The following is a 141,471-nucleotide window of genomic DNA, read 5'->3' on the forward strand; positions in this document are numbered from 1 at the left end:
AGATTGGAAATCGTCGAGAGAAACCAGAGAGAGAGAGAGAGATCTGAGTATTTGATATTTGAAATTTGAAGGGGCTTAATATATAGGGCGGGACTGGAGAGGCTCTCCACTTACGCGGTCCGTCTTGTCTTTTGTGCCATGACGCGTAATTAGTTGAGTGGCTTCAGCCCCACCCCAAAACATTAGATATATATTATTATGTGTCAAGCTTGCTAATAGTTCGGTGTTTCGCGGTTTGGCTAGGAACTTTTGTTTTGATCTCGGCAACCCAGGTTCGAAACTTGGTACTCTTTCGTTGTACTTAAGTTATTGGTTTCGACAAAGTTGTTCTCTCCATTTTTTTTTGGGGTATTTTTTTGGTTGGGTTCTTTCTTATCTTTGACCTCTCAATGAAGTATATGCATATATATACTTTAGTTAAATATTTTTTAGTTGGTAGCTCAGTTTCTTGCCGTTTTGTTAAATTATTTCTTTTATTTTAATAAGAGAAAAAAATTTCAGGCCACCCCATTTTTAAATTCTAGATCCGTCACTATACATGCTCTCTACCACTTGAGCTGTGCGAAAGTAGGTCAATCTTTATACGACAATTTCTTCTCTTATATGTTGGAATCGAAATGCTCTCTACCACTTGAGGTATAGCCAATGGCTCCCGTACATTATACAAAGGCAACAAACCATCTCACGTACGTAATATCAGTTTGAGTTCAAGTTGATATGACACGTACTCATTTAGAATGAATTTTGTGCATTGCCGATCTTTGTGAATAGAATTTGTTTAAACAAAACCAAGAAAATACTGCACAATTATTATGATCGATGTTGTTGATTCTAAATTTCAGGTCAGCTCCACAATAAACAAGAGACAAAAATTATTGGAAGATCGTGAGTATATTTGAACAAAGATAAATATCAATTTATATTGAACATATATAACAATCAAGACTACATATTATCTATAATCTAAAGGGCGTCAACTGTTCATTCGCGCTGCACTATTCATTCGCGTCGCACTGTTCATTGGAGCCCGAAGTAAATGACGCTTTTACCCTTCTATTCTTCTTCTAATTACGGGTTGCCATTCTTCTATACGTTTCCAGACATCTCTATATGAGGCAACCGACCTCCTCATATTTTTCCAGAAGTCTCTATCTTGAGGCAATATAGAGAAGCACAGTTGATCCTTATTAAACCAAGCGTTGCAACCGACCTCATACTTTTCCGGAAATCCAGTTATGGTTGCGATTTGTTTCCGGTTCTATCTCATTTGAAAATTGACGAAAGTAATGTGAAACACTCCAGACAAAATGAGGAAGACTCCAGACAAAATGAAAGATGGAGATGATTCTGGATTAGAAACAAACAGTATTCAAAAGGGATTCACTTTGGGATTACACTTTTGCCTCTGGGTATAAAACCGACATCTCCAGCTGCTTTTCAGTTCGACAAGCCTCCACCAAGGTCAACCTCTACTGTTAGGCGATATCAGGCTTATTCATTACAATCAACATCACCGCAAACTGGGTAAGATTTCATTTTGACGGAATCAGTTGATTTCGTTTACCAAATCATCTATTTTCATCTCTCTACATAGATGACTCAAACTTTGTTCCCTGTGGTAGCCTATGTGCTTTTTTGAATTAGATATAGAAGAATTGAATTCTTTGGTTTAGATTATTGACATATCTAAAAGTAGGGAGTTGGTTTCGATTTTGATTTTGATTGAAATTGAGATTTTATTGATTTCGATAGGTTATTGAAAGGGTTTTCATATTTTTGTTTTTGCAGGCAAACGAAGAGCGGAGTTTTGCAGGCGATGGAAGTCTGGCTTTATATATAGAGATTAAAGCCAAAGCAGCCACCGAGGCCTCTCCATTTTCATTGCTTCAGTCTCTCCAAACTAAAAACTCCTTCTCTCAGGTAAATACCGATTTCTGATTCTCCTTTTATGCTCTGTTTAGCTGCCTAGGAACTGAAAGAAATATGATTTAGGTTTCACAACACTAGGTAATTCATCAAAGTTTGGTTTCCGATTAAATGTTTATAGACTATAAACAACTCTCAGGTATCCTGACCTGCAAAACCAATATTCCAACATCCCTTTTGTTTGGTTTAAGCACAACCCATAAGTCGAAACCTTTATATTTAAACATTGTTAGGCAGATTCCTCCAGGGGATTAGATTAGAAACTCAATCATATGTCTTCAGCTAGCTTGATAATATCTTACTCTTCAAGTTTTGTTCTTATGCCTTTGCTTTTGTTGTGCATCTTCCATTGGTTTATGGTTTATATTGTTGACTGTTGGTGTTAAACAAAGTTCGTAATTGATGAATTTAAAGAAAGAACTAATGGAAATTGATTTGCAGTTGCAAGGGTGGTACAACAAATTACAAAGAAATGACGTTTTGGCAGAGTCTGAGGAAAGTTCAGACTTCTCAGACATGAGGCAAAATGTTGGTTGCATAGCACATATCTGTTCAAATCTGGCAACTGTCGTATCTCAAGAACAAATAAGGTAATAGTGACTTGATTATCTAACACACTCCATATTCTAACTGTTTTCTGCTTTATTTTATCTGACCATATAGTAATATATAGTTACTTAAAACTAAAATTCAGTTGCTCCTAGCTAAGAATATCGACAAATAACTTGGTAGTGCAGGGAACAACATATGTTCTGCAAAAGAGAACTGAACTTAGATAAAGACAAAGTTGTCCTCATACTTATTTGTTTGAGTCTATCGTACCTCTGATTATAAACTGAATTTGAAGGCCAAGTTAGTGTTTAGTTGATAAAATGCCAACTGCATGAATTCCTATATTCTGCAAAGGAACAACAAATTTTCTAAATCTGGAGGGAGTGTCCACCAACTTCATTGTTGTAGTGTAATCGTTTTTTAGCATGTGGTTTACTGGTGAGAAAAGTTCTGTGCAAGGTTCTTCAATAAATTTGGAGAAGGGTGCTCCCAAATTATATCATTTCTGCTAATGAAAGTATTTCCAAAACTTTGACATAGTTTTACCTCAAATCAATTACAGCTTCATTCCATCTAATAAATCCCATAGCTAGCAATAAAGCTTTGAGAATCATGCTTTTTCTCTTGCTGAGCAATTATTTCTTGCACTGTCTAAATCCAAAGAAACATAACATTGACATGGATAAAGCATACAGTGGCTACCGTACGTAGTAATGATTATAAACTTTATGTATAAGACATTTCCAGTTGTCTTTGTTGTTGTTTTGTATATTGTATTGATTATGGATTTCAGTGGTATAATGAAGTGATACAATTGTTGCTTTATTGCACTGGTTTGGTAATGGATATCTGATTTTTAGAGACTTTCTGTTTCTGTTCCTTCTTAGTCAGTCAGTTCAAATTTTGCTAATCCAACTCAATGCAGACGCAGTCCGTTTCATATTTCATTTGCACACTATATATACTAGCTACCTAATCTTAGTATATATATGTTTTCTACAGATCGATCGACTTTGGTCCAATCTTGAATCTCTGATTGCTAGCCGAGTTCAAATCTTCTTCATTTGCTTCTGAGATTAACATCGGCTCAAACCCAGACTCCATTACAGATTTATTAGTTGAGGTAAATCCCCATTTCCTTCTTTCCAATTCTTTCTATCCTCGATCATATTTTCATTTCGTGCTCCATCATGATTATATATTGTTGGTTTCTTTAATCCACAAGATCGATTCTTTTTTTTCTCTTTTCATTTTGTTTTGTGTTCATTTCTTTAATCCACTGCACTCAAATATACTTTGCATATTCAAAATTATTGGAAGCAGACAATTATTTAAGTGAGGAAGAGTGCATACAGGTATAATGTCCTATCTGACTTTAAGTTTTTAATATCATTCGGGTAATCGGAGTATTAACTGATAGACAAAATAGAACAGTCAAGTTAAGAATGAATCTCTTTGCCAGTATGAACAATGGTTTAACTAAAACATTGCTAGCATTTCAAAATTATGCGAAGTGATAGTATTTAATTTTATATTCTTATTATCTTACACTGATATCTCAGGATTATTCTCATGCTAAATGTTCGATGAATTATGCTCATATCATACACTTATGTTTTGACCTCCTATACTTCTCTAACATGAAACTGTTGCATGTTCTAATTTCAGTGGAAATTACGCTATTTTCAGTAAAAATTTGGAACTGTCAAAAAATTATTTCCAGGAGTTGATCCTCAAAGATCAAAATGATCCCACCGCCTTAATCAATTATCCTGCCCTTCTTTTATGTAGATATGGTTCAGTTGTTGCAGATATGGTTTTGATAAGTTTGGTTCCAAGTTTCATAAACTCTTCCATTGCTTTCTAACGGTCTACTATTTAAGCTTTTACGATGCTGACTCCTGGATAGCAGTCAATTTTTTGTAGAGTGCTGCTTTATCATCATAATGCTCTGGTCGAAGAACCTGTACGTGTCATTATAAGTACATATAAGGGCAAATGTTGTAGAGAAGTATTTGTTAGCATCTTTGAATGAAGATCCTAAACCAGGACATATAATAGCTAATCTTGCAAATGCCTATTATATGAATGGTGATCATACAAGTTCCAGCAAGTGCTTGGAGAAGATGCTCATGGCTCATTGCTACATTCATTTCTTGCTTTTTTCACTGAGGTTGTCCATTTAGTGTCTTATTCTTCATGGAAATTTTTTTTTTTTTTACTACCATATTTTTTTATATTTGGTTTCTGGAAAACAGTGATCCATAACTTCTCTCTGTCTTAACTCAATTCATAATGGCAATATGGCATAGTCATTACTTTGCTGCTTATTGTATTAGAAGGACTGAACACTCATGCTACTTTTTTTCCAATATGACTGTTGAAAAGAAAAAGAAAAAAAATGAAATTGACTCCAGCTTTTTGTTTTGCTATTGCATCTTCCTCAGGCGACAAAATTAGAGCTCATTGGATGTCTACACGATATGCCGTTGCAATACACCGAGCCAAGGATGCAGAATGGTATCAGGATCCCACTGAACAACTATCCTGGCAGGAAGTCAAATGGCTTCAGTTATAAGAGATGGAGACTCTATTTCCGTTCAACTTCACCTACCATGGCCAGGCTTTGCCATGGTCCACAAAGCCCAACATGAGATTTCAGCAACATTTGATGGTAATAATCACAAAAGAGCTGTTAAGATGTCAATACAACAATAATAACCTTAAACTACATTCATGCTTATATGTGAACCTCACATTTCAATTCAGCTATTTACATATCCATTTGAACTTTTAACTGACTTTCATACTGATAATTATTTTTGATATCCAGCAGCAGCTGCTCAAATAAGTTTCCAAACGAGCTGTTTCCTGCCGCCGAGGATGCAAGTTAAAATGCAGTAGTAAGTTTGGCCAACCGCTTTTCACAGAAACACATTGGCCAAATCTAACCATTTTTACCTAGAGTTGGTTAGGTTCTCCTAATTGCAAAATTGTAAATACACATCTGGTCAACATACCAGATTTTGGAATCTATAAAAGAACTCTTTAGCTATATAACGCATCAATGTTTGCAACCGCTGTCTTAAAATGCCTCAACAATATACCGGCAGCATCGCGCGGGCATCATTGCTAGTGACCTAAAACACCCCGACTTAAAAAGTCATAAACGACATCAAATCGTTTCATGTAATGCGCGCGCCGTTTAACTCATGACCTAAGGTGAGATGTCGAAACCTCAGAAGCGACACTTTGTAGTTTGTAGCACATGTAAGCTAACGGTTCACGTCTTCATGATATGTTTTGATTTTGAATGTGGAAGTAAAAGCGAGAGCTTTCGAGAACTTACGTGTATGACATCGACCTTGACACCGTCGATCCCGACCGACTGAAGATGCTGATGAAGCCCCTCATACAACTTGTGGGCCATCTCCGGTTCCACCAGCCCCACTCCATTGTTCACGATCTTGTCCACCGCCAAATCCTCCATCGTCTTCTCCAAACCCTCCGACAGCTTCGGCCTAATCACCCGGCTCTCCGGAAAACCCGACCCGCTCTTCACCCCGGGTCTAACCCCACCCCAATACCCACATAGCGCGTGCCAAACATAAACATAGTGCACGCTCCCAAACTCCTCCTTCAAGTCCTTAACAAAGGCACCCATGCCCTTACCACTAGGGCTCTTATAGTCTCTGAACTTGTAGTTCTCTACGAAACTTGTGAGCCTACATGGCATTTGCTCACCGGCAGATGTCCTTTTCATGGCTTCTTCGTCGGTTAGCGGGTCGTCATCGTGACAAATGGACTGCCAGCCGTCGTCGATGAGTACCATTCCCGGAGGACACCCACCCTCCACTAGGCCCTTAACCCCTTCCCAAACTCCCTTGGGGTGCACCATAAGATAAAACGCATCCCACGTGCACCAACCAAACTTTTCCACTATAGGCGGAGGCGTCTTCTCCTCCATAAGCTTGAAGCTTCCCAAATGGACTCTCACCACCTCCATGGCCTCTTTGACAAGACCGTACGGGTCGTTGCCCACGTGCATGTAGAGAACGCTCTGGAAGGTGGATTCACTGACACGTGTCGAGCCACTCTCGACGCACATGTCCACGTGGCAGTCGGTGCCGGGTTGGAGGGAGGCTCTGAAGGGACCTTCGAGAAGTGGAAGGAGGAGGACGTAGGGGCGGCCGGTGGAGTCGTTTTTGTCGAGGATCATGAACTGAGTCTCGTGCTGCACGTCGTTTCCGGTTGTTCCGACCCAGTGGGTGGTCCACCAGACTTTGAACCGGAAAATGCTCATGAACTTGATACCGCTGAGCTTGCCGAGTGGCGCCACATGGCGGCTTTTGGGCTCGTCGGCGTCGAAGCCAATGAAGCAGCCCACGGTGGTTTTGTTTGGTGATGGAGTGGCTGTGATGTTTAGTGGGACTTCAGTGAGGATTGGGCAGCCGTTGGCGAGGAAGTTTGTGCCTTGTAGTGTTATTGACAGTGGTGAGTTGTTGTTTACAAGGCCCATTACGTCTGTGGCATTGTTCTTGCTTAGGCTTGGAGCCATGGAAACAAAGCTTAGAGCCTGTAATCACTATATCATCTACATACAGTAGCAATGCAATCATCCCCTCTGCAGTGTGTCTAATAAGGAGACTTGGATCAGAATGAGAAAATGTAAATCCAAGACTTGGTAAGAAACTTGTAAACTTCTCATTCCAGGCTCGTGGAGCTTGCTTTAGACCATAAAGAGATTTTCTTAATAAGCACACATACTCAGGATGTTCAGGATCAACAAAACCTTGAGGCTGAGCCATATAGACTTCTTCCTTCAAATCTCCATGCAGAAATGCATTTTTAACATCTAATTGTCTTAACTCCCAGTTGTTCATAGTTGCAAGTGCCAATATAACTCTTACTGTGCTATGCCTTACAACAGGACTAAAAGTCTCATCATAATCAAGACCTTTCGCTTGACTGAATCCATGAGCTACTAACTTGGCTTTGTACCTTGAAATAGAGCCATCTAGATTTTTCTTAACCTTGTATATTCATTTGCTTCCCACGATATTTCTGTCTTTGGGACATGGAACAAGAGACCAAGTGCCTTGCTTCTTTAGGGCATCAATCTCCTCCAACATAGCTTGATCCCATTCAGACCTACCATTAGCTGCCCTAAAAGACTTAGGTTCAACAACATCACTAATATCTTATATAGCAGTGAAGCCACTAAAAAAATGATACTCATCATAGAGCTTTTGTTGTGTAACGGCAGAGAAACAATAATAATCTTCAAAAGTTTTCTATTTGACAATCCCATTTTTGGCTCTAGTCATCATACTGTGATCATTGTAATTCTGGTTCACAATGAACTCCAATTCCTGAGGAAGATATTCACCATTAATATTTCCACCAAATTGTAAAGCAGTAACCTCACTTGTATTCAGACCATCAACTGGAGCAGCTGCAAGGCCTTCACTGGCTCCACCACTATCAAGTTGATCATTATCCACAACATTCTCCTGCGCAAGATGATCATTACTTCTTATTTCAGGAACAACATTATCACTTCTTATCTCAGGAATACCAACAACAACATCATCACATTGACTAACTCTAGGCACATTCTGCTCACAAGTTCTCACTTCATTAGTACTACTAGTTGTATCACTACTTGCCTCTACTTCTATCAACACAACATCATCAGTAGCTTCTACTCCAATGCTCACATCACCACTATTTACACTATTATTAGCACCATTGTCCCCCTCCAACTCAGTGGGGACTTCACTGAGTGGAACAGTATAATGAAGGACAGGCATGTTCCTGGGAAGAGTAGTGGGAGGTGTAGAGGAAGGAAAGAATGTGACAGGATCAACAAGAGAAGACACACAGTAAGAACGAGATAGAAATGGAAAACACGACTCATCATGAATGACATGCCTAGACAACCACAGTTTGTTATGAGAGATGCTATAACAGAAGACTCCCTTGTAGCCAATGGCATATCCTAAGAACACACATTGTGTAGTCCTGGGATCTAATTTGTCATGAGTGTAAGGTCGAAGATATGGATAACAAGAAGAACCAAACACCTTAAGTTGAGAGACATCTGGAACCTTGTGAAACAGTAGCTCATAGGGAGAATTCATATTGAGTGACTTGCACGGCATCCTATTGATAAGATAGTAGGAATGAGATACACTATGAAACCAAAAATGTTTTGGGAGACCTGCAGTAGACATCAGGGAAATGGCTATTTCTACAATGTGTCTATTCTTCCTCTCAGCAACTCCATTTTGCTGAGGAGTATAAGGGCAAGTGATGTGATGCAGAATTCCTTTAGAAGCTAGGAAATTTTGGAAAGCTTTGCTATTAAACTCACCTCCTCCATCTGTTTGAAGGATTTTAATTGTGGAATCAAACTGTGTATGAACAAAAGCACAAAATTTCACAAAATGGGCAAGAACATCTGATTTATTGATAAGTGGAAAAATCCACACAAACTTTGTACAATCATCAATGAAGGTAACATAGTATTTATATCCTTCAATAGAAAGGCAGGGAGCAGGTCCCCACAAGTCTGAGTGTATTTGATGAAAAGGATGAGGGCTTTTGGTTACTGAAATGGGAAAAGGTAGTCTATGCATCTTGCCTTCTAAGCAATGTTTACAAACAGTACTAGAAGCAGAACTAGGTGACTTTATTTGAGAACAAGATAACATTTTGGACAATATAGGTTGAGTGGGATGACCTAAACGCTGATGCCACACAGGATATGGTATGGAAGAGCCAAGTAAGGCAGTATGAGACAACTCGGGTATTGAAGCAACAGATGGTGTCTTGAAGAGGAACAGACCCTCCTCACTACTCTTTCCTTGATAAAGAACTGTTTTGGATGCCTTGTCCTGCACAGCAATATCATTCTCATCAAGTGTTATAAAACAATGATTATCTCAACAAAGTGTTGTAAAAGATAGCAGATTCATAGCAAGATTGGGAACATGCAACACTTTGTTAAGTCTCAGGATATGATCAGCAAGCTTGATATAACCAGAACCAGTATGTGCTATATTCAAACCTGTACCATTACCAATGGTAATTTTGTTGTCAGAAGTGTATGGTTGAGCAATTGTAAGATTTCAAAGATCAGAGGTCATATGGTGTGTAGCTCCAGAATCGCCTACCCACACTTCATTGTTGGCATGAGCATTTGATGTAGTAGATGTACCAGCTTGATTCATTGAGTAGCTAGAAGTAGATGTTGAAGCACCCCTGCTTGGATGGAAGCCACCAAGAAAGCAAGAGTTGGATGCTCTAGTTGGTACAAGATATCCACCTTGAGATTGTTGAAAACTACTATTGTAACCTGCAGAAGATTGAGCAGCTAATGCAGTAAGAGATGCAGGAGGATCAGATCCTTGGTAGGCAAAGTTGGTCCTATGAGTGTAATTCAAGACAACATGACCTTTTAATCCACAGATTTGACAAGTTGGAATGGACAAGGATGGATGTCCAGTTGGTACATCAGTTCTGTAGAAATAGTTAGCAGCAGTGTGACCCTTCTTAGAGCAAATTTGACATTCAGGTGTGAGTACATTGCTTGATGGCCTGGCAGGAGGTGCTTGCTGGCCTTTATACTCAGGATTCTGATAGCATGTGCTTGTGAGATGCCCATGTTTGCCACAGATTTGACACTTGTGAACACGAAAGCATGTGTCCACAGTATGACCTCTTTTCCCACACACTTGACATTCAACACTGCCACCACTTTGTTTTCCATTCTTGGTCTTACTGTCATCCTTGAGACTCCATCATCTGCTATCACCATCTCTCTCTTCATTTCTGGTTTCATCTCCTCTAGCTACCATGGCACTCATGTTGGAATGAAAAGAGAAACTTCCCTCAATGCGCCTTTTTGCAGAGAGTAATTGGGACCTCAAATCACGAAGATTAATTGGTGTCTCTCTTCCTTCTATCACAGTCCTAACTGTTGAATATTCTTCAGGCAGTCCATTCAAAGTAACAATGATCACATCTTCATCAGGAATAGCAACTCCAACAGATAACAGTTGGTCACGAGCACTTTTCACACTTTGCAAGTACTTCTCAATAGATTCACCACCTTTACGAAGTGTTTGTAACTCAGTCTTTAGTTGCATGATACTCACTCTTGACACAGCAGAAAAACGTTCTTGAAGGGCAAGCCAGGCTTTTCTAGATGTCTTGCAGCCAATAATCACATCCACAATGTCTTCATTCAGTGTTGCCATAAGCAGGCTCAATAATGTCATATCAGTTTGCTTCCAGTCCTTATATGCTGCAGTTTCTTCACTAGTGACTTCACCTTCAGTTGTAAGAGCATAGCGAGGAGGTGCTAACTCTGTACCATCATAGTAGCCAAAGAGACCATTTCCAGCAAGAGTGGACTCAAACTAAAAACTCCATTTGATGAAGTTTCTTTCTCCAAGTCGAATAGTGATCATAATCAAAAGTGAATGCACATCCGAGTGAGTAAGAGCAGGTGTAGTAACAACGTAGGTGCCATTAATAGTTCTTCTGCAAGATTGGACACGATGCTACTACAGGAGATATCAAATGTAACAGTCTCAACAATTTCTAGAGGATACTAACTCAAAACATGCAGATTCAGCAGAGTGCACACAGATCGACACTATTTTTGCTCAGATTTTTCACTCAATTTACTCAGCCACAACTCAATTTACTCGATTTTCTCTGATTTAGCTAACAAACAACACAATCTTTCCTCTAGTTTTGCTCTATATGTAATTGAACTCCCTGATTTTCATTCCATGCTTAACTCACACAAGTTTTGCTCAATTAATCACAATGCTCAAGATCTACACATGTTTTTGCTCATTTGTTCAAGATCACAGTGCAAAGTACATAGATCATTACATAAAGCATCAGAGACAAGGGCGATTCACCTTAGATGTTCAGCGAATCACAAGAATAGCTTGAAGTTGAAAGACGAAGCAAAGCCTCACTAGATCTAGGCTCTAAAGAGAATCGAACCTTCAAATCACAGATCGTCCGAATCAAGAATTGAGATTGCACTAAGATAATGGATGCGGAAGCATGAATCACAGGTCCTGGATCTATGAGGGCTCTGATACCATGATAGCCATGGTACCAGTGAAGACCTAGGGTTTGTGAAGAAGAAAAATGAAATGGAGAAGAAGAAAGTTTGAGAGAAAAGTGTATACTCGTATATTGATTCTTAATACTTCATTACAGAAAATGAGAGAGCAATTTGCTATTTATACACAACGTAAAACCCCCTACACACACCTAACTAATTATCCGAATCAACTAATGAGTAACTAATTAACTAATTAATTAGCTGATGAAAGAGACTTAATGACTGGAAACAGCTGGCATGAAGCACGTGTCCAAATATCTCCTGAAACTTCCAGAGCTTTTGGTAATCAACTAATAGCACATAGGGGCAACAAGTTTCCTAGGTGCAACAGGACCATCCTTGTTCAATAATGATTCATAGTGTATGAATCGGGGTGGCTTTAATCCATATATATATAGGAACTTTAACCTGCTTCTATCTCCAACAGTGACGCTGGTGTGTTTGATAAGAAAATATGAACTGGATATTAAAGTACGCCATGACTTGCATACAAAACGAAATTGTCGTAGTGATTGGAAAGGAAGCCTAGACAGTATCTCGACAAGAATTTCCGAGGGAAGGCTGCCGTCGAGGATCACCTCCATGTTAAGATTGGGTACTGGTATTGCAGTCCTCTCCCATCTCTTTCATATATAGGCGTGGGAGTCTCGGACTTTTCTTAAGCGCCAAGTCTAATAATTGTGCGCGGTTGTAGTTTTCCTTTTTTGGTGAACGAGGGGCCTGAAAGGCTGGCTGTAGTTTCCTTAACCAAGTAGTATTCCCAGCCGAAAAAAGGAGGAAAATATATATTTTATCAAGAGATTAATATAATGGATACCAAAAGCACAACTGAATCTCAATCGCAGAGTATATAATTGAAATTTGAATGGAGAAGATCTCGACGATAACAAGAAGGTGTACACAATGTATCTACTTATTGGCGGAGGCACATAGGAAGAACCCACACTGAAGCTTTTTTTTTTTATTAATATTTTTTTTTATAATTGCTATGTGATAATTTTGTCATTAAATACATAATATTTCTTCAGCAACTATTCCTTCTACGTTTTTCTTTTATTGAAATAAGTACAATAAATAGTTAATTTCTTAAGATTATCTAATTATTCTCTCATTGAAAGAAATTCAAAAACAAATAACAAGAATTAAGATTAAACTCCTTTTGACTTTTACGTTCCTAGATATTGTGTAAGTAATTAATTTGAATTGTTAACAGCTCTTGGTTTGATATTGTCACACAAATTTCTTGAACTCTTTGAGTGAAATTGTCAGCAATATTCATTCCAATCCTGTCGAATGTTTTGAATTCCATTTCTTATTGGACTCTCTTATTCATTTGGTTGGATTCTTAAATCTATATCCACTCCAGTCCTTGACACACGTCCATGTCGATTGTTACAACCAGCCAGCAGATTCTTATGAGAGCTTGTTCCTGTATGGAGAACAATCAAGAAAGTACCTAGTAACATAATAAAGACAGATTCCATCACCATGAAATATAAAGCAGAATTCGATATCCAAAGACAGAAGTTTTCTATCCAAACATGAAAGCCCCATCGGTTACAGTTCTTCACGAGGCTCAGACGGTTCTTCAAGTGGAAGCGGATTAGAAGGGAAAACTATTGGCTGCAGATTATTGCTTTCCCCATAGCACTCCACATAACTCGCATCCTCCCTGTACCAGTTGGTACAATCCGCAAAGTCCAATGTCATATCCAAGCAAAAATGAATTTCAAAGAGAATGTAACTGTCACGCAGAGGCTTGCATATCACCAACACATGCACCTCTAGCTCTCGAAAGATAATGCTGCGTACATATCTTGGATCATACATGGTCTTTCCATCCCGAATAATCCCGTATTTGGAAAAAAGAGCTTCAAGGTCGTTGATGCATTGGCTTGCAAGTTTAAGAGACCAATTGAAATAGTCGATTCTTCTCCAGCCAAACCTTGCACATATATGTGCACCATGGGATCCCCATTCATGCCTCCAAAATGAAAAGCAGTTGATTCTCCCATGGATTGCTCGATCTGCAGACAGGTCTGGCCAATAGGTGAGAAGATCTTGAGTTGAAACTCCTCTTAGATGAATTGACTTCAAGGGGGTTATTCCACTAATCTTGACAAAATTCTGATCCCATAGTCCGTGAAGAGTAAAAGACTGTGGAATAGGTGCAACACAAGCGCGTAATGAGCAATAAGCATTTGGATTGGTCAGGGCCAATCTCAAGTGCTCCACATTCTGAGAATCTGCCAACGGAAGAGTGAACAGCAGCAACCTTCACCACAACAAGCACATAGTATCAGAGCAATATATTGCACAATATTAGATCAAGGAAATCTACAAATCTTGTAATTGAACTAAATCGATGAGAACTCTCACATTAAAAAGAACATCAACCGGCTGGCTCCAGCTGCAGCAATCTTCTGAACATCAAACACCTTCTTCTTGCTTCCATTCTCATCACTATCCTCGGCCATTCCAGAGTTCAGCAAGTTTCATTTTAGATAATTCCAAACCAACAAAGGAATAAGAATCTAAAACAGAAAAAGTAGCTACCAGCAGACTCCAGCAGAATGGTTGAAAGCATCACAGTCCTCCTTGCTCGCATTAAGAACTTTGTCCACATTTGTTGCCTTTGGTTCAACCTTCCTTTTCAGCAGCAACCTTCAAAAGTCAACAAATGGGATCCAGAACATAAAATCAGTCATGAAAACACAAAGGCAAACTCAGAAATTAGGCTAAATTATAGTACAGATTTTGCTCTCACATCATAAAGAACATTAACCAGGATCCATGAGCATTGAAGTCTTTCTTGCTTCCCTCCTTATCCTTTTGGTTGTGAGCATTGAAGTCATTCTTCTTGCTTGCACAGTGGCGTTCCTTCTCAGCCTTACACTTGTGAGAATCGAATTCCTTGTTGTAAGCAACCTTTCCATTCCCTCCATGCATGTTAGTAGGAAGCTTAAAAATAGCAAACAAGCTCCGTCAGCAAGGCTTGATATATAGAACGTGGTATTTAAATCAAACTGCATGTTTCAGTATGGAAATCTTAAGCTAGCTACTGGTTTATTATGCGAGAAAGACCAGATATGGGATGCACAGTTGTAAAAGCAGTATTGGCATTCAACTGTACTTGGCATGGCATTGCAGCAGTTCAAAACCCACAATTATCACTTCTTCAGTAACATTCTTCTTAATGGTGTATAATTTCTCTGTTAATCAAACTAAATGATATGCAAGATGACTGAAAATCACAGTAAATGTATACTTAACATTTCACTACTCAAATGCCAGACTTCTAGTGAAAGACCACAACAGAGTTTTGCACAGTGATGCCATGATTTCCAGTATGCTAAGACAATCACAACTTAAGGAGAGAGACAAACCTGTGTAGTTATGCAGTGTGTGTGCGCAAGCTGTGTTTTCCCAGACCTGAAATCAGAGTTTAGGTTTAATACAAGCAATGGACAGCAGTGATACTCAAAGAAATATTTCGGATTATGGACACCAGTGCTCACCTAAATTCCCCAAAGGCTTCTGTGATTGCTCGAGTTTCAATCCCACCTGCTATTTATTAACACAGAATCAAATGAAAATAAACTACTGAGTATGATAAAGGTTAGATTGAAAAACTAATAGCAAAAGATTACCGCCTAATAGTTCATCAAGTGCTTGGCTCTCAGTTGTAATGCGAATCACAGACTTCCTCTATACACCAAAACAAAAGTCAACTTCTGAGGTTCACATTCATACCCACAGTAACTAACTTTCAAGACTGCATTACTTAAGCCAGCTTAAAACCACAAACAACTTCAAACTTACTCTGGTTAGAGCATCACTCCCATTACTATATCCAAAGTTCTGAAAAATAAAAAACAGTAATGAAAACTGAGAAGAAACTATCACTCGAAAAACTTCTGAAAATCCAGATGAAAATTTCAGATTATGGCAAGGTAAAGCACTAACCACTATCTTCTCAGCAGCTTCACAAATCTTATCAACTTTGGCCTCAGATAAACCTTTAATTCCAGTCAAGTTCTGCCAAACAACAACCACGTACAGTAAGGAAATCTAACTTGAACATTTACGGTTTCGAAAAATTAGAGGTGAAATTCGCTATACCTTCTTGGTGTGCATCATCAAACCATTGCAAGTGTAGATCCCTGCGTCCTGAAGCTTCTTAACATCTCCGGCATTGATTCCCTGAGCAATCACTGCACTCAAAAACTCATTGCTCCATTACAACTCCGATTTAGTCACTTCCGAAGCAAATTTCGCTTACAATCTTAAGTCTAATCTGAAAATCGTGACCAAACCACACTCGACTTCTACGAAACCAGAAAAACTAAGCAAATCCATCGGAAATTTGAAAATTGACTGAAAATCCAGTTAGCGAAGCAGTTTTGTGATCAAGCAAATCAAGCGATCGAGCTTGAGAGCATAAATATTAGCATAGATCGATGAAGCAAAGCGAAACGAGAGAAATCGAGAATTGAAGTATGTGAACGGAAATTGGAAATTGAATAGGAGCGAAGGTCGTGAAGCTTACGCTTATCGATCACTTGGAAGAGGTCGTCTTCGTCGTCGATGTCCTGGCGTTTGACGAGCTGTAGCTGGCTTTGATCTTCGGCTCTGAAGACCATCGCAGAGAAACGAAAGGTTATTTCAAAGTGAAAAATAAGGCTATACGATCCGGATTAAAGCAAACAGAGAGAGGAGTTAGCAAATCTGTGACTTACTTCATCTTCGCTCTCGGTTAGCTTGACGAAATGCAGAAGCTCGGTGGCTCCGGGAGAATGGAAATCGTCGAGAGAGACCAGAGAGGAGAGAGAGAGAGAGATCTGAGTATTTGAAATTTGAAATTTGAAGGGGCTTAATATATAGGGCGGGACTGGAGAGCAAACTTACGCGGTCCGTCTTGTCTTTTGTGCCATGACGCGTAATTAGTTGAGTGGCTGCAGCCAAACCCAAAACAGCTAGAAATATATTAGTAGGTGTTGAATCTATAAATCTTCGGTGTTCCGCGGTTGGCTGAAGGCTTCGATTTTGCTCTCGGCAACCCAAGTTCGAAACTTGGTACTTTTTCGTTGTACTTACATTATTGGTTTTTTTCCTTCTTTTTTCTTTTCAGTTTTACTTCCTTTTATGGGTTCTTTTTTCTTTTTTCTTTCTGTTTTACTTCATATTTTGTTTAACTATTTTATTTTCTATTTAGATATAACTCATACCCATACAACAAGTTTTATATTTTTTTTCCCAAATATTATTTCTCCCAATACAAAAAGAGAAGCAACAAAATTAGCTCTGGTTTCACGACACTTCTTACTATTGTCAACCTCTTTTTCTCTTCCTAGTCAATAAGAAAAAGATTGGCGTTAGTTTTGACAAAGTTTTTCTCTCTATTTTTTTTTTATTGAATAACAAAATGTTTCTGATATAATATTTTTATTTTCAAGTATTTTGGTTTTTTTTTTTTTTTGTTGGGTTCTTTCTTATCTTTTACCTCTCAATGAAGTATATGGTTATATACTTTAGTTAAATGTTTTTGAGTTGGTAACTCAGTCCTTGCAAAACCACACATAAGAGTAGCCAAATGCCTAGAATTTTTAGACTATGCAAACACTATTTTACCTAATTGCGATTGCCACGCTCACCCTATTGCTGTCTCCTCATGGCAGCGACATCTATGGTGGTTCCGGCCAGCCTCCAAGCCCAAAACTTTTGGGCCCGATCCTCTTTCTCGCATCGACTGTCTTAAATTTGTCAAGATGTGTACTGTCTTCTTGGGATGGCAGCATACAGTCGTGGTAGTGGCCGGATCGGTGGAGGCTCCACTTTCAGATCCCTATTCTTGATAATGATGGTGGTGGTCTGTACTATGGAGGCGCAGTTTTTACAGTCGGGTTGACTTCGTCTGGAAGCATAACTGCATGTAGGTGTAGTCCAGAAGTTGCGGATCATCACCATGCTTCATCGACGCCGGACTGGTCTTGGCCGGAACCGCCAGTGCTGCCGGAGTTTATGGCGTAGCGTAGTTGGACATTTGGTGTCCAGATCAATGCGAATGGGTCGATTTTGGCCTCCAATCCGAACCCAGCTTGCAATGACTTCAGCGAATGACGTGGCATCGGACATGACCCTCGACGGTGGTCACTTGGTTGGCTTCGAATTTTGGCACGGAGATGCTGGCTTGAGCTATGTCGGCGGTGGTGTTACTGTCGCTGGTTCAGAGTTGTTGGGCTTGGGCCAATCTCTATAGCTTTGGCCTACTTGCTGCTGTGGGCCAGAGAATAAAGATGAAAGAGGAGATGCGCTTGGGCCCTTCATTATTGAGGCATCCAAGGTAATGCGGGTCGTCTGGAGTTTGGGCAGCTGTGGGGCCCACTACATTCTGCTGTTGAGCCAATTCTCTATATGGATCGGGCAGCACTTGTGCTCGGAAAAATATCCAAGCTTTAGCTTGCAGGGCTCAGGAAAAATATAGATAGGTGTGGTAGGGGCTTATTTACTATGTCTTACTATTCTCCATAGTTTATAGGCTAATTAACTTTTAAATAAGTGAGCGGTTACTTCGAATATAAGTGGTATGTTTCTATGTATCATAGTAGTTCTCTTACTACAACTTCTTGATTTGTCTAGTCGAAGGCAGTAGAAGGATATGTAATGGCCATCTTGGCATGCGTTAATGAAATCCACATTTCTTTCAAAAAAAGTTGGTAACTCAGTTTCTCGCCGTTGTGCTAAATTATCAATTTTACTTTAATAAGAGAGAAAAAATTTCAGGCCACCCCATTTTTTAATTCTGGATCCGTCACTTTACTTGCTCTCTACCACTTGAGCTGTGCGAAAGTAGGTCAATCTTTATACTACAAGTTGTCTTCTCTTATATGTTGGGAAATACTCTCCACCACTTGAGTTATAGCCAATGGCTCCCGCACGTTATACAAGGGCAACAAACCATCTCACGTATGTAATATTAGTTTGAGTTCAAGTTGATATGATACGTGCATTGCCGATTTTTGTGAATAGAATTTGTTTAAGCAAAGAACCTCGATTTTTGTGAAGCAGCCTCTGGCCAAATGGTCTTGCCTTCCCAGTGGGAGGCTCAAATTCAACGTGGATGGCGCTTTCCACCCTAGAAATGGACAAGGGGATGCAAGAGTTTTAGCTAGGGATGAATGGGGACATTGTGTTGCTGGGCTTTCAAGACACATCCCCTTTGCATGGTCAGCTCTGCATGTGGAGGCGGAGGCAATGTGTGCAGGGTTACTTATAGCCAGACATCAGTAATGGAGTGAGGTTGAGTTTGAAAGTGATAGTGCTATAGTACTGCATGCCTTAGCAAAAGAAGATGAAGATTTGTTTGAGGTTGGTGCTATTTTAAGTGATTCTAAGTCATATTTACAAGCTTTTACTTTTCTTTCACTTAGACATGTTTTTCATGAAACAAATGGTGTAGCACATAGACTTGCACACCTTGCTAGTACATCCTTGTTGGATGAGTTTTGGATAGATGAAATTCTTGATATTATTCAGGATGTTCTTATTGAGCATGGGTGTAATTTATCACCAAGTTTAGGCTTGATATCCCCCTCGTTGTTAGTACTCTCCAAATATTAATAATAACAATTCAGGGAGGAGTACTCTAACTCCAACCTAATGGGTACCGCCATGCCTGATTAAAAAATAAAATAAAAAGGATCCTCATGTGAAATTATCTGGTGCATTCTAGTAAACAAGGACAAGTTTCCTTTACCCTTAAGGCCCCGTTTGGATGGCAGGAAATCATGGTATGGAATGGGAATTAATTTCATTTTCCATTCAGATGTTCCGTTTGGTTGTAATTAAAGATTGGAAAGGAAATAAAAAAAAAATTGACTGGAAATTGACTCCCTCATAAAGCCTGAATAGAATTACCTAGTCAGAGGTGGTATTCTATTTCCATTTCTCACTGTCAAATGCAAAATTACATTAATTATCCCTCTAAAAATTTATATTCCCCACCAATATTCCTTATAAATTGCTGTACTTTAATTAGTAAAAGGGCGTTATTGAAAATTATAATTTCATATTCCATTCTTATGACTTACCAAACACTACAATAGAAATGAAAAATTAATTCCAAAATTTAATTTCTAGTAATATTCCAAACACTCACATGGAAATACCAAAACATATTCCATTCCATATCCATCTGGAAAGGAAAATAAATCATTTTCCAATTTTGACATTCCTGCGAACCAAACGGGGCCTAAGTGGGAAAGTAAATGTCATAAGTCATCTCTTAGAGTGATTTACACCTGTTGCATGATTGCACGAGCGGGATTGCTTAGTATTCTAATTCCTGAGCTTTACGCCAATTACAGTGAGTTAGTGACTCTTGAGCTGGCTCTATCTCTCTCTAATAGAGTTGGTGTGACCCTTGAACGGGCACATTAATACTGAAATTGAGAATATATGATCTTTGAGCCTTGAACTGTCTTGGATACAACTACCACCAAAGTAGAGAATTTGCATTTACATTAGATTAGCTTCCGACACATAAGATCTGGCTGAAGGAGCCTCTCTAGCACCCGACACTCCCTTTTATATTGTTTATACTTTCCTTAGTTTCTATGAATTTTTATTAATCGCCTTGCATTTCATTAATTTTTATTAATCTAAGATTAACTCCCAAAATGTGAACTCTTCGACTCATTGTAATTAACCACAACTAGACTCTTAGTTTTGATTAGGCTTTGGTGAAAACCAAAGCCGAGCATTGCTGAGGCTTGGTGCCTTAGAGTTGTATTTTATTTAATATTCTTTCTCTTTTGTTTGCTTTGTGAATCTAACTCCAACTATCTAAGGATGATGGGTTAGCCACGAATCTCCGTGGTACGATAAATCCGGGCATAATATTTCCTTATCTTGACAATGATATGTTTGCTTGCGTAAATGTGTATCAAGTCAAACTACAAGATAGCAGAACATAAAAGCAATTTTGAAAACTAGAGCTAATTAAATCAATATGTATGAATGAGAGATTAGAGAAAGAAAACAGGTTTCACCTGAGCAATGGAGATGATAAAGAAACATGAAGGCTTGAAATTATAAGAGCTTAGAACACTTATCAGAATTTTTTTTTAACACTATATATAGGTATTTATAATTCTTCAAAATTATGGGTTGGGCTATAGCCCAGGGAGCCTATTGAGTAGATACGCCCATGGTTACCATTGCGTGACATGTCTTTTTGAAAGAAACATTTGGTAGAGAGCACAGCTGACATATGAATTTTCATCATTTCTTTCCCTAAACTAATAAATTATTCATTTATTGATAATATATATAATCACCCCTCAAAAATAATAATTTTCTGCAATCCAAACATTATTTATTTATAGGGGTTTTACTGTATGTATATGTATATGTATATGTGTCAACACACACACAATATAATCATTTGATCAGAGAATTGTACCACAACTAAGTGCATTGATAGTCGAAGTTTCATGTATTTACTTAGATAGTTTCATGTATGGTGCCACCCATTTGAGCTTTCCTTCATTATGATTAAAGTTGCATACAAAAGGGTAGAGAGACGATTATGCTGGATTTTTTTTTTTCTTCTCTTTTTTCTATAGGGGTAAAATAGAGATTAGAATTTTACAAAAATTAGAGGAGGTCTAAAGACTAAATGAAGAGGTATGAATAGAAGCACTCATTGCAGATACAATTGTAATTTTTTTTTTTGTTTGAGAAAATTAGATATAAACTCAATATTCTAACAAGGTATTGGGAAAAACCCATACATATTTTCTTATCAATCTACACCAATCCATGTACGCAAACCTTCCTTGTAGAGTGTTGATGTATAATTAATATTTTTTCATGTTGTCCTATATGCTTGATCTCCCTTGAGGTTACTCTTAGAGTAGTTCCATGTAGGCAAAACCTTCCTTGTTGAGTGTTGATATATAATTAATATTTTTTCATGTTGTCCTATATGCATGATTTACCCTTAGGGTAGTGAAAAGTAAAATGAAATGATAACTTAAATGACATAGGTATGAGGTATCTAAAACTAAATACATTTTGACAAGGTATTGAAAAAAACACATATTAGAAAACAGCTCACCTAATAGCCATGACATTAGATAACATACCTCTAGAACAGGTAATCAATAAATGACATAGGTATGAGGTATCTAAAACTATATCCTTTTGACAAGGTATTGAAAAAAAAAAATCATAGCATAAAACAACTTACCTCATAGCCATGACATTAGATAACATACCTCTAGAATAGATAACCAATAAATGACTCAGGTATGAGTAGTCAATGGGTCGTGTCGGGTTGGGTTCGTGTTGGGTCAAGGTATTTGTCGTGTTGCAAAAGACAAACCCAAACCCAACCTATTTATTAAACGGGTTACCTGTTTCCAACCCGCTTAACCCGTTTAATAAATAGGTCATGTCATGTTAGACAAAATGACCCATTTAAGGTACCGTTTCGAAACCGTCCCGAAATCCACCGGTACGGGCCGGGATCAAAATATGAAATTTACTATTTGGGCCCGTCCCGTAAAAACGGGCCCGGTACCGGTACTAGCCCACTCGATCCTAGTTGATCCCGTCCCGGCCAGTTTAAATTAATTAAATTAAATCTTTAATTTTTTATATTACTTGGTTGATTTTGATTGGGTAGTATATGTGAGAACAGAGAGGAATGACCACACCTGATCAAAACATTTTGACCTAAACTAAACGGCCTAAGGCCCTAAGCCGCAACGAACTAACGAAGACCCTAGTTCTAAGCTCTCTTTGAGTCTTCTCCACTCTCCAGATCTTCTTCTGTTCTTCATCTAAATCCCCGATCCCCCTCGATCAGTCGATCCCCAATTCACTAACCCTAGTTCTAAGCTCTCTTCTCCACTCTCCAGATCTTCTTATGTTCTTCATCTAAATCCCTGATCCCCCTCGATCAATCGATCCCCAATTCACTAACCCTAGTTCTAAGCTCTCTTCGAGTTTTCTCCACTCTCTAGATCTTCTTCTGTTCTTCATCTAAATCCCCGATCCCAAATTTCTTTCCAATTTCCTTAATTTGAAAGGTAGTTTATATGTTCTTTTGCCGAATTTGAAAGGAATTTACAGCTTATATATTCAGTATTTTAATCGTTTGGGTGCTGCGTAAATTACCCTTGCTTATGTATCTGTTGATTGGATTGTGTTTATAGTCGAAGAGGAAGGTCAGAGAGCCGAAGGAGGAGCATGTCACTCTTGGACAGTTGGACCTGCTGTTCGTGTGGAGAGCATGTTTTTGGTGGCGCTCACATATTTGCCTCATTCAATGATACCTTCATTGTAAGTTATGCATCTACTTGAATTGAACTGTCATTCGTAATTTGCAGAGTTTGGAGTTGTAAATGAGTTTTGTGTATTCTAATTGCAGCATGTGACTGATTTGTCTGGGAGGGAAACTCTTGTTCGCATCACTGGTACAGTGTTCTACTCATCTCCTTGTTTACAATGGAATAATATTGGGTACAATTTTACTGAATGGTGTTGAATTGCCTAGTAAATTTAAAGACTGATTGATTCAAGTGCTCTTTGTTATAATGGATGTTTATCAATTATATTTTTCTTTGTTGATTGAACTGTATATTATTTATCAACTTTGATGTTTATCAATTATATTATTGTTGATATGAGACAATGGATTGGCCGTGTTGCTGTGATATGGATCTAAAATTGGTAACTAATATAGAGAAAAGTACTTGTTGGGCTGTCTACTGTCTAGCATGTAGCAGTAGCTAACTAGCTAATGAAATATTGACCTATGATTCATACCCTTTTTTCTTTTTTCTCTCAATCTCTTAGTTTGTTTCTCCAACTATTATGAAACAAAAATACTAACCATAGCTGCTGATTCATACTTCATCTCCAAGTCAGTTATTTGATTCAAATCGGTCGATGGCTAGAGCGAAGAAGGTAGCTGCTCGGCCTCATCCAACCGCATCGGGGCTTGAAGACTCTTCAACCGCAACTTCACCTTCTGCTCCTCGGGTGATGGTTTTTTCAAATGTGTTTAATACTTCAAGACTTGTAGTTAACTAGTTTTTTTTTTTTTGAAAGGGGTTTGGAACCCAGCCTAGCTGGGAGGCTCAGCCCCACGCCCGGTTCCATTTATTGAAGTAATACTTTGCAACGGGGGGGACAAATACTCAGCCTAGTTATTGTAGTTAACTAGTTTTTATCATGTAATGGTTTGTAGACTTTAAATTTCTTATTTCAGACTTTAATTTCTTGTTTAAGACCTACTGGACTTATTGTTGAATTCATGAATTGGTTTCTGTGTTTATTCATTTATTGAACTTATTGTTGGTCTATTGAATTGGCTATTTGCTGTGTTGCACATTGCATTTGTTTCCTGTCATAATCTGCAATTTTGCATTACTGCATTACAGCCATTACTGCAATCTGCAATTTGCATTACTGCATTTGTTTCCTATCAAAATCTGCAATTTGCATTACTGCATTACAGCCATTACTGCAATCTGCACATATTGTATTATTATCCATCTTCACTAGTTCATTTCTTCTTTTCAAGAATTCTTCAATTCATTTTAGTATTTTACATTGTTTGATTTGGTTTAAGGCAAAATTGATTGTGTAGATTTATAGGTTGCAGTGCTAAGAGGACAGCTGCATCCTAGAATGATTGAAATCTGGAAATTTTGGATAGCTGTTAAAGTACTTAAGTGTGGGAAAAAAAAAAAGAATCGGGTATCCCGAATTGGGCCCGGGCCTGACCCGATCCCGATCGGTTTCGGTACCTTCGGTACCAACTTTGAAAAAACGTTGCCATGTCCCGTCCCGAATGAAATTTTCGGTACCGGACTCAGTATTAGTCAGTAACCGGCACATCCCTGCCCGTGCCCAGCTCTACTTTATTTTAATCGTCATCTAAAAGTTATGTGTTTTACCCAACTCCTCAAGTTATCATGGGTATAATAGGTATGGTATAGACTATAGACGTATAGTTAAACAAACCTAGATACAAACTAAATTCTTAGTAACATTTCATCGAATACATTGAGTGCATCGCAAAAAAATAAAAAATAATAAAATAAAATAAAATAAAATAGGTAACCAAGTTATTAAGAAGACACAGCAGGAATTTGATAATTGGCGGACGATTGTGAATCGTATTTTGAGCTGTTAAGAAGACGCAGCGGGAATTTGGAGGTGAGTAAATCTTACGTGGTTCATTTACGAACCAAGTTATTTAATTGTCGGAATTGACTGATAATTGTAAATCGTTTTTGAAAATAAAGTTTTGTTTGAAATAATATGAACTCGATCGACTACGGCTCACAAGTAAAAAAAAAAAGAATTTAAGTATAAAATGAATTTCTTGGTTTTAATATGTATGAACTATAGTTGGTATTAGTGGTCATTCCTGCGTGAATGACTACGTATATATATATATTTATGTGAAATATATATATCTGGATGGTGTGGCGTTGTGATATGTATATGTTTGATGATTATACTGTTGAAAGAGCGAATTGAAACTGTGATGTGACATTGTGAGTTGTGTGAGATTTCCTTAAAAGGTTTTGTTATGAGGGCCAAGTGGTCCGAAGTCCGACGGTTACAGTGGTAACCTGTTAGGGGGGTTTTGTTCTGAGGGCCATGTGGTCCGAAGTCCGATGGTTACAGTGGTAACCTGTTGTTAAGTTATCGGATGCTTGTACCTTGGTCAAGGGGGCAGGTTACGATACAGTTATGGTGTAAGTCATCGGATGCTTGCACCTTGGTCAAGGGGGCAGATTACGATACAGTTATGGTGTAAGTCATCGGATGCTTGTACCTTGGTCAAGGGGGCAAGTTATGATATAGTTATGGTGTAAGTCATCGGATGCTTGCACCTTGGTCAAGGGGGCAGGTTACGATTCAGTTATCGGATGCTTGCACCTTTGTCAAGGGGGCAAGTTACGATACAGTTAGAGCTCTAGTCTGTTGTAGTTTAGGGAAGGTTTCTGGGATTTTTTCTTTAGTGTTTACGTGAGATTTGGGATTTCTATGAATTTTACTGTTGATTTAATTGTAATCTCCTGAACTAAAATACATTCAGGGATTACTATGATTTGGATTGAGTGCTTTTGGGTAATCTCCTGAACTAAACTATACGCAGGGGTTACTACGATTTTTGGTTTGTATACTTTTGGTGATCTCCTGAACTAAATTTCTATGCAGGGATTACTAATTGATACCAAGTGTGATTGTATGTTTGGTTTTGTTTTGTGGAGTTAAATGTTGTTGCTTTAATTTATCTCACGAGTTGAGAAATTATAAGCATGCGTGACGTGAGTCATTTTAATTGGGTTTACTCATACGAGCTTCACAAGCTTACCGGGTTGCTGTTTCAACCTAGTGCACTATTCCATGGTGTAGGGTTTATTGTGCAGGTAAGAGTAACAGTAGTCGAAGCTGAGGTGTACGTTCGGTAGCGTGGACGTCGAAGGGTACTCTTAGTTTTAAGTCTTCCGCTGTGTAGTGATTTTTGGTGGGTGTGTTTACTTATTGAATTGTTATTCAGTTTAATTTGTAAACTATCTGTAATGTAATATGTGACTCTAAAGAACGAGTCAGTATTGACATTGTGAGCTCTGTTTGTTTAGTTGCTTAATTTAAATGAAAAAATTTCTAAGTGTCTTCTTGTGTTTGTTGAGTTTTCGCGTTTCGGATTTGAATTCCTTTATTCAAAATTTGGGGTGTGACACTTATTGCATAGAACAAGTAGAAAGAGTTTTGCATGTCTTGAAGAAGAGCTGGTACCAAACAATTTAATCATTACACTTGATGTCTTAATATTACAAGAAAGCTGATATATGTACTTGTCTTTCTCTAGAAGCAACAAAGTGAGACACCGGATGAAATATCAAGGTCCAATATTTGGCTTCGTGCCTATGAAGTGAAGAAAAAAGCAGGTGAAGAAGTTCAGGATCTGGAAATAGTGGTAACAACTAAATCTTGTATAATTTCTTGTTCATGTCATTCATCTTATAATGCAGGTTTCAAATTTCTATGCTTTACTTTCATACTAAACTTAAGTTAGAATTGAACATTATTTTCAATTTAGTCAACTCATACTTACAATAACTTTCATCAATAGCATTGATGGATTCTATTATGTATTTTCCAGAAACTAGTACGAAAGTACAAGGAAGAAGAAGAAGTAACACAACCATGTTCAATAAAAGCTGATGCTGTTGCAAAGGCACTTGGTCCTGACCCGCGAGGACGAGTTAGAGGGCTTGGGTTTGGTGCACTCCCTTCAAAAGTGGATGGTCAGACACACGTTGCTAATAATAGCATTTTCAATTTAGTCAACTCATAATACATGGTCAGACACACGTTGCTAATAATAGCATTTTCAATTTAGCAACACGTTGCTAATAATAGTAACACAACCATTTTCAATTTAGTCAACTCATACTTACAATAACTTTCATCAATAACATTGATGGATTCTATTATGTATTTTCCAGAAACTAGTACGAAAGTACAAGGAAGAAGAAGAAGTAACACAACCATGTTCAATAAAAGCTGATGCTGTTGCAAAGGCACTTGGTCCTGACCCGCGAGGACGAGTTAGAGGGCTTGGGTTTGGTGCACTCCCTTCAAAAGTGGATGGTCAGACACACGTTGCTAATAAGGTCACTATGCTAGAGAACGCTCTTGCTGCTCAAACACAACAGGTGGACCGATTGACAGAGTTAGTGCAAGGTCTCGTTACTCGGCTAGACAAAGGAGAGAACGTCAATGTAAGTCTTCAACATTAAGTTATTGTTTTCAGTTTTCAGTTTTGTTCATGCTATTTATCTCATTTAATTGGTCAAATAATTATTGTTTTGTTTGCTGTTATTTAAGGAAAACACAAGTGTGCAACATTCTGTTAATTGGGTTGCACAGAGAAAACGAAAAGAGAATCTGAACTGTTCTAGTGATATAGCACAAAGCAAGCAAAAAGATGCAAGTGTTATAAGTTCTAACAGGGAGAGGGGCAGTAGGGAGCAAATCAAAGAAAATACCGATGGAAAGGAGCCACATTTGGGAAATGGTAGACCAAGAAAGAGCCAAAAGACAGATGCAGCGGAAAAATTGTACTTGCTAAGTTGGTTTGCTAAAGAAGAAGAAGTCGTTGCTACTGGTGGCATTTTGTCAAAAGATCCAGAAGCTTTGGTGCATCATGTGCCTCTAGGCCATGATTGTTGGAAAATTTCAGTGCGCGAAGTTTTTCATGATATAGCTTTGTATCAACCGACAAGTGAGTTCAATAAGCTTGATGCATCTAGAGGAAGTGTAATCGCATGGCCTGTCAAATATATCAAGGTGAATTCGGCTGTCAATTGAGGTACATTAATACTCTCTAGTAATAATCCCGACTGTGCTCAATCTTCATTTTTTTTTTTTTTTTTTGGCTTTGTGTTCTATTTTCTTGCTAGGAAATGAAAAGAAAATATGAGGAGTTGATTGGCAATAAGAACATGGGTTTATTTTTGATTGAAAATTGTTCTTATTTTCGCCTGAAAATATAGTATGAGATGTGTTATTCTCTATTTGAATGAATCTGATAGCCTTTAGTAAATGTCGAACCTAATGACCCAAAAATTTCCAGTAGTTTAGCATCACTAGCATGGCTTTAGATGGTCTTACAAAATAGCTAGTGTAGTAGATTAGGTTCAAGGGTTCATTTGCCATACTAGAAGGCGCATTTTGATGTTCCAGGGATTATGAAATGGTGTGTTATCCCTGCAATACAGATTTGATTAGATTGCAATTTTCATTGTTGGCTAATTGTACTTGAGTCCGAATAATAAAAGTGTTATCGTTTCTCCTAATATATATATATATATATACTATTATTAAGAGAAGAGAGTTTGTCAGCCAAAATTTTTTTTACCAAAATATCCCTTAAATATTAAAAAACATTTGAACTGAAATATTTGAGAAAGACAAATATCTCACCACCACCACCACCACCACCACCAATCACACTTTTAGTCCGGAACTGAAATTTAACATTACTTCTTTAGCCAACCATAAGCCATAAAATGAAGGACATGATTAAGAGTTGGAGAGCACAAATCTACACTAGTGTTTATTTCCAGGTGAAACTCAACTCTCAAACTCTCAAAGTAAATGATCGAAAGAAATAATCCCGAAGAACAATCCTCAGTGCGTTTTCACCCAACCCAAGAGGGATGCCACATTTGTTAAACTACTTATCCACCCAACCCAAAGCAGTTCAGGTCATGTCCTTTCTTCTTGGATTGTGGCTTCGGGGATTGGATTGTTGGCAGTGTTGGATTGTTGGCAGTGTACCAGCCAGTAGAGGAGTTCAATTGTAGAAATATTGTTGTGATACGGGTGGGTCGGAATTGCTCTTCTTGTACGTGGTCCTTGTGCTAGTTTGATGTTGAGGGGAAAATGAAAATGGTATTGTTGAGCTCATTAACAGGATTGTATACAAATATCCGCATGCTAGTCCTGCGTGCTGCAAGCTAAACCAAGAAAATATATACTGCACTATTATTATGATCGATGTTGTTGATTCTAAAATTCAGGTCAGCTCCACAATAAACAAGAGACAAAAATCATTGGGAGATCGTAATTATATTTGAGCAAAGATAAATATCACTATGGTATATATTTTATTGAACATAACAGGATTGTATACAAATATCCGCATGCTAGTCCTGCGTGCTGCAAGCTAAACCAAGAAAATATATACTGCACTATTATTATATATGATCGATGTTGTTGATTCTAAAATTCAGGTCAGCTCCACAATAAACAAGAGACAAAAATCATTGGGAGATCGTAATTATATATGAGCAAAGATAAATATCACTATGGTATATATTTTATTGAACATAACAATCAAGACTATATGTGACTTCAAATTGGCTTCAATAAAGGAGGGGATCAACAGAAAGCAAAACCATATACTAACAGATATTTTTAGGTGAAACTAAAGTGTCAGTGTAAAATGTCGAACCCCACCAAAAGCAATAATCCTGAAGAACAGTCCTCAATGTATTTTCCTTGGGATTATATAATGCCACCTCATCATACATATCATCCTCTTCCAAGATTATCAAAACTTCGTCATTCTCTAACATCCATTTAGGCTTCGGATAACATGTAAAACCCCCATATCCATGAAACATATCTGAAGGAATCTGTACAAGTTTAGTCCAAGATTTCTCGATCCCATATTCCTTCATCACCCATATTGTGTAGGCAAAACCCATATTGTAATTATGATTGTGCCGATCGTGAACATACACAAAGAGACAATTTCCCATTGTCGTTCCAATTCCCACAGAGAGCTCATGATCACATTCTTTGTCGAAAATATTGGTTAATGTAGCGACTTCCTGAAATGTCTCTTTGGCTAGATCAAAAGAGATGATTCTTGAACAGATGTTTTGCGATGTTAAAGGACAACGCTTCTCACGATTTTTAGTCTCTAACCAATTTAGAGTTCCGTTTACTAAGCACCCGTTCCCAGACAATTCGTAATGCTTTTGGCATTCAACGAGTCTCCATGAACTCGTTTTCAGAGAGAAGATGGCAATTCGAGTTGGACTTGCACTTGCACTTATATCAGGATCAGAATCTGTGAACTCTACTATGACCTTGTAATCTTGGGTGGTGGAATCATAACCAAATCCCGAAAAAGCTCCTACAAATACGCTTCCTAAAAGAGTCGGAAGAGTCGGTCCTGATAACCTGCATGCATCTCTAGTGCAAGGGTTCCATACGACCAAGTCGACGGAGCACAGATGAAGTTGTATAACTTCGTCGGTGGTATCTTCTTCCTCGGTGGTCTCTTCGTGAGTATCTTCACAATATAGACATATCAAGCCATTGCAGGAACCTATAAGGCGGTAACTATATCGATTATCATCTTCTTTAACGCACATAGGGGCAACAAGTTTCCTAGGTGCAACAGGACCATCCTTGTTCAATAATGCTTCATAGTGTATGAATCGGGGTGGATCTAATCCATATAGGAACTTTAACCTGCTTCTATCTCCAACAGTGACCCTGGTGTGTTTGATGAGAAAATATGAACTGGATATTAAAGTACACCATGACTTGCATACAAAACGAAATTGTCGTAGTGATTGGAAAGGAAGCCTAGACAGTATCTCGACAAGAATTTCCGAGGCAAGGCTGCCGTCGAGGATCACCTCCATGTTAAGATTGGGTACTGGTATTATGGTGGTTGATTGCAGTCCTCTCTCATCTCTTTCATATATAGGCGTGGGAGTCTCGGACTTTTCTTAAGCGCCAAGTCTAATAATTGTGCGCGGTTGTAGTTTCCTTTTTTGGTGAACAAGGGGCCAGAAAAGCCGGTTGTAGTTTCCTTAACCAAGTAGTATTCCCAGCCGAAAAAGGAGAAAAATATATATTTTATCAATCTCTTATTAAATGTTGATCATACCAAAAGCACATGGAGAAGATCTCGACGATAACAAGAAGGTGTACACAATCTATCTACTTATTAGTTAGAGGCGGAGGCACATAGGATCTTCCTATCTCACTTCCACTTTTTTTTATAATTTTTTTTTTATAATTGCTATGTGATCTTGTCATTAAATACATAATATTTCTTCTGCAACTATTCCTTCTACTTTTTTCTTCTCTTGAAGTAAGTACAATAAATAGTTAATTTCTTAAGATTATCTAATTATTCTCTCATTCAATGAGATTCCAAAACAAATAACGGGAAATAAGATTAAACTCGATCCTTTTGACTTTTACATTCCAAGATATTGTCTATTAATTTGAATTGTTGAGCATATTTGCATTTTGGTTTGATATTGTCGCACAAATTTCTTGAACCCTTCCACTCAATTTGCTGACAATATTCATCCAATCCTGTCGAATGTTTTGAATTCCATTTCTTATTGGACTCTCCTTTTCATTTGGTTGGATTCTTAAATCTATATCCACTCCAGTACGTCCTTGACACACGTCCATGTCGATTGTTACAACCGGCCAGCAGATTCTTATGAGAGCTTGTTCCTGTATGGAGAACAATCAAGAAAGTACCTAGTAACATAAAGACAGATCCCATCACCATGAAATATAAAGCAGAATTCGATATCCAAAGAAGTTTTCTATCGGAACATAAAGCAATCGGTTACGTTCTTCACGAAGTGGCTGAGAAAAAGCAGATACGGCATGCACAGTTGTAAAAGCAGTATTGGCATATCATTGCAGCAGTCCAAAACCCACAATTATCACTTGTTTGGCAAAATGCTTCTTCTTGTTTTTTTTTTTTTGAGTAATGGCAACATGCTTCTTAATGCTGTATAATTTCTCTGTTAATCAAACTGAATGATATGCAAGATGGCTGAAAATCCCAGTAACTGTATACTTAACATTTCACTACTCAAATGCCAGACTTCTGGTGAAAGACCACAACTGTATACTTAACATTTCATTTACGGTTTCGAAAAATTAGAGGTGAAATTCGCTATACCTTCTTGGTGTGCATCATCAAACCATTGCAAGTGTAGATCCCTGCGTCCTGAAGCTTCTTAACATCTCCGGCATTGATTCCCTGAGCAATCACTGCACTCAAAAACTCATCGCTCCATTACAACTCCGATTTAGTCACTTCCGAAGCAAATTTCGCTTACAATTTTAAGTCTAATCTGAAAATCGTGACCAAACCACACTCGACTTCTACGAAACCAGAAAAACTAAGCAAATCCATCGGAAATTTGAAAATTGACTGAAAATACAGTTAACGAAGCAGTTTTGTGATCAAGCAAATCAAGCGATCGAGCTTGAGAGCATAAATATTGCATAGATGAAGCAAAGCCAAATGAGAGAAATCGAGAATTGAAGTATGTGAACGGAAATTGGAAATTGGAAATTGATATAGGAGCGAAGGTCGTGAAGCTTACGCTTATCGATCACTTCGAAGAGGTCGTCTTCATCGTCGATGTCTTGGCGTTCGACGAGCTGTAGCTGGCTTTGATCTTCGGCTCTGAAGATCATCGCAGAGAAACGAAAGGTTATTTCAAAGTGAAAAACAAGGCTATATATACGATCCGGATTAAAGCAAACAGAGAGAGGAGTTAGCAAATCTGTGACTTACTTCATCTTCGCTCTCGGTTAGGTTGACGAAATGCAGAAGCTCGGTGGCTCCGGGAGATTGGAAATCGTCGAGAGAAACCAGAGAGAGAGAGATCTGAGTATTTGATATTTGAAATTTGAAGGGGCTTAATATATAGGGCGGGACTGGAGAGGCTCTCCACTTACGCGGTCCGTCTTGTCTTTTGTGCCATGACGCGTAATTAGTTGAGTGGCTTCAGCCCCACCCCAAAACATTAGATATATATTATTACTAGATAGATAGCCCGCGCTTTGCTGCGGGTATTTTTATTATCGATATGTGTTTTCAGTCGATTAGAGTATATAAACAATTATTATCTTTTGGTAGTTAAACGCTAAGGTGGTGTTTGTTACACGGGATTGGACTGGATTGGACATTCTTATCTAGTCCAATCCCAGTTATCCCATGTTTGGCAGCAAGGGGACTCTTTTTAATGAGACTCCACAGTCCCAAAAACCACCCCGACACCGTCTAACACAAACCCACCAAAAATCATGGGATTGTGGAAGCCCCATTCACTCGATCTACTCTTCGTCTCTTCCCTTCCATTCGTCGTTCTCTCATCATTCTCAACCTGCAATTCAACCTCAACCCACAAAAGCTGCCATTAAAACCAACAAATTTCAATGACCCAGATCCCCTAATCATCAACTTTAGCCAATTCAACAACCACAACAACCACAAATTGAAGAAAAAGCAATGAAATTTTCAAAATCTAACATTTAAGAAGTTGTGGGTTGCGATCAGTAAACCTGGTAGTGAAGGTGGTGGTGGGTTGGTGCTTCTGTGCTTCGATTCAGAGACTGTTGCCTCTAAAAATCACCTCGGCCAGAAAGCCGAGAGATCAAGGAACAAATGTCCTTCTTGGTGAGTAGATTGCGGGGCGTGCCAGCACACGGCCAGAAGGCCAAGTGTGCAATTGTAGTTGTAGTAGATGTAGTTCTGACTTATCAAGCAATTGTTGGCCGAGGAAGGAACTGATTCTCGGCCGATAGTTCGCTGCCTTTGGATCAAGGACTTGATGGCTGAAGGTCGGGTGAATTGGGTGTGGTTGTGAGAGTGTGAGTGAATACGAATTGTCTGGTCACAGGGCTTAAGTCAATCGGATCCAAGTAATAGCAAGTAACGGTAAAAGTAAACTCGTAACGAATGAAATTTTCAAGATTAATAGCTACTATGCGACTACGAACAGTAAATAGCATGATCAAACAAGTAATGCATAAAGACAATAAGGAAATAGAAAGCAGATTAAAGACAAGACTAGTAACTGAAATATAGAATGGCTAAACAAATAAACGAAGCAAACTGAAAATTATTAACTATTGTTTGAAAGAGAACAACGAAAATAATTCAAAATCGATACTAGGCTACAAGAAAGATAAAGTAACTGAGATTGTAACTAGCAGAGCAAATAAACTAAGGAAACAGACGGAACTTCTACCTAAGCAAAAGGTAATACGAAAATAAGAAAAGCTTGATGGCTTGAGTTTCTGGAGTTGTGTGTGTTATGTCTTCTGTCGATGCTTCTATTTATATTGGCTGCTCTTGTGACTTGAACTTATCTCTTGGCTCTTTGAAGTTGAGTGGAATTCGGCCTCCTTCTGGCTCAGTGACTCTATCTTGCTTTGGCTTCAATACTTATCGTCGGCTGACTTGACGCTGGACTCTATCTGGATCGGCTCTGATGTGTTCATCAACGGCTGCAATTAAACTTGAAGTAGACTACCTTGGATTGAACTCTCTTCATCGGCTAATGAACTTCAATTTGATTGAACTACTAACTACATCGGCTATTATCTTTCTAAGTTGAGTTCGAGTTGGAAACTGACTAGAGGGATTTAAACAATCGGCCGATGATATTTTAGACAATAAGTCTCTTTTTAAATTGACGACTACGGGCCGGCCGATAACCAATGGCCTAACTTTCGAAACTTCCCATTGGCCTTAGTTTTTATGTGACTTGTCTTGGACCAAAATGAATTGTCCAATTATTCATTGGCCAATATTTCTATCTATCGGCCCCCAATTACCTTTTGAGCGGCTCATTGTAATTAGAAATCAATCTAACTATGCACATTAGTTATGTCTGAGTGGACATGCAAATGTGGGTACAAACATTGCCCCCCCCCAAGTTTCTTAAGCATCGGCGAATGTCGCCGAGTGGTTGAGAAATTTGAGTCAACTTGGCCCCCTAATCGACTTCCGAAAACTCATGTAAATATGTCCCACATGACCTCCCTGATGGCTAGAATGTATTTTCTTGGTCGAATGATATTTCGGAAAATCGACTAAATTGGCCTAAGCAAGTAACTGAACAAAATGATATTCGAAGTGAGCGGTTTGTGAGTAAGCCAATAAACAAGTTTGAGTAGGACAACAAGTGAATATGCCTCATGGTGGCCAACAACTCAATGGATGCACGTAAGCCAATAAACATTAATCAAATCGGCCAACAGAATAATGAAAAGGCAAATCGGCTAATGAAGGCCAACAAATAACTTACTCGAGTTTAGTCGATTGATAGAATTGGAGTTGGCCAACAAGAGAGAGTGGCTCATGGAAGCCAACAGGTGAAAATGCTAAATATCAGCCAACAAACAAAACATATTACTAGAAAGCCAATTTGTAGCTCATGTTGGCCAACACATGAAAAACCTTAAGTTGGCCAGGAATTGAGTGGCTAGTGGGAGCCAACAAATGAAAAAGTTCAACTTGGCCAACAATTTTCAAGTTTGCCAAAGTAAGGAGGAGTAAGCCAACACATGAAAAATCTCAGGTTGGCCAATGAGTAAGAAAATCCAAGTTAGCCAACAAAAGAGAGTAAGCCATCAAGGGAATCAATTTTCAAGTTGGCCAAAGTGAGGAAGTGTAAGCCAACAAGCAATCTATTTTGAGTAAGCCAACACATGAAAAAGTTCAAGTTGGCCAAAGTAAGGAGGAGTAAGCCAACACATGAAGAACCTTAGGTTGGCCAATGAGCCCAAGTGAGGAAGAGTAAGCCAACAAGGGAGTTCACATTTTTAAGTTGGCCAACATGCATGAGGAAATTCAAGTCAGCCAACTTAAAAGAAAGGCAGCCAACACAAAATGAAAAAAAAAAATTGGCAGCCAACACAAAATGAAAAGTTGGCAGCCAACACAAAATGAAAGTTGGCAGCCAACACAAAAAGAAAGTTGGCAGCCAACACAAAAAGAAAGTTGGCAGCCAACACAAAATGAAAGTTGGCAGCCAACACAAAATGAAAGTTGGCAGCCAACACAAAAAGAAAGTTGGCAGCCAACTCAAAAATGAAAGTTGGCAGCCAACACAAAAAGAAAGTTGGCAGCCAACACAAAATGAAAGTTGGCAGCCAACACAAAAAGAAAGTTGGCAGCCAACACAAAATGAAAGGTTGGCAGCCAACACAAAATGAAAAAAGTTGGCAGCCAACACAAAATGAAAAGTTGGCAGCCAACACAAAAAGAAAGTGACAGCCAACTCAAAAATGAAAGTTGGCAGCCAACACAAAAAGAAAGTTGGCAGCCAACACAAAAAGAAAGTTGGCAGCCAACACAAAATGAAAAGTTGGCAGCCAACACAAAATGAAAAATTGGCAGCCAACTACCCGTTTCCCTCTTTGATCCTTTTTTTTTTTTTTTTTTTTTTGAACGACAATATCTTGGCTCATATGCATGTAATATGCCTTTGCCCCCCCCCAAGTTTCTTAGTTTTCGGCGAATAGCGCCGAATAACGAGAAACTTGATGTACACTGAGAAACATGATGTGCGAACCAATGATGCTCTATAACTTGTAAGATTGTGTCGGCCAAGCGATGGCTGCGAAATGGACTAGAGAAGACAATTATGAAGGCAAACAAAAAAGTATTACCAAACGCGCATTTGCAACTTGAGAATGACCCTCAGGACACTGGTTGAACCTTGGGAGCTCTGAAAGCTTTATTAGCCAAGTAATGATGATTGATGTATGTGGCTCTTTGTCGGCCATTGGCCGATTTTTTTGTAAACAATTGAAACTTATGGGCCGATGAAAAACTAATTAAGTATTTGCTTGCCGGTAAAGTATCATAAACATTGTTGTGTCATGTATAGATAATATCTTGTATCAGTAAGTACAAATGAAGCATAATGGTCAAGCAAACAAACTGATAAAAATAAAATTCTTTTTGGCTGAATTGCATCGGCCAAAATCAAGATGGCCAAAACATATTTACACTATAAGCTGGTGGCCGACCTTTGGTCACACCAGTACTCAGTAGCTCGAGCTTCCCACATTGTGGGATAATACCTTTGATCCGTTTTGGTTTACGGGATCTTGAGTTTCGGCTTCAGTACCTTCTAATTTGGCCGGGGCTGGGCCGATATCTTCCAACTGCAGTTCTTCTTCCTGTTGTTCTGTAATATATTCCATCAAGCTGATGGCCGAGTTAGACTTAGTAGTCCTGTCGGCCCAATAGGCCAGCAAACGTCCTAAAATAGATCGGACTGCGGCCTTTCTTTCTAGAGACCTTGGGTCTCTAGACATTGATATTGTCTTTGAAGAGGTCAACCAGGGTTGGACGCTCTGCATCTTACAAAACATCCTCACTCCCTAGGTTGACAATTTTCTGGGCCGTAACTTGAGTAGGTCGGCCCTTGCTATCTCGTCCACTGAAAGTAAAATAACCAATGTCATCCTCATAAAACCTTGCTTCGACTACATTGGTGGATGCCTGAAATGAGTTATTGTCTGCTGGAATGACCTCAATTTTGTCTCCATGCCAGAAGATCAACACTTGATGCAGGGAAGAAGGGACGCACATGTTCTGGTGAATCCAATCGCGGCCAAGCAATGCATTGTAATGAGCAGATGAGTCGACCACGAAGAAAGCTGTCATGTTTGTCTTTTCCCCCACAGTGACATCGAGTGGGAGAATACCTCTTGGCCTGCTTTTACCTCCAGAGAAGTTGCTCACTGTAATGTCTGAAGGGAGCAAATCAGATTCAGTTCTGCGTAATTTCTTCATGACGGCTGTAGGTAACACATTAACTGCCGCACCATTGTCCACCAAAACTTTCGTTATTGGATATCCCTCTATGTAAGCCGTGATGTATAACGGCTTCAAATGTTGAGCCATTTTGGCCGTTGGTTTTGTGAGTACCACACGGCCGTCGTCATCCTTCAACTGGGCATCGACTTCATCAATCTCAAATCGAGGTTGTTGATCGGCAACAAAGTCGCCGATCAGTTCATTTGACTGACCTGGTTGAGCTTTGAGTTCTGAAGGTAGGACATAAACCATGTTGATGTCCATTGTATTACCTTCTCCTTTTCCAAAGGCCTCGTCCTTGTAAAATGGGGATAAGTTTTCTATGTCAAAAGCTGTGTCATCTCCTATGTCGTAGTCGATTCCAGTTTCATTTTCGTAGTCACCTTGTTCCTCCTCTTCCCCATAATCGACTTCCTCATCACCTTCGTCTCCAAAATCGTCCTGCTTGCCATTGTTCGTGGCAGCACCATCTACCATTTCCTCATCTTTCAACTTCTGATTGAGACTGGCTTGCTCTTTCTTTAATTCTTCAATGGCCCCAGTTGTCAGCTTGGTGGATGCCTTTTCTGTCTCAGCTTGCCATTCAATTGCACGAGCCCGCAGGTATGTGGACAAATTGTCCAATAGTTTGCTCTCTGCGGACGTGAATCCATATATTTCAGCAGCCGGATGTTGTTTATGGTAAGTGCGAAGGTAAGCAAGGTCAGAATCAGAGATGGGCAAATTATCAATGTTGGCTTCCATCTTACAGTTCTCCATCATTGCCTGATAACTGATCTTTAAGCCGATGCTAGAATCCTCAGTGATGAGGTAAGATTCAGAAGACAGATTCGTTTCCAACATTTTCATCATCGCGCTTTCCTCCTCCATTAGGCCATAAGTGGCCAATGCTGAATACATCCTATGATATTTCTTCATCATTCCTAGATCTTGATTTGAAAACGGCGGATCCTGTCCTCTCAGTACTTTTATGGTGGGGATTTTCCCATTTGGCGTCTTATCCTTAGCCGCCTTCTGTATTTCCTTTTGTTGCTCAATATCCTTAGCTCTGGCATCGGCTTTCGCTTGCTCTTCAGTTGCGAAGTCTTTCTTCTCTAAATAATCATCAAGTTCTCTTGCGAGCTGGACCTCTTCTAGCGTTATGCCATAGGTTTCCTCAGCCGAGTGACTTCTATGAAAACATCTAAGGAAATGAAAGTCGGCTTCTGAAACTGGAATTTGAGCGACTATATCCTTCTTTTGAATTCCTTTGCGATGTGCTTGATACAAGGCTTTCAAACCAGGAGTAATGAATCGGCTATGGAAACCCTGCCGAATCAGAGCATGATCTGCATCAGAATTTGCTATTATTGTATTGAGAATATAATCTTGGCTCCTCGGAAGCCCATAAACTGCAAGGGCTGAATGTTTCTGATGGAACTTTCTCATTGTCTCCAATTCAGCCAACTTAAATGGAGGGTTGAGATGTTTGAAGATCTTTACCCCTCCTTCGGTAAACCGCAGGTGAGGTAGCTTTGGGAAGCTAAGAACATTCTCAAACTGGTCACCGATGGTCTCAAGTTCCATAGGTTCTCCTGAATCCTTATGAAAGTTTTCTCTTATTATGGGGGCTTCTCTGTTATCGGCTTCAGTTGAGCGTTTGATTTCCTGCCCCTCAGACCCTTGCTGCCTCGCAGCCGCCACTTCTCTCTGCATGCGTCTCTTTTGAGTTTTTGTCAAAGGGGAAAATGGTTGATCTCTGGCCGCTCGGCCATACCACCTATTGTCATGAGTAACTGGTGGCCGATATGTCCTATAAGGTCTACGGCCTCTATTTCTAGCAAAGTAATCTTGGTCATAAAATCGATCATCTTGGTCAAAACCTGATCGCCGTCGGCCAGTGAAACCATCAGCAAAATTTCCCTCAAGATCATCATCCTCAAAAGTCAACCTCCTCCTCACCGAAAGTCGTCCGCTCTCGGCGTTTTCAGATTCCTTTATCCTCTTAAAAACACTTTGGGAAGTTTGCTGTCCCTGATAAAATCCCTTGGGACTGTGAGGGCCAAAAAGCTTAAGTACGTCATCCTCGGCCGAATTGGCCGTGGGAGTCTCCAATTCATTGCCAGCATGTTTCTTTCCTGTGTCTCTTTTCTTATTTTCTTCACAATTAGTTGGAGCTTTTAAATCTGGCTTTACCTGTTGATCAGTAGCTAACTCTTGGTTCTTGATTTGCAGAAGATTACTGAGGGTTACCTCACAGTTGCAACGGCTGCACAGAATCACAGCACTGGCCAGCGGTGCTTTTGAAGTAGAGGACGATGAGGCCTTCAAAGCCGGTGGCATTGTCATATCATATGCATCCTCATCCTGACTGTCATAAACTGACTCCCTCCTCTGGTCACGAAACATATACCTCCTACGGGCCCTAGGATCAGACAAGTTCATATTTGGCCAATTCCTCCGGTGACCTCTTGGGAAGTTGACGTACACCATGTTGACTGGAAATGGGTCGGTATCGACAAGCTGAGCCGGTTTGCTCGTCTCGGGGAATTTCAGCTTTCCTTTCTCGATGAGATCCTACAAAGCATCACGGTAAACCACACAATTGTTAGTAGAATGCTTCCATGAATTATGAAATTTACAATAAGACTTATTTCTAATTTCATCGGCCTTAGGTATAACATGGCCGTTTGGCAATTTAATTACTTTCTCAGCAAGAAGTTGATCAAAAATTATGTCAGCCTTTGTGATATCAAAAGTGTAAGTGCGGGTAGGTGTCAATCTTAAAGGTGTGCCATCTTTGGTATGATAGGTTATCGGCTGAGGTTTATCCTTGATTGGGTTTGTTGGCTTTGCAAGGGCTTTACAAACCACTGGCTTGTTTATAAATAATTCGGCAGCATTGATATCGGCCGAATCTTCTTCCTCGACCTTCAAACCTTTGAAATTGGCCTCCATAGCATGAACAGTAGGATTCTTATAATAAGTTCCCTTTGAGGCTGATCTAGCTTGAGTTTCTTCTCTGATGATTGCCTCGTATCTAGCCACGCTAGTGGTTAATTCAAAGATGTCCCTAATATCAACTCCTTCATATTTCTTGCGCAACTCGTAATTTAGACCTTGTTGAGCTATCCGGACAAACTCTTGCTCTCCCAAATTAACTCTGCACTTGTTTCTTGCGGCCTTAAATCTGTCTAAGAAATCTTGGGCTGATTCATGTGCTTCCTGATACATCTTTGCCAAATCGGCAATTGTGACTTCTGGTTCAACTCGATAGAATTGCTCATGGAAAGCTCTTTCCATGTCGGCCCAGTTTTGAATAGAGTTAGGTGCCAAGTTAACAAACCACGCATGTGCAGGGCCGGTCAATGAGTTTTCAAACCACTTCAGCTTCAAGTCATCATCTCTAGAGTGTTCGGCACACCGTGCTGTGAACCGAGAAATATGTGCTATGGTTGATTGGTAATCATCTCCACTGAAGAGAGGAAAGTCAGGAAATTTGAATCCCCTCGGATAATCTCTGTTTTCAACCCTTTCCGAATATGGTTTGGTGTATCTCGGCCTGGCCGTTCTTCTGGGAGCCGGCCCAACAGTTTCTTCACAGATTCTCCTAATTTCTTCGACTGTCAACCCGTTCCTAGGTGGATTTTGTCCTCCCAAACCGTTATTGTTATTTATCGGCTGTTGCACATAGTTATTGGCCATTCCAAATTGGGGTTGAGCTTGGAATGGCTGTCCACCAATAGGAAACTGAGCCTGTGGCTGTGGAACATAAGCATGAGCTTGCTGCCATGGAGGTTGAAGTGCTTGGTTAAGTTGGCCTTGTTGATTTTGTATCAACAAGGTTTGCAAAGTGTTTTGACCATTCACCATAGCCGCCATTGTTTGGTTCAGCTGCTCAAGAGACGTTTGCAATCCTCCAATTGATCGGTTAGTATTCTCTCCCAAAACATTGGCTAACTGATCTACCAACGTTCTATTGTTGATTTCTCCTCGGGCAGCGAGTTCATTCGTCTGCAATTTAAAAACTTCATTCAATACTTTATACATATACTCGGCTGACACTCCAGCCGGTTCTAAATAGTCATCTTCCACAGTATCTCTGACTCTTCCATCTCGAGCTGCATATATGATAGCGTCGGGAGTGGTCGCGCTATTTGAGGCACCCTGAAAAGCATTTAGTGGTGAGCCTCTAGATGAACTTTCAGTAGATTGTCTGGCCAAAGCTGCTTCAGCGGCCGCTCGTCTCATGTCTTCTTGCCTTGCAGCGGCGTCGGCTGCCGCTGCTTGTGTAGCATCCTGCCTTGCTGCTAATTCGGCTGCTGCAGTCTTTGCTGCTTCTTGAGCTCTACGTTCATCGGCTGATTGCTCTGCCGATGAAGAATCTGAAGTCCCATTCCCACTAGACTCAAGTGACATTCTGATCGGAGTAAGATCGAGCTTCGGCCGTGATGGACAAAAAGTTGAATTATGTCCAGACTCTCCGCACCGAAGACACTTCTTTCCCCTGTTTACACTGTATGGGTTGTCTTGTTTTTGTTGACTAACCTCTTTCCCTTGCATTCAACCTTAAGAAAATAGTAATCTTGTGTCCCACTGGGCGTGCCAAAAGATGTTGCCTCTAAAAATCACCTCGGCCAGAAAGCCGAGAGATCAAGGAACAAATGTCCTTCTTGGTGAGTAGATTGCGGGGCGTGCCAGCACACGGCCAGAAGGCCAAGTGTGCAATTGTAGTTGTAGTAGATGTAGTTCTGACTTATCAAGCAATTGTTGGCCGAGGAAGGAACTGATTCTCGGCCGATAGTTCGCTGCCTTTGGATCAAGGACTTGATGGCTGAAGGTCGGGTGAATTGGGTGTGGTTGTGAGAGTGTGAGTGAATACGAATTGTCTGGTCACAGGGCTTAAGTCAATCGGATCCAAGTAATAGCAAGTAACGGTAAAAGTAAACTCGTAACGAATGAAATTTTCAAGATTAATAGCTACTATGCGACTACGAACAGTAAATAGCATGATCAAACAAGTAATGCATAAAGACAATAAGGAAATAGAAAGCAGATTAAAGACAAGACTAGTAACTGAAATATAGAATGGCTAAACAAATAAACGAAGCAAACTGAAAATTATTAACTATTGTTTGAAAGAGAACAACGAAAATAATTCAAAATCGATACTAGGCTACAAGAAAGATAAAGTAACTGAGATTGTAACTAGCAGAGCAAATAAACTAAGGAAACAGACGGAACTTCTACCTAAGCAAAAGGTAATACGAAAATAAGAAAAGCTTGATGGCTTGAGTTTCTGGAGTTGTGTGTGTTATGTCTTCTGTCGATGCTTCTATTTATATTGGCTGCTCTTGTGACTTGAACTTATCTCTTGGCTCTTTGAAGTTGAGTGGAATTCGGCCTCCTTCTGGCTCAGTGACTCTATCTTGCTTTGGCTTCAATACTTATCGTCGGCTGACTTGACGCTGGACTCTATCTGGATCGGCTCTGATGTGTTCATCAACGGCTGCAATTAAACTTGAAGTAGACTACCTTGGATTGAACTCTCTTCATCGGCTAATGAACTTCAATTTGATTGAACTACTAACTACATCGGCTATTATCTTTCTAAGTTGAGTTCGAGTTGGAAACTGACTAGAGGGATTTAAACAATCGGCCGATGATATTTTAGACAATAAGTCTCTTTTTAAATTGACGACTACGGGCCGGCCGATAACCAATGGCCTAACTTTCGAAACTTCCCATTGGCCTTAGTTTTTATGTGACTTGTCTTGGACCAAAATGAATTGTCCAATTATTCATTGGCCAATATTTCTATCTATCGGCCCCCAATTACCTTTTGAGCGGCTCATTGTAATTAGAAATCAATCTAACTATGCACATTAGTTATGTCTGAGTGGACATGCAAATGTGGGTACAAACAGAGACTCGTGAGGTTTCTGAGAGAAAAAAGCCAGCAGACTTGCTTTGGTTCTCTTGCTAGGTTTGTTTTTCTCTTGCTGTTTCTCGGAAACCAATCACCCCCGGACGAATAAGAAGTTGGCCCACTTGGACAGCTTTGGTTCTTCTGTCGTTTTCCCTCTTCACGGATTGTGGAGCTTTGCTGGTGTTGAAGGTTTTGCAGGTTCTATATTTAATCCCGCTGGCACCAAACATTGGTCAAGGGACTCTATAGCATAGCCTGGCTTGAAGAGTGGAGGACTCTAAAAGAAATTAAGCCGGGGTAACACAATCCCCCCTAACAAACACGGCCTAAATGAGGCTACATAGCCCACGCTCTCTTTCTGGATTCTATGAACCCAAAGAGCAAGAGTAGGTTTCACTCCAAAATCAGTGGCAACTGTAACTATAATCTCCTAAGGCGTGAACATTGATACAGAACTATTACAGATCATTAATGGTGTTGATGTACTCTTGAAACATATAGAACTCCTTCCAATCTCTGTAGATCTTGTAGGTGCATCATTTTATAGCCATTGTAGAAGCTATCAATAGATGTCCAAGCTGGTAATATATAGAAACATATAGAGAATTATTTGACTTGAGAATTATTTGAATTATTTATCTGGTTTACAAACTCAGATGCCAAAGTAGGAAATTAGAGAAGGGAATAAAAAAAAATTGAGATAGATATAGAAACAGATAGACAATTACCTGATTTGTTGAAGCGCACCATTCACTTATTTCTCCACTAAAAACGCTTTAGGCTTGCTAATTCATAAGAAGCAACCAGCCATAGTTCCTGTAATCAACGAAGTTGAAACATTAAGTGACAGAAAGAATACAACTAATGAGATTTTGTGTAATTAAGTGACAGAAAGAATACAACTAATGAGATTTTGTGTAACCCCTAGCATTGTAAAGTCATTCATTTTTTACCTGGATTTAGAAAGAGAAATCGATTTAATCAGAAAATGAAAGAGATGAGACAAATGCCACAAAGAAAGATTGAAAATCAAAGGAAAGACAGAGACAGAGACATCAGAAGTAATCCTTCATTTAAAATTGAAAATCAAAGGAAAGACAGAGACAAATAAAAGGCTACTTTCCAAAACTTTCTACTTTCCTTTTGGGTAGACTGTTAATTAGTGCTTGAGGGCGAAAGCTTCTGCCTTTAGATTTTCTTATGTTGAATATTGAGAACATTAGATGATCTGTGGGTTGGGTTTGGACGTTTGGTGAATAGATTGTGTTCAGGGTTGTTGAGTTTGAAGCAGATTTGGGTTGAAGTTAGGCTGCATACTGTGGCATTCCCTTTTTATGTTCTAGATTCAGCTGAGGGGAATTTGCATTTGATGTTTCGTATTAGCTACTGCAAAATAATGTATAGATTGGCTGAATTTTTTTTCTCTCCAATACTTAGGGCATTTATTTTGTTTTGAAAATTCTGGTATTAGTTTTGCCTAACAGTAACTAAACCAAGGTAAAGAAGTGCCTATCAGGGAAAAGAGCTAACATAAGGAATGAAGTAGATGTATTTGATCAGTCATACCTGCTTTATAACCAAATGAAATAAAATTGAACGTTTTAATTACCTGGTTGAAGCTCAACAATAATTGATGAAAGTGTAAGGTTCTGCAAGCCTTAATCCAATTTCAAACTGTGGTTGATGAATTGATGCATGACAATTCTGAACACCTGAAAAGAATTTATCAGTCAAACTACAAATCCACAATAGCTAAATATCTGTAGTTTTAGTGTATTTCAGAAAAACAAAAGAAAGATTCAAACGCAACTGCTGTTGTTGTAAACCAACTTAATAACCGCAATCAAATTCGGAGAACAAACGGTTACAGATTCTTAACAACTGTGGAATTACTAAAAGACAATGATTTATCAATCAACTTATACACTTGTATACAGTAATCTAAAAGACATTGATCTATTTGAGTAAGAAGTTGACTACTATCATCCCAAATTTCAATTTGTAAACCAAATTCGAATTTTTCTTTCTAATTGAAAATATGTGTTTCTGGGTTTACAAATCCTATTCAAGCTTAAATTCAATTGAAATAAGAGACCCACAATTTATCAGATGCATAATTTAAAGAGAAAAAGCCGAAAGAAAGTGATTGATTGATGATACTAACTCAGTTTTTATGGAGGTTGACATTGATCGGAGATCGCAAACAGTGGAGGAGCTGGAGTCGACGTAAATGGAGAGTTCCCGAAGCCACTCGTGAGTCAATCTTATGGCTTATATGCTCAGATTATGAATAGTACAAAGGTAAATTGCCAGAACAGTGATTAGATAGATCTAGAATCTGATGGATATTCTCGGCGTTTCCAGTCTCTTCTACTCAAAAATTCTGAAAATATAGAAAGACCAACGCATAAGAAGAAAAACAAACGATGGCCGACTGTAATTCACGTAAGCACCAAGGGCAAAAGCGTTATTTACTTCGGGCTCGAATGAACAGTGACCACGCGAATGAATAGTGACGCGCCTGTGAACAGTCCACGCGCTTTAGATTATAGATAATGTGTCAAGCTTGCTAATAGTTCGGTGTTGCGCGGTTTGGCTAGGAACTTTTGTTTTGATCTTGGCAACCCAGGTTCGAAACTTGGTACTCTTTCGTTGTACTTAAGTTATTGGTTTCGACAAAGTTGTTCTCTCCATTTGTTTTTTGGGGTATTTTTTTGGTTGGGTTCTTTCTTATCTTTGACATCTCAATGAAGTATATGCATATATATAATTTAGTTAAATATTTTTTAGTTGGTAGCTCAGTTTCTTGCCGTTTTGTTAAATTATTTCTTTTATTTTAATAAGAGAAAAAAAATTCCAGGCCACCCCATTTTTAAATTCTAGATCCGTCACTGTACATGCTCTCTACCACTTGAGCTGTGCGAAAGTAGGTCAATCTTTATACGACAATTTCTTCTCTTATATGTTGGAATCGAAATGCTCTCTACCACTTGAGGTATAGCCAATGGCTCCCGTACATTATACAAAGGCAACAAACCATCTCACGTACGTAATATCAGTTTGAGTTCAAGTTGATATGACACGTACTCATTTAGAAGGAATTTTGTGCATTGCCGATCTTTGTGAATAGAATTTGTTTAAACAAAACCAAGAAAATACTGCACAATTATTATGATCGATGTTGTTGATTCTAAATTTCAGGTCAGCTCCACAATAAACAAGAGACAAAATTTATTGGAAGATCGTGAGTATATTTGAACAAAGATAAATATCAATTTATATTGAACATATATAACAATCAAGACTACATATGACTTCAAATTGGCTTCAATTGAAGGACATGATCAACGGAGAGCAAAACCATATACTACCAGATATTTTTAGGTGAAACTAAAGTCAGTGTAAAATGTCGAACCCCGGCCACCAAAAGCAATAATCCTGGAGAACAGTCCTGAATGTATTTTCCTTGGGATTATATAATGCCACCTCATCATACATATCATCCTCTTCCATGATTATCAAAACTTCATCATTCTCTAACATCCATTTAGGCTTCGGATAAAATGCAAAAACCCCACGAAACACATCTGAAGGAATCTGTACAAGTTTAGTCCAAGATTTCTCGATCCCATATTCCTTCATCACCCATATTGTATAGGCAAAACCCACATAGTAATTGTGATTGTGCCGATCGTGAACATACACAAAGAGACAATTTCCCATTGTCGTTCCAATTCCCACAGAGAGCTCATGATCACATTCTTTGTCGAAAAGATTGGTTAATGTAGCGACCTCCTGAAATGTCTCTTTGGCTAGATCAAAAGAGATGATTCTTGAAGAGATGTTTTGCGATGTTAAAGGACAATCTTTCTCACGATTTTTAGTCTCTAACCAATGTAGCTAGAGTCCCGTTTACTAAGCACCCATTCCCAAACAATTCGTAATGCTCTTGGCATTCAACGAGTCTCCATGAACTCGTTTTCAGAGAGAAGATGTCAATTCGAGTTGGACTTGCAGTTGCACTTATATCAGGATCAGAATCTGTGAACTCTACTATGACCTTGTAATCTTGTGTGGTGGAATCATAACCAAATCCCGAAAAAACTCCTAGAAATACTCCTCCTAAAAGAGTTGCATCTCTAGTGCAAGGATTCCATACGACCAAGTCGACGGAGCACAGATGAAGTTGTACAACTTCGACGGCGGTATCTTCGTGAGTACGTATCTTCACAATATAGACATATCAAGCCATTGCAGTAACCCATAAGGTGGTAATGAAATCGATTATCATCTTCTTTAACGCACATGATAGCCATGGTACCAGTGAAAACCTAGGGTTTGTGAAGAAGAACAACGAAATGGAGAAGAAGAAAGTTTGAGAGAAAAGTGTATACTCGTATATTGATTCTTAATACTTCATTACAGAAAATGAGAGAGCAATTTGCTATTTATACACAACGTAAAACCCCCTAGACACACCTAACTAATTATCCTAATCAACTAATTAGTAACTAATTAACTAATGAAAGAGACTTAATGACTGGAAACAGCTGGCATGAAGCACGTGTCCAAATATCTCCTGAAACTTCCAGAGCTTTTGGTAATCAACTAACACCCCTCCTCAAGCTCAGCTAGGGTAACTAGTCTGAGATTGATAGAATGTGTCCGAAAGATAGGTGAAGGCAATCCTTTTGTCAAAATATCAGCAGTCTACTCTGCGGTGGAAACATATTCCAAGCGAAGATCATTGTGCCGCACACGTTCTCGAACAAAGTGAAAGGCATTATCTAGATGCTTGATCTTAAAGACTGGATTAGATGCTAAGGCCAGAGCTGACAAGTTGTCACACTTAAGCAAGGGAGCACGAGGAATCTTAATCTTCAAATCACATAACAAGTGCCTGATCCAGCTAAACTCGGCAGCAGTGTTGGCTAGACTTTTGTATTCAGCCTCAGTAGAGCTTCGTGACACAGTACCTTGCTTCTTAGACTGCCATGATACTGGACACAAACCAATGTATACAACAAATCCAGTGGTAGAACGCTTTTGTATGACCTCTCCGGCCCAATCAGCATCACAAAAAGCTTTAACACCCACAGTATTGCTCAAGGCACCAGTAGAACTATAGAAGAGACCTTTATGCAATGATCCCTGTAAGTACCTTAAGATTCTTTTAACTGCAGCATAATGCGCATCAGTAGGGTTTGTCATGAATTGGCAAACAGTGTTGACAGCATAAGCTAAATCAGGACGAGTGAAGGTTAGGTATTGTAAAGCACCTACAATACTTCTGTAAGTAGTGGGATCCTTAATTGGAGTACCTTGATCCTTTGTCATTTGATAATGAGGAAGACATGGAGAACTACACGATTTAACAGTATCCATTCCTGTCTTGGCAAGCAGATCCTTAGCATACTTGGTTTGACTGAGAAATATGCCATGTTGCACTTTGCTTACTTCCAATCCCAGAAAGTATGTTAATGCACCTAAATCCTTCATGTCAAAGACCATACTTAGTTCAGAGATAACCTCATGAATACCTCTAGAGTTTGAACCTGCAGTAATCACTATATCATCTACATACAGTAGCAATGCAATCATTCCCTCTGCAGTGTGTCTAATAAAGAGACTTGGATCAGAATGAGAAAATGTAAATCCAAGACTTGGTAAGAAACTTGTAAACTTCTCATTCCAGGCTCGTGGAGCTTGCTTTAGACCATAGAGAGATTTTCTTAATAAGCACACATACTCAGGATGTTCAGGATCAACAAAACCTTGAGGCTGAGCCATATAGACTTCTTCCTTCAAATCTCCATGCAGAAATGCATTTTTAACATCTAATTGTCTTAACTCCCAGTTGTTCATAGTTGCAAGTGCCAATATAACTCTTATTGTGCTATGCCTTACAACAGGACTAAAAGTCTCATCATAATCAAGACCTTTAGCTTGACTAAATCCATGAGCTACTAACCTGGCTTTGTACCTTGAAATAGAGCCATCTAGATTTTTCTTAACCTTGTATATCCATTTGCTTCCCACGATATTTCTGTCTTTGGGACATGGAACAAGAGACCAAGTGCCTTGCTTCTTTAGGGCATCAATCTCCTCCAACATAGCTTGATCCCATTCAGACCTACCATTAGCTGCCCTAAAAGACTTAGGTTCAACAACATCACTAATATCTTATATAGCAGTGAAGCCACTAAAAAAATGATACTCATCATATAGCTTTTGTTGTGTAACGGCAGAGAAACATTAATAATCTTCAAAAGTTTTCTATTTGACAATCCCATTTTTGGCTCTAGTCATCATACTGTGATCATTGTAATTCTGGTTCACAATGAACTCCAATTCCTGAGGAAGATATTCACCATTAATATTTCCACCAAATTGTAAAGCAGTAACCTCACTTGTATTCAGACCATCAACTGGAGCAGCTGCAAGGCCTTCACTGGCTCCACCACTATCAAGTTGATCATTATCCACAACATTCTCCTGCGCAAGATGATCATTACGTACTTCTTATTTCAGGAACAACATTATCACTTCTTATCTCAGGAATACCAACAACAACATCATCACATTGACTAACTCTAGGCACATTCTGCTCACAAGTTCTCACTTCATTAGTACTACTAGTTGTATCACTACTTGCCTCTACTTCTATCAACACAACATCATCAGTAGCTTCTACTCCAATGCTCACATCACCACTATTTACACTATTATTAGCACCATTGTCCCACTCCAACTCAGTGGGGACTTCACTGAGTGGAACAGTATAATGAAGGACAGGCATGTTCCTGGGAAGAGTAGTGGGAGGTGTAGAGGAAGGAAAGAATGTGACAGGATCAACAAGAGAAGACACACAGTAAGAACGAGATAGAAATGGAAAACACGACTCATCATGAATGACATGCCTAGACAACCACAGTTTGTTATGAGAGATGCTATAACAGAAGACTCCCTTGTAGCCAATGACATATCCTAAGAACACACATTGTGTAGTCCTGGGATCTAATTTGTCATGAGTGTAAGTTCGAAGATATGGATAACAAGAAGAACCAAACACCTTAAGTTGAGAGACATCTGGAACCTTGTGAAACAGTAGCTCATAGGGAGAATTCATATTGAGTGACTTGCACGGCATCCTATTGATAAGATAGTAGGAATGAGATACACTATGAAACCAAAAATGTTTTGGGAGACCAGCAGTAGACATCAGGGAAATGGCTATTTCTACAATGTGTCTATTCTTCCTCTCAGCAACTCCATTTTGCTGAGGAGTATAAGGGCAAGTAATGTGATGCAGAATTCCTTTAGAAGCTACGAAATTTTGGAAAGCTTTGCTATTAAACTCACCTCCTCCATCTGTTTGAAGGATTTTAATTGTGGAATCAAACTGTGTATGAACAAAAGCACAAAATTTCACAAAATGGGCAAGAACATCTGATTTATTGATAAGTGGAAAAATCCACACAAACTTTGTACAATCATCAATGAAGGTAACACAGTATTTATATCCTTCAATAGAAAGGCAGGGAGCAGGTCCCCACAAGTCTGAGTGTATTTGATGAAAAGGATGAGGGCTTTTGGTTACTGAAATGGGAAAAGGTAGTCTATGCATCTTGCCTTCTAAGCAATGTTTACAAACAGTACTAGAAGCAGAACTAGGTGACTTTATTTGAGAACAAGATAACATTTTGGACAATATAGGTTGAGTGGGATGACCTAAACGCTGATGCCACACAGGATATGGTATGGAAGAGCCAAGTAAGGCAGTATGAGACAACTCGGGTATTGAAGCAACAGATGGTGTCTTGAAGAGGAACAGACCCTCCTCACTACTCTTTCCTTGATAGAGAACTGTTTTGGATGCCTTGTCCTGCACAGCAATATCATTCTCATCAAGTGTTATAAAGCAATGATTATCTCAACAAAGTGTTGTAAAAGATAGCAGATTCATAGCAAAATTGGGAACATGCAACACTTTGTTAAGTCTCAGGATATGATCAGCAAGCTTGATATAACCAGAACCAGTATGTGCTATATTCAAACCTGTACCATTACCAATGGTAATTTTGTTGTCAGAAGTGTATGGTTGAGCAATTGTAAGATTCCAAAGATCAGAGGTCATATGGTGTGTAGCTCCAGAATCGCCTACCCACACTTCATTGTTGGCATGAGCATTTGATGTAGTAGATGTACCAGCTTGATTCATTGAGTAGCCAGAAGTAGATGTTGAAGCACCCCTGCTTGGATGGAAGCCACCAGGAAAGCAAGAGTTGGATGCTCCAGTTGGTACAAGATATCCACCTTGAGATTGTTGAAAACTACTATTGTAACTTGCAGAAGATTGAGTAGCTAATGCAGCAAGAGATGCAGGAGGATCAGATCTTTGGTAGGCAAAGTTGGTCCTATGAGTGTAATTCAAGACAACATGACCTTTTAATCCACAGATTTGACAAGTTGGAATGGACAAGGATGGATGTCCAGCTGGTACATCAGTTCTGTAGAAACAGTTAGCAGCAGTGTGACCCTTCTTAGAGCAAATTTGACATTCAGGTGTGAGTACATTGCTTGATGGCCTGGCAGGAGGTGCTTGCTGGCCTTTATACTCAGGATTCTGATAGCATGTGCTTGTGAGATGCCCATGTTTGCCACAGATTTGACACTTGTGAACACGAAAGCATGTGTCCACAGTATGACCTCTTTTCCCACACACTTGACATTCAACACTGCCACCACTTTGTTTTCCATTCTTGGTCTTACTGTCATCCTTGAGACTCCATCCTCTGCTATCACCATCTCTCTCTTCATTTCTGGTTTCATCTCCTCTAGCTACCATGGCACTCATGTTGGAATGAAAAGAGAAACTTCCCTCAATGCGCCTTTTTGCAGAGAGTAATTGGGACCTCAAATCACGAAGATTAATTGGTGTCTCTCTTCCTTCTATCACAGTACTAACTGTTGAATATTCTTCAGGCAGTCCATTTAAAATAACAATGATCACATCTTCATCAGGAATAGCAACTCCAACAGATAACAGTTGGTCACGAGCACTTTTCACACTTTGCAAGTACTTCTCAATAGATTCACCACCTTTACGAAGTGTTTGTAACTCAGTCTTTAGTTGCATGATACTCACTCTTGACACAGCAGAAAAATGTTCTTGAAGGGCAAGCCAGGCTTTTCTAGATGTCTTGCAGCCAATAATCACATCCACAATGTCTTCATTCAGTGTTGCCATAAGCAGGCTCAATAATGCCATATCAGTTTGCTTCCAGTCCTTATATGCTGCAGTTTCTTCACTAGTGACTTCACCTTCAGTTGTAAGAGCATAGCGAGGAGGTGCTAACTCTGTACCATCATAGTAGCCAAAGAGACCATTTCCAGCAAGAGTGGACTCAAACTAAAAACTCCATTTGATGAAGTTTCTTTCTCCAAGTCAAATAGTGATCATAATCAAAAGTGAATGCACATCCGAGTGAGTAAGAGCAGGTGTAGTAACAACGTAGGTGCCATTAATAGTTCTTCTGCAAGATTGGACACGATGCTACTACAGGAGATATCAAATGTAACAGTCTCAACAATTTCTAGAGGATACTAACTCAAAACATGCAGATTCAGCAGAGTGCACACAGATCGACACTATTTTTGCTCAGATTTTTCACTCAATTTACTCAGCCACAACTCAATTTACTCGATTTTCTCTGATTTAGCTAACAAACAACACAATCTTTCCTCTAGTTTTGCTCTATATGTAATTGAACTCCCTGATTTTCATTCCATGCTTAACTCACACAAGTTTTGCTCAATTAATCACAATGCTCAAGATCTATACATGTTTTTGCTCATTTGTTCAAGATCACAGTGCAAAGTACATAGATCACTACATAAAGCATCAGAGACAAGGGCGATTCACCTTAGATGTTCAGCGAATCACAAGAATAGCTTGAAGTTGAAAGACGAAGCAAAGCCTCACTAGATCTAGGCTCTAAAGAGAATCGAAGCTTCAAATCACAGATCGTCCGAATCAAGAATTGAGATTGCACTAAGATAATGGATGCGGAAGCATGAATCACAGGTCCTGGATCTATGAGGGCTCTGATACCATGATAGCCATGGTACCAGTGAAGACCTAGGGTTTGTGAAGAAGAACAATGAAATGGAGAAGAAGAAAGTTTGAGAGAAAAGTGTATACTCGTATATTGATTCTTTATACTTCATTACAGAAAATGAGAGAGCAATTTGCTATTTATACACAACGTAAAACCCCCTACACACACCTAACTAATTATCCTAATCAACTAATGAGTAACTAATTAACTAATTAATTAGCTGATGAAAGAGACTTAATGACTGGAAACAGCTGGCATGAAGCACGTGTCCAAATATCTCCTGAAACTTCCAGAGCTTTTGGTAATCAACTAATAGCACATAGGGGCAACAAGTTTCCTAGGTGCAACAGGACCATCCTTGTTCAATAATGATTCATAGTGTATGAATCGGGGTGGCTTTAATCCATATATATAGGAACTTTAACCTGCTTCTATCTCCAACAGTGACGCTGGTGTGTTTGATAAGAAAATATGAACTTGATATTAAAGTACGCCATGACTTGCATACAAAACGAAATTGTCGTAGTGATTGGAAAGGAAGCCTAGACAGTATCTCGACAAGAATTTCCGAGGGAAGGCTGCCGTCGAGGATCACCTCCATGTTAAGATTGGGTACTGGTATTGCAGTCCTCTCCCATCTCTTTCATATATAGGCGTGGGAGTCTCGGACTTTTCTTAAGCGCCAAGTCTAATAATTGTGCGCGGTTGTAGTTTTCCTTTTTTGGTGAACGAGGGGCCTGAAAGGCTGGCTGTAGTTTCCTTAACCAAGTAGTATTCCCAGCCGAAAAAAGGAGGAAAATATATATTTTATCAAGAGATTAATATAATGGATACCAAAAGCACAACTGAATCTCAATCGCAGAGTATATAATTGAAATTTGAATGGAGAAGATCTCGACGATAACAAGAAGGTGTACACAATGTATCTACTTATTGGCGGAGGCACATAGGAAGAACCCACAATGAAGCTTTTTTTTTTTATTAATATTTTTTTTTTATAATTGCTATGTGATAATTTTGTCATTAAATACATAATATTTCTTCAGCAACTATTCCTTCTACGTTTTTCTTTTATTGAAATAAGTACAATAAATAGTTAATTTCTTAAGATTATCTAATTATTCTCTCATTGAAAGAAATTCAAAAACAAATAACAAGAATTAAGATTAAACTCCTTTTGACTTTTACGTTCCTAGATATTGTGTAAGTAATTAATTTGAATTGTTAACAGCTCTTGGTTTGATATTGTCACACAAATTTCTTGAACTCTTTGAGTGAAATTGTCAGCAATATTCATTCCAATCCTGTCGAATGTTTTGAATTCCATTTCTTATTGGACTCTCTTATTCATTTGGTTGGATTCTTAAATCTATATCCACTCCAGTCCTTGACACACGTCCATGTCGATTGTTACAACCAGCCAGCAGATTCTTATGAGAGCTTGTTCCTGTATGGAGAACAATCAAGAAAGTACCTAGTAACATAATAAAGACAGATTCCATCACCATGAAATATAAAGCAGAATTCGATATCCAAAGACAGAAGTTTTCTATCCAAACATGAAAGCCCCATCGGTTACAGTTCTTCACGAGGCTCAGACGGTTCTTCAAGTGGAAGCGGATTAGAAGGGAAAACTATTGGCTGCAGATTATTGCTTTCCCCATAGCACTCCACATAACTCGCATCCTCCCTGTACCAGTTGGTACAATCCGCAAAGTCCAATGTCATATCCAAGCAAAAATGAATTTCAAAGAGAATGTAACTGTCACGCAGAGGCTTGCATATCACCAACACATGCACCTCTAGCTCTCGAAAGATAATGCTGCGTACATATCTTGGATCATACATGGTCTTTCCATCCCGAATAATCCCGTATTTGGCAAAAAGAGCTTCAAGGTCGTTGATGCATTGGCTTGCAAGTTTAAGAGACCAATTGAAATAGTCGATTCTTCTGCAGCCAAACCTTGCACATATATGTGCACCATGGGATCCCCATTCATGCCTCCAAAATGAAAAGCAGTTGATTCTCCCATGGATTGCTCGATCTGCAGACAGGTCTGGCCAATAGGTGAGAAGATCTTGAGTTGAAACTCCTCTTAGATGAATTGACTTCAAGGGGGTTATTCCACTAATCTTGACAAAATTCTGATCCCATAGTCCGTGAAGAGTAAAAGACTGTGGAATAGGTGCAACACAAGCGCTTAATGAGCAATAAGCATTTGGATTGGTCAGGGCCAATCTCAAGTGCTCCACATTCTGAGAATCTGCCAACGGAAGAGTGAACAGAAGCAACCTTCACCACAACAAGCACATAGTATCAGAGCAATATATTGCACAATATTAGATCAAGGAAATCTACAAATCTTGTAATTGAACTAAATCGATGAGAACTCTCACATTAAAAAGAACATCAACCGGCTGGCTCCAGCTGCAGCAATCTTCTGAACATCAAACACCTTCTTCTTGCTTCCATTCTCATCACTATCCTCGGCCATTCCAGAGTTCAGCAAGTTTCATTTTAGATAATTCCAAACCAACAAAGGAATAAGAATCTAAAACAGAAAAAGTAGCTACCAGGAGACTCCAGCAGAATGGTTGAAAGCATCACAGTCCTCCTTGCTCGCATTAAGAACTTTGTCCACATTTGTTGCTTTTGGTTCAACCTTCCTTTTCAGCAGCAACCTTCAAAAGTCAACAAATGGGATCCAGAACATAAAATCAGTCATGAAAACACAAAGGCAAACTCAGAAATTAGGCTAAATTATAGTACAGATTTTGCTCTCACATCATAAAGAACATTAACCAGGATCCATGAGCATTGAAGTCTTTCTTGCTTCCCTCCTTATCCTTTTGGTTGTGAGCATTGAAGTCATTCTTCTTGCTTGCACAGTGGCGTTCCTTCTCAGCCTTACACTTGTGAGAATCGAATTCCTTGTTGTAAGCAACCTTTCCATTCCCTCCATGCATGTTAGTAGGAAGCTTAAAAATAGCAAACAAGCTCAGTCAGCAAGGCTTGATATATAGAACGTGGTATTTAAATCAAACTGCATGTTTCAGTATGGAAATCTTAAGCTAGCTACTGGTTTATTATGCGAGAAAGACCAGATATGGGATGCACAGTTGTAAAAGCAGTATTGGCATTCAACTGTACTTGGCATGGCATTGCAGCAGTTCAAAACCCACAATTATCACTTCTTCAGTAACATTCTTCTTAATGGTGTATAATTTCTCTGTTAATCAAACTAAATGATATGCAAGATGACTGAAAATCACAGTAAATGTATACTTAACATTTCACTACTCAAATGCCAGACTTCTAGTGAAAGACCACAACAGAGTTTTGCACAGTGATGCCATGATTTCCAGTATGCTAAGACAATCACAACTTAAGGAGAGAGACAAACCTGTGTAGTTATGCAGTGTGTGTGCGCAAGCTGTGTTTTCCCAGACCTGAAATCAGAGTTTAGGTTTAATACAAGCAATGGACAGCAGTGATACTCAAAGAAATATTTCGGATTATGGACACCAGTGCTCACCTAAATTCCCCAAAGGCTTCTGTGATTGCTCGAGTTTCAATCCCACCTGCTATTTATTAACACAGAATCAAATGAAAATAAACTACTGAGTATGATAAAGGTTAGATTGAAAAACTAATAGCAAAAGATTACCGCCTAATAGTTCATCAAGTGCTTGGCTCTCAGTTGTAATGCGAATCACAGACTTCCTCTATACACCAAAACAAAAGTCAACTTCTGAGGTTCACATTCATACCCACAGTAACTAACTTTCAAGACTGCATTACTTAAGCCAGCTTAAAACCACAAACAACTTCAAACTTACTCTGGTTAGAGCATCACTCCCATTACTATATCCAAAGTTCTGAAAAAGAAAAAACAGTAATGAAAACTGAGAAGAAACTATCACTCGAAAAACTTCTGAAAATCCAGATGAAAATTTCAGATTATGGCAAGGTAAAGCACTAACCACTATCTTCTCAGCAGCTTCACAAATCTTATCAACTTTGGCCTCAGATAAACCTTTAATTCCAGTCAAGTTCTGCCAAACAACAACCACGTACAGTAAGGAAATCTAACTTGAACATTTACGGTTTCGAAAAATTAGAGGTGAAATTCGCTATACCTTCTCGGTGTGCATCATCAAACCATTGCAAGTGTAGATCCCTGCGTCCTGAAGCTTCTTAACATCTCCGGCATTGATTCCCTGAGCAATCACTGCACTCAAAAACTCATTGCTCCATTACAACTCCGATTTAGTCACTTCCGAAGCAAATTTCGCTTACAATCTTAAGTCTAATCTGAAAATCGTGACCAAACCACACTCGACTTCTACGAAACCAGAAAAACTAAGCAAATCCATCGGAAATTTGAAAATTGACTGAAAATCCAGTTAGCGAAGCAGTTTTGTGATCAAGCAAATCAAGCGATCGAGCTTGAGAGCATAAATATTAGCATAGATCGATGAAGCAAAGCGAAACGAGAGAAATCGAGAATTGAAGTATGTGAACGGAAATTGGAAATTGAATAGGAGCGAAGGTCGTGAAGCTTACGCTTATCGATCACTTGGAAGAGGTCGTCTTCGTCGTCGATGTCCTGGCGTTTGACGAGCTGTAGCTGGCTTTGATCTTCGGCTCTGAAGACCATCGCAGAGAAACGAAAGGTTATTTCAAAGTGAAAAATAAGGCTATACGATCCGGATTAAAGCAAACAGAGAGAGGAGTTAGCAAATCTGTGACTTACTTCATCTTCGCTCTCGGTTAGCTTGACGAAATGCAGAAGCTCGGTGGCTCCGGGAGAATGGAAATCGTCGAGAGAGACCAGAGAGGAGAGAGAGAGAGAGATCTGAGTATTTGAAATTTGAAATTTGAAGGGGCTTAATATATAGGGCGGGACTGGAGAGCAAACTTACGCGGTCCGTCTTGTCTTTTGTGCCATGACGCGTAATTAGTTGAGTGGCTGCAGCCAAACCCAAAACAGCTAGAAATATATTAGTAGGTGTTGAATCTATAAATCTTCGGTGTTCCGCGGTTGGCTGAAGGCTTCGATTTTGTTCTCGGCAACCCAAGTTCGAAACTTGGTACTTTTTCGTTGTACTTACATTATTGGTTTTTTTCCTTCTTTTTTCTTTTCAGTTTTACTTCCTTTTATGGGTTCTTTTTTCTTTTTTCTTTCTGTTTTACTTCATATTTTGTTTAACTATTTTATTTTCTATTTAGATATAACTCATACCCATACAACAAGTTTTATATTTTTTTTCCCAATATGGCTGGCAATGGATAAACCAGTCATTAAACCCCATGCCTCAGCTTTAAGCACTTCACCATTGCCCAGATTTCTCATAAAGCCATAGGTCCAGTTTCCATCATTGTCTCTTATAACTCCTCCAGCACCAATCAACCCACTATGGGTTCTAGAACCATCAACATTCAATTTGAAATGACCAGGAGAGGGTTTCAGCCAGCTTAGCATTTCAGTTCTCATAATAGAGTTGCCTCTGGGTTTCATGTTACCATTAGCCCATTCACTAATGTAATGAATTATTACAGAAGCAGCGTTGTGAGGTTTCTGAAAATTAGTATCAAAGATGCTTTTATTGCGCCATTTCCAAATAAACCAGCAAATATAAATGAAGAGCTGAGACCATTGAAAACCAAGGAATGTGCAATTCTTCTGCAACAAATTTGCTGCAATCCAATCATCCCAGTCCAGTCTAAAGGCTCTAGCCATAGTGACAGGCATACCAATCTCATTCCATATAGTAGAAGCTTTAGGACAGATTTTAAATAAGTGAAGAAGAGTCTCAGACTCACCAGGTCAGTGAATACAACTTGGGTCATTAGTGAGATGTCTATGAGCACGATGCGCATTGGTAAGCAACCTTTTCTTGGCCAGTAACCAAGCAAAAATCTTCAATTTTGGATGTATATTAATTTAAGCTCCAGATACACTTCCATATACCATCACCAGGTTGATAATGATCACCAATGCTGCTAAAAGCACTCTTCACAGTAAAGTTTCCATCAGATGTGTGCTTCCATATTATTTTATCGGGCTTACCACCAAAGTTATCAATGGGAATAGATATGATTTTAGCCGCAATTTCAGGAGGCAAGCAAGCGAAAAGCATGGTAATATCCCAATCCTTTCCCTCCCAGAAATCTTGAACAAGCAAACTAGGGTCAACCATAGAAGGATCAACTGCGAGATCAGATAAAACTCCACATTCAGACCAATAATCAGTCCAGAAATATGCAGTCCCTCCGTCCCCAATTCTCCAAGTAACCCCTTTTCTTAAGAGATCAGCTCTAGAGCAAATACTGCGCCAAGTAGCAGAACAATTGGCAGGGTGTTTATAGTTATTGCTTAGCAGATCATCATGCTTTAAGTACTTAGCTATATATATATCACACCATAATCCTTCATCCTTTTGAAGAAGTCTCCAACTAACTTTTGCTAGCAGTGCTTGGTTCATCTCAGCAGTCTTCTTAATGCCTAAGGCACCCCTAATTTTAGGCATACAAACATTATCCCAATTCACCAAGTGTACCGTCTTCCTGCCATCACAGTCACCCCAAAGAAAATCTCTGTTTAATTTATCCAAACTATCACAGGTAGAAATAGGGATTTTGGCTGTCTGCATGGTGTAAATGGGAATAGAAGCAGTCACAGAATTAATTAAAGTGAGTCTACCAGCCATGCTAAGAGTTTTGCATTTCCAACCAGCAAGCCTACTATGAACCTTGTCGACCATTTCAGAATAAGTGTGCTTCGTAAGTCTAGAATGGAGAAGGGGCATCCCAAGATACTTACCCAAGTCCTTGGTGAGAGGGGATCCACAAGTTCTACTAATGGATTTAGCAAGATTATTTCTGACATTAGGAGAAACATAAATTTTTGATTTCTCAAAATTAACCGTTTGTCCAGAGAGGCTGCAAAATAAGTCCATGCATTTCTTGAGAACTTTTGCCTGAGTAGTGGAAGCTTCTGCAAAGAGAATTATGTCATCTGCAAAGAAAAGATGGGAAACAAGAGGTCCAGATTGCGAAGATTGAATTGGCTTCCATTGTCCAACCTCAGTAGCAGAATGAATCAAATGCGATAACTTTTCCATACAGAGAACAAATATGTAAGGAGATAGGGGGTCACCTTGCCTAACTCCCCTACCAGCCGAAAATTTATCAGATAAATCACCATTGAGAATCACTTGAAAACTAGGAGAAGTGATACAATGCATTATAAGTTTAGTCAATTGATCAGGAATCTGAAGTTCATAGAGAACCTGGTTAATGAAGTTCCAATTCAACTTATCGTAAGCTTTAGACAGATCAATTTTCCACACCAGAAAGCCTTTTTTCCCCTTGGCATACCTGCACTTATGAAGAATCTCCTGCGTAACCATAACATTGTCTGAAATATGCCTACCAGGAACAAAACTCACTTGATTTGGACTTATCCACTTCTTTAGGAAAGGTCGGATTCTAGAAACAATAATCTTGGTAATGATCTTGTACACTGTACAACAAAGACTAATTGGCCTAAAGAGATGCATATGTTTAGGTCCTTGAACTTTTGGAACCAAAGTAATCAACGTATGATTTAAACCCTCAGGAATTCTACCCTCAATAAACGCATTAGTAACAATTTTTATAACTTCCACTTTGCAGAGCTCCCAATGATTTTGAAAGAATAAAGCGGGGAACCCATCAAACCCAGGAGCTTTCATACCACCGATTGAAAATAAAGCAGACCTTATTTCCTGATAGCAAACAGGAGCAGCTAACTCTTTGATGTTAGTTAATTCAACGGTAGGGAAGAGATTAGGAATGGTAAAACGCAGGTCTGGAACTTCTTCAATAGTAAAGAGATTTTGAAAAAAGGATTTAGCAATATTCTTCATCACTGCAGGGTTCTCACTCCAAGTACCATCTTCGGCAAAAAGACCATCCACTTTTTTCTTCTTCTTCTCACCATTGTAGTAATGTGAAAAAATTTGGTATTCCTGTCACCATGTTGAATCCATTTATCTCTGGATTTCTGTTTCCATAACAAAGCTTCCTAATCTCTAACTAGTTCATATTGCTTAATGAGATCTCTTTCCAAATTTTACAGAAAGGGATTCTCATGTAAGCAAAGCTGCTTCTGAATGCCAGCAATTCGAGCAAGTAGCCGTCTCTTTTTTCTAAAAACATTACCAAAAATATCTCTATTCCAAGTAGACAAATTAGTAGCAAGTCCTTTAGTTTTTTCCAACAAGCTACCAGCAGTGTTATTCCAAGCACTAGTAACAAACTCCTTATACTCTTCATGTTGCATCCACATAGCTTGAAATCTGAAAGGGGGGTCCACTCTACCATTCTGCATTTGTGATTGAAGTTTCAGGAGAATAGGACAATGATCAGATTTGGTTTTAGCAAGGTGAACAATTCTAGCTTCAGGAAATAGCAGTCTCCAGTCACTAGTGCAAAAACCCTATCCAATCTTTCCTTAACCCTTCCATTTGACCAAGTGTAGTCAGCACCTTGGTATCCCATGTCAATCATAGCCTCATTCTGCACCCAGGTTTTTAACCCACCAAATTTTTCTGCATAAGAACCACCATTTTTATCAGAATAAGAAACAAGTTCATTAAAATCACCTATAATTATCCAAGGAAGCTGAGTAGACTTTGAAATTGCAGTGAGGTAACTCCATAGGCCTTGTCTAGTGCTCGAGCAAGGACTAGCATACAAGCCGGTGAAAAGCCAATTAGAAACTCCATTTGCAGACACCTTAACAGTGATAGATTGAGAATTGGAGTCCACCATGTGAATTTGAAATTTGGTTCTATTCCAAAGAAGCCACAGTCCACCAGAAAAGCCATTGGCTTCCACAATTTCATAATCAGTAAAACCAATATTCAGTAAATGATCCTTAGCTCTAGAGAATTGCACTCTAGATTCACAAATCACCAATAAATCAGTATTATTCATTTTCACTAGGTCCACAATAGCATACCTGAAATCACCACCCCCAGCACCTCTAGCATTCCAAAACAAGATATTATCCATTAATTCGAGGAGAAAGGGAGGGTTGAAACCCTAGTTCAAGAAACAACCATATCCTCTCCATGAGGAGAGGACTAGTTTGACTCAATAGGAGCCATGTTATCAGAAATATCACTTTCTACAGTAATCACCTGCATAATTACATTTGAACCCAACTGGTTCTGGTGATTCTTCTCACCAATATTGTGAACATCAGATCCACTAATGGAATCCATATTTCTAGTGTTTTCCTCAGGTGGTGAGTGTCCAAAAGTTGCATCAGTACACATGAAAGTAGGGCTGGCCCTGGTACGGTTGCCGGATTTTTTGGCTTCAGCCGCTACCGTACCGAAAGCCTTCGGTTTCGCCAAATTCGTAGCCGTAACCGTGCCGGACCTTTCGGTTACCGGAAGTTCGGTTTACCGATTTTAACGGTCGGTTTCGGCCGGTATTTCAAAAGTCCGATCATCGGTAAGCCAAGTGAAGGAGATGAGGATTGCAGTTTGAGGAAGAAGAAGAAACAGAAAGAAGGAAGACTACAGAGGTGGAAGAAGAGTGAAAAGAAGAAAAAACAAAGGAGGAAGAACCGAAGAAGAAAGAGACCAGAGTTGAGGATCCCAGAGGATATAAAGAAAAATTTTGATTCTATTGTGGTGATAGATGAAGCTGAGAGTGAGAGAAGTTTGATGAGGTCTGGGAAAGAAGAGAGAGTTCTTTGACTGGATAAAAAAGAGAGAAGATCGAGACTTTGTGGATGAAGAAGAGAGAGAAGAAAGAATTGGATATAAATATTTAAATGTATTTTCGAGCCTCTAAATACTAATGTGGGGACGAATTATGACAAGTAAAGCTAGTGGTCCAGTGGATGAGGCACGTGCTTACACTCAGAAGGTGCAAGGTTCGAGTCCGGGGAATGTATTAAGGCGGATTATTCCTTTCATTTTGGAATAATCACTTACTCGGCCGGTTCGGTTTGTACCGAACCTCTGATTTAAGTGAACCGGTGCCGAGCCGGCGACGTCCACTTTAGTTGGCATTACCGTACCGCACCTCCGGCTGCCGTTTTGGTCGGCGCCGACTCCTCCAGTTCGGCCGGTTTCCGGTTGGTTCCGGCAGGTTCGGCATTTCAAGCCAGCCCTACATGAAAGTCCCACTCTTGAGACTTTCAAGAGTGAAACCAGACCCAATCTTTGTAGTTTCACTTTTAAACACTCCTTTCATTATTGGGGAACGGACAAGGTTATTAGCAGAAGAAGAAATAGCAAACTTACCTCCCTTTCTAGCACCATTTATCTTAGAAATAGAGGCACCAAAACTAACCTCACTTCTATGATTTGAAATCTCTGACAAAGGAACACGAGCATTAGAAACATCTTTCCTAGCGGAAATAGAAATGTTGTCTTCCATAGTAGCATTGCTTTTCAATTTCTTATCCTCCTTGGTAGTCTTACTCTTCAATGTGTGATCATTTGACAGAGCCATATCAGACTTCTCCTGTACTCGTTTCCAAAATTTCACAATCTTTGGTTCATTCGTTGCATCATTATTTCCATTCCCAGGTTTGGTAGGAGTTTGTGTCATGTTTGAGACTTCTCCAGATTCATTGACATCAGTCTGCAGAGGTGTAAATCTAGATCCAGTACCAATCTTTTCTTTGTAATTCCTTTGATTGGCATTGTTTCCTTTTCTGTTCTTGTAGTTCATAATCATCCAGGGACCCATTTTGGCCTTGTTCGTCTCAGTTCCAGTATTGGTAGGTGCCATGTAGCTATTCTTCTGTGAAGCCTCACTCACTGTCACATTATCAGCTGATTGGAGGCCAACATCAGTTGGTTTGGTAATAGGTTCATCAATAGTATCTGGACGAGTAGACACCATAAGAACATCATTAACAGTTGGCTTAGCAGATTCTGCAGCTTTCGCATACGGACAATGGTCTTTGACGTGCCCATACACACCACAATTGAAGCAAATGGTGGATATGCCTTCATATACAACCCCATAAGGTTTGTCATCAAGTTCAACAAAGGGTTTCAATGGCTCATTCAGATTTACTTCTACACAAATTCGACAGAACTTACCTCTTGCCTGAGCCAGGGTATGTTGGTCAACCTTGACAACCTTACCCAGCATTTGACCAACCTTCTCCATTGTGTATTGTTTGAAGTATTTCACAGGCAACCCATTAATTCTGGTCCAGATAGCCATACAATTAATCTTCTCCTCAACAGGGTCAAAATCTGGGCGCCATTTCTGTACCACTAGAGTTTGCCTAGCAATTATCCAGGGTCCATTGCACAAAGCATACTCCATATCTTCATACAAGTTGAACTTAACAATGAAAAACGAGTTGGGTACATCAATAAGCTACCAAGGTCCCCTCAATGTCCATTTTCGGGTTAAAGCTTTCTTCATAAAATCATAAGCATTCTCAGTATTAGGTCGACCCATCAATTTGATAATTACAGCACATGACCAATCCAAATCAAGCTTATCTTCTACTCTTTGTGAAAAAGAAATATTGGGTCCAAGCTTACCCTCAGTAATTTTGTAGTCATCTTCACCAAGAACAAAATCTTCCATCATTGCAGTCGATAGTCGTCCCAATGGCTGCATTAGCGAGTTTGCATAGCTCATTGGAGCGGGGTGGTTGACGGTTTCCGGTGAAGCCATCTGAGTCGGTGCAGATTCAATTTGAACCTTTTGGATCTCATCGCAAATTGAGTCGTCATACCTGACTCGTTTGTATTGAGTTGGTGGAGCAGAAGTCCCTCCACCACTCCCCGAAGGGGTGGCGGAGAAGCAGAATACGGGCGTCGGCGTCGGCGTCGGCGTCGCCAGCCGGCGTCGCCGTCGCCAGCCGGCGTAGCAACGGTGAGAGAAGGTGAGGTCAACGAGTGCAAAGGGAAGAGGGCTCAGAGAGAGAGAGAGTCAATGTTGGTTTTTTTCCTTCTTTTTTCTTTTCAGTTACTTCCATTTATGGGTTTTTTTTTTTTTTTCTTTTTTCTTTCTGTTTTACTTCATATTTTGTTTAACTATTTTATTTTCTATTTAGATATAACTCATAGCCATACAACAAGTTTTATATTTTTTTTTCCAAATATTATTTCTCCTAATACAAAAAGAGAAGCAACAAAATTAGCTCTGGTTTCACAAAAAGATTGGCGTTAGTTTTGACAAAGTTTTTCTCTCTATTTTTTTTTATTGAATAACAAAATGTTTCTAATATAATAATTTTTTTTTCAAGTAATTTGGTTTTTTTTTTTGGTTGGGTTCTTTCTTATCTTTTACCTCTCAATGAAGTATATGGTTATATACTTTAGTTAAATGTTTTTGAGTTGGTAACTCAGTCCTTGCAAAACCACACATAAGAGTAGCCAAATACCTAGAATTTTTAGACGATGCAAACACTATTTTACCTAATTGCGATTGCCACGCTCACCCTATCGCTGTCTCCTCATGGCAGCGACATCTATGGTGGTTCCGGCCAGTCTCCAAACCCAAAACTTTTGGGTCCGATCCTCTTTGTCGCATCGACTGTCTTCAATTTGTCAAGATGTGTACTGTGTTCTTGGGATGGCAGCATATGGTCGTGGTAGTGGCCGGATCGGTGGAGGCTCCACTTTTAGATCCCTATTCTTGATAATGATGGCGGTGGTCTGTACTATGGAGGCGCAGTTTTTACAGTCGGGTTGACTTCGTGTGGAAGCATAACTGCATGTAGGTGTAGTCCAGAAGTTGCGGATCATCACCATGCTTCATCGACGCCGGACTGGTCTTGGCCGGAACCGCCAGTGCTGCCGGAGTTTATAGCGTAGCGTAGTTGGACATTTGGTGTCCAGATCAATGCGAATGGGTCGATTTTGGCCTCCAATCCGAACCCAGCTTGCAATGACTTCAACGAAGGACGTGGCATCGGACATGACCCTCGACGGTGGTCACTTGGTTGGCTTCGAATTTTGGCACGGAGATGCTGGCTTGAGCTATGTCGGCGGTGGTGTTACTGTCGCTGGTTCAGAGTTGTTGGGCTTGGGCCAATCTCTATGGCTTTGGTCTACTTGCTGCTGTGGGCCAGAGAATAAAGATGAAAGAAGAGATGGGCTTGGGCCCTTCATTATTAAGGCATCCAAGGTAATGCGGGTCGTCTGGAGTTTGGGCAGCTGTGGGGGCCACTACATTCTGCTGTTGAGCCAATTCTCTATATGGACCGGGCAGCACTTGTGCTCGGCAAAATATCCAAGCTCTAGCTTGCAGGGCACAGGAAATATATAGATAGGTGTAGTAGGGGCTTATTTACTATGTCTTACTATTCTCCATAGTTTATAGGCTAACTTTTAAATAAGTGAGCAGTTAGTTCGAATATAAGTGGTCTGTTTCTATGTATCATAGTAGTTCTCTTACTACAACTTCTTGATTTGTCTAGTCGAAGGCAGTAGAAGGATATGTAATGGCCATCTTGGCATGTGTTAATGAAATCCATATTTCTTTCAAAAAAAGTTGGTAATTCAGTTTCTCGCCGTTGTGCTAAATTATCAATTTTACTTTAATAAGAGAGGAAAAAATTCAGGCCACCCCATTTTTTAATTCTGGATCCGTAATTTTACATGCTCTCTACCACTTGAGCTGTGCGAAAGTAGGTCAATCTTTATACTACAAGTTGTCTTCTCTTCTATGTTGGGAAATACTCTCCACCACTTGAGTTATAGCCAATGGCTCCCGCACGTTATATAAGGGCAACAAACCATCTCACGTATGTAATATTAGTTTGAGTTCAAGTTGATATGATACGTGCATTGCCGATCTTTGTGAATAGAATTTGTTTAAGCAAAGAACCTCAATTTTTGTGAAGCAGCCTCTGGCCAAATGGTCTTGCCTTCCCAGTGGGAGGCTCAAATTCAACGTGGATGGCGCTTTCCACCCTAGAAATGGACAAGGGGATGCAGGAGTTTTAGCTAGGGATGAATGCATGGGGACATTGTGTTGTTGGGCTTTCAAGACACATCCCCTTTGCATGGTCAGCTCTGCATGTGGAGGCGGAGGCAATGTGTGCAGGGTTACTTATAGCCATACATCAGTAATGGAGTGAGGTTGAGTTTGAAAGTGATAGTGCTATAGTACTGCATGCCTTAGCAAAAGAAGATGAAGATTTGTTTGAGGTTGGTGCTATTTTAAGTGATTCTAAGTCTTATGTACAAGCTTTTACTTTTCTTTCACTTAGACATGTTTTTCATGAAACAAATGGTGTAGCACATATGCTTGCACACCTTGCTAGTACATCCTTGTTGGATGGGTTTTGGATAGATGAAATTCTTGATATTATTCAGGATGTTCTTATTGAGCATGGGTGTAATTTATCACGAAGTTTAGGCTTGATATCCGCCTTGTTGTTAGTACTCTCCAAATATTAATAATAACAATTCAGGGAGGAGTACTCTAACTCCAACCTAATGGGTACCGCCATGCCTGATTAAAAAATAAAATAAAAAGGATCCTCATGTGAAATTATCTGGTGCATTCTAGTAAACAAGGACAAGTTTCTTTTACCCTTAAGTGGGAAAGTAAATGTCATAAGTCATCTCTTAGAGTGATTTACATATGTTGCATGATTGCACGAGTGGGATTGCTTAGTATTCAAATTCCTGAGCTTTACGCCAATTACAGTGAGTTAGTGACTCTTGAGCTGACTCTATCTCTCTCTAATAGAGTTGGTGTGACCCTTGAACGGGCACATTAATACTGTAATTGAGAATATATGATCTTTGAGCCTTGAACTGTCTTGGATACAACTACCGCCAAAGTAGAAAATTTGCATTTACATTAGATTAGCTTCCGACACATAAGATTTGGGTGAAGGAGCCTCTCTAGCACCCGACACTCCCTTTTATATTGTTTATACTTTCCTTAGTTTCTATGTATTTTTATTAATCGCCTTGCATTTAATTAATTTTTATTAATCTAAGATTAACTCCCAAAATGTGAACTCTTCGACTGATAGGAGCATTTTAATGTTATATTTTAGTAGTTAATTCCTCATATTTTGCTTAGTTAATTCCTTAACCGAATTGATTTTTAACTGAATTTCTATTTTTAGGTACATTGGAGTAGATGAAGAAGAAATGAGTGTTACGTCCATAATTACCTAGAAATGATGGAGAAAAATGGAAATGTACTAAAAGGTCAATTTTACACATTTTCCTACTCCGGCTAGGAGAAACCAAGCCAAGCAAGGAAGAAGGAGCGACCGCCTGACCAAATGAACTCGAAATGAGCTGAAACTCTGCAGATACATTCTTAACATCCTAAGAAACATTTCTTATGAAGAGTACAAGATCCAGATAGAAGTGGAAGGCCTTCAAAAGATCAGTCCAATTGTCTGCAAAAGCAAAACTGGAAAACTGGACCTGTAAGGAGTCCAACAGCATTTCCGGCCCAACCACTATACTAAAAGCTCTCAAATTTGACCAGGATGATCTACACTCATAGTGGAACATTTGTTATGAAGACGTCACGGTCAAAATCTGAAGTCTTGGTGGAGAATTAATTGAATGAAAAATGAGCAGAAAGTGGCTTAAACCTAACAAATTCCATTAGTGTTTAAGTGCTTAAACTTAACAATTCCATTAGTGTTTAAGTGCTCAAACCTAACCCATCATGATTTGTTTAAGGCCAAACATTATGGCTTGATAGCCTATAAATAGAGGCTACAAAGAAGTAACAACACATTCGTTCATCCCTCTCATCTTCTTTGTCTCTCCATCTCCTCTCCATTCTCTAGTTCTTAGTTACATTCCTTCATCCATCTCATCTTCTTTGTCTCTCCATCTCCTCTCCATTCTCTAGTTCTTAGTTACATTCCTTCATCCATCTCATCTTCTTTGTCTCTCCATTTCCTCTCCATTTTCCTTAGTTCTTAGAAACATTCCTTCATCCATCTCATCTTCTTTGTCTCTCCATTTCCTTTCCATTTTCCTTAGTTCTTAGAAACATTCCTTCATCCATCTCATCTTCTTTGTCTCTCCATTTCCTTTCCATTTTAATAGTTCTTAAACATTCCTTCATCCATCTCATCTTCTTTGTCTCTCCATCTCCTCTCATCTTCCTTCATCCATTTCAAGGTGTATTATATCTTTTCTCTTGTTTTCTTTGTTTGATTTTGTAAGACTATGAATTCTAGTTAACAAATAATGTTAAGGGCAAAGTTTAAAGCTCGTCTCTATGTTTGGATAAAAGTTGTGATTTCTTTGTGTTGATTTCTATGTTGCTTATGTGAGATTGCTTAATTGATTTTGGATTATAGAAAACTTTTATATGTATGTGCTCTTTGGTGGCCAACTTGGGATATATGCATGTAATTGGAGCTAGATTTAGGTAAACAATTCACCTAATAGTTTTGTGAAACTATTTCATAAGTAGTAAAGGCTTTGGACAAAGGTCGAAATCAATTAAGAAGGATTGCAAATAGGTGAACTTATTCATAACTAGGTTGTGCACTATGGTTGACATCCTTTCTTTGTTCTTCATTCATTGAATTTGTTCTTGATTAGCTAGCTTTCTAGACTATGATTGCATGTTCAATAGGATTGATTTAGGTGCTTTCAGTTAGATCAATTATTCAAGGAAAGTAAAATATGGGAAATCGTTTGCTTACTAACGTTTCACATGGTCAACTTCTTTCTCATGACATTAGATAATCAACTATAGGAATTGTAATTGGATTTCATTCATATGGATGTGGGTTTGATGTTTGTTCCTTGCGTTCCATCCTTGTATATATGTTTTTACATTGTCTTTATTTTATTTATTTTAATTTTCAATTTTATAAATCTTAAAACCCCCTTATTTATGTTTACTTGTATATATTTATATTCTTTATTTTATTTTTGTAAATAATACTTTATTATTTTAATTATTTATTTGTTTATACAATTGTATATATTTATATTTTTTATTTTATTTTTGTAAATAATACTTTTCTTTATTTGTTTATACAATTACAAGTGTACCCTCAATCCCCGGATAGAACGATCCCTATTTACCATATACTAACGATGACATTTTATAGGGTTAAATTACGCGCTTACTTTGAGCGTGTCAATTTTTGGCGCCGTTGCCGAGGATTGAAAAATCACTTGTTTTTGTTCATAATTGTTGTATAAAAATTGTTTGAAACTTAGTTTAAATTAACTAGGACATTATTTATATTATTGAACACTAATTTTAATTGTAGGTTGTAAATTGAGAGGAATAGGTGAAGTCGCGTTTATTAATATTGGCCTAAACCCCTTAATGGTACCTAGTTCAGGTCCTTTAAGGTTGAGGGCAGCCTTTATTAACATTCGTTGAACTGTCTTCACATTTAGGACCTTTTTCATCTTAGTAAGTATAGCCTATGTGGGATGGTGTCTAGGAAGGGGACAACGTTCATGACGAGTTTTTGAATCCAGATGTGCTTACAAATGGGCCTAAACCACTCTGTGGGAGTAGCTCATGCTAAAATGGATTTTTCCTCTCGTGTTCGCCCTCCCCGAACTGGCCATTTCAGTAAGGTTGCCCAAAAGATGTAAGAGGGACTTTGTGTCTAGGCGACTATACTTGGGCCGCACGTTCACTTGATTTACCGCTTGGAATTTGATTCGATTTCAATAATGTTTTTAACAAAAGAAATACTTGTGAATACTCTATACGTGTAAATTATTTTGTTTCACACTTTATACTTGTAAAAATACTTTTCACGTTTTATACTCACTTGTGCACTTAATTTGTGTCTTTTGTACAATATACTTGTTAATATTACTTGTAGTTTGTAATTCACAATTACTTGTTTATATTTTGTATTTCTTTGTTAATTATAGTCACTAGCTAACTTTATTTAATGTAGGTACCGTTTGGCTGAAAGACGTAGAATACAAGCGCTGCTTGGGAGGCAACCCAATTCAGAATATAATAAGATTCGTTTTCTTTTTCCCTATTTCTTTTTATTTTTCAATTTTTCTCTTTTGTTTTTATTTTAGGATTTGTTTTCGTAAATGCCTTCTATCTATGCTTACTTGTTTCATTGCATGTTTTTAACTGATTACATTGAGGGGACAATGCAATATTTAAGTGTGGGGGAAGGGATTTATATTTTTGTCTTTTATTTTTGAGTCCTATATATTGAAAATACAAAAAAAAAAAAAAAAACTGCATTCATTCAGTCTTATTAAATTCAGCTTTTTACAAAAAACAAAAAACAAAAAAAAAATTAAAAGATTAAAAAATTAAAAAATAAATAAAAAATACTACACTAAGCCGAATCAGCAGCTCCTGAGTTGAGGCTGAGCTCAAGGGAAATGCGAGAGCCACCGTTGTAGCCGCCACCGGAGTAGTACGTCGTCATAGCCGCTACCTCCCTCGGAAGTAATCTTCATATTGCTAAAGATGTCCTCACCGTGCATGGGAAACAGTGGAAGAGTTTTAATCTCCTGGTGATCTTCTCCTCGTTGTTCCATGATGGATCCACCAACACCAGCAGAACTAGTTAACCCAAAATTGAGATTAATGGATCCACCAACAAGCCCTGATCTTTGCTTGGGCACTTGAACATCCGAAGTGAGCTTCTTCTTCTTCAGCTTCTCCCGAGCCCTTTGGTTCTGGAACCAATAAAAGACGTTCTTGTTCTCGATCTGTCCGTACCATTTCAGCTGGAGAGTGATCCTCTGAACCTGCTCTACAGTTGGGGACTTAACTCCCTTGTCATCGTAAAGCTCCTTGAGGATTCTTATCTGATCTGTAGTAGGAAGCCACCTGGCACTACTCTGCCTGCAATGCATGTTAGCACTACTCCTGGCTGCTTTGTTGATTCTTCCATCCTCAATTGGTTGCTGGGTTTGTGGTTCCATAACTGAAGATTTGAGAGAACGCGAGAACTGATGATTTGAGGGAAGAACTGAAGATCTGAGAAAGAAGGATTGATGGGTTGAGAGAGTAAGACTGAAGATCTGAGAAAGAAGGACTGATGGGTTGAGAGAGAAGGACCGAAGATCTGAGAAAGAAGGACTGAAGGGTTGAGAGAGAATGACTGAAGCTCTGAGAGAGAATGATTGAAGCTCTGAGAGAGAAGGACTGAAAGAGAGAAGGACTGAAGATCTGAGAGATTAAAGTTGCCCTAAAACACGGAAAAGCAAGGATTATTGGCGCGTGGGGGAACCAAACCGATCTCGAGGAGCTGTGACAGACAAGCAATAGCCGAAAGGTTCCGTAAAATCACGGAAAAGAAAAGTCACAGCTGTGGTGGATCCGAGGGGCCGGATTGTTGAAACAGTTCTGGTGGATGGGCCGGATTGTTGAAACAGCTTTGGTGAGGCCCAGGGGCCGAATTGCTGAACAGAGAAGCTACCAAGCTAGACGATGCCAAGCCCACAAGAGAAACCCTAGATGGTGCCAAGCCCACATGAGAAGCCCCACCACGTGTGTCCACCGTATCCTGTTAGAAGATGGCGCCAAGCCCACAAGAAGGCCCAAGTGGCCCATAATGAAGAAGATGGCGCCAAGCCCACAAGAGAAGCCCAAGAAGTCTGGGGTGATAGTGGTGAAGAACGAGAAGATAAGAGTCCAGGCTGAAGGACTATAAATATTAAGCACTGCATGGGAGGCAACCCATTTCAACCGAAGCAGTGAAGGAGCCATCAACGAGAGTTTGACATTTCTATCCCTTCACTTGCTTAGGTTGAATTGTACTTGCGTCTTTGTTTGTTTGTTTATTTTACCCTGCTCTTATTTTTGTAACACCCTCCCCCCCCCCCCCCCCCCCAAATTTTTAGGGTCTATATACCATATTATTTTTGCCTACATTGAGGACAATGTAGATTCTAAGTGTGGGGTGGGTTTACACCTTTATTTTATTTTTATTAAAAAAAAAATGTTGGTTTTAGAGTCTTTTTGTTTGTTTTTGAGTCATAGGATGCCCTTTCAACTGTCCAGGATGAACTTATATCTCTGAAATTAGGGCTAAGAGAGGATCACAATATCGAGATGATTTTAAATGGTATTCTTTGGTTAATTGAAATATATGAAAAACATGTGCATGAGTAATGGATATGGATTTCGTGACCTTGGTACAGAATATGAGCATGTTAAGATGAGTTTTGATTCACAAAAGCCCATGTGAGATATTTGAGCCAATGTCCCTTTTTCTTGGAGTGATAAATGAAAAATATATTCTTATTTTCTTGGTGATGTTTTGATGATCTCATTATTCTTCATTTGATTGATTACTTGCCATAGATTAAGTTTAATGGACTAGAGAATGCTAGAATTCACTCTTGTGCTTGTTGAGACTTTTATCAATACATGTCCCTGATTCAAAGGATAAAGGCACCTTAGGAATTATCACCAATGCCAAAATGCCATGTGTCCCTAATTGTGTGCACAAGTTGTACACCCCTTAGATAAACCCCTTTGAGCCTACATGTATAAGCCTTTCTTTCATCACCCACATAATCTTCACCATGTGAACCTTAGTATAGTTTTGACTCTACCCATGTCCTTAGGGCCTAGTAGAGCTTAATTTTGTGATGTGTTATGTGAAGGGATGATGAGAAATAAGTGTGGGGGTGGATTTGTCAAAAAAAAAAAGTGTTGGACATGATCCTTTGTTTGTGAATTAGGAGTTTGTGTATGTTGAAGGCCCAAAATCATAATATGAGGCCTTTCTTCTTTTTCACAATGATGCAAGCAGTTGAAAATGATGGTTGGGCCCAACAAAATGAAATCTAGCCCTTAATATGGAGACATAAGGTGAATTGTAAATGCTCTGCCAGGTCTTTAGGATCTTTTTGTGATTCCTTACCCTTTGTTTCTTAAAACCTTGAGCCTTGGCCCCATTAAAACCCTTTATAAGACCTTTTTGATCCTTAAGATGGGACAGTCTTTGATCTGTGGAGATGAGTTATAAGAGTTGAACCTATAGCTTGGGTCCATTCGTGCAAGTAGTTGATATCTTCCATGAGATCTTTTGAAAAAAAAAACAAATTATTTCACAAAGTGTTTTTTGTTTCTTATATATGTGAGCTATTTGATTGCCTTAATATATTTTCTCTCACATATAATTGAGTGATTATAAGCTTTTAGGCATTGCCTTGATCTGAGTGAAGAAAGAGTGGATATACCTTGTAAGGATATGAATCATACTTGTCTGAAGCATGCTGAGCTCCATCCCATCACCATTGTTACAACCAAGTCCTACTTATATATATGTTGATTATATGTTTGAATTAACTCTCGAATATCTAAATATTGATTCTTGGTTGAGTGCTAATCTTGGTGCTATGAAAATAGGAGATTTATGAGGCTAAATGTTGAAGGGTATTGTATGTCGTAACGTCTTTGTCTTTTCTTTCGTTAAGTTTTCGTCGAGTCTAAGTTGTGTCTTTGTTTTGATTTTGCTAAGGGACTAGCAAAAGCTAAGTGTGGGGGAATTTGATAGGAGCATTTTAATGTTATATTTTAGTAGTTAATTCCTCATATTTTGCTTAGTTAATTCATTAACCGAATCGATTTTTAACTGAATTTCTATTTTTAGGTACATTGGAGTAGATGAAGAAAAATGAGTACGTGTTACGTCCATAATTACCTAGAAATGATGGAGAAAAATGGAAATGTACTAAAAGGTCAATTTTACACATTTTCCTACTCCGGCTAGGAGAAACCAAGCCAAGCAAGGAAGAAGGAGCGACCGCCTGACCAAATGAACTCGAAATGAGCTGAAACTCTGCAGATCCATTCTAGACATCCTAAGAAACATTTCATATGAAGAGTACAAGATCCAGATAGAAGTGGAAGGCCTTTAAAAGATCCTAAGCAAAACTGGAAAACTGGACCTGTAAGGAGTCCAACAGTATTTCCGGCCCAACCACTATACTAAAAGATCTGAAATTTGACCAGGATGATCTACACTCATAGTGGAATATTTGTTATGAAGACTTCATGGTCAGAATCTGAAGTCTTGGTGGATAATTAATTGAATGAAAAATGAGCATAAAGTGGCTTAAACCTAACAAATTCCATTAGTGTTTAAGTGCTTAAACCTAACAATTCCATTAGTGTTTAAGTGCTCAAACCTAACCCATCATGATTTGTTTAAGGCCAAACACTATGGCTTAATAGCCTATAAATAGAGGCTACAAAGAAGTAACAACACATTCCTTCATCCATCTCATCTTCTTTGATCTCTCCATTTCCTCTCCATTTTCCTTAGTTATTAGAAACATTCCTTCATCCATCTCATCTTCTTTGTCTCTCCATTTCCTTTCCATTTTCCTAGTTCTTAAACATTCCTTCATCCATCTCATCTTCTTTGTCTCTCCATCTCCTCTCATCTTCCTTCATCCATTTCAAGGTGTATTATATCCTTTCTCTTGTTTTCTTTGTTTGATTTTGTAAGACTATGAATTCTAGTTAACAAATAATGTTAAGGGAAAAGTTTAAAGCCCGTCTCTATGTTTGGATAAAAGTTGTGATTTCTTTGTGTTGATTTCTATGTTGCTTATGTGAGATTGCTTAATTGATTTTGGATTATAGAAAACTTTTATATGTATGTGCTCTTTGGTGGCCAACTTGGGATATATGCATGTAATTGGAGCTAGATTTAGGTAAACAATTCACATAATAGTTTTGTGAACCTATTTCATAAGTAGTAAAGACTTTGGACAAAGGTTGAAATCAATTAAGGAGGATTGCAAATAGGTGAACTTATTCATAACTAGGTTGTGCACTTTGGTTGACATCCTTTCTTTGTTCTTCATGCATTGAATGTGTTCTTGATTAGCTAGCTTTCTAGACTATGATTGTATGTTCAATAGGATTGATTTAGGTGCTTTCACTTAGATCAATTATTCAAAGAAAGAAAAATATGGGAAATCGTTTGCTTACTAACGTTTCACATGGTCAACTTCTTTCTCATGACATTAGATAATCAACTATAGGAATTGTAATTGGATTTCATTCATATGGATGTGGGTTTGATGTTTGTTCCTTGCGTTCCACCCTTGTATATATGTTTTTTACATTATCTTTATTTTATTTATTTTAATTTTCAATTTTATAAATCTTAAAACCCCCCCTTATTTATGTTAACTTGTATATATTTATATTCTTTATTTTTTTTTTGTAAATAATACTTTATTATTTTAATTCTTTATTTGTTTATACAATTGTATATATTTATATTCTTTATTTTATTTTATTTTTTTAAATAATACTTTATTATTTTAATTCTTTATTTGTTTATACAATTGTATATATTTATATTCTTTATTTTATTTTTGTAAATAATACTTTTCTTTATTTGTTTCACAATTACAGGTGTACCCTCAATCCCCGGATAGAACGATCCCTATTTACCATATACTAACGATGACATTTTACAGGGTTAAATTACGCGCTTACTTTGAGCGTGTCAATTTTTGGCGCCGTTGCCGGGATTGACACTCATGTTGAGCGCTGTCATCGACTCATTATAATTAACCACAACTAGACTCTTAGTTTTGATTAGGCTTTGGTGAAAACCAAAGCCGAGCATTGCTGAGGGTTGGTGCCTTAGAGTTGTATTTTATTTAATATTCTTTCTCTTTTGTTTGCTTTGTGAATCTAACTCCAACTATCTAAGGATGATGGGTTAGCCACGAATCTCCGTGGTACGTTAAATCCGGGCATAATATTTCCTTATCTTGACAATGATATGTATGCTTGCGTAAATGTGTATCAAGTCAAACTACAAGATAGCAGAACATAAAAGCAATTTTGAAAACTAGAGCTAATTAAATCAATATGTATGAATTAGAGATTAGAGAAAGAAAACATGTTTCACCTGAGCAATGGAGATGATAAATTAAGAAACATGAAGGCTTGAAATTATAAGAGCTTAGAACACTTATCAGATTTTTTTTTAACACTATATATAGGTATTTATAATTCTTCAAAATTATGGGTTGGGCTATAGCCCAGGGAGCCTACTGAGTAGATACGCCCATGGTTACCATTGCGTGACATGTCTTTTTCAAAGAAACATTTGGTAGAGAGCACAGCTGACATATGAATTTTCATCATTTCTCTCCCTAAACTAATAAATTATTCATTTATTGATAATATAATAACCCCTCAAAAATAATAATTTTCTGCAATCCAAACATTATTTATTTATAGGGGTTTTACTGTATGTATATGTATATGTGTCTACACACACACAATATAATCATTTGATCAAAGAATTGTACCACAACTAAGTGCATTGATAGTCGAAGTTTCATGTATTTATTTAGATGGTTAGACAATTTTGTCTTTTATAAGCTCGCTCCGAATAAGTCGAGCAAGATTAATGTAATGAGTGACATTTATTCCAACTTAAATCTTGACCATAGAACTAAAAGATTTCTCTAGCTATTTAGTACTATTTCTCTAGCTATTTTGTACTTGGTCATTTTGGATTCATGTCTAGGATTGCTTTATGTATATGCCATCGTGGCATCAGAGATTATTGAAACAAATCTTCTTTTATCTATAATCACGTCTTGCAACACGATTTACAATCATTTACTATTATTTTGCCTCGTTATTTTTCTCCAAAGTTTCCCATTTATCTCTCTCCTCTTTTCTCCTTCGTCCTCTTGTAAATTACAATAGTATTGCATATGAGTGCTTTTATTCATACCTCCTCATTTAGTCTTTAGATCTCCTTCAATTTTTGTAAAAATTGAATCACTGTTTTATCCTTATAATTAACAAAATACAAAATTAAAAATGAAATTGCAGCAGTCTTCTCCTCTCTCTTATCTCAAATGGATCATGAAGAAAAAATTATCAGATTGCAATGGATCATGAAGAGAAAAAAAAATCAGATTATAGAAGACTTTGTCTCTGTCTACCTTGTCCTGAATTCTCCTAGCTTCCTTTTCTTCGCAATTCTCCTTCTCCTCCTTCTCCATGACAAACCCTTCAATACCTCCCTTTTCTCAATTTTCTCATGAATTAATAATCTATATCCAATGCAAATTCTCACATGTGACTACCAAATATCAATCAAATGAATCAAATAAAAAATTTAAGCATCATACATTCCCAAGATTACACTAGTGATAGAATTATTCATCATTTCACAAAAGGCCTAGAAGCAAAGAAATTCATATTCATAGTTTTTCTCAGACTCCACCATATCAAATCTAATACAAAAATAGATTTATATATCTTCCTCTGCTATACGGAATGCAATTCGTATGGTGCCACCCATTTGAGCTTTCCTTCATTATGATTAAAGTTGCATACAAAAGGGTAGAGAGACGATTATGCTGGATTTTTTTTTTCTTCTCTTTTTTCTATAGGGGTAAAATAGATATTAGAATTTTACAAAAATTAGAGGAGGTCTAAAGACTAAATGAAGAGGTATGAATAGAAGCACTCATTGCAGATACAATTGTAATTTTTTTTTTTTTTTTTTGAGAAAATTAGATATAAACTCAATATTCTAACAAGGTATTGGGAAAAACCCATACATATTTTCTTATCAATCTACACCAATCCATGTACGCAAACCTTCCTTGTAGAGTGTTGATGTATAATTAATATTTTTTCATGTTGTCCTATATGCTTGATCTCCCTTGAGGTTACTCTTAGGGTAGTTCCATGTAGGCAAAACCTTCCTTGTTGAGTGTTGATATATAATTAATATTTTTTCATGTTGTCCTATATGCATGATTTACCCTTAGGGTAGTGAAAAGTAAAATGAAATGATAACTTAAATGACATAGGTATGAGGTATCTAAAACTAAATACATTTTGACAAGGTATTGAAAAAAACACATATTAGAAAACAGCTCACCTAATAGCCATGACATTAGATAACATACCTCTAGAACAGGTAATCAATAAATGACATAGGTATGAGGTATCTAAAACTATATCCTTTTGACAAGGTATTGAAAAAAAAAAAAATCATAGCATAAAACAACTTACCTCATAGCCATGACATTAGATAACATACCTCTAGAATAGATAACTAATAAATGACTCAGGTATGAGTAGTCAATGGGTTGTGTCGGGTTGAGTTCGTGTTGGGTCAAGGTATTTGTCGTGTCGCAAAAGACAAACCCAAACCCAACCTATTTATTAAACGGGTTACCTGTTTGCAACCCGCTTAACCCGTTTAATAAATAGCTAGGTCATGTCATGTTAGACAAAATGACCAATTTAAGGGTTAACAATGCAACCCATTTAACTAAAAAAATGCATAAATTGATTAAATTTGGTAAAAACTTCACAAGACGAAGAATATAAATAATTATAAATAATTAAATCCAATAATTATAAAGAAAAATATTTCAAATTGTCTAATCCTATGATCAAATACTCCCGACGTCTAAAATTTCAAGAAGAAGTATAGCATATTCGGGTTATACGGGTTCACTTCGTGTTGGCAGGTTGACCCGTGGCCGACCCATTTATTAAATGGGTAATCGTGGGTTGACCCATGGTTGACCCGTTTTTAATCGTGCGGGTTGAACCCGCTTTATTTCGTGCTGGTTTCGAGTCGTTTTATCGGGTTGTGTCGGAATTGATAGCCCTAGGTATGAGGCATCTAAAACTTTATACCTTTTGACAAGGTATTGAAAAAAACTCATGGCATAAAACAACTTACCTTATTGCCATGAACATCGCTAAATGTCATGTATTTGGAATGAGTGATTCTAGTTGGACCTCTAAATTTGATATTTGGACCTCCATCTTTTTTTAATTGTTAATAGACTCTGTCAACTCATATGAAAAGACAAATAAGTACAAATAGAGACATTTTCAAAACAAAAAGAAAAAAGAGAGACAAATACACACACACACACATAAATAAAGCAAATACTCTTCTTACCTCCCTCATTAATATAACATTCAATTTTTTTGGACAATCATATTAATATAACATTCAATTAGATTTTTCTTTCCTTCAAAATTTATTTATATTACCTATATAATATTATAATTTACATAAAAAAATTAAGTAAAAAAAATTAATTTCTATATATGACCCCACCACTTAATATAAAAGTAAATTTAAAACAATCTGATTTGAAATTTTCTTAAACTAAATTCATTGAATATTTTGGTGTAGTTATTACTAACTAAGATCCAAGATCAACTCCTTTTTTTTTTTTTTTTTTTGAATATGCCAGGGGCGGAATAATATATTCATCACAAGTCAGAATAGGCCGTTACATACCCTTTCGCTGTCATTTAAGGGCATAGACAGACAAGAAGCTAGTGGTAGTACCCACAAGTGGTACGTACATATAGTCCTACTCATTACACATTCAATACGTAGAACTAGCGGATATCCTCCTTCGGTACTACTCCAGAGACGCTAAAGAGACATAGATTTCCTACTACAAGGAATTTATTGTAATTAGATAAAACTAAAAACATAGTGAGACTAGGCAAAACAGCCCAGCCCAAATTGCCAGCCCACTAGGTCTAAGGGGAAAAGCTAAGAGCCAAAAGTGATGGGCCCAAGCCCAATCACAGTTCACCACCTCCAGCAGAAGTGCACACCCACCGCCACCGTGCCCAGATGACCCGCCACCGCCCACGTCCCAAGACTGCAACCACACCGTCATGACCCATCGCACCAAAACATCACCCCAGCCGCGTGCAAGAGTCCAGATCCAACCATAGTTGGAAGAAAAACCCGAGCAAAACGGAGCAAGAGAATATCGTCCTCGATATGATGCCCCCGATGCCAATCACCACCCTTGCGACGATGCCCAGACCCAACTTGCCACCCAGAAGCTTCGAACCAGATTGAGAGCAACCCACCACGATTATCTCCAACCATCAATCCCAGAGGCCAGGGCAAATGAAAAACCTGTCCGGAAGCAAAACTCCCGGCAACACGGTGACACCGGCGCTACCAGCGGTCGCCGCCGGACAGGATCGTTTAGGTGACGACTTTGCTCTCTCGCGGCGCAAGGCTAGAGAGACTAAGCAATGATTTTTAATTAAGATCAACTCCTTTTAATTAGATTTAATCGATATATATTATTTAGTTGAGAACCAAAGTCTTTTTTAGAACCATCCATATTGCAAAACTAACAAAAAAAGCTGTGATCTGGATTAACAAAAGAAAAAACTTTATAATTGTCTACTTGTTCGGCCCCTCCAAGAATTACTTTCTGGTCTCATCACTGAAAGTACACTAAAAGATGTAGATAGCTTCTCACAAAATTCTTGGTGGTTGAATTGATATAGATTACATTCTCAAAAAAAAAATTGATATAGATTAAAAAAAAAAAGAACAACAAATTGTTGAGATATAGATTTAATTGTTTAAGGGTGTTTTGGTAAAATTTGGAGGTCAAACTAAAATCACCCATTTATAATCGTTAACCAATGAAACTCATAGCATAAAAAAAAAAAATCAATAGGCATTAATGTTTTAGAATTTGAAAGTGTACCTACTACATACTTTATTTTAATCGTCACCTAAAAGTTATGTGTTTTACCCAACTCCTCAAGTTATTATGGGTATAATAGGTATGGTATAGACTATAGACGTATAGTTAAACAAACCTAAATACAAACTAAATTCTTAGTAACATTTCATCGAATACATTGAGTGCACCGCAAAAAAAAAAAAAAAAAATAAAATAAAATAGGTAACCAATGAAACTCATAGCTTAAAAAAAATAAAAATAAAAACCAGTAGGTATTAAAGTTTTAGAACTTGAAAGTCTGTCTAGTACTACATACTTTTTTTTAATCGTCACCTGTAAGTCAGATGTTTTACTTGACTCCTCGAGTTCAAGTTAGCATAGGTGTAATAGGTATGATATATACGCATGGTCCAACGAACCTCTATGGTAGGTATGCAACTAATAAAAACTATCATATGAACTGAATTCTAAGTAACATTTTATCAAATACATCGAGTACACCACAAAAAAAAAAAAAAAAAAAAAAAAAAACCATAAACACTGTTCTCTACAATCTCAATTACATCAACAATTACTATCGATTGTAAGAATGAAATAACTTAACTATGTGGTAGAAGGTTTGTGAACCCCAAAAAAAAAAAAAAGATATGCAAATGTCTCTTCATATTTGGTTCATTTAAAGGAGCAAACAACTCATTTGAATTTGAAAAAATAGACCAAATTGCATGATTCTAGCAATATTGATGACAATATTAAAGTTAGGGATTACAAAATCTACAATTAAAATAATGATGCAAAGAGTTTTAATCATGGAATACATAACGTTATTTTTTTTTTTTGTCAACAAGTAGATTAGCTTGACTTAATAATTTCCTTCAGTGGTAATTTCTGTAATTTTGAAGGAAAAAAGGTTGTATTATTTATCTTACAGAATTACTTTTGGAGGTAAATTGAAAAGAAATAATGAATATATATATATATATATATTTTTTTTTTTAGGAGAATGAAAGACTAATTCATTGATTGAGAATCATTGCAATTAGAGTTTATATGGGCCTCCACGTTTGGAGGAATAGAAGTAAAGAAGTCTAACACAAATTGGTCTAACTTGGCAATAATGGATGAGTTTTACCTAACATTTTTTTATAAAAATTGGGCCTATAATGAATCGCCCCATTTTGTTTTTTTCGGGGTAAATTGGAGGAGAATCAAATCGTTAATCTAGTCTAATTATAACTCAATTCTCAACCCCCTTCATCACTCCGTTAACTGCAATAGCTTTACAATCGTAAATTTCATATAAGGTATAATTGTCAAATTGCCATTCTAGGTTTCACCCCTTAGTACCAATTGGCTATCCTGGATTTTATTTCAGCCAATTTGCTACTCTAGATTTTAAAAATTAGTCAATTTGCTACAATTCTATCAAATTTGCTACTCTAAGCTTTCAAGATTAATCAATTTATTTCCTTAAATGGGACAATGATAAAATAGGTCATTTTAATGTGCCTTATGTTTTAGAGAAACGGGAATTGAGAGAAAATCGCTGTGTATTCTCATTGATAATAGGGGACTCTTTATATAGAGGATTAAAATGCATAGAATCCGAATCAAACAAGGAAAGGTAATCATACATTGAATAGGAATATCTAGATTCTTCTAATTAAACCTTATTACCATTCGGTCAAGTAACCTAGAGTTTGGGCCAAACACAAAATAGAGATTTATTTGAACACTCCCCGTTGTGTTGCCCAAACTTGGTGCTCCTCTCGTTGCCTCATTAAAAACCTTGCCAAGTAACAAAAACCCTGTGGGATAAAAATAACCTCGGTCGAAGGGGAAAAAGAGCACAACACACCCTTCACGCTTCGAGATGAACATGTAGATATCTCCCCCTGATGTCTGCGCCTCCCCCTGATGACTACGATTATAGGAGTTCAGATAATTTTCGCAAGCCAAGTTTGCCACATGTTTCTCGAACGTGGATTTGGGCAATGACTTAGTGAATAAATTTGCCACATTGTCCTCAGATCGAACCTGGTTCAGTTTGATCTTGAGGAGCTTCTGTTGTTGCTGATTATAGAAGAATTTGGGCGATATATGCTTGGTGTTGTCGCCTTTGATGTAGCCTTGCTTCATTTGTTCAATGCAAGCAGCATTATCCTCATAAATGCTCATTGGCTCATCTGTGGTAGACTTCAAACCACAATTACTTCGGACATGCGTAACTATGGAGCGCAGCCATATACATTCACGACTGCTTCGTGAAGAGCAATAATCTTTGCATGATCCGAAGAGGTAGTGACTAAGGTCTGCTTTGTAGACCTCCAAGATATCGCGGTCTTTCCCATGGTGAATACATAACCAGTTTGGGAGCGACCTTTGTGTGGGTCAGAGAGGTACCCAGCATCAGCAAAACCTTCCAAAACACTTATATCTTTTTGGGATGGGGGGAGGAAACGCAGCTCACCATGTATGGCGTCTCTGGCACTTGATGGGTCCGAATCCATATTCTTTCTATAGGGATAGAACAAGCCCATATCAATCGTACCACTTAGGTATCGAAAGATATATTTAACACCAGCCCAATGGCGTCGTGTTGGCTCAGAGCTATATCTAGCTAACAAGTTCACAGTGAATGAGATGTCCGGTCTTGTGCATTGTGCTAAGTACAACAATGCGCCTATTGCACTTAGGTAGGGCACTTCTGCTTCTAGCACTTCTTCATCGTCATCTTTTGGACGGAATGGATCCTTCATTGGATCAAGACTACAGACGACCATTGGGGTGCTTGAAGGCTTAATCTTGTCGGTATTAAAACACCTAAGCATTTTTTGGGTATAAACTGATTGATGAATCAGGATACCATCTTTGCGGTGCTCAAGTTCCAAACCGAGGCAGAACAGTGTATATCTTATAGCAAACGCGCTTCGTGGTTTAGAGCCACTTGATTTGGATAACTGAAGTCCATCTGGAACCTTCATGTATATCTCTGTATCTAGATCCCCATATAGATACGCAGTAACTACATCCATAAGCTGCATGTTCAGTTTTTCAGAAACTACTAAACTGACAAGGTAGCGGAACGTAATGACGTCCATTACAGGAGAATATGTCTTCTCGTAGTCGATTCCAGGGCTTTGTGAGAAGCCTTGCGCCACAAGGTGAGCTGTGTGCCTTACAATCTCGTTTCTCTCATTACGATTTCTAACGAATACCCATTTGTGACCAACTGGTTTGGTATTGGGCGGTATTGGTACAACTTTGCCAAATACCTTTCTTTTCGCTAGAAAATCAAGTTCTGCCTGGATTGCATCTTTCCATTTTGGCCAATCAGCTCTACGTTGGCCTTCATCAACGGAGCATGGTTCGATGTCATTGGTCTCAATAATCTCACATGCTACGGAGTACGCGAATACATCATCAACGATGATGGAGCTTCTTTCCCACGTCCCATGTACACTAGTGTAATTCACAAAGATCTCTACGTTCTCAGGGATAGGTTCTGACATTGAGGCATCCCCCAATGATATCTCTTGGACATAACCATAATCCAGAACATTCTCATGGGATGGATTTTGAGTATCGATGATCAAAGGATAAGTTTGTGCCTCATTCACTCTCTTTATAGGGCGAGTATCCTTCGAACCAATCGCTCTACCGCGCTTCCTTGCGAGACCTGCGGCCATAGACGGCACATCATTGCCATTCTGGGAAATGGCGCCATCTCCTGGTGTCACAAGAGTGGCGTTATGTCCAGTATTCGGGATATCGATCCTTGCAGGCACCTTTGTAGCAGGTATGTGTGATCTCGTCACTTTGGCAACATCAGAAAATGCATCAGTCAGAGTGTCTACTACGTTCTGAAGCTCAATTATTCTTAGCACTTTAAGTTCGGATTGGCAGTACGGGGATCGAGATGAGACATAGTGGGGACAGACCACGACAATTCATGTCGTTCCTGTTGAACATCTGTGTTCTTATCTCCCCCTAACGATGGGAAGACTGTCTCATCAAAGTGACAATCCGTAAATCTAGCAGCAAAGAGATCGCCTGTCAAGGGTTCAAGATAGCGGACGATAGTTGGAGATTTATAGCCAACATAGATGCCCATTCGTCATTGTGGACCCATCTTAGTACGCTGTGGCGGCGTAATAGGCACATAAATAGCACACCCAAAAATACATAAGTGCGAGACATCAGGCTCATACCCAGTCACTAGCTATAACGTAGAGTAAGATTGGGTTGTAGTGGGTCGTAGACTAATTAGCGTCGATACATGCAATATTTCATATCCCCAAGCAGAAACAGGGAGACTGGTGCGTATAACCAATGTCCGTGCTATCATTTGTAGTCGTTTAATAGCAGCTTCCGCGAAACCATTTTGGGTATGAACATGGGGAACAGAATGTTCTACATTAATCCCTAGTGACATGCAATAGTCATCGAATGTTTTCGATGTAAACTCCCCAGCATTATCAAGTCAAATTGACTTAATAGGATGGTTAGGGTAGTGAGCCCGTAGACGGATAATCTGGGCGAGGAATTTAGCATAAGCAGTATTTCAAGTGGACAATAGTGTGACATGTGACCAGCATGTCGACGCATCAACCAATACCATAAAGTATTTAAAAGGTCGGCATGATGGTTGAATTGGTTCACAGATATCCCCTTGGATTCTCTGTAAGAACGGAATGAGTATTTTGGGATCCTTTGCGTAGGACGGTCTCGGTCTTAATTTCCCAAAGGAACAGGCTTTGCAAAATGAGCGAGGGGCCTTAGAAGCAACCAATGAGGATTTTGGTTGGGCCTGAGCATCTGTAGCGCTATTAGAAGCAAAATGTGTGACTACATCACCCATCATGGCGTAGGAACCATGGAAAGTGGCATCCATGGCGTCTTGACCATGGGGAGAACCATCCATGGTGTCATGGCCATGGGGAGGGACATCCATGGCGTCATGGCCATGGGTAGTGCCATTTATGGCGTTGTCACAAGGGACTTGCGCGGCCCTATGGTGTCCCAAGACAGCTGCAGCGCCAAATGCTGCGATTGCTGCTGACTTACTAAGTCCGGGAATCAATTTTCGATTCTTGCTTCGTCGCACTCTAAAGAATAGATGTCCGTGGGAAGTCTTTAGTATACGGAGCATCATATCACGACTAGGATGTCCTATATGTGTCAGAATCCAAAAGATCTTCTGTTATGATATTATTGGATTCAATTGGTCGAATTGTAGTGACATAAATTCCACTAGATTGATACATAAGCTTCTCTAAGATGCGCTTTCGTCCGCAATCATTAGAGGTAATACAAAGGAACTCTTTTGCATTCTCAGTATGCGTTTCCGCATGGAATCCGTTGGCTCTTATATCTTTAAAGCTCAATAAGGTTTGGTTTGCCTTAGGAGCGTAGAGAGCTTCTGCGACTTTAATCAAGGTGCCATTTGGCAATAGGAATTGGGCCATTCCATGTCCTTGACCCAACCATCGTAGTCACAGAGGAATGTGTAGGCTACATCTCTAAGAATAATTGCCTATGGCGTAGAATGGTGTGCGTAGTCGCACTATCCGCAAGACATTGTAGTTCTCCAGAATCCATTTCTAAAAGAAAAGCTCGTAATTAAAAAAGAGTCATAAAGAAAAGAACTCAACTTTTATTAATAAGCCAAATGGAATTACATCATTATTTCTTTTACCAAAGAAAATCTAATCCAATAAACTAGCTAATGCAAAACAATGGTAGTCGTCTAACTTCTTTCGGTAATTCCAATGCAAGTGTGACCAGGTGAATAGAGAGGCGTCGGTGGAGCGAGGCTCGCTTAAGTACCATTAATCTCAAAACCTTCCTAGACGTCACACTTACATTGAGTACGCCTACTTTGAAGAAAGACTAATATCATTGGCATCTACTACAAAAATAATATGGCAATTGCCTACATCTCTTGGAAAATAAAGGACTTAATCAAAATCGCCAGTTTCTTGGCCCTTGAAGTCGTCCACCCAAAGAGAAATGTCATCTTCATGATCTTCTTGCTCCATGTAGTGAGCCTCCCTTGCTTCACGATACACCTTGTATGCGTCTGCAACATTTTGGGATACTCTACATACTTTGACCCAATGTCCGGTTGATCCACATCGAAGACAAACATCATTATGGTCAGGCTCCCTTGATCGAGGAACCTTTGGGGGGCGATTTGGATGACCATTGCTTTTGGTGGCATCACCACCATGGCCGGAGGCTCCGCCTCTCTCTCTCTCTTCACATGTTGACCTCCACGGTTCTGTGTAGGCCTCTCTTTGCGGTTTCCTTCCTCTTTAGGGCGAGAATATGGACCATAACGTCCAGAATTGTCCCTATTCTTAGGGTTTCGCTCCTTGCGTCCTCCCTTTGGGGCGCAACTATAGTTAGACTTCGGAATAGACTTGGTTCCCACGGGTCTAGCATTATAGCTCTTCACAAGGATATTGTCGTGCTTCTCAGCTATGTTCATGGCGCCAATGAGCTCATGAAACCTTGTGATACGTCCTGCATTCACATCAATCCGATAATTCTTTGAAATCATCAGTGCAGAGACGGAGAAGGTAGAGAGATTCTTCTCTATCAACATCGTATCAGTTATGGTTTTGCCACAAAACGCCATCAAAGACTTGATATGACGAGCTTCCTAGTTATAATCAAGCATAGACTTGAAATCACAAAAGCGGAGGCTATGCCATCTCACTTCTAAATCAGGAAGCATGGAGTCACGAACGTTGCCAAATCGCTGCTCAAGTTCCACCCATAGTTTTTTGGGGTCTTCCTCATTGAGGTATTCACTTTAGAGTGCTTCATTCATGTGCCTTGTCATGAGAATTATGGCTTTAGCTTGATTTGCTTCAAAAGCAGTAGCTTGCTCAATAGAGAGCACGTTCTAACTAGGCTCTTGGATGGTTTCCAGAAGTCCATCAGCCTTAAGATGTTGGCGCACATCTCGGACCCACCTATGGTATCCTGCGCCAGTTGTCTCCAGTGGAACAAAGTTCAACTTGTTCAGGTTACTCATCCTGAAAAACAACACAAGATTAGGGTTAGTTTCGGAGCGAAAAAGGCTACCACGAAAAACTATAAAATTTCTGAGCGTAGTCGCTTCCAAGAAATTAGGGATTTTTTAGCGTTGTCGCTTCCAAGAAAATCCGATTCCAAGAGGGGTTTTGGATTAGATCAAAACAACGATGTATGTGGTCGATCATTATTTTCTCAACAAACTCTAAGTTTGGAGGAGTCTACAAGCTCCAAGCTTGGAATGAGCACGAACCCCCACAGTTGGGCTTTTGGTCTCCCCTATGAAGAAGAAATGGGGGTAGAAGAAGGGAGGTTACAAGTCCCCGAGAAAAAAAGAAAAAGAATGAAAAACTTCAAAAAGGGGAACTTTTAGAAAAGTTTACTTTGAAAAATTGCCGGAAATCTTGACCGAAAAAGTTGTTGGAGATGGCCGGAAAAAGGTTGCCGGAGTTCGCCGGAAAAGTGGCCGGAAGTAGGTGTCCGACGGTGGTGACCGGAGCTAGGCCGGGTTGTACGGGGCTGTTGCAGGGGATGTGTGGAGCTACTGCAGGGTCTGTCAGCAAGTGCTGCAAGGGGCTCGGCATGTGTCTCGGCAGATGTCGGCAGGGGCTTCGGTAGGTCTCTACAAGGGTCTCTACAGGGTCTCTGCAGGTCTCGGCAGAAGGTGTGCATGAGTGATGGAATTCCTGCAAGTATACAGGGTGGATGTAGTATAGTAATGGAAGAAAAGGGGTTGTCGTTCCCACGAGGATATTAGTTCACTTCACAATATGAAAACCTACGTTAATTAAACGAAAAACACACAAAACAATAAGCACAAATCGACTAAGACACACACAATGACTCAAACTAAGACTTATGATTTTCACGGTTTTGAAAATAGTTGTTGATAATGGGAAAATAACTTGAAAACAGAAACTTAAAAAGTGAATCTAAATAAACTGAAATTGAAAAGAGTCTATAATGATTGAAAGTAAGAATATGATGATGATGAGCCTAGGGTGTCGGAATCAACCACAAGCAATCTTATCTACGTTTTGAACCAACCAATGGATTCTTTCGTTTCTTTTGATAACAATTCCCGTATCTAAGTTCAGGTACGACACTTAGACCATAGTTTTCCTTAAGTGTATGATTCTCTCCAGGTATGGCAGAGGTCGTATATCCTAGCATGCAGTCTATCCAGGTACGGCATAAATTTAACATATAGGACTCATTACATTCTAGAAAACAAGGGAATCATGCAAACCATTACTTCAGGTACGACAATAATGTAATTCACAATTCTTTATCTCATGAAGCTAATTTGAATTATATTGCAGGTACGCCTCAAATTCATCTTTTGATAACTAGATGCAAAGCCCTAAAGGTCGCGAATCAATAGAACTTTAACATAAGCAACAATTCAAGCAGAGATTAAGAATTTATCAAAAAGAAACTATTAATCCATCAATTGAATATCAAAACATGTAAACAATCATGCTAGGGCCTCATCCTAGCCCTAGAAAAGGAGTTTAGCTACTCATGTTCAAAGAAAACATAATAGAAAATCTTAAAAACATAAAAGAACTTGTTGAATGGAGATGGAAGGTGAACACGTGATGGCAGCAGCTTTCTTTGATGAAAATCTGATATTGAATGGTGAATCCTCTATCTTGACACATTCTCCTTTTATAAAGTGCAACTTTTCCTTCTTGCTTTAGGCCTCTGGAACTCCTTAATAACTTAGCACAAAAGAAAGGTGATGTGGCACCCTAAAATTCCAAGGAAACATATGTTGGGCTCTCAAATGGTCCATAATGCTAGATCAATCTTCTCAGAATTTTGCTAAGTCATTCAGGCCTTGAAAACTCGAGCTCTTGGAAACACGTCGCAGATCCGCGTATCGACTGAACTGCCTGTACTTAAACGGCCATATCTCTCTCTAGGAATATCGAAATCACGAACCGTAAAATTCTCCAGAAACTAGACATTCAGGGCTTTCCGTGCATATAAGGCTCGTCTTCTGGTTATCTCTGGATCAGTACAGTTTAATCCTCAAAGTTAGCCATTCTGCAGAGGCTGCTTCAGTTTTTAGGATTGCAAAGCACCTTCAATCCTTTTCCTCTCTTTTTCCTTCTTTTTCTCATCCTTGCTCTTCATACCTATAAACACACTAAACTAAGTAAATAGACTATAAACAAGGAGAACTAAACATAAATATCAAGATTAAGAGGTACAACAATATAGGAAAATATGAGCACATCAATGAGCTGTCAGCAGATCTCGGCAGATGCAGGCACAGGGGTGCACAGGACTCGGTAGGTGCGCAGGGGCAGGCTCAAGGCAGGCACAAGACAAGGGCCTGTTTGGATTTTCCGACTGCCGGTTCAGGTGAATTCCGGCCGGTTCTGGGCTCCTTGGGACTAGGGCTTCGATATGTGAGGCAGTGGTTGTTGGAATGTGAGGGTTACGAAATTAGGGTTTTCAGGATTAGGGCTTCGTGCTGATAAGGTGTTTTAGAGAAACGGGAATTGAGAGAAAATCGCTATGTATTCTCATTGATAATAGAGGCCTCTTTATATAGAGGATTACAATGCATAGAATCCGAATCATACAAGGAAAGGTAATTATACATTGAATAAGAATATCTAGATTCTTCTAATTAAACCCTATTACCACTAGGTCAAGTAACCTAGAGCTTAGGCCAAACACAAAATAGAGATTTACTTGAACACCTTATTATAATTCAGGGACCACAAATGTCCTCATGATAATTAAGGTCACCTATTAACAACCTACCACTGAAGTTAAACTTAATTACCAGAGTTGCCACTGACTGCTCTCTCTCTCTTTCTCCCTCCCTCCCTCTCGTTGCCTATGCCCGTCTGAACCCTGATCTATTCGGAGTCTCGACCCTTATAAAAATATCTCTCTCTGAGATCGGAGCCTGCCATGTCCGATAAGGAGCACCACTTCGAGTTGCCAACGCCGGAGCCTCCAAAACCACTCCTTAGCATTTCATAGTTTGATTGAATGGAATGGAGGGATTCGATTCCCTCCAAACGGTGCGTTTCTTCAGCTCCAATCGCTTTCTTTCTCCTATTTGAATTCCTCGATTCTTTTGTACCGCTCATCTTCATCACCAATCATCTTCTCTATTATTGTCTTTCTTTTGTGTTAATTTAGATCTAGATGCAGCGCAATCCGATCCGATTAAGGTTTGTTTTAGATTAAGAATTTATTCAATTTTGGGACTTGTAATATGGAATGAGTTGGATTGGTGTTGTTTAAGTGAATAATTCATTATGGGGGGTGAAATTTGCACACCCCCTTTTTACAATCTACACACCCTTTGCTTTTTTTTAATATTTCTTATCATTTCACAAAATTTCTCTTCCAAAACTACCCTTCTCTCTCTCCATCCACAGAACCCTAAAGCCAACCTCCCTCTCTCCGGTCAGTACAACCCTAAAGACTTCGTCCTCTCCCTCCAGCGGCCCTAGATGGAGCCCAGCGACATACATGGAGCCTAGACCATCGCCGCCCTTTCCGCATACATGGAACCCAGCGACGCCATCATCGACAGTGGCAATGAGTAGTACGAGAGCTCCGAGCGCTGCATCCACGAGGCCTCCGCCAAGGGCCTCCTCTACCTCGGCATGGAAGTCTCCGGCGACGACGAAGTAGAAAAAATATTTCAATTCAGGGTTAATTCGATGATTCTATTCATCCCACAATGGGAGTATATATACAAGTACAAAGGAGTAGTCTAACTCTAATAGGAAATAATCTTTCCATAATTATAGGATATCCTAATTAAATAAAATCCTAATTACATACAGATTTACAGCGATTCTACACTCCCCCTCAAGTTGGTGCATAGATGTCTATCATGCCTAACTTGTCAGCCGAGCTGTCAAATACCTTCCTGGACACTAATTTAGTAAGAACATCAGCTAATTGCTCCTCTGAGTTTACAAATGGAAAGCAAATAAACTTTTTGTCAAGATTTTCTTTAATAAAATGACGGTCAACCTCTACATGCTTTGTTCTATCATGCTGAACTGGATTATGTGCAATCTCAATGGTAGCTGTATTATCACAATGCAAATCCATAGGCTTTTTAAGCTTGTAACCCAGGTCTTTTAAGACATTACGAATCCATAACATTTCACAGACTCCATGTGCCATACCTCGGAACTCAGCTTCTACACTTGATCTAGCAACGACTTTCTGCTTTTTGCTATGCCAAGTGACAAGGTTCCCTCCAACAAAAGTGAAATACCTATATGTAGAACGTCTGTCAGTTTTATCACCAGCCCAATCTGCATCTGTGTAGCCAACAACTTCCAATTCATCTTTTTTCTGAAACAGTAACCCTTTACCTGGCGGCATCTTCAAGTACCTCAAAATACGAAAGACTGCATCCATATGCTTTTCACTAGGAGAATGCATAAATTGACTAACAACACTCACATCATAAGCAATATCAGGGTCTAGTATGTGAAAGATAAATCAACCTTCCTACAAGACGTTGATACCTCCCTTTTCAGTTGGAACTTGCTCAGGATAGATAGCAAGTCCGTGATTCATCTCAATGGGTGTCTTGATGGGTCGGCAGTCCAGCATCCCCGTTTCAGCAAGTAAATCCAGAACATACTTCCTCTGTGAAAGTGAAATCCCTTTCTTAGACCTTGCAACTTCAATACCCAAAAAATACTTCAGTTGTCCTAGATCCTTCATTTCAAACTCATTTGACAAATACTTTTGCAATTCATTTATCTCTTTCGGATCATCCCCTGTAACAATCATGTGATCAACATACACAATAAGAGCTATAATCTTACCATTCTTGCGCTTGATGAACAAGGTATGATCAGAATTGCTCTGTCTGTATCTAAAGGCTTTCATGGACCTTGAAAATCTTCCAAACCAAGCTCTTGGAGACTGCTTCAGGCCATACAAAGACTTCTTCAATTTACACACCTTGCCAATGTCACTTGGGTAATTCTTAACACCTGGGGGCACATCCATGTACACTTCTTCCTCCAAATTCCCATTAAGAAACGCATTCTTCACATCAAACTGGTGCAAGGGCCAATCTTTGTTTGCTGCAAGTGAGATTAGAATTCGGACAGTATTAATCTTTGCCACAGGTGCAAAAGTCTCCTCATAATCAATCCCATAACGTTGTGTATATCCTTTGGCAACCAACCTCGCCTTGTATCTATTAATAGTTCCATCTGCATTAAGCTTCACAGTAAATACCCAACGACATCCTATAGTCTTCTTTCCAACGGGCATAGGTACTAGCTCCCATATTGCATTCTTTTGAAGAGCTTCCAATTCTTCATTCATCGCCTTTGTCCATTTTGTATCCGTCAATGCATCCTGCACGTTACTAGGAATAGATACAGCAGATAATTGATCAACAACAAGTACATGTGACCCAGAAATCCTATGGTTAGACATAAAATTAGCTATAGGGTATTTAGCTTTGGCTTTGATATCTAGTTCATATTGTTTCTTAGGAATTCCCTTGGTAACCCTTTGTGATTTCCTAGGTTCGACACTTTCTAACCCAGAAGACTTATTAAAGTTTAGGGGTACCTGAGGTGGATCATTCTGACCGGGATCTTCAGTTGGTGATGCAGAAGAGGGAACATCTTATGTGTGAGCTTCAGATACGTCTTGATTTTGATTCAAACTATCCAGAAAAGTCGTCTCTTCTGTCTCGGAATTCACAACGCTTTGTTCGGCAGTTGCATTCTCTGTTTCGGAATTCACAACACTCTGTTCGGCAGTTGCATTTTCTGTTTCGGAATTTCTACCTTCAAATCGTTCCTCCAAATTTTCCAAGTCTTCATAGACATCAAAATCAATAATAGAACAACGATTCCTTTCACAAACTCTCTCCTCCTGAAGGGAAGACTGAGAAGCTCCCCCTGAGTAACATGGCTCAGATTCACGGAATGAGACATCAAGAGATATATGTACTGTATTAGTGAGCGGATCATAACATCTGTAGCCCTTCTGAAACTCTGCATAACCCACAAAAATACACTTCTTTGCACGGGGATCAAGTTTGCTCCGTTGTGGCTTTGGTATGTGGACATAAGCTGTGCACCCAAACACTCGAGGCTCCAAATTAGGCATAGAGGGGATGGTTAAAAATATATGAAGCTTTTGATAAGGATTCTGAAACTCAATTACCCGTGAAGGAGTACGGTTGATGAGATATGCTGCTGATTTCACTGCTTCTCCCCAATAGGACCGAGGTACATTCATGCCAAATAAGGAAGCACGAACAACTTCCATCAACTGCCTGTTCTTCCATTCTGCTAAACCATTCTGTTGAGGAGTATAAGAATTGGAGGTTTGATGATGAATTCCATGTGACCGGCAAAACTCAATCATAGGGCCATTCACAAACTCTCCACCATTGTCAGACTGAAACACTCTGATGGATTTTTGATACTGAGTTGCCACCATTTTTTGAAATTCGGTAAACATCCCAAATACATCACTCTTATTCTTTAGTAATGATACCCATGTCATGCGAGTACAATCATCAATAAACGTTACATAATATCGAGCTCTAGAAAGAGAAGGAATTTTTGTAGGACCTCAGACATCAGAGTGAATTTTCATAAAAGGAACATGACTTTTATTAAGACTTGGTGAATATGAAACACGGTGGCTCTTGGCCAGTTCACAAATGTCAAAATGGAAATCCAAATAACTGACAACAGAAAACAAATGAGGTTGCAGATTCTTAAGATAACTAAAAGATAGATGACCTAAACGGCGATGCCATAACCATACAGCTTCCTTCGCATTCTCTACCCTATTGATCTGATTAGCTTGCTCCAAAAGATGCTTCTGAATCTCGCCAGTCTCTGTCAGATCCAGGTAGTACAATTTCCCCCTTCTAACACCATAACCAAGAATCCACCGAGTCAGAATGTTCTGAAACACACAGAAAAACGGATAGAAGGTCACAATACATGCAAGAGCTAAAATAATTTGACCAACAGACAGGAGATTATAAGCTAGTGATGGAATAACTAAGATAGATTCAAGGTTAAGGTATCAGATAAAACAATAGAACCTTCTCCGGTGACTGGAGTTGGAGTACCATCAGCAGTAGAGACAACAACTTGAGGGGAATGTCTAAGGTTTTTCACAAGATTAGGGTTATTGGTCATATGATCAGATGCACTTGTATCAATTATCCATGTATTATTCAAAGTAACCTTACCCTTCATACCTGATTGCACTACATTAGCGGAGGCATTGTTTAGATGCTCTTCCTCTGTAGTAGCAATGGTGGCCTTGCCCAGATTCTTTCGCGGTTTCTTGGTGAAGTCCCACCAATCAGGGTAACCAATCACTTCATAGCACCGCTCTTTGCTATGACCTAGTTCCCCACAAACAATGCACTTTCTGTTTACATATGGATTTGGTTTACCTAAAGGACGACGTGGAGAAGGACCTGAGAAGCCTGGAGGAGGACCTGGTTTGCGTTGGACAACCATAACAGAAGACTCGGTAGGTATCGAATGCCCCATAGCCTGTTTCTCTTATTGCACCTTGCGAATGTAAGCATAGCTCTGCTCCAAAGAGAATTTAGGTTCCTTGCGTAGGATTTCTCCACACACCTGATCATACTCTGGGTCAAGTCCACTCAGAAACATGTGAACACGCATCCGGGACATAGCTGAGGTCTCTTGAACTGCAGTTGCAACATTATCATTCTGAGAGGCCACCCTTTGATCAATCTCCTGGAACATCGCCACTAACTCATTATAGTAGGTAGAAATGGGCCGTCCATTTTGGTTTGCTTCAAAACACTTCTTGTTCAATTAAAAGATCTTGGTTTCATCAGAATCATCATAAAAAGTTTTCTCTACAGCTTCCCAAATATCTTTTGCAGTAGGAAGATGAATATACCGGTTCATAAGAGAGGACTCCATGGAGTCAATGAGCCAACTTTTCACCTTTTCATTATCCGTGGCCCAATCATCATACTCTGCAGAATTCATGGTGGGTTCAGCCTTCACTCCGGTCAGATAACCAACCTTCCCTCGTGCTCCAATGCGCATCCGCATGAGAGGAGCCCATATGTGTAGTTGGATTCATTCAAGACAACACTTGTTGGGAACGCAGAGTTTTCTTGTTGGGTGGTGTAGTGGTGATGGATGACTTGTGAGGATGGCACCATTGCCTTCTCGGGATTTGACTGTTCTCCTTCAATTACAAGTCCGACCATTGAGGAATTCGGGATTTTTTCAGGATTGGGTTTTCTAGGGTTTCAAGATGGATTTGAATTTTTTTTTTTTTTGTTCCGAAAAAAGGTAGGTGATGGTGGTTTGGAATTCAGGGATGGTTTGATTTCAATGGTGGTGGTACGCAGCGGTTTGTGGTTTTTTCGAGATTCAGGATTCAAAGGATGCAGTGCAAGTTCAAAGGATTGAACCTGCTCTGATACCAAGTAGAAAAGAATATTTCAATTCAGGGTTAATTCGATGATTCTATTCATCCCACAATGGGAGTATATATACAAGTACAAAGGAGTAGTCTAACTCTAATAGGAAACAATCTTTCCATAATTACTGGACATTCTAATTAAATAAAATCCTAATTACATACAGATTTACAGCGATTCTACAGACGAGGGCGCCCGCCACGGCCCCAGTCTCATGCCCGGCGGGTTTCACCAGGCGTATTCAAACAGATGTGTTGAAGAACATCGGCAGACTTGAGTGGATTGAAGGATGAGAGGGAGAGCGCCGAGGAGGAGACTATCCAGACTATCCAGGCCATAGATTGCGCCCCTCCCATCGAAAAAAAATGGGGTTCTATGATGGAGAGAGAGAGAGAGAGAAGGGTAGTTTTGGAGTGAAATGATAAGAAATATTAAAAAAAAGCAAAGGGTGTGTAGAATGTAAAAGGGGGTGTGCAAATTTCACCCCCTTGATTATTGGATAGTAATTTTGATCAGTGAGGTGCTGCTATTATGTTAATAGTTTGTTTATTGTTTTAGATCCGTAAGTTTGATTTTGAGCTCAGTTGGTGTGTTTTTTTCGTAGCTATAGTGGATATGATTTTTCAGTATGCTTGGAAGTGTGACTTGGTTAGTGATTACAATCTATAACATGATATTTGTAATTTTGAATCCAATACTCTATCAACTTGTTGCAACATGTAACAGGTTTTGGTTGAGGTTTCTTGTGATTAGTGTGTCAACCTGTGAATTCTAGCTGCCATGATTGAGATCCTTAGAAACGGAGCATCCACTATGCTTTTGGTTTTATTTTTACTGCCTGTCATGATACAGAGCATGTAGCGGTGAGTTTCATTTAAGCAATCCTTGCAATAAGAAGGAAATTACTGAGGTTAAATCAATAAATGATGACTCTTTGTTGCAGCATAATGACTTGGACAATGAATAAATTAACCATGTTTAAACTTTTTCAAATATTTTCCTGAGTTTAGTAATGTTAGTGAAATGACAGAGGGGTAGTTAAGAATGAAACCAATATTTTAAACATAAGGAAAAGTACCTGTAAACTAGTTTAGCTCTAAGAATTGCTCATTCCCGTTTTGCATATCAAACAATGTCTCATGCTCCATATTATTTTTTTTGTACTTATTCTGTGCTTGGATATATTCTAAGAGCTCTAAAAGACATGCTTCGTATTGATCCTGAGATTGTCGAATTGGTTGGGGCGACAGATGTAGAGCAAATTTTACTTATTGGTAATCGTCGCTGATCAAGTTACTATCAATCACATGTCACTTGTCAAGTCATTGGACAAGTCACTGGCCATGTCACATTACATGTCACTAACCAAGTCACATTGCATGTCATTGACATATTTTAGAATTTTTAAGTCACTGTTATATTAAGGTCACTAGCCAGGTAATTGTTAATCTCAAAGTTATTGATCATGTAACTGTCAAAGTTACTGATGATCTTCCCATTTTGACATGAAGAAATCTTATAAGTATATAACACTTTTAAAATGTCACTTTATTGTTATACTGTTCAAATTAATTCACCATAATTTTTTCATGGCCAACATATTCGATTGTGAAAATTTTGTCATGTATTACATGGAGAAACTTTCATAAGAGGAAGGGATTCACAAGACACTCAGCAAGAAGTATAGTTTGCAGTATAGCTAGAGCTCATATAATCAAACATTTGTGAAGCATAGGCACATTTGGATCTCTACAAATTTAGAGTATTAGACATTTGTTTAAGGCTTAGGATACAAATCATTGGCCAATTGTAAACTCCAGCTTACTAAATAAATTAGCTTTTTATATCTTTTTATGATGTCACTGTTATGTTTAGTTTTCCTTAATAAACATTGCTTTTATAGATTTTTTGCAGCACACTCAAGTTTTAGGTACTTTCTGAATTTAGTAAGTCAATGTCACTGACCATGTTCAATGTTGACTAGTTAGTACACAAGTCATTGACTATGTTACTGTCGATCCCTATTGTATCTAGATTTCAAGCTAATAGCCAAGTCACTGGCCAAGTCATTGTTATATATTCATGTCACTAGGCAAGTCGCATTGTAGGGGTTACATTGCATTTTCTAGTAATACACGTCACTGGCCAAGTCATATTGCATCACTGACCATGTCACTATTATACACTTGTCATTGACCAAGTTATTGGCCAAGTCATATTTCATGTCACTAATCATGTCACTGATACACTTATCATTGACCAAGTCACGCATCATGTAACTGATGTCATTGACCTAGTCACTATCAATCACATGTCACTGGCAAAGTCACTATTATATCCATGTCACTGCCTGGCTCACATTGCATGTCATTGACTATATCACTGTTATACACGTCACTAACTATGTCAATCGTTAGTGAAGTCATTGGCGAGTCACTATTAACCTCAAGTTACTGACTATGTCACTGGTCAAGTCACATTGCATCACTGACCATGTCACTATTATACACTTGTCATTGACCAAGTTACTGGCCAAGTCATATTGCATGTCACTGATACACTTGTTATTGATAAAGTCATTGATCATGTAACTGATGACATTGACCTAGTCACTATCAATTACATGTCACTGGCAAAATCACTATTATATCGATGTCACTGGCTAGCTCACATCGCATGTCACTGACTATGTCACTGTTATACACATGCCACTGACTATGTCAATCGTCAATGAAGTCATTGGCGAGTCACTGCTAACCTCAAGTTAGTGGCTATGTCACTGGTTAAGTCATTGATTATGTAACTGAAGTCATTGTCAATCACATGTTATATCCATTCACTAATCAGGTCACATTGCATATCACTGACCATGTCATTGTTATACGCATCTCTCTAGTTAGTGAAGTCATTGGCCAGCCCAGGTCCCTAGTTTGTGAAGTCACTAGCCAAATCATTGTTAATCTCAAGTCACTAGGCATGTCACTGGGTTAGTCATTGGCCAATTCAACTATTATACACATGTCACTCACTAAGTCACTGGCCAGTGAAGTCGTTGGTCAGCCCAGGTCTCTAGTTAATGAGGTTACTGGCCAAGTCACTCTTAACTTTAAGTAATTGGCCAAGTCACTGATCATGTCACTCAAAGTCAATCTCAATTATGTGTCACTTGCCAAGTCATTTTCAATCACATGTCACTAGTTAAGTCACTGGCCAGTGGATTCATTGGTTAGCCTAATTCCTTAGTTAGTGAGGTTATTGGCTAAATCACTGGCCATGTCACGATCATTAACATGTCACTGACCAAGTTAATGACCATTGTCACGATCATTAACATGTCACTGACCAAGCCAATGACTATTGTTAACCTCAAGTCACTGGTCATGTCACGTCATGAACATGTCACTGACTAGTCACTAATCATGTAAACAGTGACCTGACCAGTGACATGGATATAACAATGACTTGACCAGTGACTTGGCAAGTGACACGTGACTAACATTAGATATGGCCAGTGACATGCATGACATGGCCAGTGGCAGTGACTTGGTGAATTCAAAAGATGCCTAAAACTTGAATTGCTGCAAAAGTTCTATAAAAGTAATGTTTCATTAAGGAAAACTAAACATCATAGTGACACCATAAAAAGATACAAAAAGTTAATTGATTTAGTAAGTTGGAGTTTATAATTGGCTAGTGACTTGCATCCTAACCCTAAATAGATTTCTAAAACTCTAAATTTACAGAAACCCAACTTTGCCTACGTTGAAGCATGATACATGTCTCAAACCAAGTGAATTAAATTCCACAAGTAAGCGACACAACAAGTGCCATAATTGTCATTGTACTCTTCACATCAGAAGTTTGTAAAATCAACCAATGTAATCTTACAAAGGTGCTCATTTAGATGTGAGGTCTCATCTACGTATTGTGCGGATGAGATTCCATCTAGGTGCTCTTGTTTTGACCACAAATGACTAAACCAATCTCCAAAAAGGAAACCAGAGACCGGAACTGTTTCCTTTGTTGGTCTGCATATCATCCTTTGGTTTAATCTTGAAAGTGACCTTTAGAGAATATCATCATTTACTGCTTCAGAATTTGGTTGACTTGGAAGCGTTAAGAAAAGAAGCTGCACTCCTGCCCAAATTTTTGCTCATAGTACCTTCTCTTATCAACCCCTTTTTTAGGGGCATTAGGACTAAGCTGATATGTGTGCCTTCTAATCTACAAACATAAGGAAATAGAAATGAGCAACATCATCCACAATAATAAGGTTTGAAAATTGAGAACACGAAACTAGTAATAAGCTGCTAAATTTTGCATCATCAAATTCATACATTTTCCCAATCTTAATAGCTTTTAGATAAGTATCCATAGACAAAACACACCTGCTTGCTTTTTCTGGCCAAGATTTTGCAGCTACTCTTCTTTTCCTTATCCTAGAAAATGCCATTCATCCTCGATTGGGTTCATGAATTAATGAAGATGATATGATGAGGACCAGTTTCAAAGAACACAATCATCATCGAACTATTTTTGGTTGTATTAAAACTTTATTAAAGAGCTGCAAGTAGCAAGAACCAAACAAACAAGCCACCCAGATAATAATGACGTAATTTTCTTCTCCAGGTTAGCCCTTAACTCAGCAGTCAGTTGAACTAATCAAACTAATTGTCCACCTAATTCGTTCACCAAATCATATCACTAGAGAAGCATTGATTTTCAAATAGCAAATCTGAACCCAGAATCTGTGCAAGTGAAACCTTTTCAAGGAAAGAGCAAAGTAGCCATATATGGAGATAAACCTTTGTAAATACAAGCACAAACAGAGGAGTTTGTCCATGGAAGAACTTATTAGTCTCAGGTTTCATAAATTGACTTTCAGATTCAAATAATGTAGGGAGCTGATCTATAATATCATCATAGCTGCTACCAATAAGTACATACAAATATAGCACCACACACAATCATAGGTCTATAATTAAGCATTGATTCCATACGTTTCAAACAAAAAAAGAGATTATTGAAGATGCAGGTAAAAAATTAAAATATGAAATCCAAAGAGATATTAAATACATTGAAAGCTACATAGCTGTCGGTCTTATTCAAGAGCTGAATTGAACAAGAGATCCGCTTCTTCAATTCGACTCCAGAGAAAAGAAAAATTCAAAAATGAAAACGCAACATTCAAATATCGAAACGAAATGAAGAAAAGCATGCTGTGAAAATTCAAATTCACTGATAGGGAACTAGAGATTGAGAGGCTCGATGCTGAGAAACTCGCCGGTGTTCATTGAATTGATCAGAATTTCAGTTTTTCGATTCGGAATTTCAGTTTTGAAATTGAATTATATTAATACCAAGTGTGGAATGGGAAACGAAAATATCCCAAAGTGACCTTTTTTAAGATCAAGTCAATATTCATAAGTACTAAATTAATATAACTAACAATTCATTATAGACCTTTTTATCAAGTGGGAAATTATGTGACATTTTTATCATGTACAACTCCAATATGACATTTTCCATTATTTTTCTTAAATTAATATAACGAAAATGTAGGTAATTGGCTAACTATTTAAAATAGCAAATTAACAAATTGTGAAAACTTAAGATAGCAAATTAGAAGAAAGACGTTTAGAATTTTGATAACTAAATATTAGTGTCTCTTCTCTCTCGCGTTTCTTTCTAGAGTATGAGAGTTAGGGTTCCTTTGATTCTAGTCGTCGATCAAAGGTGACAGTTGTGTTCTCGTCGGCGTTGTACTCACAGCGCATGTTGGATCAGTGTAAAAGGATCGGAGAGTGGGCTACAGCGGCTGGTTCGTTGTGTTGTACAATGGAGGATGAACTTGGGGGTTTGGTAAGGAACTTGGTCCTGACAGAGGACGAAGCGCAGGAGATAATCTTGCCTGATGATCCGGGGAAGTGGAAAACGGAAAAAATTTTGATTGTTGGTCAGTTGATGACCAATAAGCCTTACCGGAAGGAGGCGCTTATTGGTACGATGAGATCACTCTAGACGCCGAAGAAGAATTTGAAGAAGAAACCTAGGGTTTCGGCGTGTATCTTGGAGGGCAGCGATAGGATTGTCTTCTCCTTTACCCATGAATATGATCGAAACCGGGTATTGTGGGGGTGTCCATGGCATTTCGATCGAGCCCTGTTTGCGGTGGTAGCGACTGATGGAATGGAGGACTTGCTTAGTATCTCATTGAACTGGCAGTTCTTTTGGGTTCGTGCATGGGGGATTCCCCCACTTTATATGGAACATGAAACTGGTGTCAGGATTGGGAATGCTGTAGGGCGCTTTGCAAGGATGGAGGAATCGGTTCAGGGTATTTATCTGGGCACTAACTTGAAGGTGAGGGTGCTTATTGATGTGGAGAAGCCGCTGCGAAGAGTTGCTTGTATCTGACTTCCGGGGCAGAGTAGAGCGTCATGCTTTGAGCTTGACTATCTGTAACTCCCAACTTTCTGCTTTTACTGTGGAAGACTCGATCATGACTCAAATAGGTGTGAGCTGCTTCGCTCTGGAGTGATCACCGAGAAATAGTTTGATGAGCTCCTTTGTGCAGAGAGGAAGGATTGGTGGCTACGGGAAAGGGAAGAAAGGGCGAGAGCAGTGGCGGAGGAACAATTGATTAATGAGGGGAGAAGGTATGGTCTTTTTGCGGAGGCCCGTGGCGGGTGGTCAATGCGAGCGCCGGAGTTTCCTCTATCTGGCATGGTGCGTGATAGGCAGGAAATGGAGGAGGGGGAAGGGGATGGTGAAGGGGGTTTTGACATGGAAATTGATGGGGCTCAGACGAGGAAGGAGGCGGAGGGCCGCCGTGGTCCAAAACGGAGACGTCTGTAAGAGACGATGGAGGCGATGCCAAGTTTGGATACGCGTGATTTACGAGAAGTAGAGATTCAATGCGCATCGGATTTAACGCAAGCCTTAAGTGTAATTGAGACTAAATTCGGCAAGGATAAAGATGGGATAGCGGATAGGGGAGAGAAATCCGGGCAGAATTTTACTCTATTTGGACGAAAGATTTGTTTCCCGCCTCTGAATAATTTAAAAGTAAAGTCAACGGTGCCAAATGAGACTGGTTTGGGCCTGAGTGTTTTGCGGCCTAACTTAGTGGATGGAGGGGTGTCTGTGGCTGCTGAATCCAATTTGAGGGATGGGCCTGGTGGGTTTCAAGACGAAGTTGGCATTATTGGGGATAGGAAGACTGACAAGTCTGCGAAGAAGATGGGGAATAAGGTTTATGGGCCTGTTGGGCCGATGGAGACTAATTCTGCATCGGGGGGTTGCTTACAGGCCGAGGTAGCCCCTGATGCAGTAAGGCCTAGTACTCAGAGTAGGGGTGGAAGAAAGAAGGGTGTGGTGGTGGCATCAAAAGTTCCGAAAATTCCGAGGTTGAGCAATGGACGTGCTCCTCTTTGTCCATCCGTGATGGGTCCGGACTCGGCCCATCACGAGTCATGAATGTGCTATGTTGGAACTGCCAAGGGATCGGGAACCCTTGGATAGTGACGGGGCTTAAAGGGATAATTTCCCTCATTCATCCCGACATCATTTTTTTAAGTGAAACTAGATGTACAGCGGCTGATATTAGTGAGTTACGAGTTCAGTTAGGGTGGAAGAATGCTATTGTGGTGGATTGTAAGTTTGTCAAAAGGAAAAAAAAGTAAAGGGTATTGTAGGTCAGGGGGTCTTTGTCTGTTGTGGAATGAACCTACCAAAGTGGAACTCCAGTCATATTCGGAAAGCCATATTGACGTGGTCATTGGTGAGGTTGGCGATCCAAAGAGGTGGAGGTTTACAGGATTATATGGGCAACCTAAAGTGGAAAATCGTTATAAAACTTGGTTATTGTTGCGTCAGCTTAGTCTACTTGGGAACTTGCCATGGGTTGTAGGGGGAGATTATAATGAAATTTCATCTTCTGACGACAAGAGTGGAGGGGTTGTTAGAAGAAGCAGACAGATGGAGGGGCTACAGGAGGCTATGGGGTTTTGTGAGCTTGGTGAATTTAAATTTCTCGGGCCTAGGTTTACTTGGAGGGGGAAGAGGGGAGGTGAAGAAGTGAAAATCCGACTGGACAAGTTCTTGGGCACTGATAGTTGGAAGAATCTTTTTCCGGCTTCATCTGTGCGTCATCTGAATCCCTCAAAGTCGGATCATATTCCAATTGTTCTGGAGGTTCGAGATCAGGTCCGTCGAAAAAAGAAAAGGAAGAAAAAGCGATTCAAGTTTGAAGAATTTTGGTTGCAGGAGGAGACGTGCAGAGAGGTAGTTAAGAAAGGGTGGGAAGGAGGTTCTGGTGATAATCCTTTCCATAAATTGTGGAATAGAATTCAAAATACGAGGAGAGAACTTGAGAACTGGAGCTTTGATCACTTCGGGAGTTTGATGAGAGAGATAGAAAAAATACGTGCGCAACTGGCGGTGTTTTTTGATGATTCATTGTCAGCACCACCGGATGACGACCGGCTCGCTCTCGAGACAAAGCTGCATGACTTGCTTCGACGTGAAGAATGTTTTTGGAAGCAGAGAGCAAAGGTTTTTTGGTTAACTGATGGTGATTTAAACCCGAGGTTTTTCCATCAGCGAGCGTGTAATAGACGGAAGAAGAATTCAATCTCGGGGCTATTTGATAATGGGGGTGTTTGGCGTATGGAAGATAAGGATTTGGAGGATATAGTGCTTAATTATTTCAGGGACCTGTTTTCTTCTTCTCACCCGGCAAGCTTCCAGAATATTCTGGAAGCAATTCCTCATTCTATTTCAGCAGCAGATAATGTGGGCTTAACTAAAGGTTTCGAGGCAGATGAGATCTATCAAGCCATTAAAGCAATGCATCCTTCTAAGGCACCGGGCCCGGATGGTTTTTCTCCATGCTTCTATCAAGCCTTTTGGGATTTGGTTGGAGATGATGTGGTGGAAGCAGTTAGGGCGTTTGTGGGTTCAGATGAGCATTTGAAATCGGTAAATGGTACTATTGTCGCATTAATCCCGAAAGTTGATACTCCTCAGTACATGAGTCAACTGAGACCAATTAGCCTTTGCAATGTGATTTACAAAATTGGCTCGAAAGTGTTGGCTAACCGGTTGAAGCCTTTACTTAATACCTTAATTTCTCCTTTCCAAAGTGCTTTTGTGCCTGGAAGGCTAATTTCAGATAACTCTCTTTTGGCCTTTGAAGTATCTCATTGTTTGAAAAGGCGTCGGAGTGGGAAGAAGGGCTATGGTGCATTGAAGCTGGATATGAGTAAAGCGTATGATCGTGTGGAATGGATTTTTTTGGAAGCGGTTATGCGGAGAATGGGTTTCTGTGATGAGTGGGTGCGATGGATCATGGGTTGTGTTCGTACGGTCTCCTATTCCTTCATTGTGAATGGTGAGCCTAGAGGGCGTGTTATCCCTTCACGCGGATTGCGACAAGGTGATGCTATTTCTCCTTATCTTTTTCTGTTCTGTGCTGAGGCCCTCTCGAGATTAATTATTCATGCAGAAAGGAATGAGAAGTTACATGGGGTAGAGATTTGTAGGGGTGCCCCCAGTATAAGTCACTTATTTTTTGCGGACGACTCGTTTATTTTTTTCAAAGCAGAACGGTCTGAGTGTATGGTGTTGTTGAGTCTCCTGCGGGAATATGAGAGTGCATCCGGGCAACAGGTTAACCTGCAAAAAAGTAATATATCGTTCAGCAAGAATGTAGAATTGGATCCTCAGTTTGCGTTGGCTGCCATTCTAGGGGTTACAAGGGTTGAGAAACATGACAAGTATTTGGGTTTACCGGTTGATATCAGTTATTCAAAAGAAGAGGCCTTTGTATTCTTGAATGAGAAGATTAGAACCCGGTGTCAGGGTTGGAGAGAAAAAACGTTGTCTATTGCTGGTAGAGAAGTGATGATTAAGGCTGTTGCGCAGGCTATACCTTCTTATGTGATGGGTTGTTTTGAGTTACTGAAGCATTTGTGTAACGAAATGCACCAACTTATGGCGCGGTTTTGGTGGGGTGGCTCTGAAAATGATAGAAAGATACATTGGGTCTCATGGGAGAAATTATGTCTCCCCAAAGTGGAGGGTGGGATGGGTTTTCGAGATATGCATTGCTTTAACTTAGCTCTCTTAGCTAAACAAGGGTGGAGGTTGATTCAAAGGCCAGATTCGGTAGTTGCAAGATTGTTGAAGGCTAAGTATTTTCCAAATGGTACGTTTTTGGAGGCGGAGTTGAAGAAGGGTGCTTCTTATACATGGCGTAGCATCATGGCAGGAAGAGAAGTTCTTCAAAAGGGGCTTCGATACCAAATTGGGGATGGGAGCAATGTTTCTTTGTGGACTGACCCGTGGCTGCCCATCCCTACCTCGTTCAAACCTTTCTCCCCTATGATGGAGGGAACGGAGGATTGGGTGGTGGCAAATGTGATTGATTCTGAAAATAAAGAGTGGGTCATTGATGTGTTGAACGAGTTATTTACGGATGAAGAAGTTAGTAAAATTGCTGCAATCCCTTTGAGTCTTCGTCAGGCTGAGGATCGATTGGTGTGGCATTTTGACACTAAAGGAGTTTTTAATGTTAAGAGTGGCTATCATGCTTATTGCAAGTCATTGAAAATGGAGAATACAGCTTCGACGTCTTCTGCTCTCAGTGGAGGTCCGCTGCGACGTTATTGGAGTATGGTCTGGAAGGCTGTGGTACCTCCACGAGTCAAAGTGTTTACCTGGCGGCTTCTCCTTGATGCGTTACCTACCAGGTCTGCTCTCCTCACACGTAAGGTTAGGTTGCCTAGCTTTAATTGTGTCTTTTGTTGCGAAGCGGTGGAATCTGGGAAACATTTATTTATGGAATGCATGGCCCTCCAATGTGTCTGGAATCTTGGTCCTTTGAAAATAAGACCAAGGGATCATGCTGCATGTGGCTTGAAAGATTGGGTATTAATTTGATATGTTTGATAGCTTGAGTGCTGACCAAGTTGATTACTTTTGCATGGCTTTATGGTTGATTTGGACTGAGCGTAATAATTTAATTTGGAAGGGAGAACAGTTTCAGCCAATGCATATGATTGAGTGGTGTAGGCAGAAGTTGGAGGATTTTCAGAGTTACCATCCAAAGGCAACTAGGAAAAAGAAGAGGGTTTTGAAGAAATGGGAGTGTCCACCGCGGGGAAGGCTGAAAATCAATATTGATGGGGCATATAGGGCTGATTGTGGTGTTGGTGGCATTGGGGTGGTGGTTAGAGATGAGTTGGGCACGGGTATTGCAGCTATTGCAAGACCTTTTCTGCATGCACACTCGGCCATTAATATGGAGGCTGAGGCGTGCAGAGCTGGTCTTCTTCTTGATATACACCAAGGTTGGTCTGAAATTGACATTGAGAGCGACTCTGCCCTTCTAATTGCTGCTCAAAATTGCAAGGAGGATAATTTTTCGGAGGTAAGTCGTGTTTTAGATGATTGTAAAGACTACCTTACTGCTTTTCAATCATTTAGAATAAGGCATATCTACCGTGAAGCAAATGGTGTTGCACATAGGCTTGCACGCCTTGCTAGTGTTGATGGACTGGATGATGTATGGTTAGAGGAGACTCCTGCTATTATTCAGGATGTACTCTACGAGGATTATTGTAATCTTTCTAATGTAGCACGGGGTTCAGGTTTTATGTCCCCCCGTTGCAAAGTATTATTTCAATAAATGGAACCGGGCGTGGGGCTGAGCCTCCCAACTAGGCTGGGTTCCAAACCCCTTTCATAAAAAAAAAAAGAAAAAAAGATAGCAAATAGATAAAATAAAATTTATGTTGGAAATTGACACCAAAAGTAAATAGGAGCCGAAAATTCATAAAAATGAAAGAGTTTCTGATAATAAATAAAGCAAGTAGTTCGGGCACCAATTTATCTAGTCATGACTCTATGAGCTAGCTCGGGAGTGCCGTTACGAAGCATCTCTCTTCCTCACTCTCAAGTCTTAACCAGAAGTGATCATCCAAAATCAATCCTATTACCATTTCCCTCTCACAGAACTCAACCATGAAGATAATGGTGGCCATAAAGCGCGTGGTCGACTACGCCGTCAAAATCCGAGTCAAGTCCGACAAGGCAAAGGCATCCCAACCCAAAACCCACATCGTTGTATCTCGTTCAAACTCACACGAACTCTAACCCACCACCACTTTTTTTGGTTTTTGTCTTTCACAGAGCGGCGTGGAGACCCAGAACGTGAAGATGTCGATGAACCCATTTTGCGAGATTGCTTTGGAAGAGGCCCTTCGGATCAAAGAATCGGGCTTGGCCTCCGAGGTCGTGGCGGTCACCATGGGCATGAAACAGAGCGTCGATACGTTAAGGACGGGTCTGGCTATGGGCGCTGATAGGGCTATACACGTGGAGACTAGTGGGCAGTTATACCCTTTATCGGTTGCTAAGCTTTTGAGAGCTTTAGTGGAGCTTGAGAAGCCTGGTCTTCTCATTCTGGGCAAACAGGTAGTTTGTTGATGAGTTTTGTTAAAGATTTGGGCTTTGCAAATGTGGTTTGTGTTTTCATGCATTTTGTGAATGTGTGTTTGTGTGTTTAGGCTATTGATGATGATTGCAATCAAACTGGGCAAATGGTGGCAGGGCTGTTGAACTGGCCTCAAGGCACTTTTGCTTCAAAGGTTAGTTTGAAATACGATACTTGCAAATGTCAGTGCTTCATTGGATTTCTCGTGTTTTGTCGATATGGAAAATGTTATCATTCTGTTCGTGCATTGTTGTTTTTGAGGTTTTAAGTGTAGTTGAATTTGAGATGATGTTGTGCACTAAAGGTGTGACTTCTGGGACTTTAGATCAGTAAATTGAAACATCAATCCATCTTGAGTGTTGGTATTCGCTTGCTCATGCTGCTGATTATTGGTTTCTAATTGAAGGGCTGTGTTCAAAATTCTTTACGTTGATGTGGGGAAAGGCAAGACTGACTTTGCTTTATTATTACAGTTGATGTATATAGGTCTGTGCGATTGTGCTGAATAACTACTGGACTACCCCATTTCACTGTTTTGCTCAAGAGCATTATATTCATGAAGTACAGAGGCTTATAAATAATGTTAAATTCAAGATGTCGAGTTTAAAAAGACATTCCTCTCCTATGATGGTTAAAAGGATTTGTTCTGTAGAGTTAAGTTAGATGTAAATCTAGAAGATATTCTACTTAGAGCCTCACTAGCTACCACCTGGACAATCCGTTTTCTCCCATCTACAAACAGCATAAGTTGTGATCTCTAAGTTGACTTTCACTCCCAGAAAAGCCACTTTTATCCGGTCAAACATCTCCTTTTAACCGTGACGCTATTTCGTAGACTAGTGTTTGATATCAATGACTTTTATGTGTCTTGGTTAACCTTATAGCTATGCCATCATTAATCGGAAGTTGTATTTATTTCATACAACCTGGTTTAAGTTGTTCAAAGTGAATGTTGCTAACATTAGTTAGGTGTGTCACAATGTGGAATGTCAAAGGAAAGGCACTGAAAGTGAAACGAGGTTGTAGAGAACCTCAATGGAGGTGGGTAATTTGGGGAAAATATGTGAGGTGTGAATTCCCACGTTACTAGTTAGTTCTCTTAAGCAAATGTGCTTATTTAATTTTCTTTTCATTGATAGTCTTGGTTTGAATCGGTCAGATCCGATAATAAGGATCAGAGAACATAGGTATTTCAAGCACCTGGAATAAATAGAGTGGTGTAGTTTAGTTAGTATTAGAACTAATTTTCTGTTTTCCATCTAATCATCTATCATTCCCCTATCCTCCAATTTTTTTTTTTTTTCCTTCTTATGAAAGGAAAAAGAACAATAATGTTTGTCCACTTTGAATCTGTATGTAAAGCTAAACACATACAAATCTACATGAAGGTAGACTCAATATTTATGTCTTAGTGTTGCTTCCTTTTCTGTATTTAAATTTCTCTTAGAGTTGAATAAGAGGTTTCATTGAATGAGATATATATACGTTTGCTGTCCTATTTTCATACAACACAATTTATGAATTACTTCTTATGACTAAACGTTTCCAGTAGGTTGTGCTGGATAAGGAGAAGCAGGTAGTGACAGTGGACAGAGAGGTAGATGGTGGTCTTGAGACTCTCTGTCTAGATTTACCAGCAGTGATTACGTAAGTATCTTGTCTTGTGCTTCTGTGTTTGGACACTTGGAAACTAATTGAATGCATCTTTTCACTTTCAATTGAATCGTAATGGTATGATTAGGGCATTGAAAAGATTGTCTGGATAGGTATTAGGAAAATAGGTACTCTCAAACTTCAATGGTTCAAAGTTCTATTTGATAAAGTTCCAAAATTATTTTCTGCATTTGAGTAGTAGTATATATTCGAAAGAAAAGCATAGCAGGACTTCCTTGGAATTATAAATTTCAAGAAGGCTAATGGACAAGTATTCTAAAGCAGCTTGTTTTTATTTTCTTTTATTTTTTATCATTCATTAGAAGTCAACAAGGAACCAGCCCTCCAGGCAATTCCAAGAAGAAAAGGAAGCTGGAGTGTTTCTAAGTGTGAAAAGAATCATGATCGTTGGCCAGACAGTCACACTATCATTTCATAACCTCGTTTCTCACAGTATATTAGGATTGGTTAACTTGGGGTTGAATAAGTGTTATATTAGGATTAAAAAATATATATATATATATATCTGATGAATGCTTATTATGAGAATATGCTAGAACTTCTAGTTTTTGTCATTTACTCTCCTCTCTATCAAAACCGAAGAAAACAGAGCCTTTATTTTGTGGCAATGATGCCATCTCTCTCTTTCTCCTCAACCTTTCTCTGCTCAAGCCCTTTCACAAATCCATTTCCTATCCCCTCTTGTTCTGGCTTGGTGGTGGGATCACCTCCATCCTTGTCTTTAAAGGGCTTTGGTGATATAAACATATGAAGATAGATTATTTGGTCTTGTGAAAATTGAATGAATCTTTGAACTGTAACAGAAATGTTTTGCTGACATTAATAAAATAGGTTGCCTATATAAAGTGATTGAGGTAAGTGACTAGTTCTAGAAGTGCTATGAACTTCTACTAGATAGAAGCGTGTGTGAAGTACATTGAAAGTGGTGACGGTGGAGAAAATAAGAGTGGGAATCTTTTTTTTTTTTTTTTTTGCTTTTTTCTAATTATATAATTTAAAAGAACAAAAAACTTAAGACTCCTTGTCTACATAAATTAAAAGGGCACTAGAGGAAGAATTGGCAAAGTCGGGAAAATCCCTCTTATCTTTTAGTTATAGTACAGATTAGTTGCAAATTAACATGTTCAGCACTACTTTATATGTGTATTGGTGTCAAACTAGTTTTTATTTTCTTTTATATATTGAACTCTTCATATAGATAGCACTAGTAAAATAATATGTTCAAGAGGTTTATGATAAAAAAAACACTTACAAGAGATAAGGTTCTTATTTGTTATATAAGGAGGTGATCTAATCACTTGATTAATTAGCCAAAAAATATAAGGCGGTGATTTAATCATTTTATCAATTAGTTGGGGGTCCTATACATAAAAAATGACATACGTGATAGAAGTACTAAGCTTGATGATATTTTAAGAACACTTGTAACTCTGTGATGTAACTATAGCTTAAATATTTCAGCTTCATATAATTATGTTAGAAAAATTGAAAATATTATAAACGGTCTGAAAACCAGCCAAAAGATCAGACTGCTGATTTGAGGCCAAACTTGAGGAACTAGGGAGGTTACCTAGACTTGATATCTGGTGAAATTTATGAATTAACAGTTGTTTACTTTGGCCCCTTTGCAGCACTGATTTGAGGCTAAATCAACCAAGGTATGCAACACTCCCCAACATAATGAAAGCAAAATCAAAGGTCATAAAGAAGTTCACTCCACAGGATCTGAATGTGGAAATCAAATCCGACATAGAAGAGGTTCAAGTCACAGAACCTCCCAAGAGAAAAGCAGGGGTTATCGTTTCTTCCGTGGATGAGCTGATTGACAAGCTGAAAAACGAAGCCCGTGTCATTTGATTTTACTCTAGTTATTTTGCTCAAAGGCTTTGCCCCGATCAAGCTGATCAAGGATTTAAAATTTCAATTGCAACAGTCTCCAGTCTAATAATACAAGTATCTTTTTCCCATCAAATTGACTTACTGAAACTGACTTTCCGTCATTCCGTGTAGCATACATGGCTCCAGTCATCCAAAATTGACTAGTAAGTACCAATTACTCTGAAGTGGTGGTGTTCTTGGAAGTAAATAGAAGAATGCTCACACATTTTTGTTTATGTATTTGATCTTGTGTTGGTTCTTGTTATTTGGTTGGTGGGGGTTGGGCGGTTGGCTATGGTTTGTTGTTTTTGGCTTGCTGGAATCAACCTATTAATGATTGTTCTTTAGTTGAAGCGACATCATATAGATCATGATAAATAAACTGACTCTACACTCCACTATGGCATATTTATCATACTAAATATACTTATCAACAGTTGTTCATGTTATACGATGGGAGAGAAAAGGTCTCCTGTAAAAGAACAGAGGAAAATTTGGGGAGTCCAGTGTGTCTTTTCTTTGGGTTTTCAAGCCAATTTTTGCTCTTTCCTACCCATCCTAAAATAGGAAGCTCTATCTAATTCGAGAGTTTAGAAGCGTTTTTAGTGCGGATTTAATCTTGAGTAAACTAAGATAACCACAAACTTCGTCGACAAAGTTTTATTCATATTATTAACCATTTCGATGTCTTAAATAGTTATAAGCGCATGCTACATAGTTCAATTTTAACAAACTAATTAGTAATACAGTAATACAAACCACATTATTAATTATTATAAATACCTAGCTCACTCACTTATTCTTTTATGTTGATTTCTAATTACACAGTCAGACCAGTGAAATGTTTCGCAAAATACAAGACTTTCTCCATATCCAGTTTGTTTATTCAACAAATTCACTTTATAAAGAAACATAATGATGGTTTCAATGGAGGGCAACAAGGACCCTTTCTTATTTCTTCTTTGAACCACATTCACATTCACATTCACATTCGTCACCCTAAAAACAAAAGCAGCAATAATATTCAATTTCTCAATACAAAAATCCCTCTCAAGCATAGAAGTGATAGAACTTAGGACTCCGTCTCTCTCTGTATTTTCTTCTCCGATGGATGGAATGGAAGGCATAGAAGACTTTTTTGGGTACCCCAGCTTGATCGACGAACCCCAATTCCCCAATTTTCTCTGGTCCAATCCCAGCCCTTCATTTCCTGAGATCGAATTCTCTTCTTATAGTGGTGTTGCTGCTCCCTCACAGACCCAGGAAAAACAGTGCCCTCGCAAGAGGTATGTTCTTGTGAATTCAATGAGAAAGATCGTTGCTTTTGATAATCAGAGTGCCAATGCGTTCTGGGTTTTGAAAAAGATCGTTGCTTTCGATAATCTGAGTGCCAATGCGTTCTGGGTTTTGATAAAGATCGTTGCTTTTTGTATGATTAGGGGACGAACCGAGTCTTGGAGTGGCTCAGGAGCCAAAGCTTGCCGTGAGAAATTGAGGAGGGAGAGATTGAATGACAAGTATGCATCTAATCGAATCTGTTTCTTTTTTGTTTTTGTGATGATGATAAAAAATGAATGGAGATTTTTTTTTTTTTTTTTTTTTGGGTGTTTGGTGATTTCAGGTTTGTGGATTTGAGTGCTGTTTTGGAACCTGGGAGGCCAGCCAAGACTGACAAGCCTGCTATACTTGATGATGCCATTAGGGTCTTGACCCAACTGAGAGCTGAAGCTCAGGAGATTACACAGACAAATGAAAAGTTGCTTGAAGAGATAAAGAGTTTAAAGGTTCTCTTTATGGCTCATTTACTTTTGAAACTGATCTTGTTTGATTGCATAAAAGTTTTATTGTGAGATTTGGTAGCTGAGACTATGTTTTTTTATTGTTGAAAACGTATATTGGTGTTCATGATCTTGGGTCTGTGGCTGTTAGCGATCAAGTGTTATGGTCATGTTTGTTTAGATTGATTAGATGATGAGGGGATGATATGCATCTCCACGATAGTTGTAAAGTAGACTTGATAGGCGTTAGGTGATCTTTAGTCAGCCAATAACACTCATAAGTTCATCTAATTTTGAAGTAGGAGATTGGAGAGATGGAAATTCCGGAGGATTTGCTCAAGTAAACAGAATATTGGTTTTAAAAGTTAAATTGGCCATTGGTAGCATGAGTCATCTGTAACTTCATAGTGGTGGTTAAAGTCTCTGTTGATTTAGTTATTTGTAAGGTTTTCATGTGGGTTGCGGTAACTGTCGAGTAATAGTAAAACCATCCATTTTGTTTCCCTTGAAACCCGGGATAGCTCCTCTCCGTTTATATGATCGATCAATTTCAACAATGATCTGATGTGCTGTGTAAGCTGATTCTGCCAAAGAAATGCACAATTATGGTAATTTACGGTTATTCTTCTCAAAAAAGAAGAAGCAGAAATTACGGTTATTACTATTTAGGATAGGGTCTAGTCTCAAAACACCAAATGAGGCTCTACGGGGTCTGGAGTATTGTTGGCACCCATAAGAGAATCGACCGTTCTCTTCAGGAACAATATTGGTAATGCTTCTGTTACTATTCCAGCTTATTATTGTTTTGTTACTGCATAATGATAATTGTACCAGTTTAAACTTTAAGCTAGTAGAGTCTAAGTTTGTAGAACCCCTACCCTATTTTACCGAATCTTTGGTTCAGTCATTGTAAGAATATGTGAGGTACTTTCTTTCACTTTGGTTTGGTTACTATGATGGACTGGTTTTCAATTCATTGTATTTGATGAAAAGCATGCATTACTTATGGTGCATTTGGATGAAAGGCTATACATGAAGAGATTTGAATTTTGAGTTTAAGTCTACATTGGTCAGACAAATCATAAAATTGCTTAATATAATAATAATGCATGTCAAATGACTAAATATAATCTAACTTTTTCAACCTCAAATATATGTATAAATATGTTTGTTCGTTCATTATTTTTTTCCTATACAAATCATATATACGTTGGTAGGTTCTGATCAAAACTTTTTGATTACAACTATAATTCTTATATTTGAATCTCATAGTTCAAATGAGCTATAAGGTTATTTTGAACTCTTTGGGTACATGAATAGGACATTATAGTCAAGGTGATAGGTTGGATGGTGCGAACAATCCTCACATTTTTCAAATAGTAAAAGAGAAATCTTGAAACTGACCACTTTTTACTGTTTGTATATAAAAGGCAGAAAAGAATGAACTTCGTGAAGAGAAAGTTGTACTGAAAGCAGACAAAGAAAAGCTGGAACAGCAGTTGAAAGCTATGACCATTCCACCTTCTGGGTTTATGCCAGCCCACCCAGCAGTCCCTGCCGCATATCACCCTGGGGCAAGCAAGATGGCAGTCTATCCTAGCTATGGCATGATTCCAATGTGGCACTATTTACCTCCATCAACCCGTGATACATCTCGTGATCACGAGCTTAGGCCTCCTGCTGCTTAGATATACAGAACTATTTGGACAACAATAGATGCTTTGTTTTGCATTTACTTAAAATTTTTATTACTTGTTGACAAATGTACATGTCACTGATTTTTCAATTTGCCTGATTTAATTCGGCTGATGGCAAATGTGTGATAGAATTGTTGATGTAGCTAGAAGGTGCTTTTTGAGAATAAATTATAAATGTCCAGTCTTGACAGTGTACATCTATGCCCTACCTTTTACAAGAGGCTCTTAATTCCTAACATGATGAGGCAGGTTAATTTCAGATATTCAAAGATGAGATAAGATCCTTGATGTGACATGAAAGCATGTAGTATTACAGTGACTTTCTTTCTCTCTTGTGGTGCCTGAATTTTTTTTATTGTACAGTGCCCAAATTATGGTCACAAAGTCACTGGTAACAAACCTAAAGCAGCTTTAGGTTTGTTACCAGTGACTTTGTGACCATAATTTATACCACGGTACTGGCAAATCAATTTGAATACATGGCCTAGGATTTTCTTGAATAAATGAAGTCCAAATACCATAAACAAATCAAACAAAGAGCACAGTTGGGAGTTAATAGTAACAAACAGTCGGCACTCTCTGTTTCTCCTGCTCCTTGGCTCTTCTTGCCAACTTCAGTGAATCATTTCCGTGTTTTAGGTTTTATTGGTGTTGAATTTTGATTCATGATGTGCTTCTCAGTGGTTTCCAAGGGAATGATCTAATTCTTCATGGTTGATCATGTAATGCATCCTTCTTGACTGAAGAAATCGTCGGCATATTGTTATCTTTCTCCTCTTCATTTGTCTGATCAGACTCTTCAGACTTAGTGGTGTAAACTTCATCACCTTCTTTTCCCCACAACAGCAAGTATAGGCCAACAATGACAATAGCTGCGCCTACTATGCTGAACAAATGAAAGATGAAAATTTAGAACATTAATTTTCCAAGCTGTTAACAAATCTCTTAAATTAGAAATGCATGAATTTATCAGATATCCGACTTACATATTCTGCTGTCAAAATGTGCTTCATGATTGTAATATTCATGGTTCAATCTAACCAGCAATTTCATTTACAGTCTCTAATAACATTATATGCCAAATTGTTTTGCCGCTTTAGCAAAAGGTAGTAGTGTTGTCTTATCTGATATCACATGTCGGTATTATTAGACTGAATCATGATTATGCACTTTGATATTGTTCTAATCAATGGTTTTCATTCAATTGTGTCTAGCAACCAAAAGTTGAACCAAGCGTACAGTCTAATGTTGCCTTATTGATATTTGTGTAGTGTAACCAGAATGTGAATCACCACTAGTTAGTTCTACTTGATCCACATTTTTCATTCAGTCTGACAATGTAAAATAACATGACACTGTCCGGAAACTGCTTATTGAACCAAGAATCTGCTTTTGTAAGAAAGTATTGCCGGAATCAAATGCATATCTCTGTAGATAATCCAAAATTACCTGCCAATATAGAGTCTTTCACCTAGCACAAAGTATGCTAGAATTGCCACCAATATTGTTGAGACGGGATCAAACATGGTCACAAAGACAGGTCCTTTCTCTACTGTGCACCATAGTTGAATAAAGAGTATTAGGCCAGAGCACACCCCTCCCTGCGTATAAATACACAATCTAACCATTGGCTATTAACAAATCAAATTTTACATTTTCAGAATCCTGAAACTTACAGAATACAAAATGCACCAGAGGTCAATGTTGAATCCAACTGTCCAAGCAGCTCGTTTATGTTCTATACAAACTGCAAAGACAGCTGACTGTGCTGCCCCTAGGAAGCTCATCCATGTTATCATTGATAGTTGTGCAGGATATCTTTTCAATGTGACTGCCTAGAAAGTAAACCATTTGTACAAATCAATCAGAAAATTCTATATCTTGTCCCAATTATTCATGCAATACTCATCAAATTTATTAACAAGTAATGTACTGTAATTACATATGCCGGTATCTAATTAGAAATAGATGAGTTTTGAAGTTTGATGAACAAATTTGGTGAGCAAAGCTGTACTTTTTATGTCTTACAGACTAGTTGAATGGCTTATAGTTCAGAGTAAGAGTTAAAAACCTGCATAATGTACCATAAAGACCATGTTATGCAGCTAGCAACAGTTAGAATTGAACCCTTCAACCAGTTCTCATGGATGGAAGTTTTTCCTTGAATATGGATTAGTGGACTCCACAAGTTTCTCATAATAGGTCCTTTGTACAAAGTCATGGTCATTACACCGGCTAAGGAGACTACGGTGCCCAAAACTTTTGCTAATCCACGAGGATTTCGAAGATCAAGAACCTCCAACCTGATTGATTAATTTCTTAAGCATAGAATACATTGATGTACTTGATAATAAAAGATCAATTCTATGGATTTCTGGATGGAGAGGTGTACTAACTTGAGTGAAACTGCAATCACAAAAGTGAGGGAAGCTATGGTGTTGATCATTGATGCAAGGAAGGTTGGAGAGGTGTATCTTAAGCTTGCAAAGTACATGTTTAAAGTCAAACCTATCCTGTTTTGTAAAAGACACCAAATCAGACTTTTTATTTTTGCCTTCAAATGTCAGATCGAACTCAGAAGCATATATGGGTTCTACTTGTTCTCACCCCAGAAAAGAAATAACAAAAAGTTCCAAGAAAAGAGCAAATGTGAGCTTTGGTCTGTCTTTTCTGCAGGAGAATCAAAGATCAATAGTTAAACACATGATGTAATGAAAATATGTAGAAATGTCAATGTACCATAACAGACATGGACAATTTTTGCTGAACTAATATGTCCTGTCATGTTATCCGATTGCCAATCTGGATGATATTGATCAGATATGTAACAAGAAACCTTTAAGTAGTACAAAATGGAAAGGCAACTGTACACATATATAACCTTTCAAGAAAATAGGCAAAAGGGAGCATGATTATGCCAGACACGATATGTCGATAAGTTATGTAGACATGAGGGTTCATCCCATGATTGAAGGAAGCTTCTGTAATGAAATAGAGAAATGCGTAGGCCACTTGAGATAAAACCATGAGGAGGTGTGGCTTGAACCTCTTGTAAGTTCCCACATGGGAACTTGGCTCTTGTGCCATAAGCTCCTCTCGTCCCTCTTCTTCCTTATCCTGTTTCAGTTCTTGACAAGCTGGTAGCTAGAGCACTTCAGCAAGTATTCATATAGAGGACTAGAGAATGGTTCAGTTTGGATTTCTATTTCATGTTGCTAGTCTTAGGTTCTTTAGAAAGTTATTACGTATATTATAATGAATTTACTCTGGATGGCTTTTTCAGGACCCTCTGTGTTCAATTAGGTGGAGGCAATTAGTGTGCTCAATATTGGAATCATGCGTGTCATTCCATCAATTTGGAATAGCTTTTGCATTCAGAGTTTTTGGGAAAATCTGCTTAGCACTAATGATATTTTAGATGACGTGGTTTCCTATAAATTAATTTGTGGCTGTTGCGGAAAGCGTGAACACGATAGTAAGAGGCTCCGTCAAGCGTCGAAAGCTATATGAGATGAGCTAGAATCCACTAGCAATTACGGGCATAGCCGTAAGAAACATAGAGAAACTTATCTAATATTTGGTTTTTTTATTGATAAGTTGAATGAAAATTACAATCTAAGAGGTGCCTTATATAGGGCACATAGCATAAACCTAATACAACTAGAAAACATAAAAGAACAATTTATTGTAGACTAAAACTAGAAAACCTAATTAAACATGATTAAATAAAAATCGGAAATAGAATCCTAGCTACTAAAGAATATTACGCTTGGAATCCCAATCAAGATTTTGCTCGAGAATCCCGATATATCCAAAAGAGTAATTTATGATTAATTCCATCATTAAGAAGCCTATTTGAATACCAATTTTCAATATTCAAATTATTCTTCTTAATGTGAAGACGCTTCTTTCTTTTCGAGATTTTTTGTTGAAATTGGCTAAAATCTCGTCCTACATCAGTGGCCGGAAGAGCTGTGCAGTTAACCTCATCATAGCATTGCCGGTGAGCTGTGGCCTGTTGGTTTGTTGGAATAACTAACATCCGAGGTCACAAGTTCAATTCTCATGGTCATTCAGGATAGTTTTCTTTCTCATATCCACAAGCTTATGCATTTTTCATATTCATTTATAATTGGTCAGTCTTTTAACTGCCTTGTGCATGCTTATATTGAAGTAGATGAAATTTGAGGGTTTCTTGAATAGACAAGAGGCGAATACTATAGATAAATCAAATAAAAGAGATAGATGAAACTTTATGAAAAATTAAGGAGAGTTGGGAGTTAACAGTAATACAGTCTGCACTCTCTCTCTCTCTCTCTCTCTCTCATGCTCCCATCTTTGGTCCTTAATATTTCTTGTCAACTTTGTCTTCTTGTTTCGGGTTTTATTGGTTTTGAAATTTGATTGATCATTGGTTATCCAATTAATCTTCAGGGTTCACCATGTAATGCATCCTTCTTGACTGAAGTGATTGTTCATATTCTGTCTTCTTTATGCTCTTCGTATGTCTTATCAGATGAGTCTTCACACTTAATGATGTAAACTTCATCACCTTGTTTCCCCCACAACAGCAAGTATAGGCCAACAATGACAATGGCTGCCCCTAATATGCTGAACAAACCACAGATGAAAATTTAGAACATTAATTTTCCGAGCTATTAACAAATCTTTTAAATTAAAAATGCTTGAACACGGTAATGATGGTATGTGAGATATCCAACCTATTTTTTTGTCAAATCGTGCTTCATGATTATAATATTCATGGTTCAACCGAACCAGTAATTTCATTTATAGTCTCTAACAGCATAACATGTCAAATTATTTTGCCGCTTTATCAAAAAGTAATACTGGTGTCTTATCTGATATCACATGATGGTGTTATTAGACTGAATCATGATTGTTGCACTTTGATTGGTTCTTATCAATGGTTTTCATTCAGTTGTGCCTAGCAACCAAAAGTTGAACCAAGCACAATGTAATGATGTCTTATAGATATTTGTGTAGTGTAACCAGAATGTGAATCACCATGCACATTGATGTCTTTTGGTGAAGCTGTGGTTTTTGTGGAAAGCAAGGAATGATAAAGTGTGGGAGAACGAAAATTGTGAGCCTCGATCTCTTCTACTTAGTGCTCAAGTTTGGCATGCCAATTATCTTCAAGCAAATGTCCCACCCCCCAAGTCCCACGCAATAAGCATGGCTGGAAGAAGCCTCCTGTTGGTTGGTTCAGTGTTTGCATGGATGGAGCTTTTGATGTGAACTCTCATTCTGGTGGTGCAGGAATTGTGGTACGTGATGCGAATGGTTTATTTATCTGTGGGATGGCTATTAGCTTTGATCAAGTTTTTTCTCCTACTCAAGTGGAGGCACTAGCTGATGGAGTAGCTTGCAGGCTAGTTCTTGACTAGGGATTGGATCCAGTTTGTCTAGAATCGGACTCCTTATTGTTGGTATAGGCTATGCATTCTATCCAGGAATCATTTATTCAGCTCCGGGTTGTTTATGATGATGTTTTGGCTCTTTTTCCTCAGCTGCCTGGAAGTACTTTCCCACACTTGTATCAGGAAGGGAATATTGCTGCTCATTCTCTTGCTCGTTGGGCATTATGTAATAGGCCTTGCAATGTTTTTTATACTTCTACACCTCCCTTTCTAGAGGAGATTTGATGTAGAGCGAATGACGATAAGAATTGAAGAACAGCTCGATCGTGGAAAAAGAGGAAAACTCGGTTTGCTGCAACTTTGGCATTTGGTGTCCGAATCGCGATTGCTATAGCTTTCCGGAAAGGGAACGACGCCAAGAACAAAACTCGTTGCTTTGCTAGGATGTGTGGGCTTTTTCGGGCTTTCAGGGTTATTTATGGCCTCAAAACTGCAATTTACTATTTTTCAGAATTTTTTATGTTTTCTAGTTTGTTTTGGATTTGTTTTGTTTTAACCCGTGGGCTTTAAGGTTTCATTGTTAGTCGCCCTAGGGTTTCTTTTCTCATATATAAGCAACCTTAAACGGCTGCAGAACCTATCTTTTATCATATTATCAATCAAATTGAGAGTTTTCTCTTTTATCTCTGGTGGACTCTAGAATCTTTGTTTTAGGTTTATTTCTTGTAAACCTAGGGTTATTTTCCGACTGCGTCAGGTGGTATCAGAGCAGGTTTAGGGTCAAGAAAGGTCCACAAGTTCGAGTTGCTGAGTCCTGCAAAGTACCAGTATCCATTGGTAAGCATTATAAAGATGAAGTTCTGTGTGATATTATTGATATGGATGCTTGTCATATTATTTGGGCGACCTTGGCAATATGATGTGGATGTGACTTATAAAGGTAGAGATAATGTGATGATGTTTATGTGGAATAGTCATAAAATTTCCATGGCTCCTGTTTATCAATTTGAGAGATCTAGTGTAAAGAAAGGGGAGAGTTTTCTGACCTTGTCTAGTAGTGAAATCGAGATGGAGGAAGCCTTTAAAGAATCTGAAGTTATTTGTCCAGTGGTGATTAAAGGGTTGTTGACCACAGAAAAGGAAGATATGGTGATCCCTAAGGAAATGCAGAATATGTTGGGAGAGTTTGAGGAGCTAATTTAGGATGAGCTGCCCAATGAGTTACCACCTATAAGGGACATTCAGCATCAGATTGATTTGGTTCTTGGAGCTAGTTTGCCTAATCTGCCCCATTATCGCATGAGTCCTAAGGAGAATGAGATTTTGAGGGAGCAAATTGAAGACTTGCTGAAGAAAGGGTTCATTCGTGAAAGTATGAGTCCTTGTGCAGTTCCAGTCCTCCTTGTTCCTAAGAAAGGCAAATTCCAGTGGGGAGAAGAACAAGAAAAAAGTTTTGCTTTAATCAAGGAGAAACTTTGTACTGCACCGGTTCTTGCTCTTCCCAATTTTGACAAGGTGTTTGAGGTGGAATGTGATGCTAGTGGCGTGGGAGTAGGTGCTGTGTTGTCACAAGAGAAGAGACCAGTAGTGTTCTTTAGTGAAAAATTGAGTGAAGCTCGTCAGAAGTGGAGTACTTATGATCAGGAATTTTATGCAGTGTTCCGGGCATTGAAGCAATGGGAGCACTACTTAATCCAGAGAGAATTTGTATTGTTCACTGATAATCAGGCCTTGAAGTACCTTAATAGTCAGAAAATTGTGAACAAGATGCATGCAAGATGGGTGAGTTTTCTATAGAAATTTCCTTTTGTAATTCAGCATAAATCTGGTACTCTTAATAGGGTGGCAGATGCTTTGAGTAGGAGGGCTTCCTTGCTGGTCACTTTAGCTCAGGAGATTGTGGGTTTTGATCTCTTGAAGGAATTATATGAGGAAGATGTTGATTTTAAGAAGATTTGGGCCAAGTGCAGTAGCAATCATGCAGTTGCAGATTTCTATGTGAATGATGGTTATTTATTCAAGGCCAATCGACTTTGTATTCCTAGTTCATCATTGAGGGAGAAACTGATCAGAGATCTGCATGGAGGGGGTTTGAGTGGACACTTGGGCCGAGATAAAACTATTGCTAGCCTTGAGGAGAGGTATTTCTGGCCACAGCTGAAGAAGGATGTAGGAGCTATTGTGAGGAAGTGCTACACCTGCCAGGTTTCTAAGGGTCAATCCCAAAATACTGGTCTTTATTTACCTTTACCTATTCCTGAAGATATTTGGCAGGATCTTGCTATGGACTTTGTGTTGGGATTACCCCGTACCCAAAGGGGTGTGGATTCTGTGTTTGTGGTAGTTGACAGGTTCTCCAAGATGGCGCACTTTATAGCTTGTAAGAAGACAGCTGATGCTTCCAATATAGCCAAACTATTTTTCAGGGAGGTGGTTCGTTTGCATGGAGTGCCCAAGTCCATTACTTCTGATAGAGACACGAAGTTCCTTAGTCACTTCTGGATTACGTTGTGGAGAATGTTTGGAACAGCTTTGAATCGTAGCAGCACAGCTCATCCTCAAACTGATGGACAAACAAAGGTTACTAACAGAACTTTGGGTAACATGGTCAAGAGTGTTTGTGGAGATAGGCCCAAACAGTGGGATTATGCCTTGCCACAGGTAGAGTTTGCTTATAACAGTGCTGTGCATAGCGCCACAGGGAAGTCACCATTCTCATTAGTTTATACTGCTGTTCCTCGACATGTGGTTGATTTAGTGAAGCTTCCTAAAGTTCCTGGTGTTAGTGTTGCTGCTGAGGGCATGGCTAGGGATGTGCAGTCTGTTAGAGAAGAAGTTAAGGCCAAGTTGGAAGAAACTAATGCCAAGTATAAAGTTGCAGCTGACAAGCATCGAAGAGTTAAAGTGTTCCAAGAGGGTGATGACGTGATGATGTTTCTAAGGAAGGAGAGGTTTCCTGTTGGTACCTACAACAAGCTGAAGCCAAGAAAATATGGTCCTTTTAAGGTGCTGAAGAAGATCAACGACAATGCTTATGTTGTTGCACTTCCTGATTCCATGGGCATTTCTAACACCTTTAATGTTGCTGATCTGCATGAGTTTCGTGAAGATGATGTTCTAAATCTTGAAGAGAACTCGGGGTCGAGTTCTTCGGAGGTGGAGGAGACTGATGTAGAGCGAATGGCGATAAGAATTGAAAAACAGATCGATCGTGGAAAAGGAGGAAAACCCGGTTTGCTGCAACTTTGGCATTCGGTGTCCGAATAGCGATTGCTATAGCTTTCCGCAAAGGGAACGACGCCAGGAACAAAACTCGTCGCTTTGCCATGATGTGTGGAATTTTTCGGGCTTTTGGGGTCGTTTAGGGCCTCAAAACTGCAATTTACTATTTTTCAGAATTTTCGGTTTTCTAGTTTGTTTTGGATTTGTTTTGTTTTAACCCGTGGGTTTTAGGGTTTCATTGTTAGTCGCCCTACGGTTTCTTTTCTCATATATAAGCAACTTTAAACAGCTGCAGAACCTATCTTTTATCATATTATTAATCAAATTGAGAGTTTTCTCTTTTATCTCTGGTGGACTCCAGAATCTTTGTTTTAAGTTTATTGCCTGTAAACCTAGGGTTATTTTCCGACTACGTCAGGTGGATTACTTCTAGAGAATGTACTTAATCATTTTGCATCAATAAAATTGACGTTTCTTCTAAAAAAAAAAAGAATGTGAATCACCACGGATTTATCCCCCGCACTATAGGAGCGTTTTCATTTTTATACCCAAGTTTCAAATTTTATCATTTACATACCTAAAATTAACTCCATTAGACATTTTCATACCCAGAGTTAGATAGTCTGTTAGACATTTATTTAATGGAGTATTTAACTCCGAGCATGAAAACGTCTAACGGAGTTAATTTTAGGTATGTAAATGACAGCATGTGAAACTTGGGTATGAAAATGAAAACGACCCTATAGTTCGGGAGGTAAATTGTAATTAATTCTATGTATTTAGATAATCCTACTTGATCCACATTTTTCATTCAGGCTGACAATGTAGCATAACATGACACTATGCGGAAACTGCTAATTGAACCACGAATCTGCTTTTTTAAGAAAGTATTGCCAAAAAATGCATATCTGAGTAGAAAATCCAAAATTACCTGCCAATGTAGAGTCTTTCACCAAGCACAAAGTATGCTAGAAATGCCACCAATATTGTTGAGACGGGATCAAACATGGTCACAAAGACAGGTCCTTTCTCTAGTGTGCACCATAGTTGAATAAAGAATATTAGGCCAGAGCACACCCCTCCCAGCATATAAATACAGAATCTAACCATTGGCTATTAACAAATCAATTTTTACATTTTCAGAATCCTGAACCTTACAGAATACAAAATGCACCAGAGGTCAATCTTGAATCCAACTGTCCAAGCAACTCGTTTATGTTCTATACAAACTGCAAAGACAGCTGACTGTGCTGCCCCTAGGAAGCTCATCCATGTTGTCAGTGATAGTTTTGCAGGATATCTTTTCAATGTGATTGCCTAGAATATAAATAATATGCATGCATCATAAACCAATATCATCTGGATAAATTAATCACAAAGTTGCATCTCTTGTCTTCATTAAATTGCTTGCATATGATTCATCTACATATTTATCAAAATGCAATAGTCGCCAAATTTATTCTCCGAATAATGTACTGTCAGTACATATGTCAGTAACTTTTAGAAACAGATGAGTTCTGAAGTTTGATGAACAAGCTTGGTGAGGAAAGCAGTACTATTTATGTTTTACAGACTAGTTGAATGGCATATAGTTCAGAGTAAGAGTTAAAAACCTGCATAATGTACCATAAAGACCATGTTATGCAGCTAGCAACAGTTAGAATTGAACCCTTCAACCTGTTCTCATGGATGGAAGATTTTCCTTGAATATGGATTAGTGGACTCCATAAATTTCTCATAATAGGTCCTTTGTACAAAGTCATGGTCATTACACCGGCTAAGGAGACTACGGTGCCCAAAACTTTTGCTAATCCGCGAGGATTTCGAAGATCAAGAACCTCCAACCTGATTGATTAATTTCTTAAGCATAGCATAAATTGATATACTTAATAATAAAAGATGAATTCTATGGATTTCTGGATGGAGAGGTGTACTAACTTGAGTGAAACTGCAATCACAAAAGTGAGGGAAGCTACGGTGTTGATCATTGATGCAAGGAAGGTTGGAGAGGTGTATCTTAAGCTTGCATAGTACAGGTTTAAAGTCAAACCTATCCTGTTTTGTAAAAGACACCAAATCAGACTTTTTATTTTTGCCTTCAAATGTCAGAACTCAGAAGCATATATGGGTTCTACTTGTTCTCACCCCAGAAAAGAAATAAGGAAAAATTCCAAGAAAACCGCAAATGTGAGCTTTGGTCTGTCTTTTCTGCTGAAGGAGAATCAAAGATCAATAGTTAAACACATGATGTAATGAAAATATGTAGAAATGTCAATGTACCATAACAGACATGGACGATTTTGCTGAACCAATATTTTTTGTTATGTTATCCGATTGCCAATCTGGATGACATTGACCAGATATCTAACAAGAAAGCATTACCTTGAACTAGTACAAAATGGAAAGGCAACTGTACACACATATAACCTTTCAAGAAAATAGGCAAAAGGGAGCATGATTATGCCAGACACGATATGTCGATAAGTTATGTAGACATGAGGGTTCATCCCATGATTGAAGGAAGCTTCAGTAATGAAATAGAGAAATGCGTAGGCCACTTGAGATAAAACCATGAGGAGGTGTGGCTTGAACCTCTTGTAAGTTCCCACATGGGAACTTGGCTCTTGTGCCATAAGCTCCTCTCTTCCCTCTTCTTCCTTATCCTGTTTCAGTTCTTGACAAGCTGGTAGCTAGAGCACTTCAGCAAGTATTCATATAGAGGATTAGAGAATAGTTCAGTCTTGATTCTTATTTCATGTTTCTAGTTATTACGTATATTATTTACACTCAATGCATACCTTTTTCAGGACCCTCTGTATTCAATTAGGTGGAGGCAATTACTGTGCTCAATATTGGAATCTTGCGTGTCGTTCCATCAATTTGGAATATAGCTTTTGCATTCAGAGTTTTTGGGAAAATCTGCTTAGCACTATTGATATTTTAGATGACGTGGTTTCCTATATATACACCAATTCGTGGCCAGAAGAGCTGTGCAATTGACCTCATCACAGCATTGCCGATGAGCTGTGGCCTGTTGGTTTATTGGAATAAGTAACATCAAAAGTCACAAGTTCAATTCTCACGATCATTCAGGATAGATTTCTTTCTCATATCCACAAGCTTATGCATTTTTCATATTCATTTATAAATTTGTCAGTATTTTAACTACCTTGTGCATGCTTATATTGAAGTAGATGAAATTTGAGGGTTTCTTGAATAAACAAGAGGCGAATACTATAGATAAATCAAATAAAGAGATAGATGAAACTTTATGAAAATTAAGGAGAGTTGGGAGTTAACAGTAATACAGTCTGCCCTCTCTCTCTTTCTCATGCTCCCATCTGTGCTCCTTAATATTTCTAGTCAACTTCGTCTTCTAGTTTCGGGTTTTATTGATTTCGAAATTTGATTGATGATCATCCAATTAATCTTCAGGGTTCACCATGTAATGATCCTTCTTGACTGAAGTGATTGTTCGTATTCTGTCATCTTCTCCTTTTCGTATGTCTGATAAGATGAGTCTTCACACTTAATGATGTAAACTTCGTCACCTTCTTTCCCCCACAACAAGAAGTATAGGCCAACAATGACAATCGCTGCCCCTAATATGCTGAACAAGCAGCAGAGTAAAATTTAGAACGTACATTAATTTCCCGAGCTATTAACAAATCCCCTTTTAAGGGGAAATGATCATTTACCCAATTTCAGCTTAAAAATTGCCCACTTGCTCCAGCATGAGTTTTTTAACCCCATTTACCCAAAACACTCTAAGTGATTATTTCCCTATTACCCAATTAATTCTTTTTTTATTCTTTTTATTTATTTTTGGGACTTTTTTGCCCTTTCCTTCTTTCTCACTTAGAGAGAGAAGTTGTTGAATACCTTGCCGGACTCCGGTGACCGGAATCCTGCGATCGGTGACCGGAATCCGGCAACCGGTGACCGGAATCCGGCTATCGGTCCCTAATAAAACCCAGTAACCATATTATTGTCCCACAGTAATCATATTATTGCCCCCCAATAATCATATTATTGCCTCCCAAAAATCATATTATTGCCGTCCAGTGAATTGTATGAACTCCCAAAACCAAAATGAATACACTACAGGCACAATATATTGATCAATTTATAATCATATTATTGTCTCCCAATAATCATATTATACAATATATTGATCAATTTATAATCATATTATTGTCTCCCAATAATCATATTATTGCCTCCTAATAATCATATTATTACCCTCCAATAATCATATAATTGCCTTCAAGTGAACCAAAATGAATACATTACAGATACAAAAAAAAAAAAAAAAAAAAAACCTCAGTATACCAAAAAGAAAAAAAAACTCTGGGCACCCACCGGAGTGTGAGGCAGGCAATTCGGGTCTCTTCTGATCGAGGTTCTGGGTTCTCTGAGGCGAAGGCTTGGAAGTTGACGAGGATGAAATTGCTATGGGAACTTCTTCGACAGCCGTCAGGTGGGTGGATAAAGATGGTCGACGATGGCAGAGCGGCGATCGGAGAGGTAGATGGTGGGGATTGGTTTGGCGTCGATGATGGCAGAGCGACGATGGCAGAGGCAATCGGAGAGGTCGGAGAGGTCGATGGTGGGGATTGGTTGGGCGTCGGGTCGGTGAGGGGGATGGAGGAGAGACCCGAGTCTGGAGAGAGAAATCGTTGAAAGGGATGGAGGGGGGGAGAGAGAGAGAGAGAGAGAGAGAGAGAGAGAAAGAGAGAGAGAGAGAGATGTGTAATTTATTAATTAAAATGAGGGTAATAATGTCAATAGATGTTAGATTGGGTAAGTGGGATTAAAAAACTCTTGGTGGAGTAAGTGGGCAATTTTGAAGCTGAAATTGGATAAGTGGTCACGACCCCATCTTTTAAATTAGAAATGCATGAACACGGTAATGATGGTAATAATCATGGTTATTTTGTTGTCAAATCGTGTTTCATGATTGTAATAATCATGGTTCAACCGAACCAGTAATTTCATTTATAGTCTCTAACAACATACCATGTCAAATTAATTTGCTGATTTATCAAAAAATAATATTGGTGTCTTATCTAATATCACATGATGGTGTTATTAGTCAGTTGCACTTTGATTGGTTCTTATCAATGGTTTTCATTCAGCTGTGCCTAGCAAACCAAAGTTGAACCAAGCACAATCTAATGATGTCTTATAGATATTTGTGTAGTTTAACCAGAATGGGAATCACCACATTGATGTCGGTGAACCTGTGGTTTTTGTGGAAAGCAAGGAATGATAAAGTGTGGGAGAATAAAAATTGTGAGCCTCAATCTCTTCTACTTAGTGCTCAAATTTGGCATGCCAATTATTTTCAAGCAAATGTCATACCCCCAAAGGTCCCACGCAATAAGCATGGCTGGAAGAAGCCTCCTGTTGGTTGGTTCAGTGCTTGCATGGATGGAACTTTTGATGTGAACTCTCATTCTGGTAGTGCAGGAATTGTGGTACGTGATGCGAATGGTTTATTTATCTGTGGGATGGCTATTATCTTTGATCAGGTTTTTTCTCCTGCTCAAGTGGAGGCACTAGCTGGTAGAGTAGCTCGCAGGCTGGTTCTTGACCAGGGATTGGATCCAGTTTGTCTAGAATCAGACTCCTTATTGTTGGTATAAGCTATGCATTGTATCCAGGAATCATATATTCAGCTCCGGGTTGTTTATGAGGATGTTTTGGCTCACTATTGTTTGTCGAGATTCTCAAACCCTAGGACAACTTTTTTCTCTCAACCCTAGCTGTAGCCTCCAAGACTGCACCCTAGCTTCTTCGCTTCTTCTCTTCGATCCTATGGCTTCACTTGAAGTTGTGACCGCGAGTTATGTTGCATCCCTTGCTTTAGCATAGGGTGATGGTGCTCTTGATATTAGCAAGATTGGGTGTGGCCCTGTTCGTCGTTCTTCCCAGGCTTTTCTCCTTGTGAAACCTTTGACACGCCGACTTGTTGACCCATCTGCTTTCAACCTTCGCACTTGGGTGGTTGACAAGGGTTTTCAGGTTCAAAAGAAGGTGGGTGTGGCTCCTTTGCGTCTCACTTACCCTATTGTTGATGTTGTTCAGGAGGGTAGCCCTATGGATAAGGGCAAAGGAAAGCTCTAAGCTTTCTGTTTCTCAGTACCTAGCATTTTGGATTCTAGTCTTTTGCTATTTAAGTTTAGCTTCTCTAGTTGTACACCAATTGACGTCTCTAGGCGATTAAGTTGCTCTAGCAAGGATTTAGGTAGTGTTGGATTTGTGTTCATATGGCTAGGTCTAAAAACTGTGCTCATTTTGTTTACAATGAGGGTTACATGTCATTTTCTTGGTAGCTTAGGTCATCTAGGTTTTATTTGGTGTAAGACAACATATGATGTACGTGTCTTCTGGCCATGGATAAATTATGAAATTATCTAGTCTTCAAAAAAAAAAAAAAGAGGATGTTTAGGGACTTTTTTCTCAGCTGCCTAGAAGTACTTTCTCACACTTGTATCGGAAAGGGAATTCTTGTTAGAAAGATTCTCAAATTATAAAAGAAAAGAGAAGTAGTATGATATATATACAGCCAAGAGGTGTGTGTATATTGAAAAGGTATTTCAGATTAATTATTGTATATGCTGATTTTGAACTCAATTCAAAATATATCTGTTGGCAATTATACATAATTCTTGGTGAAGAGGTATGATATCATTTCAAAAGCATGACTACTCCTATATATAGGGGATAGTTCTCTGCATATTTGCATATCAAGTAACCTTGTTTTCTCTCTTCTCTACTTCTTTCTTTCAAATCATTCAATCAATCTTCCTCTCTCATACATAGATAAAGTCTAGAAACTATAAAACTACAGATATAATTTCTAGTAACCTTGAGTCTCTTGAAAACCTTTGATCAAGTGTTAGGTTGATCTTCGTAAGTGCAAGACGCCTATCAACAATAGCAGGATTGCTAGGCTTCATTGTATCCTAAAGACTTATTTGATCAAACCCCTTTGCACACTTGTTGTGGGGCAAATAAAGTCTTAAGGAAAGCGTTGCTACAACTTGCCTTAGAAAGTTAGAAGCATAAACTCTCTCATATTCCATACCCACAAATTTTGTTCTAACAATACTACTGCTCATTCTCTTGCTCGTTGGCATTATGTAATAGGCCTTGCAATGTTGTTTACACTTCTACACCTCCCTTTCTAGAGGAGATTATTTCTAGAGAATGTACTTAATCTCTTTGCATCAATAAAATTGACTTCTTCTCAAAAAAAGAATGTGAATCACCATTGATTTATCCCCCGCACTATATATAGAAGCGTTTTCATTTTTATACCCAAGTTTCAAATTTTATCATTTATATACCTAAAATTAACTCTGTTAGACATTTTCATACCTAGAGTTTTTTTTTTTTTTGAAAGAAGGACGTCAAGCTTTTATTTGAACAATAATCAATTCATACAGTGAGCAGCTAAGAAGCTACTTAGGCCTAGGGGAATAGAACCACTCCACCTAGCAGATACATCAGAAAATAGAGCCAACTTAGCAAGCTTGTGTGCTGCCGAGTTGGACTCTCTAAATACATGGGAAAAGAAAGCAGAAGGAGTAGAAGACAAAAGGAACCTGATATCTTCAACTATTCTACCAAAACCAGACCCATCCTCCTCATCACACTTAGATGCTTCAACCAATTTCAAGCAATCTGATTCAAAGACAATAGGAGCCAACTGAAACTCTGCAGCCAACTCACAAGCCTCCCTACCAGCCATAGCCTCCACAATATCTGGGGATAGCACATTAGATATTTTACCACAAAATCCACCAACAATTGAACCCGTAGAATCTCTTATTAGAACTCCAATACCTCCACAATGAGTATCCTGATTAAAGGCACCATCAATGTTGGCCTTCAGCCAACCACTAGGAGGGGGAAGCCACGACCTCCTTGGTCTAACAGCACCTCTACTACGTCTGGAAGTAGATGACCTCAATAACTGAACAAAGTTGCGCACCTGGAAGTAAACCTGATGCAAAGTTTTGAACTTCCTAGACCATAGTCTTTGATTCCTTTCCTTCCATATGGACCATAGAAGAACCAATAGAAGAGCAAATTCGTCCTTAGAAAGAATCTCCAAACAAAATTGGAGCCACGAAGTAATGGACATTGAGGGCAGAACCTCACGAAAAATTCGATCAAACTCCGGAAACAATTTGAATAAATCACGCACAAACCAACAATCTCTACTAATATGTTCTACTGTTTCGTCATTAGTATTGCAAAAATAGCACCCATTATCAATGAACACATGCCTAGACTGCAGAGTAGAGATGGTGGGTAATATAGAAGAACAAACACGCCAGGTATGAATTTTTATCTTACCTGGCACTTTAGCAAACCAAATCTGCTTCCACAACTGACAACCTAAACTAGAATTAGAAGAACCTGATGCTGTAGGGTGGAGCAGTGTTAGAGCTAGCCGGTAAGCACTTTTTGTAGAAAATCTTCCTTTAGAATCATAATGCCAGATCATCTTATCTTGAACCATACGGTGACTAAGAGGAATAGACAATATCAAATGTGCATCCTCAGCAACAAGTGTAGCTTCAACAATTGAAGAGTTCCAAGTTAAATCATCATTAATCAGTTCTCGTACCCAAGTAAGAGAGGAATTACCACGAATAAGAGGTCGAAAAGTCACCGGTCTAGGAATCCAAGGATCCTCCCAAATACGGACAGCAGTACCCCCACCAATCTGCCACCTCAACCCTCGCATAAGCAGAGACCGAGACTCCAAAATGCCCCTCCAACAAACAGAGGGCGAAGAAGTTAAGGAAGCATCCCAAAAATCACCTTGAGGGAAATATCTCGCCTTGAACAACCTGCCTAACAAGGATGAGGGATTGCGAATTAACCTCCAACCTTGTTTTGCTAAAAGAGCGATATTATGAGCATATAGATCCCGGAAACCCATTCCACCCTCCTCTTTGGGACGGCAAAGTCTCTCCCAAGACATCCAGTGTATCTTACGGTTATCAGCTTTACTACCCCACCAAAACTTAGCACACATTTGATGTAAAGAATTACAGAAAGATTTAGGGAGCAGGAAACAACTCATGGAGTAAGAGGGAAGTGCCTGAGCCACAACCCTGATTAATAAATCTTTACCTGCACCACTTAACAGTTTCCCTTGCCAACCTTCAAGTTTCTTTCCAAGATGTTCCTTAATATAAGCAAAGGTCTCAGTCTTATTCTTACCAACATACGTAGGCAGACCCAAATACTTCTCATGCTTAGGAACAATATCAACCCCCAGATGCGCGGCCAACTCCTGTTGAACATCAGAAGGAACCCCTTTACTGAACACAATTCTGCTCTTGGAAAAATTAACCTGCTGCCCCGAAGCAGCCTCATAATCCTGTAGTATGGACTGGATATGTGAACACTCCTCAAATGAAGCTTTCCCAAATAGCAGACTATCGTCCGCGAAAAGCAGATGATGAATCGTAGGAGCCCCATGACAAACCTGAATCCCTTGGAGGAGACCTTGGGAGGCTTTCTTTTCTAGCAAAGCCGAAAATACTTCTGCACAAAGCAAGAATAAATATGGGGAGAGAGGGTCACCTTGACGTAAACCTCTAGTAGGAGAGAGATAACCACAAGGCTTCCCATTGATCAGAAAAGAATAACGAACTGTGCTAACACACTGCAAAATGATACGAACCCATGAGCCATCAAACCCTAATCGCAGTAGAACTGCCTCCAAAAACACCCATTCCATCCGATCATAGGCTTTACTCATATCTAGTTTCAAAGACATAACTCCCTCTGATTGGGCAGAACTCGTATGAATGAAGTGAGATACCTCATTAGCAATGAGAGAATTATCGGTAATCAAGCGTCCAGGAATGAAGGCGCTCTGAAAGGGTGAGATGATCTGTGAAAGAAACTTTTTTAATCTGTTCGCAATCACTTTAGAGCATATTTTGTACAACACATTGCAGAGTGCAATTGGACGTAAATCAGAGACCTGTGTAGGGTTTTTCACTTTGGGAATCAAGCATACATGAGTATAATTAACAGCTCCCACCAATTGACCTGAGTGGAAAAAGTTTTGAACAGCGCTCACGACCTCAGGACCAACCGTATCCCAGTACTTTTGAAAAAATAGAGGAGGCATCCCATCTGGCCCCGGAGCCTTGGTAGGGTACATTTGAAACAGAGCCACTTTGATTTCCTGCTCACCATACGGTGCACAAAGCTCAATATTCATCTCATCTGTCACTCTAGGTTCAAGTAAATCAACCACGGAATGCATATGAGCCTGATCAATATTAGCAGAACCAAACATATCTGAAAAATAGTGCAAGACAACCCTTTCCAAACCTTCCTCTGAGGACTGCCATGTACCATTCCTATCAAACAGCCCTTGCAACCTATTCTTCGCTCTCCTGTTTGAGGCCTTTCGGTGGAAAAACTTGGTGTTACGGTCACCTTCATTCAACCATACAATCTTAGAACGTTGCTTCCAGTAAGCATGTTCATCTTCTAGGAGCACATCAAGCCTGGCAGATAAATCAAAGGTCTCCTGCTGGTTTTCCTGAGTAAGTGGTAAGTCAAGCAGAGATTGGAGTCTACCACGTATCAATTCAATCTCTCTGCGACGATTTCCAAAGACAGAACGTTGCCATTCATTTAACTCAAATCTAGTACTGGTAATCTTCGTCATAGCCTGAAGCATAGGCCTACCAGGAGAGGACACAGCCCATCCTCTAGCAACAACCTCCTGACAGTCATTATGAAGCGCCCAGAAACTCTCAAATTTGAATCGTCGGCGCCTTCTAGCACTAGCTGCAGGAGAGGATTGAAAGACACCAATTAACAGAGGCACATGGTCCCCATGTATTGGAGGGAGATGCATGACACGCGCCGCCGCGAACACGTCCAACCATGAAGGCGACGCTACAGCTCGGTCCAACCGGCATCGCACACCACCACCTTGCCAGGTAAACGGCGCCCCAAAAAAACCCAAATCAAACAAATCAGACGAGCTCAATGCATTCCGGAACAATTGCATTTGCCCTTCTCGCCTTACAGCACCTCCATCCTTCTCATAGCCATGGAGGATCTCGTTAAAATCTCCAACTACTACCCACGGTAGTGCGGATTCCTCACTGAGGTGCTGAAGCAGTGACCACGATCGGTGTCTCTCCGACGTGGTCGGATGGCCGTAAAAGCCAGTTAGCCTCCAAACCAACCCTGAGCCGTCCACTGCATGGACCTCAACATCGATATGATTCTTGGATTTTGACCTAAATCGCACATCCAGCCCTTCCTCCCAGAACAGAGCGGATTGCCCAACGCTGAAAACAGCCTCACAATTGAGAAACCCTAACTGCAGCCTCAACCCATTCATATAATCCCAGTCGTTAATCTTAGTCTCACTCAAGAAGATGAACGAAGGCCTCTTCTGGTGAATCAGGGTTTGCAATGCTTGCACAGCAAGGTCATTGTTCAATCCCCTACAATTCCAAGCAAGGATCTCCATTGAAGATTGCTTAGTTGCTAACGCAAACCCTAGGGGAGCGTTCTCTGTGTCGATAAGTTTACCGACGTTAGCCTTTAATAGTCCTTTACCTAGAGTTAGATAGTCTGTTAGACATTTATTTAATGGAGTATTTAACTCCGAGTATGAAAACGTCTAACGGAGTTGATTTTAGGTAAAGTTGCATCTCTTGTCTCATTAAATTACTTACATATGATTCATCTACATATTTAGAGAAGTTTTATATACACATCCTCAATTACTTAATGCACACCCCCTATATTTTTTTGTCAGCAAACTTCCATCTATACCCCTCCTCATTAATAAATAAATAAAAACAAAAACAAAGAAGAGCCCGTAAAAATAAAATAAGAATTAAATGCTTTACATATCAAAATATTAATTAAATATTTTCTTACATGTTAAATTTTCTCCTCGTCTTCATAATACAATCGACGTCTCTTCAAAATCATACGTATAAAACCAAATTTGTTGAAACATACTAAAAGAAGTTATAAAACCATCAAATATATCTTGGATACATGAATACATCATGATCAATCACTTTGTTTGCAAAACAACCACCGTGACTTATTCTTTACTGATTTTAATATTGACCATGACTATATCGATCACTAAGATACTGACATACATTGAATAATTTAAAATCTTAGAGGCATCAAGTTTTCAACTTGAAAAACAACAAAGGTAAGAAAGTTAAGTTATTCAATCTTTTAGCGATATATTAATCTCATTTATGTGAGAAAGAAGAAAGGCAATTAGTATTTACCATATTAATATGTGCCGAAATTAATTAGCAATTAATTTCACAATAAAACAAAAAAGAATGTATTAAATAAAAATTTATGATACATAGCCGACCTATTTTTTTTCCTTAAGTTTTTCTCATTTATTTATTTAATGAGGAGGCGTATAGATGGAAGTTTGATGAAAAAATGTGACAAAAAAAATACGGGATGTGCATTAAGTAATTGAGGGGTATTTAAAATTTCTCACATATTTATCAACATGTAATAGTCGCCAAATCTATTCTCCGAATAATGTACTGTCAGTATATTTAAAAAAAAAAAAAAAAAAAAAAGCCCTTAGCCTAACCCACCCTTACATATGCCAATGAGAATCGAACCCATGACCTTTACAATGTTGGAATTATAGTACATATGTCATTAACTTTTTAGAAACAGATGAGTTTTGAAGTTTGATGAACAAGCTTGGCGAGGAAAGCAGTACTATTTATGTTTTAGAGACTAGTTGAATGGCATATAGCTCAGAGTAAGAGTTAAAAACCTGCATAATGTACCATAAAGACCATGCTATGCAACTAGCAACAGTTACAATTGAACCCTTCAACCAATTCTCATGGATGGATGATTTTCCTGGAATATGGATTAGTGGACTCCATAAGTTTCTCATAGGATTAAATTCAATTTACTCCCCTGAACTTTAGGGTTAAAATCAGTTTGGTCCCTCTTTTTGATAATTAATCTGGGCGGTCCCTGCACTTCTAATTTTCATTACCCGGGTCCAAATTTCAAAATTGCTCCAATCATGACGTCACAAGCTGACGTGGCACAGAGATGAGAGCCCACTTTGCAGACGTTAAACCCCGAGGAAGGGCAAAATAGACATTTTCAATTTAATATAATTTCTATTTTTTTTTATTTTTCTCTATACTCTCTCTCTCGGGCAAAGTAATTGAAATCAACGCTAACCAACTCTAGAAGTGGCATCATGATCATCATCATTTCCACCCTGAACCGAAATTCGGTGATATCTCCCCCGAAACGGCCACAAAGACCTGAACCGACTCCACCTCATGCCCCGCCCCACTCCTCCCTCCACCCGATGTTTGAACCCTCTGACTCCTCATCAGTCAAAATCAGAATCTCCACTAGGCGAACCGAGCCAGGGATCCTCTCATTGAGATCGATGCCGAGTCCGGACCGCATCGTCCGCTCAGTTCCGGAGTTCGTCGATACTTGAAACGGTGAGTTCCATTACCTGCGTTGGGGTTCAGAGATCGAGGTCATCGTCGTTGGAGCAGGTACCATTGTTCACGGTTCAGATTTTTCAATCTCTACTCTCTCGGATCGGACGGCTCAAATTCTCCAGCGAGGTTCTGGTTTTCTGAGACACATCAACCCAGTCAGAAGCATGTTGGTTGTGGGCTTCGAATCACCAGTTCATCATCAACCCAGTCTCGACAAGGAATTCTAGGAAACTGAGTTGGTTGCAGTCGGTTCTCGAAGGTATATTCCCAACCTTTGAATCAAAGTTTTACTCTTGTGGTGATAATTGGAAGCAAAGCAACTGAGTTTGGTTCGATTTGGTTGAAATTGAATTCTCCCTGGTTATTGATTTCATCAGATTGTCGTAGCCTTGGTGGTTAATTGAAGATGGGAGAAAATTTGGATGAGATGATGAATTTGTTATTGGTAATATTGGTAATAGGACTGGAATTAGTTGCGCCATGTTTTGGAAGCTTGGCTCGGTTGTCTTATAAACAACTGATCGAAATCGCTCATGGGCTTGAGAATTCTAAGCAGGCTTTTGTCTGGGTTATTGGGAAAGTGTTTACATCTGAGAATGAGGATCATGAAGATGAGAAAAATTGGCTTGTGGGTTTTGAGAAGAGAATGAGGGAGAGTCAAAGAGGGGTTGTGATAAGGGGATGGGCTCCTCAGATTTTGATGCTGGAGCATAAGTCTGTAGGTGGGATCTCATGTCGGTGTCATGTCATATAGAGAGAAATAAAAAATAGAAATTATATTAACTTTGAAATGTCCATTTTGCCCTTCTTGGGGGTTTAAAATCTAAAAAGTGGGATCTCATGTCAGTGTCACGTCAGCTTGTGACGTCATGATTTGAGCAAATTTTGAAATTTGGACCAAGAAGATAGAAATTAGAAGTGCAGGGACCGCTCAGATTAATTCTTAGAAAGAGGGACCAAACTGATTTTGAACTTTGGGGAGTAAACTGAATTTTTTTCTTTTTCATAATAGGTCCTTTGTACAAAGTCATGGTCATTACACCGGCTAAGGAGTCTAGGGTGCCCAAAACTTTTGCTTATCCACGAGGATTTCAAAGATCAAGAACCTCCAACCTGATTGATTAATTTCTTAAGCATAGCATAAATTGATATACTTGATAATAAAAGATTAATGCTTTGGATTTCTGGATGAAGAGGTGTACTAACTTGAGTAAAACTGCAATCACAAAAGTGAGGGAAGCTATGGTGTTCTTCATATTGATACAATGAAGGTTGGAGAGCTGTATCTTAAGCTTGCAAAAGTACATGTTTAAAGTCAAACCTATCCTGTTTTGTGAAAGACCCCGAATCAGACTTTTTTTTTTGCCTTCAAATGTCAGAACTCAGAAGCATATATGGGTTCTACTTGTTCTCACCCCAGAAAAGAAATAAGGAAAAATTCCAAAAAAACAGCAAATGTGAGCTTTGGTCTGTCTTTTCTGCAGAAGGAGAATCAAAGATCAATAGTTAAACACATGATGTAATGAAAATATGTAGAAATGTCAATGTACCATAACAGACATGGACGATTTTGCTGAACCAATATTTTTTGTTATGTAATCCGATTGCCAATCTGGATGACATTGATCACATATCTAACAAGAAAGCATTACCTTTAACTAGTACAAAATGGAAAGGCAACTGTACACATGTATAACCTTTCAAGAAATTAGGCAAAAGGGAGCATGACTACGCCAGACACAATATGTCCATAAGTTATGTAGACATGAGGGTTCACCCATGATTGAAGGAAGCTTATTCTGTGATGAAATAGAGAAATGCGAAGGCCACTTGAGCTAAAATCATGAGGAGATGTGGCTTGAACCTCTTGTAAGTTCCCACATGGGAACTTGGCTCTTGTGCCATAAGCTC

General features: G+C 38.9%; 13 protein-coding genes, 2 long non-coding RNA genes and 1 pseudogene across 30 annotated transcripts; 4 read left to right on the forward strand and 12 right to left on the reverse strand.

The window, feature by feature from the left end:
* Positions 1 to 1,143: 1,143 nt before the first annotated feature.
* Positions 1,144 to 5,586, forward strand: LOC133710817 (uncharacterized). 6 transcript variants are annotated; one of them, XR_009846880.1, is made up of 6 exons: positions 1,144 to 1,524; positions 1,789 to 1,920; positions 2,368 to 2,516; positions 3,481 to 3,601; positions 4,896 to 5,152; positions 5,315 to 5,586. It is a non-coding gene; the product is annotated as an uncharacterized LOC133710817 (long non-coding RNA). The 6 variants fall into 6 exon arrangements; XR_009846877.1 differs by having other exon boundaries at positions 1,144 to 1,461; positions 5,312 to 5,585; XR_009846875.1 differs by having other exon boundaries at positions 1,144 to 1,461; positions 5,315 to 5,585.
* Positions 5,587 to 5,620: 34 nt separating this feature from the next.
* Positions 5,621 to 7,036, reverse strand: LOC133710815 (galactinol--sucrose galactosyltransferase-like). The gene has a single exon (XM_062136941.1). It carries the CDS (start codon positions 7,034 to 7,036, stop codon positions 5,762 to 5,764), a length of 1,275 nt encoding a protein of 424 aa, XP_061992925.1. The 3' UTR covers positions 5,621 to 5,761.
* A 3,247-nt stretch (positions 7,037 to 10,283) lies between these two features.
* Positions 10,284 to 11,618, reverse strand: LOC133711838 (uncharacterized). The gene is made up of 2 exons (XM_062137923.1): positions 11,607 to 11,618; positions 10,284 to 10,904 (listed from the first exon to the last, which is right to left on the reverse strand). The coding sequence occupies exons 1-2, from the start codon at positions 11,616 to 11,618 to the stop codon at positions 10,284 to 10,286; spliced, it is 633 nt and encodes a 210-aa protein (XP_061993907.1).
* A 1,308-nt stretch (positions 11,619 to 12,926) lies between these two features.
* LOC133712330 (uncharacterized) lies at positions 12,927 to 16,505 on the reverse strand. 2 transcript variants are annotated; one of them, XM_062138435.1, is made up of 12 exons: positions 16,372 to 16,505; positions 16,182 to 16,264; positions 15,755 to 15,846; positions 15,599 to 15,670; positions 15,455 to 15,493; positions 15,283 to 15,340; positions 15,151 to 15,196; positions 15,019 to 15,064; positions 14,400 to 14,593; positions 14,189 to 14,296; positions 14,012 to 14,095; positions 12,927 to 13,907 (listed from the first exon to the last, which is right to left on the reverse strand). In XM_062138435.1, exons 1-12 carry the CDS (start codon positions 16,374 to 16,376, stop codon positions 13,190 to 13,192), a joined length of 1,545 nt encoding a protein of 514 aa, XP_061994419.1. In that variant the 5' UTR covers positions 16,377 to 16,505; the 3' UTR covers positions 12,927 to 13,189. The 2 variants fall into 2 exon arrangements, with proteins under 2 accessions (XP_061994419.1, XP_061994418.1); XM_062138434.1 differs by having other exon boundaries at positions 15,151 to 15,199.
* A 10,662-nt stretch (positions 16,506 to 27,167) lies between these two features.
* On the forward strand, positions 27,168 to 28,492 carry LOC133707924 (uncharacterized). Its single transcript, XM_062133374.1, has 2 exons — positions 27,168 to 27,450; positions 27,557 to 28,492. The coding sequence occupies exons 1-2, from the start codon at positions 27,349 to 27,351 to the stop codon at positions 28,037 to 28,039; spliced, it is 585 nt and encodes a 194-aa protein (XP_061989358.1). The 5' UTR covers positions 27,168 to 27,348; the 3' UTR covers positions 28,040 to 28,492.
* A 1,145-nt stretch (positions 28,493 to 29,637) lies between these two features.
* LOC133711839 (F-box/kelch-repeat protein At3g23880-like) lies at positions 29,638 to 30,894 on the reverse strand. Its single transcript, XM_062137925.1, has one exon. It carries the CDS (start codon positions 30,892 to 30,894, stop codon positions 29,638 to 29,640), a length of 1,257 nt encoding a protein of 418 aa, XP_061993909.1.
* Positions 30,895 to 31,366: 472 nt separating this feature from the next.
* LOC133708538 (uncharacterized) lies at positions 31,367 to 43,788 on the reverse strand. 9 transcript variants are annotated; one of them, XR_009845878.1, is made up of 6 exons: positions 43,086 to 43,788; positions 35,332 to 40,412; positions 32,811 to 33,402; positions 32,617 to 32,699; positions 32,187 to 32,278; positions 31,367 to 31,726 (listed from the first exon to the last, which is right to left on the reverse strand). XR_009845878.1 is itself a non-coding variant. In XM_062134017.1 (2 exons), exon 2 carries the CDS (start codon positions 40,326 to 40,328, stop codon positions 37,398 to 37,400), a length of 2,931 nt encoding a protein of 976 aa, XP_061990001.1. In that variant the 5' UTR covers positions 40,329 to 40,412; positions 43,086 to 43,788; the 3' UTR covers positions 34,121 to 37,397. The 9 variants fall into 9 exon arrangements, 1 of the variants encoding a protein (XP_061990001.1); XR_009845877.1 differs by having other exon boundaries at positions 32,811 to 33,908; XR_009845876.1 differs by having other exon boundaries at positions 34,270 to 40,412.
* Positions 43,789 to 44,094: 306 nt separating this feature from the next.
* Positions 44,095 to 46,317, reverse strand: LOC133708540 (uncharacterized). The gene is made up of 5 exons (XR_009845883.1): positions 46,240 to 46,317; positions 45,929 to 46,147; positions 45,374 to 45,476; positions 44,493 to 44,580; positions 44,095 to 44,342 (listed from the first exon to the last, which is right to left on the reverse strand). It is a non-coding gene; the product is annotated as an uncharacterized LOC133708540 (long non-coding RNA).
* Positions 46,318 to 55,197: 8,880 nt separating this feature from the next.
* On the reverse strand, positions 55,198 to 58,781 carry LOC133712428 (uncharacterized). 2 transcript variants are annotated; one of them, XM_062138532.1, is made up of 12 exons: positions 58,643 to 58,781; positions 58,453 to 58,535; positions 58,026 to 58,117; positions 57,870 to 57,941; positions 57,726 to 57,764; positions 57,554 to 57,611; positions 57,422 to 57,467; positions 57,290 to 57,335; positions 56,671 to 56,864; positions 56,460 to 56,567; positions 56,283 to 56,366; positions 55,198 to 56,178 (listed from the first exon to the last, which is right to left on the reverse strand). In XM_062138532.1, exons 1-12 carry the CDS (start codon positions 58,645 to 58,647, stop codon positions 55,461 to 55,463), a joined length of 1,545 nt encoding a protein of 514 aa, XP_061994516.1. In that variant the 5' UTR covers positions 58,648 to 58,781; the 3' UTR covers positions 55,198 to 55,460. The 2 variants fall into 2 exon arrangements, with proteins under 2 accessions (XP_061994516.1, XP_061994515.1); XM_062138531.1 differs by having other exon boundaries at positions 57,422 to 57,470.
* A 344-nt stretch (positions 58,782 to 59,125) lies between these two features.
* LOC133711840 (uncharacterized) lies at positions 59,126 to 62,949 on the reverse strand. The gene is made up of 4 exons (XM_062137926.1): positions 62,359 to 62,949; positions 62,090 to 62,257; positions 59,861 to 61,901; positions 59,126 to 59,667 (listed from the first exon to the last, which is right to left on the reverse strand). Exons 1-4 carry the CDS (start codon positions 62,947 to 62,949, stop codon positions 59,126 to 59,128), a joined length of 3,342 nt encoding a protein of 1,113 aa, XP_061993910.1.
* Positions 62,950 to 64,062: 1,113 nt separating this feature from the next.
* LOC133711841 (uncharacterized) lies at positions 64,063 to 65,598 on the reverse strand. Its single transcript, XM_062137927.1, has 2 exons — positions 65,297 to 65,598; positions 64,063 to 65,197 (listed from the first exon to the last, which is right to left on the reverse strand). Exons 1-2 carry the CDS (start codon positions 65,596 to 65,598, stop codon positions 64,063 to 64,065), a joined length of 1,437 nt encoding a protein of 478 aa, XP_061993911.1.
* Positions 65,599 to 109,788: 44,190 nt separating this feature from the next.
* Positions 109,789 to 114,178, forward strand: LOC133708860 (electron transfer flavoprotein subunit beta, mitochondrial). Its single transcript, XM_062134416.1, has 5 exons — positions 109,789 to 109,983; positions 110,083 to 110,367; positions 110,460 to 110,540; positions 111,939 to 112,033; positions 113,692 to 114,178. Exons 1-5 carry the CDS (start codon positions 109,915 to 109,917, stop codon positions 113,915 to 113,917), a joined length of 756 nt encoding a protein of 251 aa, XP_061990400.1. The 5' UTR covers positions 109,789 to 109,914; the 3' UTR covers positions 113,918 to 114,178.
* A 667-nt stretch (positions 114,179 to 114,845) lies between these two features.
* On the forward strand, positions 114,846 to 117,608 carry LOC133708861 (transcription factor bHLH104-like). Its single transcript, XM_062134418.1, has 4 exons — positions 114,846 to 115,224; positions 115,378 to 115,455; positions 115,560 to 115,722; positions 117,147 to 117,608. The coding sequence occupies exons 1-4, from the start codon at positions 115,046 to 115,048 to the stop codon at positions 117,402 to 117,404; spliced, it is 678 nt and encodes a 225-aa protein (XP_061990402.1). The 5' UTR covers positions 114,846 to 115,045; the 3' UTR covers positions 117,405 to 117,608.
* Positions 117,609 to 117,835: 227 nt separating this feature from the next.
* Positions 117,836 to 120,612, reverse strand: LOC133712232 (WAT1-related protein At4g08300-like). Its single transcript, XM_062138346.1, has 7 exons — positions 120,295 to 120,612; positions 120,021 to 120,083; positions 119,810 to 119,926; positions 119,485 to 119,716; positions 119,090 to 119,248; positions 118,863 to 119,014; positions 117,836 to 118,299 (listed from the first exon to the last, which is right to left on the reverse strand). Exons 1-7 carry the CDS (start codon positions 120,498 to 120,500, stop codon positions 118,122 to 118,124), a joined length of 1,107 nt encoding a protein of 368 aa, XP_061994330.1. The 5' UTR covers positions 120,501 to 120,612; the 3' UTR covers positions 117,836 to 118,121.
* A 1,276-nt stretch (positions 120,613 to 121,888) lies between these two features.
* Positions 121,889 to 128,714, reverse strand: LOC133708209 (WAT1-related protein At5g07050-like). Its single transcript, XM_062133671.1, has 7 exons — positions 128,444 to 128,714; positions 128,162 to 128,224; positions 127,955 to 128,071; positions 127,630 to 127,861; positions 127,170 to 127,333; positions 126,948 to 127,118; positions 121,889 to 122,024 (listed from the first exon to the last, which is right to left on the reverse strand). Exons 1-7 carry the CDS (start codon positions 128,647 to 128,649, stop codon positions 121,889 to 121,891), a joined length of 1,089 nt encoding a protein of 362 aa, XP_061989655.1. The 5' UTR covers positions 128,650 to 128,714.
* A 10,089-nt stretch (positions 128,715 to 138,803) lies between these two features.
* The window catches only part of LOC133711842 (WAT1-related protein At5g07050-like), a 2,822-nt pseudogene continuing 154 nt past the window's right edge, over positions 138,804 to 141,471 (reverse strand).

Source organism: Rosa rugosa, chromosome 5 (genome assembly GCF_958449725.1).
Source record: "Rosa rugosa chromosome 5, drRosRugo1.1, whole genome shotgun sequence".
Classification (NCBI taxonomy): domain Eukaryota; kingdom Viridiplantae; phylum Streptophyta; class Magnoliopsida; order Rosales; family Rosaceae; genus Rosa; species Rosa rugosa.

Excerpts from the sequence above, each read along its gene's own strand:
- LOC133710815 (XM_062136941.1), bottom strand. The coding sequence starts at position 7,036 with ATGGCTCCAAGCCTAAGCAAGAACAATGCCACAGACGTAATGGGCCTT.
- LOC133712330 (XM_062138434.1), bottom strand. Across the intron at positions 15,847-16,181 it reads CTTCCAAGTGATCGATAAGC|TGATTGCTCAGGGAATCAAT; the intron begins GTAAGCTTCACG and ends TTTTGAGTGCAG. Across the intron at positions 15,341-15,454 it reads GGAGTGATGCTCTAACCAGA|AGGAAGTCTGTGATTCGCAT; the intron begins GTAAGTTTGAAG and ends TTTGGTGTATAG.
- LOC133707924 (XM_062133374.1), top strand. The coding sequence starts at position 27,349 with ATGCTAGAGAACGCTCTTGCTGCTCAAACACAACAGGTGGACCGATTG. Across the intron at positions 27,451-27,556 it reads ACAAAGGAGAGAACGTCAAT|GAAAACACAAGTGTGCAACA; the intron begins GTAAGTCTTCAA and ends CTGTTATTTAAG.
- LOC133711839 (XM_062137925.1), bottom strand. The coding sequence starts at position 30,894 with ATGGAGGTGATCCTCGACGGCAGCCTTGCCTCGGAAATTCTTGTCGAG.
- LOC133708538 (XM_062134017.1), bottom strand. The coding sequence starts at position 40,328 with ATGGTGTACGTCAACTTCCCAAGAGGTCACCGGAGGAATTGGCCAAAT.
- LOC133712428 (XM_062138531.1), bottom strand. Across the intron at positions 57,765-57,869 it reads AAGCTGCTGAGAAGATAGTG|AACTTTGGATATAGTAATGG; the intron begins GTTAGTGCTTTA and ends TTTCTTTTTCAG. Across the intron at positions 57,471-57,553 it reads ACTTGATGAACTATTAGGCG|CAGGTGGGATTGAAACTCGA; the intron begins GTAATCTTTTGC and ends GTTAATAAATAG.
- LOC133711840 (XM_062137926.1), bottom strand. The coding sequence starts at position 62,949 with ATGGATAATATCTTGTTTTGGAATGCTAGAGGTGCTGGGGGTGGTGAT. Across the intron at positions 61,902-62,089 it reads ATAGAGATATTTTTGGTAAT|GAATACCAAATTTTTTCACA; the intron begins GTTTTTAGAAAA and ends ACATGGTGACAG. Across the intron at positions 59,668-59,860 it reads TCATTATCAACCTGGTGATG|CTTCTACTATATGGAATGAG; the intron begins GTATATGGAAGT and ends TCTGTCCTAAAG.
- LOC133711841 (XM_062137927.1), bottom strand. The coding sequence starts at position 65,598 with ATGGCTTCACCGGAAACCGTCAACCACCCCGCTCCAATGAGCTATGCA. Across the intron at positions 65,198-65,296 it reads TGGACATTGAGGGGACCTTG|GCAAACTCTAGTGGTACAGA; the intron begins GTAGCTTATTGA and ends GATAATTGCTAG.
- LOC133708860 (XM_062134416.1), top strand. The coding sequence starts at position 109,915 with ATGAAGATAATGGTGGCCATAAAGCGCGTGGTCGACTACGCCGTCAAA. Across the intron at positions 109,984-110,082 it reads TCCGAGTCAAGTCCGACAAG|AGCGGCGTGGAGACCCAGAA; the intron begins GCAAAGGCATCC and ends TGTCTTTCACAG. Across the intron at positions 110,368-110,459 it reads TTCTCATTCTGGGCAAACAG|GCTATTGATGATGATTGCAA; the intron begins GTAGTTTGTTGA and ends TTGTGTGTTTAG.
- LOC133708861 (XM_062134418.1), top strand. The coding sequence starts at position 115,046 with ATGGATGGAATGGAAGGCATAGAAGACTTTTTTGGGTACCCCAGCTTG. Across the intron at positions 115,456-115,559 it reads AGGGAGAGATTGAATGACAA|GTTTGTGGATTTGAGTGCTG; the intron begins GTATGCATCTAA and ends TGGTGATTTCAG. Across the intron at positions 115,723-117,146 it reads AAGAGATAAAGAGTTTAAAG|GCAGAAAAGAATGAACTTCG; the intron begins GTTCTCTTTATG and ends TGTATATAAAAG.
- LOC133712232 (XM_062138346.1), bottom strand. The coding sequence starts at position 120,500 with ATGGCACAAGAGCCAAGTTCCCATGTGGGAACTTACAAGAGGTTCAAG. Across the intron at positions 119,717-119,809 it reads GTGATTGCAGTTTCACTCAA|GTTGGAGGTTCTTGATCTTC; the intron begins GTTAGTACACCT and ends TTAATCAATCAG. Across the intron at positions 119,249-119,484 it reads CTTTATGGTACATTATGCAG|GCAGTCACATTGAAAAGATA; the intron begins GTTTTTAACTCT and ends TTTACTTTCTAG.
- LOC133708209 (XM_062133671.1), bottom strand. The coding sequence starts at position 128,649 with ATGGCACAAGAGCCAAGTTCCCATGTGGGAACTTACAAGAGGTTCAAG. Across the intron at positions 128,225-128,443 it reads TTTGCCTATTTTCTTGAAAG|AAAAGACAGACCAAAGCTCA; the intron begins GTTATATGTGTG and ends CTCCTTCAGCAG. Across the intron at positions 127,334-127,629 it reads CTTTATGGTACATTATGCAG|GCAATCACATTGAAAAGATA; the intron begins GTTTTTAACTCT and ends TTTATATTCTAG.